At 29.1% G+C, this 144,179-nt stretch overlaps 2 protein-coding genes and 1 long non-coding RNA gene across 3 annotated transcripts in view; 2 read left to right on the top strand and 1 right to left on the bottom strand.

The window, feature by feature from the left end:
* Nucleotides 1-26,230: 26,230 nt before the first annotated feature.
* On the top strand, nucleotides 26,231-113,799 carry LOC129973018 (uncharacterized). Its single transcript, XR_008784928.1, has 3 exons — nucleotides 26,231-26,366; nucleotides 53,869-54,001; nucleotides 113,668-113,799. It is a non-coding gene; the product is annotated as an uncharacterized LOC129973018 (long non-coding RNA).
* LOC129973017 (forkhead box protein D5-B-like) lies at nucleotides 41,423-76,916 on the bottom strand. The gene is made up of 3 exons (XM_056087363.1): nucleotides 75,918-76,916; nucleotides 51,298-51,675; nucleotides 41,423-43,223 (listed from the first exon to the last, which is right to left on the bottom strand). Exons 1-3 carry the CDS (start codon nucleotides 76,174-76,176, stop codon nucleotides 42,589-42,591), a joined length of 1,272 nt encoding a protein of 423 aa, XP_055943338.1. The 5' UTR covers nucleotides 76,177-76,916; the 3' UTR covers nucleotides 41,423-42,588.
* A 12,173-nt stretch (nucleotides 113,800-125,972) lies between the features above and the next one.
* LOC129973016 (histone deacetylase 8-like) overlaps nucleotides 125,973-144,179 on the top strand; it is a 22,578-nt gene continuing 4,371 nt past the window's right edge. Inside the window, exons 1-8 of the mRNA XM_056087362.1 lie at nucleotides 125,973-126,206; nucleotides 126,767-126,965; nucleotides 130,532-130,673; nucleotides 138,789-138,901; nucleotides 139,407-139,484; nucleotides 139,885-139,993; nucleotides 140,519-140,691; nucleotides 143,250-143,344. Of these exons, the coding sequence (XP_055943337.1) occupies nucleotides 126,054-126,206; nucleotides 126,767-126,965; nucleotides 130,532-130,673; nucleotides 138,789-138,901; nucleotides 139,407-139,484; nucleotides 139,885-139,993; nucleotides 140,519-140,691; nucleotides 143,250-143,344 (1,062 nt within the window). The 5' untranslated portion in view covers nucleotides 125,973-126,053. The remainder of the gene's footprint in view (nucleotides 126,207-126,766; nucleotides 126,966-130,531; nucleotides 130,674-138,788; nucleotides 138,902-139,406; nucleotides 139,485-139,884; nucleotides 139,994-140,518; nucleotides 140,692-143,249; nucleotides 143,345-144,179) is intronic.

The following is a 144,179-nucleotide window of genomic DNA, read 5'->3' as shown; positions in this document are numbered from 1 at the left end:
AACACATATACGATGGCCATAAAATAACTTTCCCTGTTTGGCGGGCGGTTTCTACAGCTAAAACGAATGAACGGGTTATACACAGAGAAGGTCAGAATATTGAAAATGTTGTATGGCGTCCAGGGAACTGTTTTCTGTTCGTTTCATGAATTTATTAATAATTATACTCCAACAGTGCCAGTATTTTTCCTATCGGCAACTTTTGGTACTCATTTTTTTTTCTGCGGTATTTTTCTTCCCATGCCTTCCACAGTCTGTATATGAAATGTGGTTTTATTTCGTTCATTCGTTTTTGCTGCAGATGCCACTAAAGAAGGAAAGTTAATTTATGGCCACCATGTATATAGTTTTTTCTACTGTGCTTGCTCTATGTGTTTTATGCATGGTCAAAGATTATATTTGGTCTCACATACATTTTTCAGAAAATGATGGGAAACTCATATTTATTCATATATTTCAATACTGATCTTATTTATTTTCGTCAATATCTTTCCGATTTTATTAAATAAATCACAAAAGTACAAATGACATCTAGTAATTCACGGTGAAAGCAGGGGGAAAATTATTTTTAGGAGTTAAACTTTGTCTTTTATTTCCAGAATATACTTAAGCCTTTATCATTTGTCTTTAGTTTATGAATTGATGATGGATCAATTCAGAGGTGACAAGATAGCTTTCTTTATGTATCCATTTGGCGAGATACTTCCCACGACCCTATTAAAGAGTTTGTCTTTTCAATTGTATATTAATTTTGAAAAAATTGTTTTTTAAAATTTTCATTAAACTTTCAGTCTTATTGAATTTTAAAACAATTGTTCTTTTAAATTTTCTTTAAATTTCAATCTCATTGAATTTTATTCCTTTTAAGAAAGGAAATCGTTTGAGAAAGCGAAATTTTTCGTCCAGAATTCGTAACACAATTTCCTGTCGGCAACTTAATAACCCAAAGAAAACTGCAAATGAATGCCTTTGACAAAGTGAAGATAGAACAATAATCTTCACTCAATAATTACCCTCGCATTGACACTTGTTGTCACAGTTCGTGCTCGCAAATTATTAACTGGAATCTATTGCGCAGGAAGCGACGGGAGTAATTGGCCAGGTTTTAACTCTGGGAAGGATGTGCCGCAACCCTTTAAGCCCTCAATAATAAAGTTGTTAAACGTGTGAGCTGCAAGCGCTGTCGTGACACCTGCTAGCGATGTGATGACATCGTCACCCATACAGAAAAAGAAGCAGGTGTTCGGTCACATGAAATGGTTGTTATTAAGGAAGTACTTCAACCCTTCTAGGTTTATTGCATGCGAGGATGATAAAACGGCGGTTAGCAGCTCAAACTGGTTTTTTTTTTTGGTACTTTGAAAAGCAACTATGTACAAAAGTCACGCCACAATCAATTTTGAAATATTTTTTTTCTTCTCAATCTTATGTCGTCATTTAGCAGCAATTATATTGTGACTGCAATAAAACCTGTGAACAAAGAAAAAAATAGAACGCTTTTCATCAGGATTTAGATTGCTGAAGATTTTCTTTCAAAACACAGAATATATAATATATCCGCCCAAACCTGAGGTTTTGTTTATTTTTTATTAGTTTTTATTGTAAAGATTGTATACATTATCTTAGCCATTCCAGCATTCGAAGGGAAACTTTTTTTTTCTCTTCTTTTTTAAAGATTAGAATCGAGACTGAGATAAACGTGAACCAAATCATGCAAAAGAGAAAAGGGAATTTGGGGAATTCTTCTGTCATCCTTATTGTATGTTTTAACTTAAAGAAATCGTTAAACGCTTTTACAGATTTTTCTCATAATTTCATTTTTCTAAGGGTAAAATGTTGATCATTTAATCCATTTTACACTTATTTCTTCATATACAAGAATTCTGAAACTGGGCATAGTTAATAGTTATCAATGAAAAGAGAGTATTTTAAAAAATTTAGAGTCCTTCATTATTATTTAACAAATCAATTTTTCATTAAATTGAATAAAAAAAGGGATTTCACAGAAGTGGCGCCGTCTAGATATTCATTTGAGAAACAGTCACTTTTAGGTAACATGATAGTTATAACCATGTATTACGAAAAAGCTAATGATTAAAAGCTATAGTTATTTTATTATGATAAAAATGTAAGAAATAATAAAAAAAAGGTTTTAAATAATATTTTATTGTTATGAAAAAAATGACTTTATACGCAGTATTATCATTAGAAAAGAAATTATAGGATATTCATTGAAAATTAAAAGATACTGTACATGTGATTGAAATTTCAACTTATTTTAAATATTTTTATCAGAATTTCGCGTTTTTACGATTTTGTATTGACGTGCGTATTTTTGAAATAAAAAAATATTTAATATAAGAAATTAAGAATATTACAAAAAAGATTATATTGTAGGATAATTCAGGAATTTATTCTTGTAATAGAAATATTATTAAAGCAAGCTGAAATGTTGATTATTATAATAGAATATTGTATACGTCGAGTACGCACAAATTAGAATATTCATTTTTAGAAATATACAGCATTAACAGCAGGTAATTTTTTTTTTTTTTTCATAATACAATGACTGTTTAGAATTCGGATGTAAACTTAATGCAAGTCGGGCTATTTGATGTAATGCTTGTTCACGACATTTCCGCGTTAGCGTGGCCGCTTTCTTTTCATGAATAGGGTGTTGCGCGTCTTTTTTCCCTACGATGAATATCATAAGAAATAAAATCTAAAAAGTAGGAAAAATAGAAAATAATAAATATAAGTTTTATAAGATCTATTTCTCTGTATAAAAGCACTTTATCCTTAATCTGCTATATCAGTCATAATATACCATTTGCAGTAACTTGTAATTGATATATAATTTTTACTTTGTCGTATAAAAAGAATACAAAGTTTCATAATATATATATATATATATATATATATATATATATATATATATATATATATATTCCCTGAAAAATTCGAGATGTTGATGTCTTTTCTCCATTCCAGACCTCCTGAACCCGAAAAACATATTTTTGGAACCATACCTGTCTGCGAATGTTATAACTTAAACATTTTGAATAGACATGAAATTTGGCGTGTGGTCTTTATACCAAATTTGTAGATTTCATCACATTTTGAGTTCATCTATCTGGCCAAATGCAGGTGATAACAATAAAAACAGATCTAATTTTATTTGGGACATAGTTTTAACATATAAAGTGTATATATCAACATCAAGTTTGAAATCAAACCATCAATGGGTTAACTGATTCTTAATTTGCATAGGTTATTAATTCAAAAGCGGAATAATTTAGATATATGAATGAATGACCTATAACTGATATTTTATCTATGTATTAAATTTTGACTTCAACTGTTTGACAAAATATGCGTCCAAAGTCGATTTTCTTAATTGTATTGCGGAATACAAATCACTTTGAAAATAAAAATCTGAGCACTCGTGTCCTTCAACCTGCTCAATGTTTAAAAAAATTTTTAAGCGGGGGAGAGGGCATAATCTTAATTTAAAAGTATGTGAAAAAGTTTTGGGGTGACTACTCAAGCCAGTTTTTAATCAACATTCAGTTTGATCGTAACCGAAGTCGCGTTCTTCCTAAATTATTTCCCAAATAGAGCCTTCCTTGGATGAGGAAATAACGCGCAGCCACTTTCCTCAGTGACAAATGCTTACCACTCCTTTGGCGAAGAGACGATGAAATGAAATGGAAGAAAAGGAAAACATCGATTCGTTCTGCTCGATAAAAACACGACGATTTCGTTTGCCAGAGGAGGATCCTCCTGTTGCCCGAGAGGTGTCTGATTGAGTGGCTATAAACCTTCACCCAACATAATTCTCGAAGAACGTTTTGTTGGCGGCGCCCCGCGGTTCACAAACGGCTTCTGGGTCCGCGGGGGGCCTTGCACAACACAGGAGATAGTCTGTATTCTGCCGATTACGGCCTGACGATCTTTACTTCCGATGTTTTTTCTGCCATTATGGGGATTTCGCGGTTAAAAAGTTTGTTTTTTAGTTTCGTATCTGAATCGTCACCGCCCTGCTTAGTTGTGCACCATAGGAGAAATACCAAACAGGTGTACGTAAAGTATTTCCATAAATTCTTGTCAGGTCTTCTTGAGCTCCTTCCCACATGAGTTTTTTTCCTCCCATATTTGTCAGAAAAATTTCATCACCAACCGGAGAGAGTTACAGCAAGAAAATAAATGAAGCATTTATTAAAGGACTTGAGCTTGAGCCTTTCTAATGGAGACAGTCCCTTAACTTCATTGCGCTATTAAAAACTTAAATGTCCGGTTCATTTACCTTCTAAATTCCACGATTCAGTGCTTCCCTTTTTTCATTTGTACCTAAAGTACACAAGTATTAAACTGAATCCTTCTTATTTAGCTTTCAACAACGAAAGAAAATCACGCAATTAAAAATTTCATGAAACAATGTAAACGGTTTGAATTTTAAGGCAACAATGTAAATCTATTGTTGGAGATGAGATAAAAAATATTTTATATATAAATTAATTTTTTTAAGAATAAATTCTGCAAAAATAGTATCGCATCTGTATTAAATTAGAAATCTTTTGTACTTTAAGATGACATATGTATTACTTTTGTGCAATAGTTCTTTCAGAAGTTATCGCAGGAAAATGTTAAAATTCAGCTTAATGTTAAATTAGCAAAAATTCTAATTAAAGTTTTAAAAAGATCACTTCGAGGTGTACATTACTATCTTTCAAGATACGTATGCTTCAAATTTGGTAGCTGTAAATCAAACGGTTTGTCACGTCAAACTTCAACAGAGACACACACGCGCGTGCGCCAAAAACTTCTTCCAAACATTTTGGGTTTGTGAACCACAATTTAATACAAAGTGAAGAGAATAACAAGAAATGAGGGAAGGGAATGAAAAGGCATTTACCCAAAGATGGCATCATGTTTTGGCATTTTACATAGTTGAGAATCATAATTTTTAAAAAAATCATTCTAAAGTAAATTAATATTTTAATTCAGGTTTTTTTCAGCTTTAAACAATGGCAATAATTTATGCATAATTGTTATGATTTCACTATAGAAAATAATATTCATATCTTCAAAAAGTATTATCTTACAAAAATAATTTTTGCGTCATTTTAAAATTTGAAAAAATGGCTTTTACATGATACCAATTTATTTCCAAACAATTTTTTCTTTGTTTTTATTGTTTTCTTTTAAACTTATGTTATGACAATTTTAATGTTATGATAAAATTCAAATTCATGCATGAAAGTATGGAATCACGTGTCTTTTCCAATGTTAAAATTTTGATTAAAATTTGCCATCTTTGGACATTGCCTTCGAAGTAGGATTTTCACTTCTTCTCTTATTCGCAGTAGATGCAATTTTTAACTTGCACCTCAGCAATTTATAGTAAGCTGATTAAATTAAATTTACGTTTTTCAGTCATATCAAATGATACATTGAATTTTTTTTCAAAAAATATATCTTTCATGTTAATTAATTCTCTGCCTAAAAAGTCAATAAACGAGGCGAAAAAATCTTAGTCCCCGAAGTTGTTGTTAATAAGTCTATAATTGAGTAAATTTTATATTTCTTTTGCACATAAGGCAAACTTTATTCTTTACCGCAATTTCTTTTCTAGATCAAATGCTTTTTTTAAAGAGTTTCTTTGTCTGTTTGTATTTTTTATTGAATTATAACAACAACAAAAAATTGTACGTGAAGTGTCAAAGGAAACTGCAAGGAAAATTTCTGCTATGAATATAAACAACAAGCCGATTAACTCAACGGTTGTTATGTCTTTTCTGAATGAGACCTTTGGCCACCGAATTCGTCTTCCCATTACTGTCTGGACACACGCATTCCCGATGCACAAGTACAACATTCCCCTCGAACAAAAAGAAAAAAAAAAAAAAAATGCCTGTCTATAATTCACGGGCCTACTCGTTTGACTGGAACCATTTCAATTGCTGTTAGCGAGTTGCAAGTGATATATTTTTCTTGCATTCCAAAAAACATTCATCAAGTAATAAATTCCGAGTGTACACGCTCTTTTAGTTTCTATTTTGAAAGGTAAAGCCAGTTTCCTCCCGTAATTTCATTCCAAACTATCTGAACCAAACAAAAGAATAATAGTCCTAGAAAGAACACTTTATAAAGATTCTGAAACTCCACCCATCGAATTGTGATACATAGTAAGCGGTGATGTAGAGCAAACGTTAAAAGCAATAAAAAGAAATAAATAAATTAAATGTTTCCATACATTTGTTGCGATGGCGGTTAGAGATTTTTAATGATTAAAACCATTCAAGATCAGTTAACTGATTCTTTTTTTGTTGTTATTATCAGCAAAAATTTCATATCTGAAAAAATGATTTGTGTGATTAATCCATCATTAAAACAATTTTCGAAGATTGCCTTAACGATGCAATGCTTTAAAAAGATCGTACGATTTATCTTATTCTATATTGACCTCTTTATTTCATTTTATTTTATTCTTTTAAAAAAAGCTTTGCGTTCAAGACTAAGCTCATAATGTTGTTAAGCCAAGAATTGTTTTACATATGATTAATATCCGAAAGCCGATGATGTATTTGGCGATAAAAATCAAAATACCTCATTTTTCTTTCAAAATATTTTAAACTAGTGGTTAGATTTTTAAAAATGTCAGACTAATAAAAGCAATTGCGCCTCAGAAAAAAGCGAGCAAATTGGTTTTTTTTTTTTTTTTTTTTTTTTCCCTTTTCACAAGAATTGAATGATTTGTTTTTAAAAAAATGCCAAACTATTAAAAGTATTGCATTTCAGGAAAAAAAATGAATGAATTATTTTTGATTTTTCTATTTACACAAGAATTTAGTTACAAAGTCAGAAAAAAAAAGTGTGAACATTTTATTTTTAAAATTATTACTAATGCCATTTAATCATCAATAATAATATTTTTTATTTAAATTCTGTCAGAGAGGAAAAGCATGGTACTAGAAATAATTTAACATTTTTGTAGTTGCCAGTGGCAGCCTTTTTAATCAACCTAATGAGATGTTTTATAGAAATAACTGATTTTATTTTTAAAAATATTATGCATAACATATGCAGTTAATGTATAATTAATTAAACATATACAATTAATTTATAGCTATAAATCAGAGAAAATATAGAAACTTTTAAAGGCTTAGTAATAAAACGAGTCATATTAAAAAAAGAGCGCAATTTGCTGATACGTTTTTAAAAATAAAAAGTATATTGATATTATTTTTTCAACCCCTCAAACATAATAATTTCTTGAATAGAATGAAAATAATTAGGAGCATCAAAGAACCAGCCATTCCAGACACAAATTCTGATTCAAATTCACCAATTTGTGTTTAATGTGAAACTCCGTGTTCTAAATATGTCATCCATAGCTGGTTACTACCTTCTACCATCCATTTTTTTTTTTTTTTTTTTGAGAAAAATGGTGGGAGGGGGGACGCCACTTCACAGTACATTTTCTCTGGAAAAAACCTACTGCAGAGTTCCCAGTAGGGATTGCAATACCGGACCAAAAGTTCAATACCGGTATTCGGTATTTTTTAAATCTTAATACCGGGATACCGGTTTTAATACCGGTATTAGAAATTTTAGAAAAAGAAAGGAAACACAGGGTTTTTTTTCTTTATTTGCCAGTTTTGTTAGAGAGTGTAAATATCACAAAAGATAATTTGTAACTTATAAATTATAACAGTATATAATTACAAAAATGTAAAGAAACATCTTATTTATTTAAATCACAAAAAAGTGTAAATATCACTATTCAGTCTGTGGTACTATTACAAATTTTTGAAATGTGATCTTAAAAAACAAAATGCATTCATTGTACTGTCATTAAGCCTGAAAAGTAATTTTGTGTAAACATTACCAGCTGTCAAAAACGCTCTTTCGGCATCTACGCTAGTTGGTGGTACTGTTAGCAATGCGCGATATATTTTTCCCAAGTATTTACCTCTAAATCCCTCATCTTCAAATAAAGCGATTCCTCGTCGGATGGTTTTGGATATACAGTAGACTCCCGATTATCCGCGCCTGCCACACTAAGTTTTTTTTTTTTTTTTTTTTTGCTTCCAAGCAAAGAGAAAATGTTTCCAAAGCAAGAAGCAAACACAAATGACTGATTTCTTCAAAAAGGTGTAGTGTTACAGTTATGTTTTTGTAATTACATAATACATTACAGTATTAAAACAGTACATATGTATTAATTTTTCTGTGTATCCTTGACGCCTCTCGTAAGTACAAAGCAATTTTCTGTTTTCATTAACAAAATGCATTTTAGGTTAGTGTTGAGTGATATACTAAAATATTCTGCTGTTTATTTTACGTTTTATTGTACATAAAACGATTTTTCAAAGTTGTAATGACTTTTTTCTCTTTTGCTATACCCGTTTTTAGCTTTTTTCGGATTATCCGCGATTTTTGTTATCCGCGGCGGCCGCGCCACCCAATTCCGCGGATAATCGGGAGTGCACTGTAGCTGATTTCTGTATTGTATTTTGGTTCGTTTAATGTTTTTTTAATTTATCGCTGATTCTAAGTTTTGTTCAAGAGATAATTCCTTTTCACTATCCACAGTAGTGACATCATAATCTTCGATAATTGAACCGAATTCTACTGAATGTGGATAGGTTTGTGGGTAAAAAATTTTAAGAAAATTTACTCTAAACTTAATCAGATTTGAATTGGTTATTTTTTTTCCCTTTTTTTTTCATTTTCATTTTTAAAATCATTATAATTATGTAAATACCATAAGACATTTTTTTTTTCGGTATGCCTTTCTTCTGGGCGATTTTTCAATGCAATATATAATTCTTCAGAGAGTGCGTTCTTTCAGTGACTGCAACATGAAATTTATTGTTGCATTAGCTGTTAATAAATTAGAATCTCTCCGACATAATGCCTCAATAGTCAGTTTTATTGGATGTAGAGCTGATATAGTTCTGGATATTAAGTCGAATTCACTATCTGAAAAATTAATTTACAGGTTTAAGTCGATTATTGCTTTTTGGATTAAATTTCTCAGTTTGAAAAATCGTTCCATCAGTAGGAGTAAACTGTTCCAACGTGTTTTAGAATCCAATATTAACATATATTCTGTTTTATTTTCAGTTAGTATATATTTTAGTAATATATCCTTTTTATAGGGGAACGTTTAAATATCTTAACAATTTTTTGAACTTTATAAATTATAGGAAGCCATTCTTGATAGATTAATATTTCATCCTCATGAGCAATATCTTCTTCAACAATTTCATTGTCATTATCTTCATTGTCAATATCACTCTCACTCTTACTCATTTAAAAGTTGGAATCCGAAATTTCTATATCCACAGTATTTGGATTCTTCTGTTCTTTAATTTTTTGGTATAATACATCTATTACTCCTAATTGAATTCCATGTGCATAGCACAATCGCTGACTTGCACCAATCAACTTTCCAACTTTTTTCATAATTGTTGCTCCATCAGTCGCTATGGATACAATATTTTCTTTCAGGGATAATCCATGTTTCGCTAATTTAGATTTAAGCAATTAAGCCATTCATTAGCTAATTAATTTCGCCCGTTAGGGAGACATAAAAACAAAAACGTATACTATTTTGCTATGTTCGCGATCCCTGAGCATATAGTGGAGACAATTTTAAAAATGTCTAGTAAATACCGAAAAACCGGTATTTAAACTTGTGAATACCGGTATTACAAAATTGTACAAATGGCTTAAAATACCGGTATTCGGTATCCCGGTATTGCAAACCCTTGTTCCCAGCCACAATCATCCATTTCAAAAAAACTTTGCCTCATATAAATGTTCAAGGCTCATGAATATACCAATGATCCTTCTCCCTATTCTTCCTTCTCTGTTTTATTTCGAGTTAAAATGTAAAATAATACTTCCACAGAGTCCTCAGTCTTAACATTTGAATCGATTTCGCCAATTTTCGTTTCTACCTAGCAGTTTTATTTTGAAGTTTAACTAACGAATCAAAATGATTTACTATCATTATGAAAGTATAATTAAATATAATTCCGTTGATTACCTTTCCTCATATTATTAATTTTATTATGCTTTTAGTATAATAAGATGTAGTTTATCAAAGATGACTAATATGATTAAATGAATCTTTTGATTACTAATCGCCTTCGATGATAGTATTAATGATATTAATATAGTCATGCCGGTCAGCTTTGATGAAATAAATCTTATCAAAATAAAAAAAAGTATTAGTTCATATTGTGATTATATAATAATAATAGAGTATTTTGATTTTTTTTCTATGTTTGCAAAGTGAAAAAATGAACTGAAAATGAAAATTGGAGAAATTGGCCCAATTATTAATTTCTCGATTTTTGCATAAATTTTATTTACAATTTTTCTCGACAATGGAAAGAGATGGAGCAGGCGACTTTTGGTGATGTCCCAAGGGGCTCATGAGCTTTCATACGAAATAAAAACAGTGGATTTTTTTATTAGTTGGTGCGTTCCGTCAAGCATTTTACTCACAGAGAGTACAATGAAGTATTGTTTCTGAAATTTTCTCAGAAATAGGCAATTTTTCAGAGTAGTGAGTTGTTGGTAACGCATCGAGTTGACATCAACTTTAATGTAAAATAATAATGATGTCATCGGCATAGAAGATGGGGTAATGATTTTTTGAATTTGTTAATTATTTTAAATATATAAAAGATAGGGGAATAAGTGATAGCAGAAATTTATTTGTAATAAATTATTAGTTTTCACTTTCTGGAAACGACATAACTCCCTCATAAATTAAAGCAGAAATCCCGCTAGTGTTTTGCTTATTAGTCAATTCATTAACTCGATTAATATTAGCTAATAAGTGTAAGTTATTAAAAGCAATCAGTGCTTTTCACTCGCGTGGAGGTGACCTGGGAGTCTTTATTGACTGTCAAACAATTTGACTTGCTGAGCGCCAACACACAACACACATTATCTTTATTATTAGTAGAGATAAGTTATTTTAGTAAGTTTTTAGAATTAAAAAGCATGTATACTTGTGAGTTTTCTGTATCTCTATTAATGAAATTTTCAAAAAAAGGTATTTTATAATGTTTAAATAATATTTTCTTTCTTGCTTTCTTTCCTTCGGAGTTTAATAAGGCTTCCTTAATAATCTTTAACTGCATTTTCATTTCTTCAATATATCTCCATTCTCTATGCTTTCTTCTGTACTTTGTACTGAAGAAACTGCTGCTTATAACATTTAATGTCTTTTGCTTTAGCTAAGAGATTATTGTGTTAATGATAAACATTCCGTTCTACTAGATTTCAAATTTCTTTCAGAGAAAGCATTTTCTTTTGCGAAATGCACATCATCTACCAGCTTTGGTTTAAAAACCTATTATTACGTTTCATAATATTCGGAGTTTTTCTCTGACAGAAAAAATTATTTAAAAGAGCCTATCTCACAATCTTTTAAAAGTCTATTCAGTACTGCTCAGCGTGGTTATAATAAACCAAACTGATTGGCTAATAAACCATTACGACATTTGGACATTCAAGAAAACAGAGGAAAATATGAGTGTACAGAAAAAAAATAGAAATATATTCCGTAAAATCTTATACAATGGCAATTATTTAGCAACCATGATACCTTGGTTAAAAATGGAAGTGTTCTTTTCCTGCAACAAGTGAAGAACTGTTTAGAACCTTCTCCATGTTATTCAATTGACCGCGGTTAACTTGATGGTAAATTCTCAGATTCGGGAACAGAGTTCTAGAATCAAAATTCGATTTCACTAAAAGTCTGTTACATATGTGGGCTTGGTGAACTTTCAGTTAAGCCCACATGTCCTTCCATTGTTACGATTTTTAATTTTGAATAGGGAGTGTCGGCTTAGGAGACATCCTTATCGTTTGACTATTGTTTTAAATGACGAGATCTTAGTAGTATTAGAAACAGTAAGAAACCATAGAATAGAGCCAATCGATAAATTGAGAAACATCTCCGTTCTACATTTTCTTCGTTAAAGCATAAAAATATATAAGAGAGTCAAAGTAGCATTGTGTAACAAAATTTGCTAAGAAATAAATAAGCTCTCGGCGAAAACATCTCATGCACATGCGAGTTCGTGAAAGTTCCAAGGACCCCAGAGCCCCGGATGGATCCATTTCAAAGGTCAGCACACTCTCGGTGTCAGCGTTTTATGACAAGGTTTCGAGTTAAACAAACAGGACCTTTTCCACGCTTTCTGCAGATGCATGGATGCATCTATTCCAACCACGTAGCAGTGGGCACAGGAATCGGATGGAAGGAAAAATTCCACCTGTAGGAGAGAAAAATGGCGATGCAGGTGCGGGAGCGCAGTAAATCGCCAAAAGAGTGACAGTTGCTGGTGTCTGGATTCGAGGACCATCTTGTCGGACGTCCCGCAGAGTGACCAAACGACGTGTTTTCAGCGGTGTGGCCCACCGGGCAAACCTTCCCACGACACCGATTCGCTTTTACTCTTTTTCTCTTGACCGGCAAACCAGTAACGAGAAATGCTGCTTTTTGAAAAGAGAAAGAAATTTTGAAGTTGCCAGATGCAGTTAGAAGAATATTTATTTCACGGAACTGAAATTACGGTGTACGATGTTTAGCTTAAATCTTAAAAATTGGATAAAGAGTTTTGATATCTTCGTATAGGATGGTTCATTTAACGAAAATTGTTTTGAACGAGAATTGGTAAATATACTTGTACAATACGCTATTCTAGAACACAATACCATTCGAAATTAGAGTAAATTCCTGTTCACGTGACAATATAATTTAATTTTTTGAATCTATCGCGCATTAGAAAAACGTATAGAAAATGTGCAGTTATATGTTAGATAGTTTATAACGTACTTTTGATATTACCGGAAGTAGGAGTATTATAATCCCCGAATTACAAAAAATTCGTGGAAGAAAAAAATACTAATAAAGATGGAGACAGACTTTTTATAACATTTATTTTGTGTCTACTATTTTAATTTTAAAAAATGTGCATTTTATTGCATAAAAATGACTGTTGTTTTATCACCTAGAATAGTTTTTAGTCCCAAAGCTTTCCTTTTATCTTTTACAACCCAATTTCTTTTATTTATTAACAAAATAATAATAACAATAAGTAAAATAAAACAAAACATTGGAACAAATCCATATATATTTTATATTTTATTAGTCCAGAGAATCGATTATTATTCATTCATTATCAATTTGCTTCCAGATCATGTTGCCATCTAGGAATACATAGGAGAGTAAGTGGTGGCATACATTTATATTAAAAATTAATTACTTCAGTGTAGAAGAGGTTGAAAAACAAAGTTCAATGAAACTATTTAAGGGTGTTTTTTTTTAAATCTTTATATATATATAATTTTTCAAACGAGTAAATTTTAATTTCCCTTTCTCGTTAATCATATCCTCATTCACTGGATTCGCCTTTATTTTAGGAATTTATAATAGTGTTGAATTAAAAATATATATATATATATATACTTCCTGCATATTACAAATGGCAGTTGTTTATACGAAAATATTGGTAAACATTGAACAATGTTTTATATAAATGCTTGAGATTAAAACGACATATTCTTCGTACTTGCAGTGTTTATGCGTTCACTTTCACACTATACCATCCGTTGTATAATGAAAATAGCTTCTTTTGCCGATTTTAGTCAAAGATGTTACATTCTTTAGGTAGGGTTTCGGAATTGAGAATTTCTAAATATAAATTACGATAAATAAATGAGTGAGTAGGAAATAAAAAGAAAACCTGAAATTTAATTCAAAGCTTTAGGAGTGACTATGAAGCAAAATTAAAAGTGAAACATAAAATAAAAAAAATCGTATAAAAACATCTGGATGAAAGAAGTTGCTTCAGAATTAGTGATAGAAGTTGCTCGACTTCATTATTTTGATTTTTTTCAGATATTTTTAAAAAATTATAGTGAGGTTTTAATATAAATCCCACAATAATTTAATGAAAACAATATTTAGAAACACTGTTAGTATATCAATGAGTAGAATTTTTAAAATTATATTCTACTTTTTAATCTTTAATTTAGGATTCATTTTTAATATTAATGATTCCTGGAATATATTAATGAACTTTTCCCTCAATTCACTTCTTAAAAGAATCGTATGAAATCAAAATTTAATTGAATGAATCGATTAACGGGTCATTAGGTTCTGATAGTGTTAAAAAAACGTATTGTTCTTTAAAATATGCAAGTATATAAAATTTCAAAACCTCAACATGTCTGGAAGCTAGTGAAATATTGGCTGCAATCTTTATCTATAAACATGGTTATCAGGTTAATGTATCGAAAAGAAAAAAGAGAGAAAGAAAAGAAAATAAAACATTAATTTGCATTTAGGGTTTTTTTTTTTTTGATTAAAAAAAAGCACCATGGGTGGGGGTGTTTTTTGTTTGTGTATGTGTGTTTGTTTCACTTTTAGAATTTTTAATGTCTTATGTGATTCTTCATAGTCAGTTAATCTAAGTCTTTTGCTAAATGAATGCAGAAAATAATTCTGGTTGTATTTAAAGTCTTGGATTTTTCTTTAAAGTCTTGGAATATTTTTTTTTTATATTAGACTAAGTTCCTTCAAGAAAACGAAGCGTATAAAATTGATATACCTTTTCATTACATAAAATACGAAAATATTTTAATGTAAAATAGTTTGAATTCCGATCAAGAATAGAGGATAGTGCAATGAAACCTATTTCAAAATTAGATTCGAAATTCAAAGGTATGATCGGTTACATGTTCAGTATCTCATGGGAGTTAGTAGCCACAATTCTTTTATTTTCTAATTTTTCATTGAAAAAAAAAATATCTGCACAATTCATTCTTAAACATTCACTACTTTGTTTACTATTTCCCTCTCTTCTTTTTTATTTGTATACATCATTTAAAAAAAATTAATACATTTGATATTAAACGGAGTGAAGGAGGTAATATTATACAGGGCAAGCGGCATTCTCTGAAAGGGGTTAAAAGTTTTACTTTTTGAATTTAAAAATTCAATCATCGACAGCAGGCAAATAACATCACTTTAAATGAATTCATATGTCTTTAAAATGCTTAATTCTCCGTAGTAAGAGCCTTCTCTTATGCTGAATAAGTGTCAAAGTGTTGTCGTCGAAGTTAGGTCCTGGACCATTAATCAATTCTTCTTAATGCTCTTTGTCCCAAATGAGGTATCGAAAGTATCGATACTGATTATATATTCGAATATTTGTAGTTTAAAATCATCCAAAAAAATGTTGCTTTTTTATATTTCCAAAAAAGAAATCAATCTTGGTTTATAATTAGTAAACACACACACGCACTGCGTAACATGATATTCATGTAGAATCATGGATCCTTGTACTCGACTGTTGCGATCTGTGCATTAAAACCTCAAAATATATTGTCATTATTCCATTCCTGATTTCTGTTAGTGCTAAAAAAAAATTGATTCTTTCTCATTATGAAAATTTTTCTACGCCACCAAAATGAAATTATAAACAAGAAAATAAATTAATAAAAAAAAAAACAAGTAAAAAGAAATTAAGCTAAAATAATTTATTTTAAATATTTAAATGAAAGCATTAAGACCGAATTCATTTTGTTATGATTTTCTCAAAGATGTTGACAAATCTACAAGAACCATTTTTGGAGGGGGGGGGGGGTAATCCCATTTAAGAACATGAACTGCCTTGCTCCAGAACTGTGATGTATTCTGATGAAACAAATATGCAAGTTTAGAAAAATTATTGCCATAAAATATGTTCTGTAATTCCATTTACTATTCGGAACTTTTTTTATTGATAAATATTTAAAGTCATAATATTCTCCTTTTTCATTAAATTATGAATAAATCAAATGTAGCATTTATATAAATATTAGATTATTTGATTTGCTATTGACACTTGAAGATAAGGTACTGATTTCTTTATATTTTTTAGAGCCACAACTAATTCCGGTAATACTGATAAATGCCTTTATTTCGAATTTTTTATGGAATATATATAATATATAATGTGTGTGTATGTATATAAAATATGCATATAATAAAACTAAATTCTGATATAAAGTTTTAAAAAAGTGTTAATAAATTCTTGTTATGAATTTAGAGGGCAGCACTAAACAGTTTCATGAACATTTTTAGTTTTCTTTTTATTCTATTTTTTAAAAAAAGGCTTCATTTACAATTTACATTCATCTACTCTGCTGCCATCTGGTGATTAGAAATCAAGTTTCTTATAATTCTTGATAAAATCTTAAATAAATCCTACCCTGAATATAAAAAGATTTATAAAAGTAAAGTAAGCTTGAAGAATTTATGTATATAATAATAGATCCAAGAGCACAATTAAAAAGATTTTTTACACTGTCTTGTATTACTCCCTTTTTTTCGTAGTATTTCTCTAACTTTCAATATTTGTTTTAATTAACCTTGCAAAATTATTTGATGAAATGAATGCAAAAATGTGTCAAGGTTTTTATGGAGCTGATTATTTTAAATACTCTATTTATATGTTTGTTACATTCTTTTAAAGGATTTTCTAACTGGATTAACATATGAAACATAATAAAACTTTTCCAGTTTCAATATTTTTGTAACTTTAATGTTGTTTATAAACTTTTAGAAAATGATATTTTTTTTTTTAAAAAAAGATAACAGGTTTTGTGTTTTTCATCTATAGATGTTCTAGAATATCTAAATGTAAAAATGTTGCTAAATTTTCAATGTGTTTTGTTGAATGATTCATAAATGATTTTTTAAAAATTAATTGTGCATATTGATTAACTAATTTTAATAATATTTGATGCCATAAGAAACTTTCATGCTATTTCTTGATATATTATGAACATTATGGATGTTAGATTAATTTAAATCATTTCTCTCTCTCTCTCTCTCTCTCTCTCTCTTTTTTTTTTCTGTATGTGGATTTAATACTTCCTGTGTAAGGCGGGTTTTTTTGTTTTGTTTGTTTGTTTGTTTTTGTAAAACATTGGATTCAATTCTGTCATATTAAAATAATTGAAAGTAAAAGATATCATAAATATTTATAGAATTTAAACATCAAAATTCTTCGTTCTGATAAATAATGTGTGTTATCATTTTGATGTTACAATAGCAGAACAGTTTTATCGAAATATTTCTTTAGCAAAAGGAGTATTTAACTAAGGGATTTTAAACGAATATAATGGAACATCAAGTAACAGCCAGAATTCGATCATGCCATCAGAGGCATAACAAAAATTCTGCATTCAAAATTTTATCAAAAATATACAAGTATTTGTATTCGTTTATTTGTAATGTAGGATTTAATTCATACATGAATCATCTTTATAAAAGCACTAAAGAAAAAAAAGCGCATATATTTTTAAATGATTTATTTCTTTCCTGATAAAAAATTGCATAATACCGTGACACAAGTTGGCCGCATTCTAGTCGTAAGATTTACCTACTTTTGAAATCGGTTAGTTGATTCTCTGTTTCTATAACTTCGCTTTTAGTCTGTTAAAAATGTTTCAAATGCGAAATTTTTCTTTAAAAGCATTTGGCCTTTTTTTAGAGATGTATTTTTATATAAAATAAAAATTTAATGGAGCCAAAGAAACGAAAAGCAATAATATATCTTATATAAACCACCGAAAGAATCATTTGTGCAAAAAGGCAATATTATGTCTTTAATCAAAAGAAAATTAAAGGAAATCCAAGAAACGAAAAGAAGCATTATACCTTATAAATTGAAACCAAAGGAATGAAAAGTAAAATTTCTATTAAAAAAAAAAGCAACATTACTTCTTTATGCAAAAGCAAGTTAAATGAGTTTTAAGTTGGTTTGCGAATGGAAATGAAAAAATATAAAAACTCAATGTAAGGGAAATATTTCTAAAAGAATTTTTTTTTAGAGCTACGTTTTTAAAACGGACACCAAAACATATAAAATATTAACTGTACGGAGTTATAAAATTTATAACTCTGTACAGATAATTCTGAAAATTTGCGATTGTGAATTTTCAAAATTTACGATCACAAATTATCAAAATAATCTGTATGGAGTTAAAAATTTGTATGGGACAAAAAAAAAAATATTTTATACTTTTCACCCCTAATAAAAAACACGATATATTTAAAAAAATAATTTAGATAATTTTTTTCTACTTTTCAGTCTTGTGTGTAAAAATTTTCAATCGATTTTAAACTAACTTCGCGATTAGCTACATCCTATTTCATTATGAATATTTACTGCTTTTATCTGTTTGTTTTCTTCTGTTGTTCGACATCTGTTTGAATGCAAAGCATACAGTGGATATTCATAAAGAAATCGTTTTCTTTTAAGAGGATAGTGGACTCTTTCAGGTATTTTTGCACATTATTCATTTTGAGTTATGAAATATTTTATAGATATGTATTAATATATAAGTACATCAAACAGCGTTAAATTTTTTAAAAAATAATATATATTATTTTTTAAAAATTGAAAAATATGCAATTTTTAAAAAAAATTTAAATGTTTTAAAAAATATAATTTTTAATTTTTTTCTGATATTTTTTTATTACCCTACAAAATATTATTTGGGAACAAAATTGAGTATAATTTAGTAATTCCAATTAAAAGTTACTTTTTAAAAAAAATATTTTTTATGCAAATATTATCATAACCATTTTGACGTTTTCTGAATTAAAATTGACTTTTAACTATCTAAAAGAACTCGAAGCTTAGAATGCATACCCAGTTTTCTTTAATGTTTAATCGAAACATTTATTACCTGTTTTATGTTAATTTCCCCGAAATTTAAAACACCTAGAACATTTTAATGTAATTTGAACATCATTTGGAAAAAGGCCATTAAAAAAATATTTTTTTTTCTCTAACCCCTTCAAACATTCAGTTTATTGAACAAGACATTCTATAATACCATTTATTTGAATATAAAGAGCATTTTGGTAATGAATTAATAAAAAGGGAATTCATATTTTCGTCAAATTTTGCTAATTTTAAAGCTCACCGTTTCTTAAAGGGAATATTATAAATCAGCAGAATTTAACAACGCGATCGATGTTTCTGATCTTAACATGCCGAGTATTTGAAATGACTAGACCGGTGCAACAATTATAAGGGAACTGCAATCTACGTAGAATAGGGCCCATTATGAGCGGCCCACGAGTCGATTTTTTTCTCCTCTAGCGAGAATTTCCTTCTGAATCTATCACGAGTACCCATCTCATCCACAAGTTCAGTCCGTACCCCATATTTTTGCGTTAAGATGCATATTCATAACGAATATAAGAGCGACACAGCGACCTCCTGTGGAATACCGAAAAAGCAATTCGTAAAAAGCGGCGTTTTTCAGTAGGAGAATAGTATGAAAGTATATAAAGCAATTCTTTACGAAAAGTGATTGAGGCAATATTCTAAATTCTTTAACTTTTGGATACAGAAAATTGTGACTGAAAAATGTTTGAACAATGGTGAGAATAACGGAGAAAAGTAAAGCATACATCGGTAAATAATGTGTAGAAAACATTTTGTCAATAACATGTTTCCCGAGTGAAAATGAAAAAAGAAATCTTTAATTGTCAAATATTTGTATTATAAGTTTTATTGTGTAATTATCATGCTCAGAATCGAATGGTTTTTTTAAAATGAGCAACTCGGCGAATAATGGCTTAACCGATTAATATTCTCTTCAAAATAAAACCTTGTTCCGAGTTTTATGGAGAAATTTTATTCCATCAAAATTTTCTCTGGAAACTATCAGAATTTTGAAATCAAAGAACATTAGTGACAACTGGCAGAAAAAGTGATTTAGAGAAATTTCAAGGCCCCTTTTACACGCTTTTATTTTATATGACCTCTCTGTAATCGATATTTCAATCATTTCCTGAATGACTAAAGTATTGTTCGCTTTCCTTTTTTCGATGACGTTGTATGAATTTGGCACTTTCAGAGCTTAATATCAAGTTTAATGAATCATTTAATTAAATTTGGATTTCATATAGGTAGCGCCACCTTGTAGTGAATTTGAGAAAAAAAAAGTTGATTGATATTATTAAATCCCGAATGAACATTATTCAGACAAGATTCCATTATATTTAAAATGAAGAATTATGAAGCGAAGACCGGAAACTATTAAATGATTTTTTAAAATTATAGTTTTTAATGTTCAAATAAAAATATTTTTTCTCACAAATAATATTCCTCAAATTTGTTTTGCATGTCAATCGAGTACATTACACTACTTCATACAAAGACACAATAATTATTTTTTTAAGATAGAGAATGTCTTGTTTTAGCCTTTCTGTAAGTCCTTAAAAACTATATGCTATTTTGTCATAATATGTCAATTTGTCATAAATATTATGTCATGCTTCTTATCCTGGTTAATGGTAAACCAGATTGTATCAAACTATCAAATTAAGCACAAATATATTGTAGGAGATAAGAAAAAACACCTAAAAGTGACTGATTATTTAAATTTTAATTTTGATTAATTAAATTAAGTTTCTGGAATTTTTTCATTAACTTCAGAAAATGATATTGCTCAAAATTTATTGCAACACTAATTTAAAATGAAAAAAAAAAAAAACTATTCTTTTTAATGATCCCAATTATAATGCTATAATTTTTTTTCTAAATTCTGATAACTTTAAAGAAAATATTTTCATTAATTTCTAACAATTCTTCCATTCTGTGATATAACGGGATTTGACCCATTTGTAAGGTTTTTGCACATATTAAAAAGAACAAGTGTAAATATATAAAATAACAGATTTTGATATCATCTATCACATGTTTTAAAATAATTTGTTGAGGGAATTATGAACATTAATTCACATATAGAAAATTTAAATTAAATTCAACATAATTAAAACTTTAATCAAATCATCTGATCGCTTAACGTAACTTCTAAGAGAAAGTGTGGATGAAGAACTCGTGACAATTATGGCTGAATCGTTGTAATTAACTCCTTTTAGTTTGAAAATATTTTTACTTTCTTGTATACGAAGTATAAAAAAGATATTTCAATGGTCAAAAAATTCAAATTCAGATTTTAATGAATCTCCAAGTTTTAAAAATCCTTGAGTTCTAAAAACAGATTTTTGGTATTAAGTCCATCCGTCTGTCTGTTTGCGACAAATATAGCTCAAAAATGTTTTGAGACAGGCGAATGAAATGTAGTATACGGTCAAATTTTTTGAGTCCTATCAAATTTTTATCAAACTTCATTCAGAGGAAGTCTGTCTGCCCGTCTGTTTGAATATAAGTTAATACGATAACTACAAAACAGAGAAATCTAGATGGATAAAATTTAGAACGCTGATTTAAAATCTGTAGTGTAGACGCCTATCAAATTTTTTTGCCAAATCCAACAAGGGGTTGACCGTCTGTCGGTCTGTACTTTTAGAAGCATGTAGACGCAATAACTCAAAAACGCAATGATTTAAATATATCAAATTTGGTGAGTGATTTTGTAACTGTAGCTTTGTGTCAAATCTTGGTTTTAATCGGTTGCGTTTAAAACTCAAATTAACCTTTATTCGAGAGTGTGTGAGAAAGTTTTTTTTGAGACCCCTTCCCGCTGGTTTTAATCAGACTTGCGTGCAGAGCTCTTCAGTCATGAAGCATTTAAGATGCTGCTTACTTATCTCATAAATGCACCCATCGCTGATTGCAGAATGCTAAGATGCATCTCCGTCTGCAGCATTAATCACCTTCTAAATTCAAACCTACCATCCCAGACCCAACCTACACGCCATGCGATTGCGCGATGCCACGCAGCCGAGATAAATATATTTTAATTGCCATCGCCAGCACTCCATCATCAATCCACGGGGAGGCTCTTCCCACTTTGGGCCGGGGCCAAGGCGCCAAATGAAAGAGGGCCGCATTCCAGGTGAGCCCGAGGGCCACGCGGGGAGAATTTGTCATCACCCCACCTCGTACTTTTGAGTAATGCGCCTGTCATCCACCAGAGACAGGTTTCTGGTAGTTCTCCCCTTTGACGCTCTGCCTTCATCCGGCCTCGTTCTTTTTGCCTTAAACGAGACAGATGGGATGTTAAAGGCAGAGGAGACCGTCATTGGAGAGCCGTCCCAAGGCATAATCGGCACAAAAACGAACAATACTTCAAAATGTTTCGTTTTGTTTTTGTCAATCGGCCTTTGGCATGACCAGCTTGTCACATTCTTTTTCAGTTTAATATCGAGTAATTTGATATTCGTAGATCCTTTAGTAAACTCTTCATTATCAGCTAAGATAAAATTATATATATAAAATGCAAACGTATGTTTCACAGAAATCGCTTTTATTACCTATTGCAGAGTGGCAACAGTCAAATATAAAAAAATCACTATATGAAAGTTTCGAACTGCTTCATCTAAAGTTTTGGCAGCTGCATTTTGTTCAATGCTCCGTTAATTAATGAAGCTGCAAACTAGTATTAAAAATGCTTTGGATAGGGTTCCCTGAAATATCTATTCACTCAGAGAAAATTAGAAAGAAATAAATAAAAAACAGGCGCCAAATAATAATTTACTGGAGCGGAATATTAGCTTAACCATTGCCAAATGAATGATCGCTGTGACTTATGGATGTTGATATCCACATCTATTATCTCACAAAAATGGTTTTTTTAATTATTTTATTTTATTACTCGCATAATGATCCTTTTAATGATACGAATTTTAAATGTTTGGTTTTGGTTTGTACCAATTACTATGTTTTCTTTGTTTTTAATAAATCTTAAAAATATAATAGGCAAATTGTAACAATTCATTTTTAATGCTACGAAATTTGCATCCATCCATCAAAACAGTCAGTCGCGTGCTTTTGCTAGTGTTAAAATTAAGATTTAAAAAAAGTTTTATTGGAACATTAATTTCGAAGTAGGATCTTCACTCCCGCTTTTATTTTGTATTATACACATTTTCTAAGTTACATGCGTTATAATTGGTTTTGACTTATCAATTAAATTCGTTTTTTATTTTTCAGGCTGATCAAATAACAAGATGTAATTAAAAAATATGCATTTCACATTGATATTTAACAATCTGAAAACTCAATAACCAGGGCCAACAAGCTGATCACCAAAGGTAGCTAATATTGTTGAATAAATAAATCCGTGGGAATTGTCTCCTTTATACTTTTTCACACACTCCCTAAAAAGGTGTTATCATCCCTCCCACCAGTATAACATTTTAGTACATTTAGTAACATTTTAGTCCTCATTTATGGGGAAGAGAAGCTTCTGGAAACGATGGTTGATTCTCTCTACCCTGGTAGGCAAAGAAATGGCGTGGCGTAGTTACCCATTATCGATGACAGGCTGTATCTTCTACGGGAGGAGTTTTGTTGTGGCCGTTGATGTCTCTTTGGATTCGGCTTTATTTCCTACCAATGCTCTCACGGCTGTCTGGTCATTCCGATTTGTCCATGTGCTTTCGGGTGGGTCGGAGTAATTTGTATAATTACCAAATTCCTATTCCACATGATCGCAGAAATATTTGACAAGCTTCATATGCACCGGGACAGAGCACACATTGTATTTTCAGATGAATCAGATAGCAAGCTTTGCGTGTTTCGATCCAAAAGCCAAATTTCTGCCACTGGATTACCGGGGACTTTCTTCGCTATATTGAGAACAAATTTTATCTTGGATAGCATGAATTATTAGGTGGTGTATGGAGAGCAAGTTTCGTCCAACGAAACAGAGTACGTGTTTGTTCTCTCATATTAGTTACCAATGCTTTAAATTAAATATCGTCTTTATATTTTTTCGCTCCTTTACGGGAACTGGCTTTAAAAAAACAGAAATGCGTCAAAATTTTATCTTCATTTTATCATTCCTATCGTTCTGCACTTAATGTTTTTTGTTATTTATGTGTAAGCATATCTGAGTACGGTTCAAAATGACGAAATCTATTCAAAAATAGTTATTGTGTTATTTCATAAAAAGCCGTTAATACCACTAAACGGAATTATTCTATTTATATAATATAACATAATTCATTGTAATTCTTAAAATGTATGTTATAAAACAACGCTTTTTTAAAAATTATTTTCTCTTTAAACAAAGTATTTTTGGTGCAAATTTTCAAATTATTTAATTTATCATAAAAATAGACGCACTGTGCTATTAGATCGATGCCATTGAATCGATTGAGTTATTTCAGTGTTATCACTTAGTTCTGATTATTTACTTTTCAGCAACCCAGTCAAGGTTGGGAGGGAATGTAATTTGCTTCGTTTGGTAGACAAGGTGGTTAGAATTAATGTGGTTAGAGACCTGAAGGTAGGAAAAACTGCAATGCAAAAATTCACGCCAAATTTCAGTAGTATTCATTTTAGAATATAGGACACTAAATGAAACAGAAAAGAAAGAAACAAACAAACAGAAAAATTAATACATTTTACTGATAGTTTAATATTTTTTTTAAATCTTAGAACCTTTTACATTATTAATGTTAAAATGATTATATATATATTTTTTTATTTTCACTCCTAAGCACCCTCGAAGGACATCTAGAGATACAGATTATTTACAGCTTGAAAAAAGTAAGGGTATAAGTTATGGAATTGGAAAGATAAGATAATAAATTAAAATCCGGAAAATGTAAATGTAAATGAATGCGAAATGCTAAAAGAAAATAGGAAAAGATGAATTACTATTAGTAATATTTTATTGTTATATTTATTAATTTTTTTTCATATTGTTTCACAACATTGATTTTATTACGATAATCATATTCAATGCTTGGTATATTCAGGAGAAAAATTCTTCAAAACTGAGGGTTTAAAAATTTAAAACTCCTTAATATATATATTTTTTTTCAATACGAGAAATCTGCTTTACTTTTAATATGAGACTGTATTTATGGATAAAAATTGAGACTGCGCGGAAAATTTTACTTAAAATCGGAATGAGTAAGAATTTTTTTGCAAGCAGTTTTCATACTCAAATATTAAACTTGTTCTAGGACGTAAGATCAATTTCATGCAATTTCTATTTATGCGCATATTAACCTCTTCGTCGTGCGTAACACGTCTAACGCGTTCAAGTGAATCTTTTGGTGGGTGGCCATAACGCGCTTTAAGCGTTCTTCTACTTTTAAACGTTTAAAAAGCATTGTAAATGTTTACTTGTTTGAGTTTTTATTTTTATTTATTCTAATGCGGTGAAAAACAGAGAAAAAACACAAGTTTTCGCGGACAGCAAAGGACTGCGAAAGGGTTAAAAGTTAAAAGGAAAAATTCTTTAGAACACTTAAAAAATAAATTTTATTTTTTAATTATGAATTAATTACTAAAAAGCTAAAAATGGGATTTAAAAAAAATTGAAATTCTATATAAATCTATGGCAACGAGTCGTAATGTGGGCTGTCTCTGAGTTACGATCTATAAGGTATATCTGGTCACTGTTAGGTTTATTATTAAAAGGAATAATGGAATCCTAAAAATAATTTGTTTCGTTCCAAAATTAAACCTAAAACTAAAAATAGCGAATATCTCAAATCCAACCTAATTTAAAGCGAAATAATTCTAGCAAGATGAACCGTATAAACGAGCGAGTGAATGGAGTCCTTGTCATTTCCATTCCGTCCGAGTATCACTAACCCCTCAAAAGGCTCTCAAAATAAAATCATCACCTGACAACACTGCATCTTGCTCTCTTACTTTGATAAATATAAACAAGCGTAAAAACACGTTGACGTACATGACTTGGGGGTTATTTATATTAACATACTTCCGGAGTTATGATTTTGGAATGGAGGGAAAAAAAAAATTGCAGCGGTCGAAAACGTACAGACGGACAAGATATGAAAAATAAACATACATAACACCCAGATTCAATTTGTTGATAAGTCTCTTAACGGATGTTTAGAATTTTCGAACGTTTAAGATTACGAATGGTGTAAACACTCTGCTTTACCGTTACTACTTGGACGGTGAAATATTTGTTTATACTGGCGGTAAAGTTTACACTTTCCTTTTTAAAATATTCTAAAACTGTCTCTTTAAAATGAAGGGATTTCATAGAACCGGTAAAGGAGGGGGGGGGAGGAGATATTTCACCGCAAAAGTAAAAGAGAATTCTTCTTCATGCAAAATGTTTATATAGGGTCTGTGTTTATGTATATTTCCCGTCCTGCACGCCGTAGTGAGTCGCTCTGACATTCAGATCAGTACGGATTGATACATGTGAGCACATCTTGCAAGGAGAGGAAAGTATCTGGATATGCATTAGGTGCATGAACCAGAATGGTAAACCTCTTATTATTTTAGATTTATTTTCTGAATGGGATACGTGGAAAAGAATGAAAGACAATTTGTGGATTTTCATATTCTACCTAGGTAAGACTTCCTTTTCAACCGTTATAAATTTATTTTCTTAAAGAAAACTCAGTTGAGCATATCGAAAAGAAATCTCTTTATTTATTTATTTTTTAAAAACCTAAATCACGATTTCAATTCCTATATATGATTTGGATACGAATTTTAATGTTTTGCATTTGTTTTCTTGATTTAAATCAGCAGTTTTTAACGTCAAAAATCAGGGGGGGGGATGGATGACAAATTATTTTTGTTCCATCTTTTCAAATTTTCTGAAAATGCAAGTCTCAAACAAACTCAAATACATTTTACCTTCCAATTAATATTATGAAGTAATGTTATTAATGGAGAGTAATTTGCAAAATTTTCTTGATGTAGTATTTTATTATTTAAAATTATTAAATTATTATTTTTGTCAAGTAAGAAAGCAATTCAGAATAGACTTCATCAATCATAAAAACTTTCAGATTTGTAAAATTTTATAATTTTTTAAATCCACGACTAAGATTATTTTGTAAAGTTTCTTTGACTTTAGATATTTTTATGATATTTATTGAGTAATTTATTTAAAATATAATTTTTGAAATATGGAAATTGAAAAATAAAGTATTATAAGAAATTGAATATAAAGTATTATAAGGAAAAAAAAATTATTCCATATATCTAATAAAATTTCTAGCAATGCATTAATTGTGATTTATAGTGGTTAAAATGTTAAGTATTTACTTGTTTGTTACTTAGTATTCCAATTTTACTTTACATCTTTATTTAGATGAAATCTCTGAGAGGCATGTGACAAGCATTGCTAAACAAGATTAATAATGATGTCTTTATTTGCTGATTTTATACTTTATCCAAATAGAGTAAATATAGAAATACGCTCCCCCCCCCGTTTTTTTAATGAGAGAAATTGTAACTCGCATTCTATGCTGGAATTTGTTCGTGTTCATTTATTTAGTTTTTTTTTCTCTAAGTGTATATATTTTTTACGAATACTTTAAAGAACCTTGTAGTACGTATATATTTACTAATATCTTCTGGACATTCGATAGCTGGAACAGACAGCTGTATCAGAACTTGGAAAGTAGCAGATTAAGCACCTTTGGATGATAATAATAAAAAAAATGTGGCATAAGTGGATGAAAGCGATTTGTTGATTTCAACCGACAGAATTTATAAATAGGTGACAGTGATTTAATATAGTGGAAATGTTGTTTCAAACATCCGACTGCAATGGAAAGTTATCAAATAGAAGGAGTAATTATTATTTACATGGCAAAGTACATCAGTAAAAAAATTTTTAATGTGGCTAATGTTTCAAGGACATGAAATTCCCTGTGTTTTCGATTAAAACCGAACTATGACCGAATTAACATGACTTAATTTTATTTTTCGTTAATTCTGAATTCTTTTAATCTTTAGCTTTTTATTTATTTTTGCGATTATGCAACAATAATATATACTTAAAAAATATTTTGTTACGCATCATCTGTATACACTTGAAATTTTCCTAGTTACAAGAAATTAATTTTTAAGTGTTACTTGCTAAACCTTTTTTTAAATAGGTAAATATGAGCAAGCTGACACGTGTTTCCCCTCTAAATTTCCTTTGTGGAATAACAGATAAATTGCAAAATAGCTTTCAATTATCAATAAAATGACAGTAAACAACAAATGTATTTTATAGATAATAGTAGAAAAATTGAATCGTTATTAAATTTATAATTGTAGTTACAGAAAGATAAACTTGAACAGATTCATTAATAATAATAATTTTTTTTCGTACAAAATTTTTTTATTAATTATCTTCACATTAAAAATTTTATATTTAAATAATTCAAAGCAACTTCATTTTCAAAAAATCCATCATAATTCTAAAGAACTTAATTTATATTTTTGACGCAACAATAAGAGTAGTGTATGAGTAATAAGATTAATCCAACGTGTGTGAATTAATAAGCTATTTAAACCCTTTATTCGTTCAAACAAATTGCCATCTGCAATCTGATCGCGAAAATTTCTGAAGCCAAGTAAATGTCTTAATGCTTAAAGTTCTATTACTAATCTCATGCTTTAATCTAACCTTATATTATTCTATATTATTATTATTATTTTATGTAACTATAGAGTTATATCTAAGCTGTTGTGATTGCATAATCTGAATACGCATTTTGTTTTTTATGCATTTGTGTTGTGCGATGCGTGCAGAGATAACAGAAGATGGGAAATGTCCGTTGAAAAGCTTGTGAATTATACGGAATAAAAGAATTATTCTAGGAAAAAGAAGTTATTGTTCGAAATGGATATCGAAAATCTGCTTACCGTGACCATTCCTCTTACGACATTCAGATTGCTTGAAAAAGTGATTATTTTTAAATTATGACGAAATTGAGTTGTGCTACGAATTTTTTTTTAATTGTGATAATGTTGCTCACAGTTAATTTTTATTGTTCTCCGTTTCAATGGTTAAAACATTATCGATAATTATGACTAATGATCGTATCAGTGAATTGATAATATTAATGAATGCAATCACTAGTAAGTGTGTCTCGATTCATCTATATCTCAAATATTCTTGAATATAATTTCTGTAGTGTTAGAACACAACTATCCAGAGTTTTGCAAATTTTTTTCCGTTTGGCATCCCTTTAAAAACAATTTATTGATCTTTTATCGGAATGCAAGTTCATAATTACGGACTCATTATCATGCTTATATTTTGAAATTTTTTCATGATAGTTATAGTTTATTAAATTAATAACATCTTATATATAAAGGGCATCCCCCAAAAGTGGAACAAGCTATTATTTCTTTAAATACTGTATTTAAGCATATATACATCCAGTTATAAAGTTTCATTAAATGAGGTGGACAATTGTATAAAAACCCCTCAGTTTCTGTGGAAGTTGACTATACAATTTTTTAAAAATTTTTATACTGCCATTATTGAGGAAAAATATCAATTAGTGAAAGGTTTCTCTCGCATTCATCTTTGCTCACACATAATTTCTCAATATTATTGTTCATCCAATTATATTAGCTACTTTAAAATTCAGAAAATTATCCTTTCTGTAACACCAATTTTATTTCGGAACAAAATTTTTACCAAGTTTTATTTTTTAAATATTTTGCAACTCTACTTTTCATTTTTGTTGTTGTTATTGTTATGCTCACGCATGTTGAGGTAACATTTTATACATTTTAAAATTTTATACATTTTTTTATACATTTATGTATGTGTTCACGTTATCTCTGCTATGTATTTTTAAAAAAACTTTAAAAAATAAAATAAAGTTAAACGAATCAAGCCTTAAATATTATCATGTTATATTGAATCAATAATCTATTTTTAAAACTATTTTTAATTTTTATACTTTCGTTCAGAAAAAAGAGCAGATGTTTTCAACACTTTACAAACTGATACTCCTGCTTTGTCAGAAAATATTGACTGATTTCAACACAGATATTTATCCTTTATTTCAATGAATTTTGAATAATTTGATATGCGATTAATAAAATAATTTACTTATTGTACTTTTAACTTTTTGCACTCGAAAAAGTAATTCGATGCACAATTATTCATTTAATATAAGAACTTGTTTATTGCTCTGGAAAATAAATATATATAAATGTATTAGGTCGATTTCCCCCGAAAAATTAATTTTTTTTTCGCGCTGTAGATATTTTTTTCAATAAATATTAAAAAAATAAATAAATAAAAAGTCAAAATAATGCACTCTCTTAAATAGTGCTTGAGAGGTGACTTCCGAATACAAAGGTTAACTTAAAAAAATTTATGCTAAAAAATTAGTTGAAAAAAGTTAATGTTTTAAACTAAATTTATTTTTTAATTACAAATAATATGCTAAATGTTGGAATTATTTTTCTTACATTTATTTATAAAAATTAAACTTTTTTAAAAAAAATGCAATTACAGAATAATAACATTTTTCATAATGAATGTTAACCAGAACACATAAAAGCGTAAATCCTCGTTTACACAATACAAAATCATCTCCAGTTTTTCTATTTCACTCAAAAGCAGGGATTTGAAAGATGAAAAATTGTTCTTTGCGTTTAGAAAAGTAATGAATCAGCATTTTAGAGAGGTATAATGTATGAATTTTAAAGCAGTAATTCTGCGATAGCATTGTAGTATTTTTTCATTATTCATTTAAAATATATTCTAAAGAACTGCTGATTTCGGGCTTAAAATGAATCCGTTTAAATTATTTCCATCTTCATGAAAAATATTAAAAGTAAATTTCATCAAACAATTTTATTGTGTTGCCTTTCCCTCATTTAATTCCACTTAAGAGAAGGAAAAAAAAAATGTATTATTGGTTGATAATTTGATTTACGCATTATCATAATTTCATGTATGAAAAATTGTTATTTGCTAAATTAAGCATTCTAAAAATATTTTTTTAAATTTGACTGAAACATCCACCTTTTTTATTAGAAAGAAAACCCGCCCCCTAATTTTGAAATTTATCAAAGGAATTTTAAAAAGTTAAGAGCAAGTTTTGCATCAAGGAGTATTGATAAGTTAATAAAAAAATTTCTAAAATTTCATAAATTTTAAAAAAAATTTCTGACAAAATATTTGCTATCAAAAAATGCTAACTGAATTTCCGATACAGAAACAAAAGTATGTTCCAAACACGGGAAGATCCTATTTGGTATCATATCTGCATATCTTCCATTTTCTTATGATGAACTTATTCTATGGTACTTTTTCTGAAAATATTGTTGCGTTATCCAGCTAGAAAACCCAGTTTACGAAAGTATGTATGAAATATTAATTAGCAATATAATGCTGATAAAATAAAGTGCCTCGGTATTAATTAGCATGTGAAACATTTCTTTATTTGTCTTTCATCAAGAAAAACCGGAACTTTTTACAACTCTAAGGAAAGACGGTCCAGATTTTCACAGAACCGCCAACTTGTTTCCAACATGTTTTCTATTTTTCTTCTCTAATATCGTTCCAGTAGCACCTTAAATGGCTGGGACATCTGAATTAGGCTTTTTTTAATGCTACTGTGCATTCTGAAGTCTGACATCCCCTTCGTGAAGTTCCAATTTTGGCATAGCCTCCATTTTCTACTGTTTCATTCTCGGGAATTGTAAGCGAATTCGCATAAAGGTTGAGAGCTCTCATTTACTTTAAAAAAAAATTATAATTCGGCAAGAAGAAGCCCACAATGGGTGATGTACGTAAGAAAGATGGATGCTATACATAAATTGTTGGGATGGAACAACGCCTTTTTTTCCTTAGTTTCTCGCATACGAAGCATAGAGAAAATATCGTAATCGTCAAAAAATTAGAATTGATGTTCGTTCAAAAATGATCTTGTGTGTGTACCGAGTGTTTTGCAGTTAAACGTCATCGACTATTATCAACATTCTCCTAGAATTTCGAAAATTGCTTTATCGAATGATGATTTCTCAAAAACTGTTTCATAACTTTTTAATTCCATATTTAACTTCAAAACATATTATTGGAAGAAAACGCTTTCTACGTTGTCTTAAAATTCAATAATCAATTTCAATAATGCTTATTAAATTAGTGAATTGCGAAGAAATTATTTTTTTCCCCGAGTTTTCACAATTTTTACACTTTTATGCGCGAATTATAGGGAAAATACTGCAATGTTCAAAAACTTCGAATTCGAATTTTCAACGAATCGACATGTTTCAGACCTCCCGGAGAGCGAAAAATACATTTCTGGGGTTATGTTTACCTGTCTGTGTCAGTGATAACCCAAAAACGCTTTGAGCCAGATGGATGAAACATAATATAAAATCTTTCCACTAATTTTTTTTTATTTTTGTCAAATTTTGAGCAAAATCTGTTTAAAGGAAAGCTGTTTTTAAGTTAACACGATAACTACAAAACGAAGAGAGCTAGACAGATAAAATTCGGTACGCAGATTTAACATTTATATGGTACAAACCTGTAAAATTTTGAGCCAAATCCAACAATGCTTGATTGTTTGTCGCTGTACTTTCAGAAACATTGTAAACGCAATAATTCAAAAAAGCAATGACTTAAATATATCAAATTTAAAATTTGATTTTGTGATATATGTGATGTGATCAGTCGGTCTGTGACGCAGATAAGAACGCTTTGAGCTAGATGAATGAAATTTTGTTATACGGTCTTTATATCAAATTGTGAGTAAAATCTTCTTAGAAGAAAGTTATGTCTGTCTGCTCGAACGTAAGGTAACACAATAACCAATAACGAAGTAAGTTGATTGAATTAAATTCTGTATACAGATTTACCATCTATAGTTTAGATACTTATCAAAATGTGAGCCAAATACTACTGAGGGGGGGGGGGGAAGGTGAGCATCTGACGGTGCGCACTTTCAGAAGCTCTTAAAAGCTGCAAAATTGGATGATCAGAAGCAAAACCGCTTTTGATGATGTTACGCTTTTGCATCTACTAGAAGAAGCTCTTAAAAGCTGCAAAATGTGATCAATTAAATCCTACTGGGGGGGGGGGTGAGCATCTTACTGTGTGTACTTTCAGAAGCATGTAAACGTGATATCTTAAAAACGCAATGACTTAAATATACGAAATTTGGTACATGATTTTGTGATTACAATTATACTTCTGTGTCAGATTTTTTGTTTTAATCAGTTGGGAAAAATGCGTCTGAAGCACAAATTCGGTACTATTAACCTCATTGCCAGAGATTAATCGCCAAGAAACTTCCCAAGGATAACACGACTATTTCAGTAAAAATGTGAAATTCACGCCGAAGGATAATATTTCGTAAATATTGTACTCCAATGCCATGTAAGGTGTTCGCTGGGATATCCTTTTTATTAGAGAGTATGCGGGAAAGTTTTAGGGAGACCAAAAGTTTTATTTATTTATTTTTCTGCAACAGCAGTTTCAAGAATTCATAAAAACATTTCTGGAAGCTGCGAAAGTGAAAACTTAGAAACTATCCTGGCACATTTGACTTTTCGTTCATCTAATGAATGCAAAAGAAACAGGTTAAATCGTGGGCATACGGTTCCTCAGTTGGGCACCAGAAATAATTTAACTAAAAAAATCTTGCTACTTGGCTAGTAGTATGAACGGGAACCTAATAGTTTCAAAATAATATTGGAAAAAAAATTATGCTGATATTAGCAGTGAATTAGTAAGGAAAGAAAAAGAAAAAAAAAAAAAAATGGACATCCATTATAACAGGTTCATTTTTACTCAGGTCATACTTTGTTACATATTCATCATTATTTTTACAAAACTCCAATCGCGTTTTTCTTATCTTTACATAATGAATGGCATGTCAAAATATCAAAAGAACTGTAAAATCAGAGGAAAAAATGAGCGGAGATCTAAGAATTTCTTTGAAATGACTTTATATAAAAATGAAAAATAGTGAAATATGGATCATCATTTTCAAACAGCTTGAGAACAAACAATTTGTACTAAAATAATAAATTCAAAAAATTAATTTTATTGATAAGCGAAAAGTAGAAAAACAATATTTCCGAATTTCGTTTTAAAAATATTGCTAAAATTTCATAATTGTTCAAAATCATCTTATTTAAAATAAATTATAAAGCATTTTAATTTAATTTTTAAATCGATAATTATTTGTTAATTATTTTTAATTTTCGGTAAAATTCGCGTAGCAGATGTAACAATCAGCAGCAAGAAAACAATAACCGAAAGATTGCTAGCGCAACTGCACCTCTTGATTGTTTGGATTGTCATATTGGTTATTACTTCCAGAGGACATTAAATTAGATCTCAATCGCATTCATCTTCTCAACCGACTTTTCTCATTGGACAGTTTATCACGGTTCATTTTTAGTATCGTAATTACATCAAATAGTGTTTAAAATCTGTTTCGATATCATAATTTCATGTAAACTGTGCTACACTTTATAATCAACATTCAATGATTCAAATTCTAATGCTATAATTAAGATTCGCAGTTAATAATATCCAAATTCTTTTGTTATACCGCAGACAAAAAGAATATGATTTACAGATTGAATGCAAGTAACTTTTTTGCGTAAATCCTTCTGATAATTTTTTAAAAATTACTATTGCTTTACTACACTACTGACTAATTATAATTGATGTTAATAGAATCAATATTTAGCTACTGATTTTTCCTGTCTTTTTAAAGATTTTTTTAATTTTTATTTTCTTGCATTTGGTTTTCCGGTTAACAGGAGGAGGTGTCGCCCAATCCTACAGATTGCCGTTAGTGACCGCATTTAAAACTTCTCTGTAATTTAAGAATGTCCTTTGCTTTTTTAGTATACATATAAAACTTTCTTCTCTGCATTTTTGTATACATATTCACCTTACTTTTTTGAATGGTATAAGGTGGTTTTGAACTGCCTAAGTATCATTTTTTTGTTATGGTCTTCTAAAATAGAGAATATCTCGCCGATTCCTAAAATGCATGATGTATATAGGTTTAAAAAGTCGATAATTATTAAAATTACTTAAAAAAATGTAAACAACAGGATTCCTAATACTAAAAATATCACATTTTCTGTCTTTTTTTTTTTTCGAAATATAAAAAACGACATTTATTATTATTGTTGTTATTATTATTATTATAAAAATTAGGTCTAAATCTAAAATATTCTTTTTCATTGTTTAAATAAGAAATTTTAAATTATAATATCGATAAAAACTATGCATCTCTTATTCCTATGTTTATTCCTTCTTATTAAGATATATTATAATAAAAAATATCATAACAAATCTTATTAAGAATTATTTATAATAAAAAATATGATTCATTTTAAAGATTTTTTTAAGTTATTCATTATTATTTTCTAATTTTTTATTTTAAATACAATAAAATTAAATTAAGTTCACTGTAATTATTGAATCTTTACTATCATATTATGCAAATAGTGATTTTATTCTTAATTGTTTTTCTGAATGCACAGAGTACTAGTAATGAATTTCAATATTATCATATTATAACGCATTTTCTATTAGCTAATACAAAACAAAGAGATAATATTTAAGAGATAACTTCGGGAGATAAATATTTTCATGTTGAAAACATAGCATTGTCTATATATAATAAATTTATTCAGAAATAATTTAAACTTGTAGAAAATCTTCAAAATTTAAGTTTCAAAAATAAACGATTTTCGTTGCTGGGAAAGAAAGTTCCAGTTTCCTAAAATTCTTTAGCTCATTAAAAATAAGTTATTAATTCAATTTAATACATTCTCCTTAATCTTCCATTTGTGTTCAGGTTGGTGACTACGTTGAAAAGTTTAAGCTGATTTTTATATTGTTATTTCTATACGTTTTAATATTATTTTACACCTTTCACTGCGATTTTCTCAAATTCTCTTTGGTAAAATTTTCTTACGAAAAACTTTATAAATTAAAATCTAATGCATATTTTTTTTTGTCCAAATTTGATATAATAATTTTTCAACGTGGTCTGCAGATCCTGAACTAGAGAATAAGTAATCAGTTTATTTAGATATATTTTATAGTTGTTTTAATCCTCCGCAATGCGAAAAAAGTTGAAAATTTCATGTTATATATTAGTCGAAGCCGAATATTTAGAGGGGACAGAAATACTGTTTATTTTTTTAGTTTAGGCACTGGGCATATAGTTTAGTTTAGGTATATATTTCTTAAGCTATCTGCAAACTTTTAAGTGAATCATTTGATGAGCCTCTAAACTAGAAGACTTGGTTTATACCTCATTTTATAAAAAAAAAAAAAAAAAAAGGCCCCTTTTTTTAATTTTTAAAAAAGTGTTTGCATTTAATCGGTATATTTTGTTTTTACAGATGTTTTTCCAATATTTTTTATGCAAAAATTTCAAAATACAGCTATTTTAAAGTATTTTTTTAAAAATTCGTCCTGAACGTAGTCACATACCTTAAGCATGTATGATGATTTGTGGGAGTAATAAAACATCAATTTAATTTTACTTTCAGTACAACTTTTATTTTAATCCGGTTTGATTTTTATTTGGTAATTCCAAATTAAAATGTAAATTCAAAAACTAATATATATATTTTCTAACCATATTAATCTATTGTAGAAAAAGTGATGGAATCGCATGAGTCATTTGAATACTCTGAAAATAATATGAGAACAAGTGGTTAAAATGTAATTCATTTCTAATTCAAAGTTAAATAAAAAAAAAGTGATATTATCATCAAAACTATATATTCTCAAAATGATTAAAAAATTTTTTAACAATTTGAATGGGTTGGATGGAATCTTGAGAAAGTTCTTTTGTTTGCATATGAATAATTAACTGCGAATTGAATAACTGCAAATCGAAGTAAGTATGAATCATGACCCCTATTGGGGTTCAAATAACCTGCCCTTGTGGGTTCGAATATTACTGGATGTCACCGTGTTTAAGTTATATTGTCGTAGAAATCTCGATCTTACATCCTATGGTCAAATCGTTTTGAAGTCTGGCTCGAAAAGACGAGCCTTTATGTTGTAGCAAAATAGTATATTTCTACACTAAGTAAATCCCTAAATTAATCTAAATCTTACTGTCAATTTCTTAAATATTTGAATATAAAACTAAGCTAACTAAATATTTCATCAATTTGAAATATTTTACTAAATATTTATTAATATTTTACTTTTCTATACAGTTGTGCTAAAATAAAATCCTTTTTATATTATCAATAATGATTGATTTGTTTCGAGTTAAGATTTAAAAAAAAATTGCCTTTTTTTTTCTGCTGAAGAAAGCATTTCTCAGGAAAAAAGAGTCAAAGTTGTATAAGTTTAATATTTATCACATTTATATTATTCTTTTATTCCTCTTCGTCTGTTACTAAAAAGTAAATTTTGCGATTGATTTTTCTTTAAATCTTCTGATGTGCTGTTTTGAAATTTTGTGTACTTATGTATTCTTATTGGCAACATTCTATTTTAACATTTTCAGAATTCAGCTGTCAGCTAATCAACTAATTTATATAAAACGTGATTCAAGAGGACTGGCATTGCATGATAACGAATTTAAGAAAAATTGACATCAAAGTTCTAAAATATTTATATTCATAATCTATTTATTAAAGATTAAAACTTAGAAAATAAGTAAATTCAAAAGTTTCCACTGCTTATCGCATTAATAAAAGTGTGTATTTAAAAATGTTTTTTTATTTTATTTATCAAAAAAAGAAATTCGGAATCAGCGCATTAATTTTAGGTCCGTCAGAAGAAAAGTATTTGGAAAAGTATCTTAAAATCTTATTTTCTCTAAAGTTCTATTGTTATTTTCTTAAAAATTTTTTTATGTTCTTCACAACTTTGTTAACGACTCTGATTGGAAGAATAACAAATACGTATTTATTTTTCATTTACCGGGGAGACATGTCTTATTTTCAATGCATTGCCGGCCTTTGTTTTATCTCTTTCGTAGCTGAAAACAGTGAGTCTGTCAAGTTTATTTTTTTCCACTCTAGATTTAATTGGCTGTTAGCAGGCCAGTAAAGTATTCTTGCAGTTATTTTTGAGCCGTAAACTAAGAGGTTGAAGGCAAACAGGAGCTAAGAGAGGAAAGATAGACCGATTGTTGTTTTTTGTAACAAATGGAAATGACAAGAAAAGTAAATCGAGATTCTTACGCAGTAACTTAGTGGCACATCATTAAAATTAGATTTCCTGGTTACCTGTAAAACGGTTTGTTTCTACTTTTAAGAAACGGATAATTTTAAAACGAATTGTATCATTTTTATTTTCTCCTATACAAAGTATAAATAAAGTATTCTAATCATCAAAAAATTCGAACTCGAAATTCTAACGAATCTCCACATTTCAGATCTCCCTGAATTAGAAAAACGCGTTTTTGGCATTATGTCTGTCTGAACATCTATCTATGGCAAAGATAACTCATAAAAGCTTTGAACTAGATTGATGAAATTTAGTATACTTTATATCAAGTTTGTAGTTGCCCATCACATTTTTTTGTGCAAATTACATTCAGAAGAAGCCTGTCTGCTCGGTTGTCTGAATTATAAAATAACTATAAAATTTGATACATAGATTTAACATTTACGACGTAAAGACCTATCAAATGTTAAGCTAAATCCAATAAGGAGTTGACCATCTGTCGGCCTGTTCTTTCGGAACTGTACTTATGAATATTATATGTAAACGGAATAAGTTAAAATTGTAGTGACTATATATTGGATTTGGTATGAGATTCTGCAATTGTAATTCTGTGTAAAATTTTAGCTTCGATCGGTTGAGGAAAAACACGTCTAAAACAAAAATTTATCTTTGTTAGAGAATAATCGAGAAAGTTTTGGAGGGACTATTTTAGCTGTAACATCTTTGGGCTCACGCAAACAACTGATAAGAGATTTTAATTAATGGAAAAGTGCATCTGTTTCATAAATTTTAGTCACCGCTAAAAAAGCAGAATTTTTTCTTTGATTTTTATATATACTTTTATTTTTAAAAAAAAATCGCTTTTCACCAAACAAAATTATTATGTATTAATACAACCGAATTTTCGCTACTAGCAAAAATAAAAATCTTCTAAAAATATACACAATTTACCGTTTCCAGTGATGGTTCGCCATTGTTGCGTTTTGAATGCGCAAAATGTTTTTTGAATAAGCAGCATTAAGTAGCAATAATAATCAGTGAGTAATTCTAAGCATGTTAACCGGGAAAAATTAATTTTACATCATATTAAATTTTTAAGAAAAATGAATGACATTCATTTATTTGCTATGCATTTTTTTTTCTTTTTCTAAATTAATAAAAAAAAATTATAATGAATATTTCAATAATTAGATCAGTAAAAAAAAGTATTAATATTTCTAATGAATGTAGAAATAATGTACATGTAGACAATTGTTAAAAGTTAAATGTGTTTCATTCAGTGTGAATGACAATAATCATATTAAAAATATCTTTATAATGATGACAATTTTTTTCTATTTAGTTTTATTGTATAAAGTAGAGAATCGAGAGCCGGCGTCCTGGTGTAGGGGTAGTGCGTCTTCCCCGTAATCTGGACGTCCCGGGGTCGAGTCCCGGTTCGGGCATGGTTGTTCCTCATCTGTGTTCTATCTGTGAGGTGTGTGAATGTGCCCCCTGTAAAAAGGGGTTGTGCAAGCGAATGTGTGAGTTTCATCTTCATATGAGCTAGAAGTCAGACTTCTGCCCTCGGATGCTCAGAGGTCTTTACACCTCAGAAGCTACTGCACTCACTTTCCGTGGTAACGCGAACACGACATCATCAGAGAATCGAGAATTTATTTTATCGAAAATAGTCCCTTCATTTGATTAGAAACGTAATATAAATCTGAATTTTATATAAGCAATTTTTGGAGTAAAAATAGATGAAAAATTTTATCCATCTAGTTTGTTGAGGTTTCGAATTACTTTGTTCACAGACATTTTTTAAATAATTATTTTGAATTCAAGGAAGTCTGAAACGTCAATATTCATTGAAATCTTGGGGGAAAATTCCATAATTAGAGTTTTACTATTTCTGTTTTACTGTTTTAATAGAAAAGGAGGAGTTATTACTATATTATTCAGTTTTTGCTTTCGCTATGCGGGAAAGTAAAAATGATATGTCATCTTTATGCGCTAACTCCAGCTGATATTAACGAAAACTAAAGACATGCATATCTGCAGGCTTTCAAAGCATCACATGAAAGATGCTGAAAACGTATGAGATGAGGTATTGTATCTCTTTGATATCATTCATATTTTTGAAAGGTTTACAATGAACACTTGTGAATTAATATTGAATTTAAACTTTCAGCTGTTATTTGTAATTTCCGAAAAAGGTAGTACTTTGTTTTGTTTCCATTTAATAGCCCTTAAGTTGCATTTCTTTTATAATTACTGCATTTATAATTACCTTAAGTATTAATTTTTTTTATGCATTCGTTGCAATGTTTGTGTCACATGCCTTCTATGCAATCATGTGAAAGCCCTTTTCTATTATGGTTAAGAAAGGAATCATTTAATCAGATAATAAGTGCGAATCACAGTTCATGTGTCAAATAGCACCAGCAAATTTATTAAAAAAGAGATGGAATTATTCAAACTGAAAAATGTGAAATGTATACAGAAGAATCTGCAATTACACGAACTGAAACTCGGAAATTTTTATAACGGTTTTACTTTAATTATTTCGAAAAATAGATAGAAACATGAGATATGTAATATTTTTTCCTCATATATTCGTATTCCATATTCCTAATACAATCCCTGATATACTAAAGTTCCATTTGTCAAAAACCATATACAAAATTTTTAATGTAATAGCTGGAACCGCAAATGATGCATAGTATTTAGTAACAAAACACAATAATCGAGAAGTAAATTAACCACTCTGACTGCACATGTAACTATTTGCATAAACAATATTTTTAGACTCGTAAAATTTTAATAAAATTGCGAAATACACTAAAATTTTCTCTAACATACTGTTTGCATTATGCTGTTTGCGTTAATTACAGTTAGCTTTGTTTCGATATAATACGTGAATAAATAATTCTATAGAAAAGATAAAGGTTTTATTTTAAAAGATTGTAGTAAAAAAACACACATTTTTGCTGAAATGTATAATTAAGAAAAGAAAAAAAATCTTGAATGTTGTTTCAAAGTGCGGTGCATTAGCATGTCACATTTTTAAAGATAAAATTTCAAATATTTAATTAAATATTATTGGATTTATATTTATATTACATAAATAGCTTACACATACATTGAAAAGCTTAATATCGCATTCTTTATTAGTTAATCTGGAAAATTTGATTTCAACTGTCACGTTATAAGTTTGTTATACAAGATAGTTGCATAATTCATTAAGATTTTTAAATTGTTTGTTCTGTAAGTTATATAAATACTGACTATACTGAGCATTTTATTTTACTTATTCCTTAAATCTGTATTTTGAAAACGAGCATCATATCAATAGTCATCTATTTTTAATGCTGTATAAATTGGTTTGCAACAAAGATAAATAAATTCTTAAAAAATAATATAATTTCTTATTTGTTGGTATTGTATTAAATGTAATGCTTGATTCACATAAAAGCACAGAAACTAATATTTTTCACTTTATTTTATTATGATCCATATTTAATTCAAAGGAAGAGTTCATTCAGTCTTCATCACAAGTCTTTCTTGATAAACATCTAAACTGCAATAACAGGTGCTACTTTCGAAAAAATTGTGTCTTGCAAAACAGATCTCGTTCAGTATAATGATTTTATCAGAAAGAAAGAAATTAGAATCCTTCCTGAACTAGAATATTTCAAACATATTAAAAATATCTCTATTACTTGTAGTAAGAGCTTTAAATACATCTGTAAAAGTTTCCTCCCCCCCCCAAAAAAAAAAACTAACAAAAGATGGTAGAAACATAAGGTTTTTTTTTTTTTTTTTTTTTTTTTTTGTAGGAGGATGTATACAGTATTTTTTCCCCTCTACTATTACAGGGAAAAGGGCATCTTGATTTCCGATTACAATAAATATGCGATAATTTTTATTGTACTGGATGTTCCAAAAATGTTCGCGCATCTTGAATAATTTCAAGTGTATAAATTAATAACATATCTTAACATTTCATAATTCAAATTAATCAGTATGAATATATTATCTTTTTTTTCCCAAGAAATATTTGCATTAGCTTACCACCCAAGATATTCTGAAAGTAGCAAGACCAATCTTTTATAAACTCTACATAACACAATTTACACTTAATTCTTGTTTGATTTTAGAAACTTATGTGAACTTATTGACTGCCTTTAGCTATAATAATGACGATTAAGTGAATTATTTGGTGTGTAAATGCAGGGACTACGAAATAAGAAAAATATTGCATTAGTAAATTTTAATCTTAAAACATCTGATAACTGATTTGATTCTGTAATTATATCAATTAAATTGATTTATGAAAAATTAATGCATGGTATGAATTATTTGTGCCATACTTATTCAAATTGTGTATGTATTTTTGGAACACCCTGCAGGATGTTAAATATGAAATTTCATTTAATCCAAACTTAAATGTTGTTGAGAGTTTAAAATTTTATCACTTGAATGCATATATTTTATTAATTCCGTCTCTTCTCTCCTACCTCATAAAATATCGCAGTTTCTTCAAAGCTCATAGTGCCATAAAATTCAATTTAAAATTCTATTTATTTTTACATTCCTGAGAGATAAATGTGAAATATTTCATGTTAATTTTCACAACATTGAAGTATTCCATCAGAAACACGTCCACCTGTTGACTAACCAAGGGTATTGTGACACTGACGAAGGAATCGCACTGGCAGGATTGGGTGACATATCGGTACTTTGAGAGAGATGAGAATTCGGTTCTGCATGTTCTGTTACTTGGTTGGGTGGTCGAGGGGCTAGCAGACCATTCACTTCCGATTGCAAATTTGAATACTGCAAAGCCCAGTCTTGCCTTGTGCTGCAGCCAGTCTGTGGCACCTGTTCGGGCTGACCAAATTGGGAAGAATTTGGCGGTCTTTGATTTGGGTAAATGGGTACCTGAGGAACTGATCGTTCTTGCTGTTCTTTGCTGAGGGTGATGTCTTCGATTTCAGTCGCCAATGTTGTCATTGCGTTGGCGAATGTGTTGGCGTAGTTCTGAACATCGGTTAAAGTGGAGATCTGCTTTCCAGTCGTTTGTGTATTTTGGATTGGCCCACCATCGCCAAAAATGTGGTCATTTTGAGGCCAATGAGAAGCTACTGAGTTGGATGGCCAAGCATTAGTATTTGGAAGGCTTTCTTGAGAAAAATATTGCTGTTGTGACATAGGCGGATAATTACCAGGATTGGGTAGCCAGCAGCTACCATTGTTGTTGGCTGGAAATGAAATTCCGTCAAAACCTAAAAAAATAGTAAATAAAAATAAAAATTTGCATACTAATGCCGATATAAAACAATAGTAAAATAAATATAAATACGGAATAAGAAAATATAGCCAAAACTTGAAGTAATAAATGCTTTACAATGTAGATTACTTTTTAAAAAATGTGTGCACCATAAATATACTTTGAAATGAACGATAAAGTTAGATTGGTATCTTTGAACAATTCAAATTTGTTAGAAAAACATTTATGAAAAAAAAAATTGAGTAATAATCTCTTTACTAACTTTGTATTTTTGAATGCTATTTTCCTGTTACAATATAGCAGACATATAGCAATCTTCATACACGAAAAGTTAAATGTATTGTGAAGTAAGATAGGGTTTAATAATATGCACTTATTAAACAGAAACCGAAAATTTTTACTTACGTAAATGATAATAAAAGTATTCTTTGTTTATTTTTCGGTGATTTATTTTTCATTTCATGTTGAAGATCGTAGATCGAAGTGAAAAATGTGCTGATTTTTTTTCCATTTCCTTTTCCAAAAAACAATTCTGTTCAACTACTGAATGAATTTTTATGTTAATAATTCTTGATGGATTTATTTTTCAGTTAAATTTAAATTGATCAGCATATAAAATAATCAATCCTTTCTTGTTCCTCTTTTTCGGTCATATTATTTATTTTTCTCTAAATAGGAAACTTTTAAATTTCAAAAGTTTAATCATTGTTAAGAAATATGATTCTAAAAGCCATATTTTCCCACTTTCTGTTAGAGTTCAATTAATTAATTCTATGCATAATTTATTATAAAATAAATACTAACTAACCTTTCGGTGTTCATTTTAATCCAATACTTTGTTTAATAATAAAGTTGATTAAAAACGTTTTAAATATTTCTCTAACTAAAATCAAAATGTAGTGAAAAATCTCAAAAAAACTTTCAACATTGATTTTGAGATATTCTTTAATCAAAGTAAACTTTCTTAGTATATATTAATTATCAAGTTATCATGGCAAGCATCACTGCTCGTGCCATCTGACTACATGGCATTTAACTACACAATATGCTACCTTTCTCTATCAACAATTTTCTTTGTAAAAGGTATAATAGAAAAAAAAATTAATTGCAAAATGTAACTGAAGACTAAAATGTGTAATGTATATAGCATTTTATATGTGCCAGCCTATCATGAACTGAACTATATGAACATTCGTCGCTTGTTTGAATTGCCTCTTCATTGCTTAATATATTTAAATACCCCCATTAATACGACACATATTAGACCAGAACTATCAGATTAGTGAACATTCATTAAAATAAACCCTTTTCAGTAGGAAAGCCAATGTTTATTGTCCAAAATATACAAAGTTATATATATTATTATAGTATAAAGATAAATAATTACAAAATATTAGCAAATGCTTATTGTTTCCGCCATTCGACATTAGTGATATCAATAAGTAATTAATGGGTTTTCCTTTAACTTTGCAAACGATTGAAGACTTGATTGGTGAAGATCCGGTCTGTAGACAGATCGCTGGATTTAATTGGCATTAAAATATTATTTTATTAATATAGTTCATTTATTATTTGGCGCTTTTTTTTTTGTTCATAGCTTTTTAGTGCATATGATTAAACCACAAGTATCAAATATCAGTTATTATCAGACATAATGCCAAAAATGCGTTTTTCGAACTCAGGAAGAGCTAAAAACGTAGAGTTTCGTCACAATCTGGAGTTCGCATTTATTTTCGATTTTAGTATTTTCTCTGTATAAGAGAAAGTATTGTAATCCTATATACTATTTCGTGTATGCATGATGAGAGTATAGTGTATACTATCTTCCTATGCGAGATATTAGATATATTTTCGAATAAACTAACTGCATTGTGCGTGGAAAGCGAAAGGTATTTTAAAACTAATTAAAAAAAATCTCTTTAGCTTATAAAAATAAAAATATCCTTGTGTTTACGTAAATATATGCATAAAACAATTTTAATTTAAATCTGAAAAGACGATTGCTCTATCAAGAGTAATGTGCAGTCAAGCATGGTCTTAAGTATGCACGTGTGTTTTGCAATGAAACGTCCTCCATTGTCATTAACATCCTCCTAGGATTTCGAAAATTGTTTTTTCAAATGACGATTTCTTAATATTGTTTCATAATTTCCCAATTCCATACATAACTTCAAAACATATTATTCGAAGAAAACACTTTCCAGGCCGTCTTAAAATCCAATTAACATTTCTATAATGCCCATCCAACTGTTGAATTTTGGAGAAAGTAATATTCTCTCTTCCCCCCACCCCTCCTCCCACGCTTTTACAATTTTTACATTCTCTTCATACAACATTGTAATCTTCAAAAAAATTCGAAGTCCAGTTTTTTACTAATCTCCGTGTTTAATATCTGAGTTCGAAAAACCCCTTTTTGCAAGTCTGTCTGTCTGTGGCAAAGATAAATGAAAAACTCTTTCAGATAGAGGGATGAAATCTGCTATACGGTCTACATCCATTTGTAGATTTCAATCAAATTCTGAGCTAAATCTATTTAGAGGAAGTCTGTTTGTCAGGCTATTCAAGTATATTTTAATACAACTACAAAGAAAAAGCGCTTGCTGGATAAAATTCGGTGCACAGATTTAATATCTGTAGTCACCTATCATGGGATTGACTGCCTGTCGATCTTAACTTTCAAAAGCCTGTACACGCTATAGCTCAAAAACTCAAAGTTTTAAATTTGATGTGTGATTTTGTGATAACCAGTGTACTTCTGTGTCAATTTTTGGTTTCTAATCGTTTGGGAAAAAACGCGTCTAAAACAAAAATTTGCACGATAGATTCAATAAAAATTCTTAATTTAAGCTACAGATTGATATTTCGCAAGTATTGTACACATTAATGCTGGACAATGCTTTCTCTTCCTTATCCAATGTCCACTATTTTTACGGGGGGGGGGATAGTATGTTTATTAGAGAGTATGTGAGTAAGTATTTGGAAAGCCTCACCCTCTGGTTTAAAAATTTATCATTCTTGCTATCTTTCATGGAATTTTAATTAGATTTTTAATTAAAAATTATGCAAGATTTTATATTTTTTTACACAAATTTAAGTGCAAATTGTTGCACTAAATATATTTTTATAATGCTTTAAAATTAAATTTTTTCCTCCAATGATATCAACTTTATTTTCGTATAATTTTTAAATTTCTTAAAATATCTTTCATTACGGTTTTTACAACTGTAATTTTCATTTTTTTCAGTTACTGGATTTATACCCATATGCGTTGCCACAACATTAGTTATATTTTTTTCCAATGATTTGTAATTATGAATAATTTTTTAGAAACAATGTAAAAGCAACCTAAAATAGCATCCGGTCATGAAGTTCCAAACTGAAGATTCGTATTTTATTTATTTTGTAAGTGTGTGGAATTTCGTAGATCAAAATAATAAAAATGGGGGAAACCGAATTTCCTAAATTTTTCAACTACTTAATCATTAAATTTTTGAGGGAAATACTAATTATATACTGATAAAATACTGACAATAATTTCGTTGGTTCTCTAAAAAGTCGATTTTTAAAAAAAATTAACATTCTGAATGTTTGAACAGTTTTCTTTATAAAATCGTTTGAATTCTGCTCCTAAATTCATTTCTTGGGAAGATATACTGATTTTTTATAATTGTTTTTATATATGTTTTAATTTGTTAAAAGCTATTTTTTCATATTCTGATTTTTGATAGAATTTTCTTTCGAAAAACTTCATAAACAAAAATGTAATACAGAATTTTTTGTTGAAATTTGGTATCATAATCTTTTAATATGTTTCGATAGTTCCTGAACTAGGGAATAAATAATTCATTTAGAAATATTCCGTAGTTACTTTAATGTTTTATAATGCGAAAAAAATGTAAATTTCATATCATTTATCAGTCCAGCTCCAATATCTAAAGAACGAATCGAAATATACATATATTTTTTTTTAATTCGGAAACGAGATAATATATTTCTTAAGTTATTTACAAAATTTTGCTCAAATCATTTGACAAACCTCTAAACCAAAAGATTTTTATTTTATACCTTCTTTTAGCCAAAAAGTCCTTGTTTTCCAATTTTGAAAGAACATTTGTAATTTAACTGTTATATTTTGTTATATTAACATAGATATTTCTTTCAATTGTTTTTTTAATCAAAAATTCAAAACTATTACTATTTTAGATAGTTTTTTAAAAAATTGATCCTGCCTAATCACATATTATAAACGGAAAATAAAAATAAAATCTACTTTTAATAATTTATATTGCTGTGTTCGTATCAGTAAATGACTTATAAGATATAATCGAGAGCATGAAATACAAAAAAATTGTGAATTTATAAGAAGTAGCATACAATTTAAATGCTAATCATTGCATCTGACGTATTGTGAAGTAAAGTAAATGATAAAAAAACAAGAGGAGAGAAAAGTACTTTTCCTTCATGGATTTTATGGGAAATTGTCGAATGTACGACTTACAAAAGAAGTTAGAAATTGATTTTTGGTTGCTAAATGTCAATAATGTAAGCGGTAGGAAAACTTTTTTGTATTCAACTAAAATTATTTTTATATTTCAGTATTATTTTCATAGTTGTCTATTTTTAAACATATATCAGTGCAACAGAAATCAGATGTTTTATTTTTTTTATTGAAAAGATGAAATAATTTTTTAAATCTAAAAACACTGCTGAATTTGTTATAAAAATAATAAATTTATAAGTATCTGATACAGACATTTAAAAATTTTGATACAAAGGTATATTTGATTACTGTATGGAATTTTAGAAATTTTTATGTTTAACTTAGTTCTATCGCATTATTTCAGATTTCTATAAAAAAAATTTATTCACCCTTAAAAATGGTAGTCAAAAAGTTAATTTAATCACGAATAATTATTTCATTTCAATTATTAATTATTTCATAATAATTTCAGAAGAATTTATGAGCATCAATTTCAGTCTGAACGTAAATCTCTGTCATTTGTTTTTGTGCGAAAATTTACCTATAATCTATCGGAAATAATTTTAATTTCCCAATAAACAATTGATTTTTGCTCCAATGTTTTGGTACAGTAATATTATACAATTTTTATGCAAATATCATCATCAATCAAAGTTTAAAGCTGAGCAAATGATTAACTCGTATCGAATAACGATTGGTGTTTTTTTAAATAAGTTTGGCGATTTTAAAAAGTTTTAAGAATCTAAATGTAAACAAAAACGTAATGGAGGTTTACACTACAACCTAAAAGATATCTCGATATCTTAATTCCGAGTTTAAAGCTGTTTTACAAAGCGAAAGTGATGCAGAAACAATTGAAAGGAAAAATATTTCCATTTATTTTTAATTCACATCTAACTTTCTACTCTATAATGGAGATAGCATTTATTAAAGTTAGCTTGATAGGTTACATCAATTAAGGCGCATCTCGTGAAATATCGTTTTTTTTTTCCATAAATATATACATACTGAATCTTTAAAAAATTTCAGAAGCTATTTTTTGGAATAATGACACATTTTTCTGATCTATATTCCATTACTATCAAATCTCGTTGTCTCCTTAGAATTCGTTTATATACCTGATAATAGTATTCTTGATGATTTCTGTATGTTTGAGCGTGACGTAGTGTAATTCGCCATTGTCAATGACGTGGTGCCCATAGCATAAGATTTTTTCACCCTTTCTCACCATATGTGGCAATAGTAAATGCAAATGGTATCGGGAACACGGTATTATTATTATTGCTTGCTCTTTAAATTTGGTTTGAAAAGTAAAAAATATTCAGTAACTTATTGTCCCCAGAGCATTACTTTGTCTCCAACCCCTTGTTCCGTCTTTATGCTTATTGACTATTGATCTCATTTCAGTTATTTATTATTTATTTGATTTATATTATACAATGTTGTTAGTTAATGTGTTTATATAAGACTGTTAATACGAGTAAAAAAACGGGAGTAAAAATTTAAAGGAAACAGGGTATCTCAAAATGTGTTAAGTCGTTTGAAAATTCAAATAATAAGCAAGCAGTCTGTGCTTCCAAAAGATAAGAAAGATGAAGATATGTTGAACACTGAGTTACCGCCTCGACGATTTCTTAAACAGGAAGATGAACTGCTCTCATCTTTTGCTATATAATAATGCGTTTTTCTTTTTTACGGGGGGTGGGGGGTGGTGCGAATTTGCAACTAGATGCCGCATTTAAATCTGGACAGTTTTGTTTCCAACCGTAAAAGAACAGAAAGGATACCTGAAATACTTAGACTTGTTCGCGAGCTTTATTTCTTATTGAATGAATAACTACTTTTATTTAAATGTATATTTAAATAAGAAAATTTCTAGAATAAGCAGTTGACTTTATCTAGTAGAGGATTTCTGCAATTTGCGACTCCAGGGAATGCCTATAAGGAAATACTTTTCATTAAATAAATGAATCAATTTAATTTCATATTTTAATATATTTTTTAACTTAATTAATATGTTAATGATTCTTTTTAGGTTAATATTTTTTTTTAATTTTATAAAATTTTGGAAATATATTTGTTTTTATTTATTTCTTATAAGTCTTAAACTAAATACATCCATTTTTGTATGCAATATTATCTATGTTCTATATTTACAATTTATTATTTTTGTATAATTATAATTACATACATAATAAATAAATATTATTTATATATGTAATAACGTTAGTTTAATTATATTAACGTTTCGTTTTAAAGCAACACTAGAGCCATTTTAGAACGGACCTCGTCCTTTTGAATCGCGTCAGATGACAGTAATAACAAAGAGGACGTAATAATGTATATAGAAGCCGTTATTTTTGATAAAATATTAATATTGTCCTAGTATTTTATAATTCGGGGAATTTGCATACACATTTTAATTATTTTGCAACTAAGAAAATAAAATTTCTTAATCAGTTTGCCTGTGATTCCCTTTCTACCTTGCCAACCTGTGTAGTTTCTTGATCTACTTAGCCGAAAATCCGTCACTGACTTTGACTTAACGTTTTCTTTTTAACGCGAAAGTGAATGGGTTGAAAGTACGCATAGCAAATGACTCCAATGGCTGTGAAATGATTCGCTACAGGTATTTTGCCAAGTATGAACAAGAGTAGTCGCAGAACAATTATTAAGTACCCAAAAAGAAATTCTGAGATCTTGTGGTGACCACGAGAGAGTGTATTTGCAGCAAGAAGTAATATGAAGTGACGCACTTGAGACAGTAATATAAGCAAACATGATTTCAGTATTTCTGTAGTTTCTTACTGTTTCCGATGATTTTCCCTTTCGGAGTTCACGATAGGTTTCAGTTCGATTTAATCCCGGAGCCAACTTCTATTGTTTCTGGAATATTCTTAACATATGTGATTATGTTTCGAGAGTTATTCCTTTCTGGTTGGGCATCTGTTATCTTCATTTCTTAACTGACATTTTTAACTATTGTTATCGTTTTATTATTAAAAAAATTTATTACTTATTTTTTTATGGCATTTATGCTCAGCATCTTTAACCCTTTTTAGGGCCATGGGAAGTATGATTCCCATCAAATTCATCAATCTTTGCATGGATTTATGTAGTTTTGCGTAAGTTCTGACAAATTTTTCAATCAGACGGAAACTTAGAGTCTTCATTTCCTTATTTCACACAAAATGGCATGTCTTGATTTGTTACTTAATTATTAATTAATAAATCAAAATAAATTTATCTAATAAGCTAAATGAGTCACTTTTCTTAAGCCAATGACAATCCTAAAAATATTTTAATATATCATGACTAGAAAAAAATAGCCCTTTAAAGGGTTAAAGGTGATTGGGTACTGGAATCGTATATGGTGCAATCCACCCACAATCTCTTCTGTATTAACATAAAATTTTGTCTTCCTTTTGTTCTGTACAAGGGATTTAACATTATTTGCAACTATTAACATTAACTATGTACCATTATTTGGACAGTTGTTTCGGAGAAAGCACATTAGACATCGCAATTTACTAATGTTTAAAATCGCATAAAAAGAAGAAGAAAATTGTTTTCTGACAGTTCTACTCACCTAGAAAATTATTGACTCCCCCTGAATGGTAGAACTGCGCGTAAGGCTTCAAAGCCTGGTATCGTCGCCTGAAGCCTCTCGGCCTGCGTCTGAACGAACCCTCCTCGAACATGTACTGACTGGCCGGATCGACCGTCCAGTAGTGGCCTTTGCCCGGTCTGCCCAGACCTTTGGGCAGCTTGATGAAGCAATCGTTGAGGGACAGGTTGTGTCGGACGGAGTTTTTCCAGCCCTGATACTGGCCCCTGAAGAACTGGAATCGGCCCTGAAGGTACTGGTAGATCTCGTTCAGTGTTAGGCGCTTGGACGGAGAGCTCTGAATCGCCATCACTATCAGGGCGATATAGGAGTAAGGAGGCTTTTCTTGCCGTCGCAGGCCTGAAAAGAAATAGAAACTCAATTACTGGAATTGTGTCATTAACCCTTTAATCGTTCTACCCTCACCTCATATTAGCATCGATTTAGAGCTTGTCAAATTTACAAGCTGAAATAGCATCGTTCAAAGACAATAAAATTCGATACAAAAATTACAAATAATCCATAAACATTTCAAATATGCTATAGATTCTTAATTCAATAGGTAAAACTGCAGATTCACCTGTTTAGGTTATGAAAACATCAAAACAGTTAGGAGGTTAATATTGATCTAATATTCCATGAGATGTCAAACTAGATTCGTTTATTATTTGAGACAGAAATTTATTTTTTCTGAAACGGTTTGTTGAAAAAACGTTTGTAGGTTTTTATTTAGTTTAGATTGTATTTTCTGTCACATATGTAAATGGAACGCCATTTATGAACTCATCGAGTAAAATTAGTCAGAGATAAAAATTGACATAAATTTCGAATGTCATTCAGGATGAATTTCATAATTTTTATTTTAGATATTATAGATAAATTAATTATATTCTTATGTGATGAAAAAATTGTAAACTCCTGCGCAGTTTATCCAGCAAAAAGATCTTTCGCTAAAAAAATATCGTCATAATCAAAGTAAGTAATTAATAAAATGTCTTCCATACTATTAATACACGCTGGCTTTACATAAATGTTACCTGCAAACAAGAAATGGATTTCTGAATTTTAAATTTTATAACAAGCGCCACAAAGAATAAAAATAAACAATTCCTCCCACCTAACGTGAAATCAATAGCTAAAAATATGATTATTGAATAAATCAATTCTTTATACATATATATAAAATCAAAATCCATAATCTTTTAATGAAATCAAAATCCATAATCTTTCAATAAAATACATTACACCGGGCTTATCGGGCTTATTTTAAATCATACGTGTTTGAGATTGTTGCTTACAGAATGTAATCAATATTTTGATGATAATATATTATTGCAATATTATAATAGAATAACTTTTTGATGATAATATATTATTGCAATATTATAATGGATTAACATTTTGATGACATAATATGATTGATAATATTTCAGTACTTGATACATTACGATGCGATCGATATCTTTGAAATTTCATAGTTTTATAGAGTTTTAAAATTTTGACGCAGCAACACAGAGTAATTCCTTCGAAGTTGCAGATACCTAGAGGAGTTGGGCTTCGTATTCTAATGGGGGATGGAATTTCACTAGAATTTTTACATATTTATAGAGAACAACTGAATTAAATAGATAATATTTACAGGGAAGGTTTTCTTCATTTTATTTTTATCTCAACTTATAATATCTCAGGCATGATATTAATTATTGATATAAATTTTACTTTTTCTCTTCAAATGATATGTCAGATTTTATCTGTGAGTCTGAGTAATTTTCTATCAGGTTATTTTTTATCTTTTTAGTGAATAATCATACAAATTTACAAAAGATAAAAAGCATTTTCACACATCTGATCATCAAATCGTTTTAACCACATCGAATTCTGTATAGTCGTGATAGTTGAAGGATGGTTGGTAGAGTGGCTTATCAGTTTTATTGGCACAAGAGCCAGATAAGTCTACAAATGGAATAAAAAATTCAAAGAGCCTTCAATAAAGTCAAAAGACGCAATGGTGTTGCGAGAGGGTATAATTTGTGCATTCCCAAATGGAGAAGTTTCAAGAGAATAATTTGATTTATATAAATATCTGTATTATCTTTAATAATTTGTTTTGAAAATTCAGATAGACTTCTAGGTACAATTTTTAATGCATTGACGGGACGTTTTGGCACAACATAGTGGTATCAAAGCTGTATGAACTAACTGTATCAAATAGATGCGTCGAATAAGGAATATCAAAACAATAAAAATCTTATTTTAAAAATAACGTCTTTGAATGATTTCAGTATTCTTCTCCTTGTGCTGAAATTGAAATCCCTAAAATCTACATGATTTAAAGATTTATATCTGATTTAGAACCTACATCTAATTGATGTGACTTTTACAGTAATAAAATATTTAAAAGTTGTACTGCATCGAATTCATTTGGTGATATTTTAAAATTAGATATACGTTTCTATAGAATAATAAAAATGTACAAGTAGCTCCCAAGTTACTGTATGATTTCAAATATCTATAACTTTAAGAGTAACTAATCTTTTTATTCTTCCTTTTTAGGTATAGAAAAGAGAATATTAGAAGATTTTCCTCGGAAAAGGATGAATGATTAAAAAGCAAACCTACATCCTCCCTTAACTGTACGCATTGAATTTCGATTCTGCAGTGATAAAACGAGATGTATCGTTATGAGGTAAGTTAATAAAGTTAAAAGTTCACAGAAGAAAACCCCACAGAAATGGTCTTCCCAAAACTTTCACGCACGCTCTCTAATAAAGGTATATCTCCCACTCCCACAAAAAATTTGGACTTAGGGTAAGGCAAAGAATGCGTTGCATGACATTAACTTCCGATAGATACGAAATATTAACCTTTGGATTGCATTTAGCATTTTTACTGTCGTGTAAGTCCTTGGTGAGTTATTTAACATTAACTTTTTTACACAATCGCTGATGAAAGTGAATTTGTGTTTTAGACACATTTTATCCCAACCGATTGAAATTATCATTTGACACAGAACTATAATTACAGTCGCAAAATCATATCCTAAATTTGATATATTTTAGGCATTTTGTTTTTAAGCTATCTCTTTTGCATGCTTCTGAAAACACAAATCGACAGACGATAAAGAACGAGAGACATTCAACCTGTTGCTGGATTTGGCTCAAAATATGATATGTGTCTATGCTGCAGATGTTAAATCTGTTTACCTTCATCTATCTAGCTCATTTCGTTTTATAGTTACCGTGTTCATTTATATTCAAACAGCCGAACAGACAGACTTCTTCTGAAAGCAGTTAGCTCAAAATTTGATAGAAATCTAAATACTAGTGTAAAGACCATATACCAAATTACACCCATCTATATCAAAGTGTTTATCAGTTTTCTTTGTCAAAAACAGACAGATGCAAATAGACATGATACTAAAAATATGTTTTTAGTATTATGTTTGCTTTGTTCGGTGAATAGAAAGATCTGAAACATAGAGATTTTCGTCAAAATCTCCATTTCGAATTTTTTGATGAATATAATATTTTGTCCATACTTCGTATAGGAGAAAGTAATAAGGAGTCGCGTGACTTCGGTTATGTCGGGATATTATATACGCATTTAAAAATAATTGGCAAAACCGAAGCATCAGTTTTCACAGAAAACCATATCTAACGAGGGAAGCAAACGAAATTTGTAAGCATTAAAAAAGATCTAGGTCATTTCAAAAGAAATGTAAATTTTCAGACAATATACTATAATCAGGAACTGATTGTAACCGCTCGACTTTAAAAAATCATTAGTTTGCTATAAAAAAATTTATACAATTCACAAGTCAATTTTGGCGACCCGTTGGTCCTCTGGAGATATGAGAAGTTTTTAATTTCAACAAAATCTCTCAAACATAGCTGTATGTCCAGGATTCCGTAAATATATCAGACATTAAATTCGTGTTATTTAAATAGCCTTCTATCTGTTCTTTTCATTTCGTATATGTATTTTTCAAATGGAGTCCAGTTTCATAATATCATCGAGCTATTAAAAACATAAGTGTCAAGTTTATCTCTCTTCTAACTTTCGTGACAATGATTGAATTTCTTATACAAATATTGAATAAAATCATTCTATCTTACCTAAGAGTAATGAAGGAAAAAATAAATACACGACTAGTACTGGATGAAATAATGTAAAATGTTTTAGGATTAATTTACGATAAATTCATTAAAATAATCTAAAAAATCTTTAAAAAAATTAATTAGATCTAAATTAAATGATTTTACAGAAATTGCTATGGCATCAGTAGAAAGATAATTGTTTTGGACTTTAAAACAATGTGGAATTAGTTTTTGTACGAGAAAATTTTAGAAAATATCAAAACCTCGTTTAATTTTTAATTAATTAAAATTCTAATAAAAATTTCAGAAATTCGATTAAATAAAAATTTCTTCGAGGTGCACATTCTCACCTTCCAAAGTATATATTTGCCAAATTTAGTGACTATAAATCAAACGGTCTGTCATGTTGAGCGCCAGTGTCATGTTGAGCGCACACACAACACATTTTCGCCATTTATATGAGTATAGATAGAAAAGTCGTATTTATCAAACTTGAGTACATTTTATTGGAGTTATGGAAATAACTCCGTATGTAATGTTTTAAATCGATATGTGTGAAAGCTCTATTCTTTATTACATATGTTTCTTCCAAACAGCTATAGTGTTACCCAATAAATTAATTGGACATTGCACGTAAAATAATTAGACTATGCATGTATTTATGTGCAAAATTACAGCCCAAACGTATGCATATTTTGTCAGTCCTGTCTGTCGCTTAACTAAACAACAAAAAATGTTGATGCTTTAAGTCACCTATAAAACTGTCGACTACCATGTACAGGCAAGTAGCTTTATTTTGCTATGACATAAAAGCTTTCTTTCTCCTTTGTGCTCCTATAAGAAATTTAAACGCAAAAACCAGTTGCTTTAAATAGCATAGAATTGCCGAGATGAGCTATATCTTCCGTAGATTTTTTTCGTATATAGGTATATTCATAAGTGCTGTTCTTTTTGTTAGGTTAACTGCTAACTTGCAAACTGAGAATACCTTTTAATATTGAATTAATAAACAAACATTATCGATGAGTGCTGAAATACATATAAACTGATATTAATATTTAAACTTATCTTTAAGTCATATTTCTGAGGTCATGATTCAAGCATAAGTCTCATTGTGACTTCAGTTCAGTGGAGAAGAAAAATAAAAATTAGGAATCAAACTTCATTTCAGGAATCTGACATTAGAAATATAATTTTTCTTATTAAAAAAGGCTAAAAATACATATGAAAGAGAGAAATAGAGAATATATAAGAAGAGATTTCAAAGGAAGCAAAGGACTGAAATCTTAGATTCTAAAACATTTTCATGTTTTTTCACTTGATTCTTATTTATCGTTAGTTTGTTAAATTGTGTGGCAGGAATTAGAAAACAACTCTCGTACTTAGTCACTGAAGTATATTTAGATATTCGGAGCAGTGGTCATCCGATGATAAGAACTCATCTCTGATGCTTCAATTCGAAATCCTTTCAATCAAACATAAATAAATAAATGACCGCCGTGTGAATAGGTTTGGTGCCAAGGATGTTGAGAGCCAAGTTGCACTCAGGGCTGGTATACAAACCCCTCCCCATAGCACCACATAACATCTAGCACTTCCTCTTGAAAAATCTAGAAAAATATAATTAAATGTTTGCCTGTCTCAGTGTTTGTTTGCTTGAATATCATACAATTCCACACCCCTTGACAGATTAGAATGAAATTCGGCATTCCTGTTACTTAGCATCTAAAAGAATTAACTGCGCTATTAAAATGCTGCCACGCTCAAGCTGTTGAAACGATGATAAAACATTTCAAACTGTTTCATAATAATTTCGGAATAAAGTAACAGACAAAATTATTTTTTTCCCTCTCTTAAAATAAAAGAAGACTAGCCATAAGTCTAGTCACTATAAATAAATCTGAAATTATACGACATAATTCCAAAAGTCATGTAACATATGCAAAAATCGATTCAATATCACATGCTGACTATCGGTTAAGTGAGCCTCAGGGTGAGTGTTCATGTAAAATCTTCACATTTTCCATTGAGTGTAGCTGCCAAAAATACACCATTCTTTACTTTATAGATATGTATATTATTCTGTATTAAAGAAATCTTTTCTATAAAAGTTAATCTAATCTATAAAAAAATTTCTTCATAAAAAAAGTTTTTTATAATAAAATATTTATATAAAGGAAAATTTTATATGAATTTACAATAATATATATATTTTCTTATCATTTGTATTATTAATTTTTCATGTATCTATTTTATAACTTTTTAAATTTCAAATGGCAAAAACATGATGCGAATAGTTTCAATTTTTTTTTTCAAAATCATGTTTGAAATATACGTTAGTTAAATACCTCTCGGGTTTCATTCGATAAACGCATAATAATTCGTTGCAATTTTAAAAATCACTATCTTATTAATATTAAATTATATATTTAAACATTTAATCACAGATTTTTAAAAAAAAATTATATACAAAAATTTAAATGGAAATTCTGTAAAGGTATATTAAAGAATTTAAGTTGGAGTAAATAAGAAAGTTTAAATATTTAAGGAATACGTATTTTTTAAATCAGACAATGTTTTTCATATACATAGTGCGTTTAGGAAACTATAATTCTGCATTTCTAAAATTTACGGATAACTATAATTGATTTTGCATAGTGTGGATCCAAAAGAACATAATATTTAAAAATATATTTTATAACATTGTAAGTAGAAAAAAATTCTCCTATACCTTTATATAATTTTTTAATAACTCAGTTTTTTTTCTTTTTTTATGAACAGACCTTTTGCAGCATTTAGGCCGAATAAGTTTAATGTATGCTTTACAAACAAAATCTTTAGTTATTAACAAATATGTAAAAAGTTCAAGCGTAATAGAAATGATCCAATAGGATATTTTTTATAAAAATAATGCTTTCAGATTAACTTTGTTTTGGTGGCAGATATACGTTTTCTTATTTGAAGTTAATCAGTTTGAGTTTCTTTTCTGTGAATGACTTAATATCCATAGGGTGGTTCAGACACCCACATGCTGGCATTAACTAACCTACAAAAATTGCCTCGATTACACAATACCATTTAAACAACAGAATGAACGGTGAGCAAATCAATCAATTTTTACAATTCAATCATTTATTTTAATCGATTTCCTTTGCAAATGCATTTATTAATTCGCATGAGGTGACCAACTGTTTCACCAAAAATATTGGTTATAAATTTTTTCAGATATGTCGATCAGATATAACTTCATGTCCATAATTCCGTAAATTATTTGAGATTAAAGCTCAGTCATAATTGTCTTACTTACTTTGAATATTAGAAAGATTACACCATTAGAACCATTAGAAAGATTACATGAATCTTTCTAATGGTGACAGTGCTATAAGAGCATAGCATTGTTAAAAACTGAAATATCAATTTCGTTCCTTTTTTATATTTCATGGTATTGTAAATATCTTATAGGTCTGGCAAATTATACGAAAATAAAACAAAAACCCTCTTTAACTTTCAACAATGAAAGAAAAATAAGGCAATTGATGAAACGATGAACACGGTTTGAACTTCAGGGCAACTATTTAATCTATTGTGGGAAATTTAAAAAAAAAATTATTGAAAAAACTGCCAAAATTTAAAAAAAAAAAAATTGCACAATTATGAAATTGGCATCATTGAAAAGAACATTTTATTTAACATTTAAGAAATTTATTTTTGTGCAATAATATTTTCGTGATTTATTGCGGAAGAACGTCAGAATTCAGCGTAATTTTTATTTAATTAAACTTTCAAAAATATTGTTCGAGGTGCACATTTTCACCTTCCAATGTGTTAAATTTAGTAACTGTAGGTCAGAAGATAACGCCTGTTGAGCGCCAACTTTCGCAATCATGCACACGCACTCACAAACACGAACACACACACACGCACATACACACACATTCATCTTTATTATTAATACTAGCCGCCTTTGGTGACCAGTCGGTTCGCTAGTGATTAATGCTCGCTAAAATTTAATAAAAATTAAATTAATTAAAATTAATAGCTTTTTCAGAATTTTTTTTTTTTATGCTTCAAAGTTTGATAGTCACATAACTCATTAGATAGTTATTAAATCGTTTTGATAGTCACATAAGTACAACTAATACAAGCCTTAAGCTGTTTTGTTCATAGTACTATGTATTTTATAAATTTGTGTCAGCTACAAAAAATTTGAACTTTGAGTTGGAGCGAAAGTTCTTTAAACTTCAATTAATTTAAAAAAACTTCTCTGTTTAAATCATATGTGTTTTTAAAATGAGTAAAGAAAACTGAATCATTCATCATTAAAGTCCTTACGTGCATTACAGAATAGATTTTATCATTGATGCAATGTCTCAAAGAATTATTCAAAAAAAAAATTTCTCTGATTCATCATGAAATTTAGTTTTTACTTTTACTTTTAAAAGAATCTAAACGACGTCAATAAAAACATTGTATTTTGTTTCGATCGTTAAATACATTTCAAAAAATTATAAAATATAAATTTTATGTAGTTCTTGGATTTTAAGAAATAATATTCTGCAAAATATTCTTGAAACTACAAGTTTTGGACAAATAAATAAATGTTTCTATTTTCTGCGATCAAGTCTGGCCGATTTATGAAGTTTTAAATATTATTATTTTAGAACAATAAACATTTTAGACCAATCAGTCTTGGGAAACCCAGGGTTGATTATCGTATCTTCTTTCAGACAGTCGACGAAGTGGTCTAAAATCGCCCAATTTTATAGAATTGTGATATTTAAATTTCAATCAGTTCAGTTTTAGTGATTGATTTCGTTGATTAGAGTGCAGCTGTTTTTATTTAAAATATTAGTGTCTCAAGAATATTTTATAAGATATGATTCATAGGGTAGATGATTTAAAATTTGTAATTCATCAAGTATTTGTTGTCACAAGTTACATAAAATGTAATTAATTACTAAGACCATTTAGTTAGCAGGAGGCTGTCTATTACTAAACGTTTACAAATTAGCGGATGGACGTTGATAAAGTGAATATCCTGTAAGTATTAAACCATGTTTACCTTAAATAGAACTGATTACTGAATACTTTCATTAACTGATTTATTGAATTAATAACATAAATGTTGGAAAAGACGATAAAAAAATTGCATTTACTTCTTAAAATATATCATATTTCATTTTCATACAGTCAAGTGCTGAAAATTACATTTTTCCAAGTTTAATTGGCAATAATAATTAATTTATTTTTTAATCCGAGTTTTTATCACTGTGATGGCTACTCGCTGATAAAAGCTACTTTTTTTCCCATTCACACGTAATGTGCTCGTCAAGTTTAAATTTCATTTTTATATTTTGGAAATAAATTGTTGGAAAATACGGTATATATATATAATTTTTAAATTTATTAAAAATATAAACTTAATTTATAGGTTAAAACATCAATAAAATTGAAAAGATAATTTTTTGAACTTTAAGATGATGGGGGGAAAAACCCATTTTTGTACTGTAATATTTGCGGAAGTTATCGCGGAAAGATGCAAAAATTTTGTTAATTCTTAATTAATAAAAATTCTAATTGAAATTTTAAAAAAAATCTCCACTATGTGCACATTCTCACCCTCCAAGTATATATACTATATGACAAGTTTGGCAGTTCTAGATCAAAGGGTCTGATCTGTAGAACGCCAACACACACAAACATTCATCTTTATTAGTAATTATTAAGATTATCATTAAGATTTATTAATTTTATTGGTATACTGATACATTAATCTGTTGCCATTCGATTGCCAATCAACAAAACCTATGGTAATCGACATGGATTTCAGATTTAAGCCGAAATTATTTGATCTTCGATGCGCGCTAGATCAAATGCCCTTTCTTCATGAGAAGGAGAAGACAATAGGTGTTGTTCTTTTACGCAGTTTGTTGTTCAAATTGCTAACTTCATTCGAAGTAAGTGCATGCGTAAATTCAAGAAAAAATGCAAATCGAATTAGTCAATGAGTTCAAAAATGCTTTGGTCTTTAAAAAATTATATGGACATTTCCGACTCCAGATTATTATCAACAAATTCGAAACTAGTTTGCTTTCATTACTTTACTTCATATTTTTACCACGAAAACCCCCCAAAAAATCATATCCTTACCTGTTTATCCTTTGATAATTGAATTTTGAATGAATAACTTATTGTTTATAATATTTTTCATTCTAATAAATTATTTTATTCATTTATAACTTTATGCTAAGAAAGAAAAAAAATTCTAACAGATTTAATAGAACAGTTTTATTCTAATACAAAAGAATTTGATGGTGCGTAATTCCCTTTTTTAAATATAAAAATTTTATTAATTTTATTGGTATACTGATACATTAATCTGTTGCCATTCGATTGCCAATCAACAAAACCTATGGTAATCGACATGGATTTCAGATTTAAGCCGAAATTATTTGATCTTCGATGCGCGCTAGATCAAATGCCCTTTCTTCATGAGAAGGAGAAGACAATAGGTGTTGTTCTTTTACGCAGTTTGTTGTTCAAATTGCTAACTTCATTCGAAGTAAGTGCATGCGTAAATTCAAGAAAAAATGCAAATCGAATTAGTCAATGAGTTCAAAAATGCTTTGGTCTTTAAAAAATTATATGGACATTTCCGACTCCAGATTATTATCAACAAATTCGAAACTAGTTTGCTTTCATTACTTTACTTCATATTTTTACCACGAAAACCCCCCAAAAAATCATATCCTTACCTGTTTATCCTTTGATAATTGAATTTTGAATGAATAACTTATTGTTTATAATATTTTTCATTCTAATAAATTATTTTATTCATTTATAACTTTATGCTAAGAAAGAAAAAAAATTCTAACAGATTTAATAGAACAGTTTTATTCTAATACAAAAGAATTTGATGGTGCGTAATTCCCTTTTTTAAATATAAAAATTTTATTAATTTTATTGGTATACTGATACATTAATCTGTTGCCATTCGATTGCCAATCAACAAAACCTATGGTAATCGACATGGATTTCAGTTTTAAGCCGAAATTATTTGATCTTCGATGCGCGCTAGATCAAATGCCCTTTCTTCATGAGAAGGAGAAGACAATAGGTGTTGTTCTTTTACGCAGTTTGTTGTTCAAATTGCTAACTTCATTCGAAGTAAGTGCATGCGTAAATTCAAGAAAAAATGCAAATCGAATTAGTCAATGAGTTCAAAAATGCTTTGGTCTTTAAAAAATTATATGGACATTTCCGACTCCAGATTATTATCAACAAATTCGAAACTAGTTTGCTTTCATTACTTTACTTCATATTTTTACCACGAAAACCCCCCAAAAAATCATATCCTTACCTGTTTATCCTTTGATAATTGAATTTTGAATGAATAACTTATTGTTTATAATATTTTTCATTCTAATAAATTATTTTATTCATTTATAACTTTATGCTAAGAAAGAAAAAAATTCTAACAGGTTTAATAGAACAGTTTTATTCTAATACAAAAGAATTTGATGGTGCGTAATTCCCTTTTTTAAATATAAAATTTTAATATTTGTAATTTATTAATGCATTCAAGTATCTACTTTCCCTTTTTTTCACCTACGTAAGTCTCTTTTTTTCCCTAAGCCTCAACTTTCTTGAAAGGCGGGATGACTGATTGCATTTGCATCCTTCATTTTTAAGCAGATCAAATTTTCCGCGAAGCTCAGTGCCAACTTTTACGCATCATTAATAATGCGCGGCTTTCCTATATATATATAAGGCTTGTGTTAAAGGTCAGGCCTTTATTTATCTTTTTGTCCTTTAGAGCAATTTATATTCAAAAGCAATGTTTATTAAATTTAGTATAGGCGAATTTTCAATTTAATGTACTTTTAACACTCATATAAAACTCTGGAAAAGCAGTGGTACATTTATCAGCGTACATTTCAGAAATTTAATAATATGATTGCTTTTACAGTTTCATATTGTATGAACTAAATCAATTACAGGACTCTTTTGGTTCTTTTTTTATAACGATGGATATAAAATATTTGTGACATCTTGAAATGTTTCAAATAGTTATTGGACATTTATTATTTAAAAAAAATTGCATTCTTTTGGGAAATATGTATTCTTAGAATTTCTTATTTAAAAATTTTGAACCATTTAATTTTTTTAAACAACCCTACAGCATTATTCCCTTAAATATGAATGCTATAAACAATTTTCAAAGAAATTTTCATGAAATTCAAGAGCAAAAAGTTGTTTTAATTTATTTAGGAAATAAGATTATCAAATAAGTAAGTATGCCAAATTATTTCGTAATAAAAATCGTGAACAATAAAATAATTTTTTATTGAATTAACTTCTTTTTCGTGAAGAATTAGATAGTCAAAAAAAGGAGCATTGTATTGTTACAAATAGAATTATTATTTTTTCTTTAGAATTCCCAATAATATTAAAGGCTCAAAGCGACAAATATAATTGATTTTACTGCATATAAAGCTACTTAACTATAGTTAAAATAAAGAATATTAAGCCATTATACATATATAAATATTTGCTGAGGGTGTTTAAAGTTCATGCCTGTTTTATCTGGCATGGAATCCGGAAGTTCTAAACGAATTCTTTTACTACGAATTACTTTGACAGAATAAATGCTGCAAATAACAAAAAATATAGTCAAATTAAAATTTTTAAAGTAAATCCTGATTAAACATATATCTTTTAGAAATAATAGGCATACAATTAATTTTTATATATCTTTGAAATTTTTCATGCAAAATGGAATTGCTAAAGGGCGAAGAAATGTATTCTTTTCGATAATGCGTAATCAAATTAAAATTTTTAAAGCAAATCCTAATTAAACAAATATCTTTTAGAAATAATAGGCATACAATTAGTTTTTATATATCTTTGAAATTTTTCATGAAAAATGGAATTGCTAAAGGGTTAACAAATGTATTCTTTTCGATAATGCTTAATCACCCTTACTTAAGGCTATCATTTTTTACTTTCTCTTATTTGAAGTATACATTGAGTAAGTATTGTAATCGCAAAAAAATTCGAAATCGAGATTTTCACAAATTTGTAATTTTCAGATTTTTTTGAATCCGAAAAAATAGATTTTTGGAATGTCTGCCTGCGAACATAAGTCAAAAAGACGTTGAGTATGACAGTGGAATTGAGAATGGCGGATGAAATTTGATACATGGCATCTACTCCAAATTTGTAGATTTCTATCAAAGTTTGAGCCAAGCACATTTAAAGGAAGTTCTATCTGTCCGGAAGTCTATCTATCTATCTATATCTGAATATAACACGATAAACGCAAAACATAGATATTTAGAAGATAGATTTTAATATCCAAAATGTAGACACTTATCAAATTTGAAAACCAATCCATCAAGAAGTTGACCATCTGATCTTTTGCATGCATATAAAGGTAAGGCCTTTGTATTAACTGTATTAAAGGATTAATAAATTAAAGCATCGCGCTCTAATATGCTTTTCCGGAACTATTTCTAACAAATGGGTTAATAATATCATATAATATAGTTAATAATATCCAAATGCATATATTAGAGTGTATATGAGAAAGTTTAAAGACATTACTCCTAATGTTTTTTTTTATCTGTATATAGTTATGAGATTTCTTAGGAGGGAACAGACAGCATCTGGAAGATCACATTTTTTAATTTTTTCGAAGAACATTATTCATGTCTTGGACTTCAAAAACGATTCTACAAAAATCAATTAGTAAGAATCCAAAAATAGTCGCAGGTAACATTATTTAACAGGAAAAAAAATCTTTTCATTAAAAGGATAATTTCAAGCAAAAATTTATAGAAGAAACGAACTCTTAGTGATTGTAAGAAAAAATTTCGGATTTTAAGAATTCAGATAATGGTTGTAAAATTCCTGAATGTATCAGCTGAAGCTATATATAAATTTAAAAAAATGATTAAAAGAAAATGATAAGAATAATTATAATCTTTCCAATAAAAGTAGCTGCGAAAATTTTTTTGCTATACTTTATGAGAATCATATTTTCTTGATTGTATTATAAATAAAGCAGTGATTTTTAAAAATTTTTATCATCGAACAATATATTTATTACCATAAAAACGTAGAAATCGATATGAAAATATAATAACTATCTTTCGTATAACAAAAAGCTTAAATTAAAATGAGTCTGCACACATAAAGGAAAAATAAAACTGATTTTCCTTTTTTAGTATTCAAGATGGATCCACAAAGAAAATAGAATTTCTTTAAATCAAAACAGAACAATCAATTTGCTTAAGAATTTCTTTTACGAAATGAAAAAGGAGCAATATGAAGGATTTTACGTTCTAGTCTATTATTTATTTTCATGAAAATACATCCTGTCAAGTACAAGAAATGGATCATTTACAATTTTTCTCTACTATGACCTACCTGATCTGCTAAACTTTTTGATGTAGATAGTGTTTTTCCTCTTCAAGTTGCAGATTAGAAGCTGATGTATCATAGGTGTCTAACAAGAACAGTTATTAAAAAGAGAAAGGTTCGTCAAAAGTAAATATTTTTTTGCAAATTGTCCAAGATTCAATAAATTTTACAAAGATTCATCATCATTAAATCCTTGTGAAAAAACTTTTGAGATATAAACTTGAAGTATAAAGACTATCAATTACATTTCACAGTCTTCAGAATATTTGACTTTATATATTTAAAAATGTTTTCCCATCCATCGGATGACTGTTCCTGGATTTGCTGATGTAATTAAAATTATTGTTACCTGATATTACATACGAAAAATTATCAACTGGTTTATTTAAAGCAATGAAACGATTTTTTCATCTGTTTTGGGCAGAATCTATAAATTTGATTGAAGAAAATGTTTTTGGAGGTAAATTTTTCTGCACTCATTCAACTCGCACATATATGCTTCTGTTAGATTGCTTACTATTTATTCTGAATGCCTATTTTTTGATGATTTGGCCTTTTTGGAATTTCTTTTAATCAGCAATAGTTTTTAACTATTTCACTAACAATAAAAAAATTGTAAAGAAAAGGATTCTTGGAATTCTGAAAATCAAATTACGATATTGTTCGTTGCCTGACTTTCGAAATGTTCGGCTAATTGTGGTCTGAAAATAATTTCATTTATGAATTATCCATTTATATAAATTCGAGTTCTGCAACCACCTTATAATTTTTTTTGTCTAATCAATGATGAGTGGCATCTTTCAAAATCAATTGTCAAATTACCAAACCATCCGTTGCCAAGCTTTTGACATAGTCGGAAAATTTTGCCTGAAAATTTTCATTTGATGAATTATTACTTTATAGTCAATGATGAGTAATATCACTCATCGTCAAGAAAATCTTTCCATTGATAAGATGCTTCGTATAAAAAAGAAGAAACTAATCAATTTTGTAAAAGAAATCAAAGAAAACATTTACAATTTCAGAGGATCATGAAACCATCAATTGAAATTATGTTTGAACATCAGTTTAAATTTAAGGCTAAAAAAGCAAATAATATCTATCATTTCCAACAAAATTAATTGGAAATAATCCGGAATTTCCAAATTCGGGAGACTAAGAAATCAAGAATTCCTGATAACACCTGAACACAATTATTGGAATAGTTTAACTAGAAATGAAAAGAAACTGTAAATAACAAATGTCGTCTTGGCAAAGCTGAAGCAGCAAGTTTGTGAATTATTTTCAAACCAGGATTCATTTTTTTAAAGGATATTATTAAGGATTCACTTTTTTTTTCTTAAATTCTTCTCGAAGAATCGTTGAGCTAGAATAATGAATCCTCTTTTTAATATAAAAATATAACTAATTAAATAACTTAAAAGAATTTTTAATTCAAGAGAAAGTATTTTATAACATGTTAACACTTTTAATTTCGTTAGCAAAGAACTCAGAAGTTTCTCATTCATTTTGCAATGTAAAATATAATTTTCGTATACATTTGATTTAATCGACATATTAATATTTTAACGTAGTTCATTAATCTGAGTTTATACGACAGTGGGGAGTTGAAATCCAGATATAATCTGAATTTCGGATTTTGTTTTTACTTTCATAGATTCCGAATTACTATATTTGTAATAGGTACATAAACTGACTTCAAAATTTTTTATTCATTTAAAAGCTACGTACACTTTTAATTTCAAGATTGGATACAATTCATGTGACCACAATTTCTTGTCTTGATGCTCATAATGAACTTTAAATTATCAGTGTAGGAGGATTCCCCCCCCCCCCCGAAAAAAGCAAACCTACAATTAATAGATATTTTTCAAATATATATTTATACATTGAACAAACCAAAGTGTAATAATTTTTCTAAATGAATATGAAAATAAATTCATATTTGATGATAATATATAAATATTTTATTTCGGAAAGCCAAACTGCCTGAAGAAGGTGTACATATGTATGTTTGTAAGACCATTGCATTAATATTCTTCATTATTTGAAATCATGCCAGGTTTTCATTACACTTCAAAGTAATTTTCGGGAATTTTGAAGTGAAGTGGCGACTAGCTCTGATAGAAGTTGAAGAGAAAGATTTTAAAAAAGCAGAACATTCTTTTTGTAACTTGAATGAGAGGGGAAAGGGTCACATACTATTGAAATGGAATGTGTAATAAGATACTGAATATGAAATTTCTGTTTCTGGGATTGAAGTGAGTCTTATTAATGGTTATTCATTGAAACTTTTAATTTTCATATATAATAGCATGTATAAAACTATAATTTCCATTTAGAAATCTGCTTCAAGCTGTTTCATAGTAAACATGTTTCATAAATCAACTGCAAGATTAAGAGCAAAAGAACAAAGAAAAGCAAGAGCAAAAGAAATTATTAAAATTATTATTAAGAGCAAAAGAAAAAAAAATCGCAATCATCGGCATTTTCCAGCAAAATTTTTATCAAATTTCCTTTTGATATATCTCTCCAGTTTCTAAAACGCAACTGCGAATTTTTTGTATCGTAGTTGTTCCATAAAAATCGAAGTCGAAAATGCATGTTTTGAAATATAGTTGATTTTTCAAAGCGCTGTAAAAGTATTCTTATTCAACTTTTTTCAAAAATTTCTTATCATAGTATGAATAGTCTTTTTTGAAATTATTATTATAGTAGGCTGTATTTGATTGGTATATTTCATATATTTAGGAATTATTATTTGTTTGCACTTATAATAATTCCTTAACTTTCCAACAAATTATTACATTTCTTATTTTGCCTACAATTCTAACAATTAAAAAAGACATTTAGTTCGTTCATCGCTATTACAACATTACTGAAATTAATGAAACAAATAATTTAATTTATTCAACTGCATTCTGTGGATTTTAAATACATTAGAATAACAATCAGACTAATTTTAACACTGTTTGAGCCGCTTTTTAGTTTGTTCATCCCTCTGGTAAATATCTTTTGAAATTTGTGAACCAGGGGAAACTACTTTTCAACAATCGCATATTTCCAGCACTAAGAAAGAAAAAGTTTTTAATGAAAGTAATACGATTCATTTCATGCAATCATAACAGCAAAATAAAGTAGTCGTTATAAAACATTTGACTCGTTCGAATCTAGGAATTCTGATATTCAGATGCAAAGTTTCCTTTAATTCTCCAACAACATGGTTTTTACATGACATATTCTACATGTAGTGTAATTTTTTTACTTTCACATTTAGGGAATATTCAAACGGAAAATGTTGAAATCGTCCAAAAATTCTATATTTTGGTGAATCTCAACGTTTCAGACACTTTAGATTCCGAAAATCAAATTTTGCGAATAATGTCTGTTCGTGATTCAATAATGCTAATAAAAGGGCAACTAAAACACAAGCTGTCAATCTGAAATTTAAATGAGTAACCAAATCTCCTATCAAGCTATGGACGAAATACGTCAATGGGAGTCTGATTGTTGCTTTGTACATTCCCATGCAGACTCAGGAATTCAAAAACATAAGTATTAGTTATATAAATGAAATTAAACCTTTACACTCCGAAAAATAATAAGGTGCATAATTATGCGAATGACAGGGCAAAAATTCCTTTTATTATTTAGGAAAATCTAATATAGAGGTTTGGAATAATTTCTAAAAAATAATGAAAGAGTTTATGCTATTATACATATCTTATAAAAATCATTATTGGACAAAAATGTAAAAACTATAAATCTTTCTAAATAAGAATCAGATTTGACACAGGAGTTCAAAGGCCTAAGCAAGTTTAGTTTAGTTTAGTTATATTAACGTCCCGTTTGAAGCAACACTAGGGCTATTTTGGGACGGACCTTGTCATTTTGAACCGCGGTCAGATGACGAGGATGACACCTGAGCTGGCACCCCTCTCTCCACACCACACCAGCGGGAGGACGTTTGTTCAGGACGGATTTAACGTGCAACTGACCCCCTTACACGACGATTCTTCTGTGGAATCGGGTCTCGAACCTGAAACCCTCAGATTCCGAAGCCGAGACCTTACCACCAGGCCACCGCGGCCATACCAAGGTCTAAGCAAATAAAATCATTAAAAGGTTGACCATCTTTAAATTTTTGTATTCCAAGTACATAAGTATGATAATTCAACGATTGAAAGTAATGTCCCCGAAATTTTCTAGCATGCTCTCTATTAAACATGCTATTCCGCACCTCCCATAGAAAAATTGTGGACCTTGGATAAGGAAGAGAACACTTTGCATGGCATTGACGTATATTAGCTACTAAATATTAACCTTTGACATAAATTTAGCATTTTTATCGAATCTATTGTGTGATCCGTGGAGATTTTTTGGCAATATCTCTCTGACATTCAAATAAAATATCTGAAAAAATAATTTGTGTTTTTGATACATTTTTTCCCAATCGCCTGAAACCAAAATTTGACACACAACTACATTTTAGTCATTAAATCGCGTACCAAATTGAATATGTTTAAATCTTTGAGTTATCGCATTCACATGCTTCTGAAAGTGCAGACCGAGATACATTCAACTCCTTGTTGGATTTGGCATAAAATTTGATCGGTGTATACTCTGTAGATGCTCAATATGTGAGCCGAATTTTATTCATCGTGTTAATTAATATATTTGATATTATCCTATTAATTGTTATATTCGAGCAACCAAACACACGGAATAAACTTCATTTCATATTTGTCACTAATCTACAAATTTGGTGCAAAAACCATATAACCAAATTTCATTCATCTAGCTCAAAGACTTCTTGATTTATTTTTGTCAGAGACAGACGAACAGGCAAAACGTCAAAAATATGCTTCTCGAAATCAAGTAGATCTAAAACATAGAGATTTATCGAAGTCCCGAGGTTGAATTTTTGGATGATTACAACAGTTTCTCTGTGTTTCATATATTTCTCGTAAGAAAGTAAGAATAAAGACAAAAAGGTGAAAAAAATAAAGTAAACAAAGGTAATTTGAAATGCGATATACCCACATTATAATTTTGTATCAAATACTAGAATCTCTCGACGAAAGGAATACATCCAAAATCTATAATCAGATACTTTCATTATACTAAGGTATATTCATGAAGATGGAGAAGATGTTTACTTTTAATAATTGTCCAGAAGATTCTGCCTCTTTTAATAATTTCTTTTTTTTTAATAAGAATGTTTCTTTGATAAATTATTGTGAGAAGATTAGTTACGGGGACTTTGGGATCTTTGAATAATAAAAGAGTAAAACGGTTAATAGCTTACTCTTCAGTTCATCATATTGGGTGAATTTTAACAGGAAATTTTATAAGAATATGAGTGATTTATTTAGTAATATATAAAACATTAACCATAGGAATTATTTGAAAATTAATGAAGGATAAAATTTTAGAAGCAGGAATACCAGGAAAGATAAGATCAAAATGGAAGTTTTTTTTAGTAGTATTAAATTTAGGGGTGATACCACATATGCTAGGCTTTTCGTTAAAATGATGGTTATTTTATAATTTAATGATGTTAGATTTTATATTATTGGTACTAATAGTTTTAATATCTGTATTAACATTTTATGTATATTTATGAATTTCATAGGATGAGTAAGAATAAATGGATGAAATCCAATTCCTATTAACAGAAGTATTATTATTATTCAAGTTTGATGGGTTTTTTAAACCCGGTTTTTTAAAGTAAATTTGTCACATTTGAAAACCGGTGATTAAATTAAGAAAACCGGTTTTCCGCAATGCTTGAATATTCCTCTTAAAAAATGAATTTTATCTGTTGAGACCGATTTGTCTAGCAGCTGAAGGCTTAGGGCGACGAGATGCAAATTTATTAACAAATGAATGTATATTTGAATTTCTGTTAAATGAACTAACAAATTTAAACAAAGAAATAAGTTTGAAATTATTATATGCTTTAGAAGAACGAATTCAAAAAAGAAGACAAATAGAATCTGAAATGCTTTTGCTGTATTTACAAAATCCACAAAACATTTCTAGTTCAGCTTCAAAAACCGAAATTATTAAGTTATCTGGAAAGATATTGTCTAGAATATTTCCAAACCCTTATGTGGAAACCGATTCTGATGAAGAGTAAATCGAAGAAACAACTCCTCAAAGTAAGCCTTTTTAAAAGAAGCCATGGAAAAATCAGTTCATAAGTTTCTTGAAGAGCCTGAAGAAAAACTTGCAAATCCAAAGATGATGAACGCTAAATTTTCATTACTTGAGGCAATGAATAAAAGAACAAAAAACTTAGATTTGTTATTTGATGCCATGAAAACTATAAAACCTAGCTTAGTAGCTAGTGAACGAGTATTTTCAATTTGAGGCAATATTGTGTCCAAAATAAAAACAAACCCACCGTTCAGTGGATATTTTAAGTTTTTTAAACTCCCATTTTCTTAGAAGGAATTAAAACTGGTGAAAATAACATAAAAATAATTTGAAATTTTTGTTTGAGTTTCAGTAATTAATATGTATATGTAATCCTTAATTTTTTTAATATTTTGACTTAGATATTGATTTCGTTTTTCGTTATTTTATATAAATTAAAATTATTTTTCCCTACACTGTTTTTTTTTTTTTTGACAAAAAATCGAAAATCGGCTAAAACTGGTTTTTTTGGGGAAGTATTGAATTTAAAAACCGGTTTTTGTATAAACCCTAATTATTATATATAATAGGAGTGAACATTGATGCAAGTTTGTAATTAATATTGTAAGTTATTAGGATATAAATTCTGTTAGTTTCCAAGGTTCAGTGAACTGAATTTCAAGTGTAAAACGTACACCATCAAATCAGGAGAAAACACTTGTATTGGTTTAATATTTTGAATCCAGTTGAGTGGAAACGGCAAATATACGAAAAATACATCTCGGTAACACACAAACAAAGAGAGATTACCCTCTCCCCTTCCTCATTGAACATAAAGTCGACACTAATCATTGAATTGCTGAATTTTTAATTTTAAATCTGTAATTAAATGAAAGTATTAAAACATTTAAAATGTAAAAATCATTTAAAAATGGCTTCAATATCTAAAATGTCCTTATATTATACTATAGGAATTAAAATAATAATAAATGTCCCAAATAAGATGTGTCATCCAAATAGGAAGTTAAGTAAATTCGTAGGTCAAGGGATTAAATTCTGAATTAAAACCTTCCTGTTCTAGAAAAACTAATGGAACAATCTAAGAATTTGAGTAATAAATTTATTGCTCCAATTTTTTTTTCTCGTAATGCTGTTTGTGCAATAGATTTACAGAAATGCATTTGGTATTCAAATTATTGTGTTATTTTTGTTGTTGCCTGTTTCAGTCTGTCTATTATAATCTTAGAATTTGCTATGATGAAACGAAAACTCATTTCCCATAATGTCATTTCATATATCATTGAAATATTTCAAAAATGCTTTTTAAAACTTTTCTTTCTAAACAAAGGTCATAAAATGAAGCTCTTTCACAGAGTTATTTTTGTAAAAAGGAGATTTTCTAATCACTGTTAATAATAAGGAAATAGTCTCTGTTAATAATAACGGTAGTTAATAGTCTAATAATAGTTAATAGTCTCTGTTAATAATAACGGTAGTTAATAGTCTAATAATAGTTAATAGTCTCTGTTAATAATAACGGTAGTTAATAGTCTAATAATAGTTAAGTCTCTGTTAATAATAAAGAAAAAGATATGCGCTTGACTTAGAGCTACCAAAATTGTCTCAATAGTTACTTCCGATTGTAGAAGCAGGCACCTAAGAGCGCTGGTTTAATTATAAATTAAGTGATATTTTGGCGTTTTCAGAGATAATTTCCGATAATAAAAATACACACAAAAATATTTTTATTCCATTTAAAATATCATCAAATTATTTTTTTATAGTATCAATTTAGTTGACGCACAGTTTTAAAACTTACTTTAATGGATAATTTATAATACACTTCATTATTTTTTTCGTCTTGTTACAAAAAATTTTAGCTTGTGTTTTTCTTCTATTGTTGACATTCACCATATGAAGATTTAGTTCATTTATGGCATACTGAACCTCTTTTTTTAAAGTATGATTTTTGTAAAATTTTCTATTTTTCTTCATTTTTGTGGTAGTTGGAAATAAAATTTGAATTTAATTTCAAAAAAGCGACAAATTTAAAAATTACTTCGCCGGATGAATCATTAAAATCAAACTAGACATAGAAATTCTTCTAGAAATTTTTCACAAATACTAATCCCACCGAACCAGCTGTCTTCAAAGGCGGTTAGTAATAAAAAAAAATATATCATACTGATGTACCTCATCTTTGCTAACAACGAAATTATGAGCGAAGAACATATTGCTTGTATAAGCTTTTATTTTTATTCTACCTATCATTTGAATTTGCAAGTGATGATCTTATAATAAATAATAAATGTTATTGTTAATGTTAATAGTTTTAGTTAATTGTTAATTGCTTCATGAAAATGATGCTTAAATTCATGAAATAAAGCATTATTTCAAAATATTAATAGTTTATAATTTCTTATAAAAATAATTGCAAATTTTATAAAGAAGACAGGAGACTTTATAAAAATAATTGGATTCCTTTATGTTTGTTCCGTATAATTTAACCTTTTGTTCCAGAATTTTCATGATCGAAAAGCAATATTTCGTAGAAAGATATATTTTGAACCTATCAGGTAATTTTTTCTTTATAACAAGTTTTAAAATTTTTATTCTTCAGTAAAACATTACAACCTGAGATATATAAGTCGTAAATATATTTATACTCACATAACTAAACAATTTAAATCGATTAAATGAAAGTGTTAATTAGAAAGCTTATGAAACACAAACCCAATAACTTCCCGTCTCATTTTGCAAATACATTGAAACTACTTTTGGAAAATCAATCAACAATTCATGCTATCATCCATAATTTAATATTTAACCACTTTCTGATATCATGATATTATGATACAAAATGTATCTCCTTAAATTATAAAGATATCTTTATATTGGTAGCAAAGTGAAAGCAATTTTAGAAGAATTATAGTTAGTATCTTTGCTAAAACTGTCTGAGAATCTCTGAAATACAATCTCTCCTATAATCTCGAAAGCATTAATGCTCCCGAATTCTTTTATTTCGGGTTTTCAAGACAAAGATATGACTTAAAGATTTTAAACATTAACCTTAATGTAAATAAAAATCCTTGAGAACATATGTATTTGATTTTCTCCAAATCTTTTTAAGCCATAGGATATATTCTCAAAGCACTCAAAGTGCAAAAAAATATTTAAACGTTCAGTTAATTGAAGTGCAATGTAAAAGATTTATTTCGTGAAGGATGAATACTTTCAAATCAGAGAATCAAATGTTCAGAGAAATTCCTGACTATATCAAAAGTTTGAAGAATATAAAATTTCAAGTATCTAGAAAACCGATTTAACGTAGCCGAAACGAAAATATTTAAATCTATAAGTCAAATTCAAAGAAAAACAAAATCCAAAAATTCAAAAGTAAAGAAGAAAGGAAATATATGTTAGTTGTAAAAAGTTTGAAAAAGACAATTTTTGTAAAATAAAATATTTTAACGAGATCATGACCTTAATCATCGCAGATATATAAGTTGGCGTTAAAATAAATTTTACGAATTCATTTAATATAATTTTATTTCTGGCATATGCAATTCCATTCCAAGAAACGAAAGCTTTATCGTAATGATTTATTTCCAATAATAATGAACTAAATCTCTTTCTGAGAGTCAAGCTTAAATAATTTTCAATACTTCTTATATTGCAATATGTGATGTTATATTTCTAATTTACAAGAAAAATATCATCACTTAATTTTGTACTAAATTTGAAGATAAGAGAAATGATCAACGTAAACAAACAAACAAAAAATATATAGCATTGATATTTTGATATATTCTCCTGTGTTTAAACTGCAACTCGGTTACTTTTATTTTAACTCTTTCTGCATTTTCCGTGGTATGTTATCATTTAGGATGAGAATGTAAACTTAAATAAACAAACTGAAATAGTTCAGTGAGTATTTACCTGAAGAGTTTTTTCTTGATGATCCATGAGCAGTTTCTTGAAGTTCTTCAGAGGAGCTGGTCGGAAGTTGGGGCGGCTGAGGCTCCAAAGAGCTCTGGACCACCGTTTCGGCGTTCGAATTGTCCACATATACCCCCTTAGTGTCCACTGTTGTGGTGGACACCGGGGTGAACTCCATGTCTCTCAATAAAAAATCGGTATCTTCGATGTCGGACATGGATTCGATTCTTGCGGATCTGTCATTTACGGCTTCCAGCATGTTGAAAAGGGGTGGCAAAAAAAAGTGTTCTTCTGTTCGTTCCAGTTTATGGTGACGTCAAACTCTGACAGCGAATGATGATCAGTTGGAATAGTTCGCATTTCCTGGCCAGGTTCCTGATCACTTAGGAGCCGGGCTCAGCGGAGGGAGGTAGCATCTTATCCAGTCGTCTGCTACACCCTTTGCGATAAATGTATCGAATTTTTCTTCTGTGGGATGGTTGATTATAAAAATAAGCATATCATTCCAACCCCTCTAGAATAAGGCGGAAATAAAGCAGCAGGATTTGAAGTTGGGGAAAAAAAATGAAATCTCGTTTCACTACGTTAAGTTTCTCTTTGGAGTATTTTGGTGTTTCCATCCAATTTTTTTTTTTTTTTTTTTAATCCAAGCTGTTTAACCTGCCATCAAAAAATATTTTTTTATACCTGAATGTCAACACAGACAAAATACCTTTCCTTAACTCCTTGCTTTTGATCTAATAAAAGCATCAGGGAAAGGAAAAAAACGTCAGAAATATCAAAATTAATCGTACTTTTTTGCCCCTCTCCAACTCGGAAGTTTGTTTCTTTCACTCTTTTTTTACTAAATTTCCTTTTAAATTAACACTCCCTATGCTTTGAGATGGATATATAAAAATGTACATACACGTGTCTACCAGTTAAGCTAGACCCTCGCGACTAAGTGGCATTCAGAAATAACGGCTTGAGGAAAAGGAGAATTAGAAAAATAAAAAAATAAAAAGAATATATTCCTACTTTTTGCGGATTTCTTCGAGATAATATTCCGTTCCCGCAGAAAGACCGGGCAAATGCGTCTGCCAATCACGGCCTGCGTCAAATGACGTCACGGACGCGTCACGCTCTGATGTTGAGAAGATGCGAAGAATGAAAAAACCGGGAGTGCGAAAGATGCCAACCTGGCCTCCAAAACTTTTTAAAAAATCGTATTTAAAGTTGCGGTAAAAGATGGGAGAAGCGGAGGTAACTTTTCTGGAAGGAAAAAACAAAATCTAAGTACGAATAAATTATTTTTGGTGTTCTACATTTGTTACAAAGCAGTTAAGTCTTCCAGATTTAATACTTTTTGCCATTTCTCATTTTTGATTGTTATTTTTCTCTCTCTCTCTCTCTTTCTTATTTGTTTTTTTGCTTAAAATAAATAAAGGCACTTGTGCCAGCTCCTTTAGTTAACTACTTTTAAAACAATAAATATGAAAACAGTTGTAGAATCTCCCAACTAAATATTATTACAATATTATAATATGAATTTTTGTAAGATAATAGAATGCAATACTTAGCATTTTTAATTAACTTATTGCATTCATTAACCATAAAATAAAAATTATTTTATTAAATATTATAAAAATTCTGTTCAAAAATTCATTCACATTTTGTTCCCATATTTTAATTTATTTAAAGCTATGATAAATGGTTTTCCTTCGTCTACTTTGTAAAACAAGCATAATCAGTAATTAATTAAGGGATTAACAATTTTTAATTTCTCTTTCAAAGTAGGATTACAAATAATATAAGAAAATATTTAATACGTTGACATATTATAGCAAGTTAACGCCTAACTCTATTTAAAACACAGATTTCAATTAATGTCTATTAATTGAAATGAAACTACTGAAATTCCGATAAATGTGAAGTAAAATTAAATTCTGAAGAAAAACATTTTTTTTTCTTTCCTATTTTCATTTTTAAAAAAAAATATTTAAAAATCAACAAAAACAACGGCAATTGCGATAAATAAATCCTTTATTTATCATAATAATGAAACGAAATCGATAATGAAAAGCAACCAAAATTACGATAAATGTGAAATAAAATTAAATTCCGAAGAAAACCATTATTTTTTCATTCTCCCATTTTTTTTTTAAAAAAATGTTGAAAAATTAATTTAAAAAATCATATTTTTTGTACATAAATATTATAAAATGTTTATTTGATTGAAACAAATTTTAATTTAAGAAATTTGGAAAAACATATTGAATAGAACAGTGATTAGATATCGCAGATTATCTTAGATTGATTAAATATCACAGAAATAAAATGAAATTGTCTTATAAGTAGAAAACTAGACTTAATGGGATAATTAGATTCTGGAGTGGAAATACTAATAGGCAAGATATGGAAACCATAAGATATAATTATAATAATATCTTCATAATGGATTTGAGATTTTGTATCCTGTATTTTATATATTTTTTAAAAATATAATTCTTTCATTTTTACAACATTAATTAAAGACCACAACTATGCTGCATTACTAATCAAAGAATTAAATCTCCGCCGCAATAAAAATATTCGTATTAAAACAAGCATTTAATTTATCAATTGCGACCAATGAAAACCTTCTAAGAATATTTTATTTTTTAATTTGGCAGCACTGCCCTAAAATTCTACCACTGCCTTCATTTTTATCGCTATAAATATTCATTTTGTTTAAAATTAATTGAAATAACTATTTTTCCGGGTATTAGTAAACACAATACATAATTATGTAAAACAAAATAGAATACAATGAATTGAAATATCTTTACAATCTTTTGTTTGAATCCTGAAAATTAGTATATTCCGATATGAGATCTCTTAGTTGTACTAATATGCCAAAATTCGATTTCACATTATATATTTGCAAGTATTGAATACAATTATGATTGTTTCTTTGCACAAACCTCTAATTAGAGCTACATTTTGAAAATAACGTATTAACGCATTGTAGCTTTAAATTCAATTTATGATTGAAATGCTTTAATTAAACTCATTTTCTCAATCTGTCTATTTTTTTTTAAAATGTTGTTCAGACTTATCGTAAATTTCAACACATATACAATCCAAACTTGCGAGCTGTTGCCCACGACGATTAACAAATTGTGTAAAATTTTACATTAAAGCATTGCATTGCAAGTATTATTATTTATATCACAAGCATTTTATCTATAAATTTTCTTAATTTATGGTTTCCTATTTTGGAAACATGAAATCGATGGGGAGAGTTTTACTAGCAAATCAATCAGCAAAAATAATTTTATACTCATCTGAAAAACAATTAATTAAAAATCAATCATTGAAGATATTTTGGCCGTTTTTCTTATAATGTCATTTTAGAAATGTCAAAAAAAAATTTTTTTTAATGTTTTTAGAAAAAGTAGCTATTTTTTAAAAAATTCTTAACATTCAGTAAATTATGTCATAGGCCCAAAACATTTTTTTTAGACACGATAATTGTTTGTCCTTTTTGTGGACACCAGGATTTTTTCCTATATTGTTAAAAATCATACTACGAGAAAAAACATACAAAAAATCAACCATAAAAACACATAAAGTAAGATAAAAAAATTTCCACCCTGAATTTTAAAATTCGTACTTCGGGTTAATGCATTGGTTGATGCACTTATTATGAACAACGATGTTTGAAATTTTTTTAAGCGCGATAGATTTGTGTGGGTTCTTCCTCTTACAAGTACAGATGCATATAATATGAAGTTCACTGTATAATTTGTATACAAGTGAACTTACAAATGAGTTGAATAGAAAAATTAATTTATATATATATCGAACTTGAAGATCCTTTGAAAAATATTCTTTATATGCAAATTTCGATAAATTGAAGCACGGTTATCATAATTTTTCCGTGAAAAATAATTCTGTGCACTTAAGTTTTGAAATTAAAAAAAAAATTAAATTATCATTTTAACTCTGTGCAAATATTCATTAAGTTTTCAAAATTGTTTATGCTGCAATAATAAAAACATATTTTCATGTAAAAAAATCAAAAATGTTTTGATTAAATATCTTTCTTAAATATAATCTTTCTTCTAGAACTATCTTTAAATATAATATGTTTTCTTTCAAACATAATCTTTTACCGAAGCTGTTTAAAAAAAAAAGTTCGATTTTCCGCAGAAAGTTAAAAATATTTTTAGGAATGTTATAGTGAAACCGTATCGGACAATTTTGAACGCTTTTTTATTTGCTGTGTAGGTTCTTTTTTTCTTTTCAGTGATTCGTCTTCATTATCATCCTCAATCTTTCTATACATCTTGATCAAAGTATACATCTAGTGCCTTCTAATGGATGGGGTACTAAACTTCAACGAAAGTCTTGCTCACGTGTAAAAATTGCTCGAAATCAATGCCGGCACTTATTTCTCTTCGAAATTTGACAAAACCCCATAAGTGAAACGAGTTGATTCAGTGATATTTTTATTGTACTTCCTATATTTATCACCTCTTCACTGCTTTTCCTTTTCTATTTTCTCGTATATGTATTTTAATCATCAAAAAATTCGAACTCGAGGTTGGATGAATTTTCACACTTCACACTGCCTGAAATCGAAAAACACATTTTGGAATTATATTTGCCTATGAATACGATAACTCAAAAACCTTTCATCAAAACAGATGAAATTCAGTGGATAGACTTGGCACCAATTTAGTCTATTTTCTATCAAATTTTGAACAAAACTCATTGAGAGGAAGTCTGTCTGTCCGGTTGTCTCAGTAAAAATGAACTCGATAACTACAAAAATTAACCAAACCGGAACCAAATCCGTCTGGAATTGACCGTCTATCGATCTGAGCGTTTTCATGCATGTATAAGCGATTATTCGAAAATATAACTACTTCGGTTAATGAAATTTAATTGACGTTTTTAATATTTAAAGTAACGATTTTTTAAAATCAAATTTCAAGTTAAATGTGTCGATAGGTTGACCGCCTATCTTTCTATATTTTAATATGCATGTAAACGAAATAGTTCACAAATGTAGTGACTTATTAAAATAAATGTATTTTGGATATGATCTAGTAATTACGATTGGCAGTCTACGTCAAGTTATAGTTTCAATCAGTCGGAATAGAGCCATATACAAAAGGCCAAAATACATATTTAGTTTCTGGTACTTGTGCATTAACCACCAATCAGTCATTAATTGACAAGCAATCGCACTCTAGATTCAATAAAAATGCTATATTCACGCGAAAAAATCGAGATTTCGTAATTACAGTTCGCTATTGCGAGGCAATTAATGCACAAGTGGCTGTTTTCTTTATTATACTCTGAAGCACACAGCTTTCATGCATGGAACTCTGAAAATAAAATTCCGAGTACTCTTGGCATTCATGTATTTGCCAAAGGTCCACAGTTTTTTGCAGAAAGGAAAGAAGATAATTCCTACATTAAGGAGTATGCGAGAAAGTTTAAAGGAGAATACTCTCGTTGGTTTCTCAAACAACTTTCGGACGTATGTGATTATTTTTGTCTGAAGACTAATCCTAGTGCCATTCATGTTATGATCGTATTTAATTAAATAAAATTAAGATATAGCAGAATTTAAAAAATAGCACAAGAATCTTTTTTTTTTGTATTGTTTGGAATATAATTTTTCATAAATACTAATGTCATCAAAATATAAAAGAAGAATTTGAGAGTTTTCTACGCAGATGAAATTTTTTGTTTTACCTTTTGTCACATTTTTTTTGTGAGTCTATTTGTTACATATATCATATTTTAGCTATATATCTTCATGCCAACCTTTTGAGTGAAGGCTCTTCTAAATTTCAATTCAGCATCATAATTGTCAACATTAGGATTGTCGTTGTTATCAGTTAAATCTCATGGAAATTTTTTTGTCATCAACAGAAAAGAAGAAATTATATTCAGATTTAAAAAAAATTAGATTTGTTGTTATTTTTTACAGCTTTGACATGGCAACCGTTATTCCAGTAATTGACAAATTATCAGATGATAAATTTTGTCCTTCATTTTCATTTTTTTAAAATTTTAATTTTAATTTTTCATGAAATCGAAGAGCAGGGTTTTGAAAGCAGAACCATTAACAAGGTTAACAGATTTGGCTCAAATGCTTGCTGTTTTGGAAAATGTGGATGTAGATATTGGATTAATACCTTCCAGGATAAAATAGATGTTGGATTGTGAGCGTTGTTATAGAAAAGAATTTGTTTCTTTAAGTTTCTTTATTTGCTGCTGCTCCTCCTGAGTCACAAATTAATTGTGTTATATGAAATGTGTAGCATTAGAGTTAAAAACAGAATTCTAGTCGCCTAATTCAATTCTAGTCGTATAAAATCTAATGTAATCTAATCTAAATCAGAACTGGCAGGAAGGGTCTCCATTGTAGCTGCTCTTATGTAAGCTATTCCTACTCATTTTGCTATTTGATAGATAACTACAGTCTGGGAAAGACGCACAGCTAACCAATTTTAAATCCCTTGAATGTAATTTTGAAAGCCTTCGAAAAGTTTTGTCTGGTAGCTGTACATGATTCGAAGAAAGAGATGTCACACGTATCAGAAGCAGAATTTTCGCTGGCCAGTCAATCAAACTCAGTGTTATGAGTGTGGTATAATCCTCAAGAATAAGGGTTACAGAATCCTTTTCAGGAGGTTTTATCAATGAAATGAAATGTGTCATCCCCTTGGTGAAGAAATGTAATTAAATTTATCCAGAGAAATATCCTACTGAAATACTTTCAGAAGGAAACTCAGTCCATGAGTTAGTTTTTCAACATTTTTTCTAAGGAATACATTTATTGGTATTCAAAGTTACTGGAATCAATCACCTGATATGAAAGTCACGATTATAACAGAAATAGTCCATTATTGCCTAGGGAGACAATAAAAACATTCAGATTGGGGATTTAGCTATGACGGCTTCCAAATACGGAACCGAATCGCAAATCAAAAAACTAAAATATAATCTATAACAGTCTATTTGCTACTGCTTTAAACGGTATAGAATCATTACTTGAATCTTATTATGTATTATACATATTATCATATACGAAAATGAGCGAATATTCCCCAGATAGAATAAAAACGGCGCAGGTGCGTCTTTGATTTCTACAATCACTGTCGAAGGAGAATGTTTAGCAGTTTTCCCACAGTAGTTAATACCCAGATACTAGTCGGCCACAACAAATCCTGTCGATACTGCTACGTTCAGTGGTGGCGGGGTGGTCGGCTGTACGAAGAAGTACCCAGATACTAACAATAACCGATAAACAAACGCGGTTTAAGATATTTGAACTCTCAACCTTATATATTCCGCAGTTCAAAATGACGAAGACCGTCCCAAAATAGTCCTTGTGTTGCTTTTAAACGGGACGTTAATATAACTAAACTAAACCCAATCGATTGAAACCAGAATTTAACACGCAGTTCCAGTCACAAAATCAGATATCAAATTTGATATATTTAAGACATTGCATTTTTGAGTTAGTGCGTTTGCTTCTGAAAGAACAGTACGATAGACCTTCAACCTCTTGTTGGATTTGGCTCAAAATCTTATAGCTGTTTATACTATAGAATTTAAATCTGAACTGAATTTTATCCATCTAGTTCTCTTCATTTTATATTTATTGTGTTAACTTATATTCGAAACGCTAAACGGACAGGCTTTGATAGAAATCTACAAATTTAATCTAAAGAGTGAATACCAAATTTCATCCTTCTAGCTCAAAGCGTTTTTTAGTTATCTTTGTCACAGACAGATAGACAGATATTTTAGAAAATGTTTTTCGAGCTTAGAGAGGTCTAAAACATGGAGATTTGTCAAAATCAAGGAGCTCGAATTTTTCGATTACTTTCTCTGTACTCTGAATACGAGGAAGTAAAAAATACTGGCTTGTGTATAGTTCAATGATGTAAATAGAGTTGACTCACGGGACTCTCACAACTCTCACACGGGTACATAACAAAAGCAATTACACTGGGTCTCTAATTGCACATTGTTTCATTGTATGCAATAGTGTACTTTTACAATTTAGCATATTGAAAGAAAACCCAAAAGGTTTCAAAATTAAAATGACGTTCGTTCATTTGATGTGCATCACATGAGCATGAATTGAATCCATTAAAAAATAAAAAGGTTCTATTTCTTTTTTGTTGTTGTTAATTAGTGCTTTTATGAAGAAAATCAGTATTATGAAAGTTGTGTCCTACAACGCAATGAAATTTTATCTTAATAATCATAAAAATAATTTTTTTTAGAAATATAATTTCCATGTGAAGTTATTTCACGCTTCAATGACCAACCCAATCTATTTTTTGAGCCGATGACTTTAAAATATTTCGGAATGATTTCAGGAAATTTTATTGCAAAAGTTCATTTGTATTTTTAAAAACACTATATGCTTTAAAGAATAAGCATAATTGTGATATTCTGTGGAACTCTTTGCATTACGTAATGACCAGAAAAAATTCAATGTTATTTCTATGGATTTGCTGTAAACTGAGAAAATGTTTGTTATAATGATACTATTACATTTATTCTTGTAAAGGGTCATAAATATATTTTTAAAGATTAACATGTTAATTGACATATATATAATTGACGAGTATAACATAAAATAATTACCTTAAAAATTACTTTAAAAATTGTAATTATCTCAGGAATATTTTTGGTTATCATTTTAGATTTTTTCTTGATGATCTTCATATTTATAGTTGATCTCTGAAAAGTATCCTTATGAAAAATTCCATTGAAAAATTCTTTTCAAAAATCGATTTTTTTTTTATTTCGTACAAAATTTATTAATGCAAATTATTTCTATTGTAATTTTGCAAAAGAATAAAATTTGAAGCCTGACTAGTAAAATTTTATACTTGAATTAATTTCGTATTTACTAACTCAATGCAATTCTAAAATATTTACGGTTGTTTCAATAAATACTTCTATTTATACGAACATCTAAAAAAGTCCACTAAGAAACAAAATTTATTTTTACTTTTTTTCCCGTGTTGTTTCTTTTTTAATGTTTGCAAATTTTAAAAAAAAATTGCTTGCATTTGCAATTCTTGTTGTGAAAAATATATTCTTTGATTTCTAAGTTTTGTTAATTTTAATCACAAGAAAAATTAAAATATAAAGAATCATTTTTGTCGTTGTAACATCTTGATTGTTCCGAATTATAAACTCGTTCAATATTTTGGCTCTAGTGTGTCCAAGAAAATATTGAAATAAAGCAGTTTGAAACCTATATAGTTAATAGTTCTTTAATTTGAAATTATTCATTTTCACATGGTTATTTTAAATGAAAGACATATGCAAGAACTTTAAGAAAATTTTTAAATTTCTCTGTTGATTCTTAAAATTTTTAAAAATTGTTAAATAAAGCTAAAATAATAATTCGGCTTTTTTTAAAAAAACTGATGGCCTCAGATGACCAGGAGGTTTGCCGGGAATATTGGTTATATTTTATCTCAAATACATCTTTTTTGTAACTCCATTTTCAAGATTCCGCCAATTTATCTGACATTAAAGTTGTGTTACCTTAATTGTCTTACGTATTCTGTATACCGTGCACATGAACGTTTGTAATGGGAGGAGAACAGTCCTTTACGTATGGTAAATATACGACTCATCTATCTTCTAAATTTCGCGATATTGTGACCACTTTTTTTTTGTACGTCTTATTAACTGCACAGATATTAAACAAATATATTTTTATACATTTCAAAGATTGGTCAGCAGTAAAAAACATGCTTAACAGTAAAAAAAATTCTCATCTAAATTTCAGAAATATATGTTCAATTGTTTGGAACGAAATCTTCGGAAGTCTACACAAATAATAAATTCTCAGATGAACTAGGGCTATATATAAGTGAAAACTTAATCAAAGTATCGTCCCTTTTGTTTAATCATAAATAATGAACTTTAAATTAGTTTGTTTGCTTAAGCGAATTAAAGAACTATCCAGGGGGCTCTCCAACCCTTGGAGAATTGCTACGCAAACCCTGCTCACTTCATTCGCTACACTGAAAACACTACCTTCTACAACATTTAATTTAACCCTTTCTAAGGCCGTGGGAAGTATGCTTCCCACCAAATGTTTCAATCTTTGTATGAAATTATGTAGGTTGGCATAAATTCTGACAAATTTTTTTAGAAAGACAGAAACTTAGATGCTTCAGTTCTTTATCTCACACAAAATGATGTGTCTTGGCTTGTCACTTAATTATTAATTAACCAAATTAATTAATTAATCAAATTAAATTGATCTAATAAGCTAAATGATTCTAATTTCAAGCTAAAAATATTTTAACATAATATGACTAGAAAAAAAAGGGCCCTTTAAAGGGTTAATACATAATTCTGTTTAATTCAAATCGAAACTGAATATTTTGGCCTCTTACAGTTTTTTTTTTAAATTTTTGTAAGCATTTAGAAGACGAATAAAAGTAACAACGAAAAATATGAAAGTAAATAAAGGTGATAAAGAGGTAATAAAATAAAGATAAAATTAGTTAAAATTCTCCCTAAAAAAATTATTTTTTATCTAACTATAAAAAGCTTATTTGTGACATCTTAGCACAATTATAATAAACCAAATTTGGTCAATTGATAAAAATCCTAAATTGACTTTTTTATGTCGCCACTTTCATCAGTACAGAATAAAATTTTGTTATCCCTGAAAAGTGGCGGTTTTGTTTAATGAAAATATTACGAAAACAAATTAAAAAGGCAAAATGAACCTATCTAAGAAAATTACTAAAATGTAGGCTTGATTTCCAGATTAACAAGATGCTTATAATTACGTAGATACTCAATTCATGGATGTTCCTTAGAACTCTCTGAAACTACTGACACACATTCAAAATCATCGGGAGTGGTCTCTCCGAACTTTCTCGCATGCTCTCTAATACAGGCGATTGAAATTAAAATTTAACATAATTACAACTGTAGCCATAAAATCTCACACCATATTTGATATATTTTTAAGTCACTTTTAGAGTTATCGTTTACATGTTCCTGAAAATAACGATGATCAACCCCTAATTGAATATCTTTCAAAATTTGAAAGCTGTCATTAATTAAACATATGTACCAAATTTTATCCATCTAGCCCTCTTTTTTTGTAGTTATTGTGGGAAGTTCCTGGGCAGACAAACTTTCTCTGAATGGACTTTGCTCCAAATTTGGTAGGTCTTACAAATTTACCATACATCAAATTTCATGAATCCAGCTCAAAGAGTTTTTGAGTTATCTTTGACACAAATAGGCAGACATTTTCCAAAGATGTGTTTTTCGAATTCAGGAAGATCTAAAATGTGGAGATTCGTCAAACTCTCGATTTAGAATTTTTTGACTGTTAACAATATTTACTATACTAAATATTTAGTATACTAATAGTATACTAAAAAAGTAAAAATTAATTCAGTCACAGGACAAAATACCTATTGAGCTACCTCATATATGAATTTTCACAGAATTTCTTTATAAACTTCATATATCTTTGATCGCAGTGACTACTGGGATACTTTCAAATATCTGGCCCTATATAAAGCAACAAAAATTTGGTCATGTGAAAAAACAGGCTTGCTTAACACTAAACATATTTTATCAAATATCTATTTTCGGCCTTCGAAAATATCAAATGCTTCTTTTCAAACTTTAATGGTAAATTACTGTCTGATAGGAGGAATGGTATTTTGGAAATTATAAATATTTCTTTTGAACAAATGTATATCATTTCTGCCTCAATAACGTTAAGCCGCGTAGGTTTCACTAGAATCAAATATAGTAAATTGACTATAGCTAGTGTTTGATTAGGTTTGGCTATATAAAAGAGACCAAGATTTTTGAAGCAATGAGGTTAAATTACATTTGGAATATTTATATCTGCTCCCATAGATGAGAATATAAAACCAATATCGTATTCGCGGACATACTATAGCCGATTATTAAGGAATTCAGGTGAATCAGGGCATGAGGGAATTGGGACGTTTTCGGCAATGAAAATTGTTGAAATCGTATTATTGTTGCAAATAAAGGAGATTTTTTTCGAAGTAAAATTTAATATCTGGTAGAAAATTTAGGATATATAGAACAAATGATTTATTTTAATTATAAAACAGTAGAAAAATATTTCTTTTTTAAAGTATTTGTTTTTTAATTGCAAATCGAATATGTATTGTGATGTGATAGTTTTCAAGATCATAACCAAAATTCGCCACACTCAGAAAAAATGCTCATTAAAATCACTCAAAAATTAGCATAATATATGAGCATAGGTTTAATGATTACGGCGAACTTATTTTCATTTGAATATGATAATAACAAAAATTTCAAAAAATAATGAATGTCGCGTAACTTGAAAATCTAAAAAACATATGATATTTTGCTGGATAAATAATTTCTAAACATTAAAACTATTTCGTAGAAAAAATAAAAAAATATATGTTTAACATATATGCATTGTTTTGTAAATATTGATGTAAGGAATTTCTTATGTTTGTAATGAATACGATGCGTTCTACTTGTACCGTATTTCGAAGAAAACATGTTTCTAGAAAAAGGCAAAAAAACTCTTTCTATCATAGAAGCTCCTGTTGGATTCATTGTTAAATGATTATTTATAAAACTTCGACTTTTCCAACATATACAAATTATTCATTTCTGTAAGCAGTGAAATAGCTTTTTTATTAGACTAAAATTGAAAAATCAATTTTTTGAAAGTACTAATTTTTCATTTTCCGTCTTTATTTTTCCAAAAAAACATACAAAATATCTGCCACTGTTTCAATAAAGTTCTCTTCAACGCTCTGATCGTACAAATATAAACAAGCATGCCGAGTATGGTGAAACAAGATCCTAGTACTAAATGAACACCACCTTTCAAACCTTTCACAAACATATTCATTTGCTGACTGAATTCGTCTTTTTTTTCCCCTCGTTATTTTGAGAATATTGTACTGCACAGCTGAAATCCATGCTTAAATGTATAAAGGTAAACAACCGAACTGTCGATAACAGCAGCAAAGAAAAAATTCACACACGCCTTTTAAAACTGGAATTCATTCAAATGATCAAAACAATCTCCAAATAAAATAAAAAAAATTATTAAAAACACTAGCAGCATCCACACGACGTTCCCCTTAACATGAAGAACGCTAAAATAATCAAAACAAGAAAAAAAAAAGCTACCAAAACGAAATAAAAAATGATTTCATGTATTTTTCAGCGATACCGAAGAGGTAATATTGTTTTCAAAAATTTTAATTTCGCATGAAAACTCAACGACCTCTAGACTGTGATATCAAGTGGTGAAGGGTCAGTTGCCTTTCCCTACTCTTCATTTACCAAGGAGTTCGAAAAACACTACTTCGCTTTCATTTTCTATGTGGGGAACGCCATTATATCGATTTCAAAATTTATTGCTACATATCAATGCTGATGACTCCCAAAACGTTGATAATGTTCTATTCCACTGTCTTTAATATGAGAGATACGTGTGCTCTAAAATATATCTCGCCATTTGCAGAACCAATGTGTTTTGATGTTATAATTTGTTTACAATTAAGCTAGTGCTTTTGCACTAATCTTTGGTAGGAACTAAACCACATATTAATTCATTTTGGTTTTGAATTCAGTTTATGATTGAAAGTGCATTAAAAAAACACATTTTTCTCAAATTAATTTTTTAAAAGATCTATTATTCCAGATTTTACACGAATTTAAAAGTATAAAATCCAAAATTTCGAGTTGTTGTCTACGGCGATTGATGAATTCAGTTAGGTTTGTAAGGTTCAGTTGCTCAGTTAGGTTTTTTGTAATCTATAGTTTTCTAATATGGCAACATGCCAAATCTTTGAATTAACAAAACTTCACGGAGGGAAAGTTTTTGTTTTCACGGGCTGGATCAGCGAAAACAGCTTCCAACTCATCTAGAAAACAATTAGAGAAAAATCCATCAACCATAGTAGGTTGATTCTTCTTATTATAATTTAGGGAGGAATGTTCAAATAAACATCTAAAAATATTGGCAAATATTAGAAAATAGAATGCCGTATAAAGAAATGTTAGTTTCTATTTTTCTAATTTTTCTGAAAAAGCAACTAATTAAATTTTTTTTAAATTCAATAAATTATGTCAACAGTCCAAAACAATTTTTAGTAGTATAGTTGTTTTGTTTTTTTAATCAATAGCAAAACTTTTTTCTGCGGCCATTAAAAATCATATTACATAGAAATACATACAAAAAATCATTCATAATAACGCAAGATATCAGATGAAAAATTTCTAAGTTAACTTTTAAAATTCAGGCTCTGAAGTAGTTATAACTAGATATTGTCACAACTACCTATTTGACACATTTCATGGCTGTAAGTTTGATAGATTTGTTTATATATAGAGTGTAAATGAAAAAAAGCAGCTTTTGCATTCTAAAACAGATTCCCTTAATTTCCCCCCAAAAAAATTAACTGAAATATGGTTTTACCAGATTATATTTTTTATATAATCGTTTTTATTCTAATAGGAAAAAATACTGTAAGTGATGCTAAACCTAATAACCAAATGACGCTTTTTTTTCCTTCTTCTTCTTTTTTCTTTCTGTCTCCCCCCCCCCTCCTTATTTTTTGAGTGACATACGAGAATTATTTATTTAGATATGCCTATTTACAAAATTAACAATTCTATTTCTGTTATCCTATTTCATCGGAAAAATAGAGTCTATTAATTAACATTTAAATGCGAGACATGCAGCAGAACGTGTTTTCATTTAACATCGATTATGTTATTTGCTTAGATCCGTTATATACCTACATTTTCTCTTTGCACTTGAATTTTTCACAACTTTTTCGACAGGGAAGAAATACGGCTCTCTTACTTGAATTGTAATTGCTGAAATGCAAAAGAGAAGGACAACTGCCAAATGAAACGCCATATTTCATAATGTTTCATTAAACAACCTTTTTGCTTATCAGCATTATTAGAGAGTATGAATTTAAGCAGTACTATTTTCCTGAATTTATATTATAGTTAATGTAATATATATATATATATATATATATGTTAGCAATTAAAACTTTTCAACATAGTGTTGAACATATTTACAAACAAACTTCTAAAAATTAAAAAAAAAAGAATAAAAAATAATTGTTGAATAATGAGCTAATTATAGTATAAATTCAAGAAACCAGTGGAGTTTATTATTTTAATTACAGGGATTGTGTCACTGTAACTACAATAATAAGCAAAAAGAATGTTAGATATATTAAGCAACGTCTAAGAAATAATGAAATAATATCTAAAAATTAAGTTTAATTCTTAAAATAAAATCTTGCATTATATTATTGGAAAAATAAAGAAAAATAATAAAGAATTAATTCAAACAACAAAAAAAAAAAATAAAATAAAATAAAAAGCGAGCAACCAATGCTTTGGTGATAATAAACATTATTCGTATTGCACTTAATGCATATTAAATGGGAAATTTGATTCCATTTAAAGTCTTGAAAGAAATCTAGCAGAAGTTTTTATAGAAATTTGATAATCAAGTAGGAAATATTAGAGCAATCACTTATGAAGTTTTCTTTCTTTTTTTTCTCTCTCATATTTAGAAGGTGCCTGAGAATTACAAGTTTATTCTTATTTTAAGCAGAAATTGAAAGTGAATGAATCGAGTGAATGAAAATGTAAAATAAGGCAACTATAAGCATTATCTCTTCTCTTTAAGTTTATTTTATTTCATTTATTTATTTTGCTTTTACTGTTTTCTCACTTTTAAACTTGAAATCTCGTAGAACATCTTTCTTTTTAAAGAATGTATTGACAGCCACGGTATTTCTGTCTCTTTTCTAATTTTCTCAATAAATCTGTTTTTACTGAGTTTAATTTTAATTGAGGAATTTATTTTAATGAGGATATTTTTATTTTGAAGAATTATTTATTTCTATTTGAAATAATTCGAATATAAAAGAAAAAATTCTAAAGAAAATCTAAAATTTTCATAAAGGCAAGCAAACAGTCGGGGATATTAGCAAAAAAAAAAAAAAACTAGAATACGTTTTTATGCGAACAAGTTTTTGAAGGAATAATAAACAGTATGTATTTAGTGAAGGTATTTATTTAAGATTAGATTTATGGCATCTCTTGTGATTCGCCCATAACAGAAGTCCTTTCATAAGAACTAAAAATGTTCGGGAGAACTCATCTGATGTTATTGGTGAGTATTAAAAATACTATCTACTAAAAGATATACTAATCTATCTACTAATAATTCAATATTATTAATACTTATTTATTCCATTCTTTATATTTCTTCAATTAAATAACTACTTGAAATCTGCGGGAGGGAGGGGAATCTCCCCCAAACCTTCTCGCATTCTTTTAAATAAAGGTGTTATTTCTCTGTTTCTCATAAAATTGTAGACTCTGAGCAAGGTGAATCTTGAACGCCATCGATTATGAACGCCATTAGTACTCGGATTTTTATTTTCAGTTATGAAAGTTATGCACTTCGAAATGTAGTTTTAAAAAACCGGCATTTGTGTATTAAAAATATGCCACAAAAATGGATCCTTGAAGTGAATGTAGAGTTTTCACGTAGTCTACAGTACGTTCTTTGAAGATGTTATTTGAGCGATTCATCGCTGACATGTAGTTAACGTACAGGTAATAGAAAATAGAATGTATAATTTTGAAACTTTTCCCGATTAATAGGAAACCAGAATAAAACTTAACATAAAAATACAGATGGAGTCACAAGATCACATACTAAATTTTATTTATTTAAATCATTGCGTTTTTGAGTTAATCGATTAATATGCAAAAGTTAAAAACTCGATCGACAGATGGTTAACCTCTTGACGAATTTTATTCTAAATTTGATATAGATTTGCAATTCTGACGCTACATTCTTGCATCGAATTTTATTTAAATATCTCTTTAAGTTTTGTAGTTATTGGCTTCACTTGCACTCGAAGAATCGGATAGACAGAGTTTTTCTACATGGATTTCATTCAAAATTTGTTACAAATCTACAAATTTGGTGTAAAGATCATACACTAAATTTCACTGATCTAGATCAAAACGTTTGTGAGTTATTTTGTTTCCATGTAGACAAAATTTCAAAATCGTGTTTTTTGGATTCGGGTGGAGATTTATTAAAATCTCGATTGTGAATTTTTTTAACCGTTACAATATTTTCTAATTTTATATTTCAGATACGAAAAAATTAAGCTTTTGATCAAAATAAGAACAACCATTCTTGATCGCAAGAAAATGCAGATTTTTTCATCTACAGAAAAGGTTCTGTCGAATGCAACTCAACAAGCTTACTGTAGAATCTTCTTAATTTTCAGTTCGAATTAATAGAAATCTTTAACGAAAAACATATTTTAAGCGTTATGTCAGTCTGTAAACACGATAACTAAAAAAAAAACTATGATCTAGACGGATGAAATGTTGTATGTGTTCAGACCAAATTTGCAGATTTTTATCAAATTATGAGCTAAATTCATTCAAAGGAAATGTGTGTATCTGGCTCTTAAAATACATGTATTCGATTTTAAAATATAAAGAGCTATATCGATAAAATTTAGTAGACAGGTTTAGCATCTAAAACACAGATTCTTGTTAAATTTAGAACCAATACTGTCATAAGATTGAAGGTCTGTCGTACTTTCGCATACATATAAACACAATAACCATACACGCAGTGATTTAAATTATTGAAATTCGCTATGCATTCTTGCGACTATAATTATACTTTCCGATTAAAAATTTGGTAACGATCGTTGGAAAAATGCAAACAAGATACATATTGTGCAATAGATTCGGAAAAAATGTTAAATTCCCTCCAAAGATATGTATTTCTAAACTATTGTTTGCAGGTGTCATGTAAGGCATTCACGGCACCCTAAGTTTAGTGCCTCGGAGAGAGGGATCGGACCTCTATTGAAAAGTATGCGAGAAAGTTTCGGGAAGCCACTCTCTCTGGTTTAAAATTTAAACTCACATTGAAATTGCCAAATAACTGTCTAAGCAGCATTGGCTGAAGTATCTTCAAATACCTTATTTATTTTCGTGAGGAATGTAAAAATTTATTAAAGAGAACTATTCTTTTTTCTGATTTTAAATTATCGGCATTCAATCCTAATCAGTTATTTTAGGTATGTGCTCCAAGAACTTTTTTTGTTTTGCTTTACACAAAATTGTATTCTCTAACACAAAAAAAATGATTATATTAAAGAGGGATTGACAAATATCAAGAAGAATACAATTTACTTGTTCTATTTTATAGCATACTTCACTAACAAACGTGTTTCTATAACGATCCATTATATGAAACTACGTATATAAATTGAAAATGTGTTTACATAATTCCAGATGTCTTTCAGATTGATAAACAGAGGGTGGGCACGGTGTTTAAAGAATCTTTTTTGAAATGTAATGCTGTAAAAATTTACTCTTTTTCCTTTAACGTTTTACATTGATGAAGTCTCCAGTTTTATATTTCATATTCTATCAAAAGTAGTGATCATTTGGTTCAGAAATTTTAGTTTTAATTTATTTGTTGCATAATTTCAAAAAAAGAATCTGCAATTTTGATGTAATTGAATTATTATTGCTTATTTATGCGAACTAGGTGGTCTTCAAAGATGATTAATAGAAGAAAGCGTATAAATTAAAGCGTATAAATGTATTAAAATATAAAATTAAAGCTAAAAAAACTAAAAACTCATACTTAATCAAAAGGAAATGCAATTAACGTAATACTATGTACTTCATTATTGCCATTTTAAAATACATATTTTAACTATTTCATGTATATAACTATTAAAATTTAAACTTTTCCATCTCTAATACATTTAATTTTCTGGTATGAAGTGTAAACAATCTGGTCCAAAAAAAAAGACATTTTAAGAATATCTTATTCTTGCTTTTTTATTAGATATTTGCGTTTGAAATATTAATGTTACCCAAAAAAGCTCATTTTACGTTTATTATGATTTGAATATCGCAATTAACATCAGCTAATTTGGAGCTGCTCTTGTTTCCGTAAGATTTAGTTGTTCATTCCTTTTTAGAATTATTTAATCAAAAATTGAATAATAAACTATGTTTTTCAATTACAGTCATTTTTAAATGGACGGACGATATCCCAATAAATTATAAGCATTTTGTTAAAATATATCTGCATAGATTACAAACAAGCAAAATCGAATACCTCTTTCATGCATTTTACATTAAATTCTTCTTTTTTAGAGTTAAAATCAAGAATCGTATTTATGTTTCTTAAATTTGACAATATTCCTTTTGATACTATTGTGCATTTAGTTTTCTATAAAATAACATGACTTTTATTTAATATTTGTTAATAAATTATTTTATTTAAAAGATTTATTCCAAAGTTTATTTCTTGCATTTCTTTCTGAAAAAACCATTTTTTGAAACAATAGAAAATATAATAATATAATTACCTCTCTTAGATCTTCTGTTATTTCTCTTTTCGCTGTTAGTATTAACACTTGTCTTATTTTTTCCTGCGTTATTACTAATACAATTCATTTTATGTTTACAATCGAATTATAAAAACATTATAGATCAAGTTTTCAAACCGCTTTAGTTGCAGGATACGAATATGTGACGTTCCTGTCGAAACTTATTCAGTATTCTATACAGAATAGTTAAGTTAGCTATTTTTCATATGTTACATAATTCATTGATTCTAATTTTTCTTTTTTTAGGCTAATTATTTCTCTAGTCGCATTGCCGAACACGAATATTTCACTTTAGCAAGAACAAAAATATAATATTACTACAGAAGCTCATTTTCGTGTTCTGTTATGCGGCAAGAACTAATACTCTTTGTAGCAAATGATTTTTTGTTTTTTATTTAAAGCATGAATAACCTAATTTTTTATTTGTATTAAATCATAATTTTAATTAAAAATAAAATTCACTTTCGGCATATATAATGTCCCTGGGTATAAAATAAAATACTGTAATGCTTTCAATAATTCGTGGAAATATTCAATTTAAAGAATTAAATGTACCTTGAATGGAAATTATTGTATTCTAAGAATTCTGTAATTTTTCTCTTACTTTTAAATTCTTCATTATATAAAAAAATCTATTAATAAAACAATATTGTAAGGTAAATGCCAATAAATGCATAAGAACATTTTTTAAACATCCTATGCTTTAAATATTAATTACATTGGTTGACTCAATTCAATTGACATCACAATTATATGAAAAACGAAAAGGAATTTGGCATATAATTGCATTCTGTAATCTATTACATATTGCTCACTTTCTCTCATCTCACATTTTTATGTTGTGTTATTAATGTAACGGCATGTTCCGCATTTAGCTAAAACGTTTGTCATGTGAGAAGTTCTTTTAAATTTGTACTTAACAATATTCGATAATTCAAAGCACAATTTTTGAAATTTCGAAGGAAATGCTTTAAGCCTATATCTTTCAATATTCTTTCGGGTATGAAACTTCTTTCAACTTATTGCTGTACGAGTATCTGTTAACGAGATTATAAGAATAATTTAATGAATAATTTATGTGAAATTTATTAAATACAATTCAAAAATGCAATTCAATTTAGATTAGAATAAAAAATAATATTGGCAAACTTGAATGACATTAAAAAACTTTTTACAATCTTCTGTTTTCTATTGTATAGAAAACGACATGAAATAAATGAAATATTTAATCACTTATAGGAAAAAGAAACAATTAAAGTTCTAGTGTAATAGAAGTGTACTAGAAGAATTTTTTCAAGAAAAGCCTAAAGTAAAAAAACAGCAAAAATTTCAAACAAGAAAAGAATTTTCCTTTACTTTACGTTCAGCAAATAGAGGCTGCAATATGAGTTCAATTCTCCAAACTTCGTTTAAATTCTAATATATTAGGTAAAATTTATAAGCTGAATGAAATAACGATAAAAATCTCTATCTTCCTTTAGAAGACACACAGAAGGCCTTTTTTTCTGTTTTTATCATAAAATCAAATATAGTCCACTATCAAAAAAATTATTCTATTTTCTGTAAAAAAATTAAGATAGTAGGAAGTAGTGAAAAAAGGCGATGTTACACTGAGCGTAAAATACAGACTTGTGCCTTGATGGAACGAATTAAAAAATTTTGCGACTGATTTATTTTTAAACCTTGTTTATAAATGACTCCCCTTCCCCTCCTGATTTTATATACCTAAAAAGATCGGCCGGGGAAAATCTGCAACAGCTTTTTCATGCGCCTTATTTATAGCCGGGATTAAAATGGCCGTGTTTGTATTTATAAACGGGCGCTATCTCGCAGTGCCACTGCAGAATCTCCCGTGGGCATCTGTCATCGGAGTCATTTGGAATGAAAGCCGCATTCCCTGTTGACGTTTTTCACACACCAGCGATCATCCCAATTAGACAAACTACAAGATTCGTTTCGCAATTTTCCATCGAATTTCTAAACGATTAGGAGCTATCAATATGAAAACGTCCAGTAAGTCTAATGATTCAGGCAATTTTAATGTAGAAAAAAGATATACGAAGCAAACACCAACATTTAAGAAATTATCAAACCATACAGCAACATTGAAAATGCCATATTTTTCCAAGAATAAATAAAGACGACAGTTCGTATGCATAGTTTAAGGGAACTGTTAAATCAGTTTAGACCTTTAAAAGGACATTTTTTTTCTAGCCATGGTAAAATAAAAAAATTTAAGGTTGAGATTTAGAGTTAGGCTTTTGTCTTAACATTTTAGGTTGAGAGATTAGGGTTCGGATTTTTTGAGGTTGAGAAGAAAAGTGATTCATTTGGCTTATTATATACATTTAATTTAATTTTTTTAATTAATAGCTAGTAATAAATCAAGACACAACTTTTGTGTCAGATAAGAAAGTGAAGCATCTAGAATTCTGTCTCATCGAAAAATTTGTGAGATCTCATGCCAACCTACATTTCATTCAAATGCTGATGAATTTGGTGGTAAGCATACTTCCCATGGCCTTAGAAACGATTAATACAGATAGTAGGTTCTTTTGTTAGTTTTTACATTTCCTTATATGAACCATAAAAAAAATACCATAAAAAAATTCGATCTCGAATTTTTGACGAATTTCTATGTTTTAGACCTCCTTGAATTCAAAAAACACATTTCCATATTTTTGGAAAATGTCTCTCTGTCTGTGACAAAGATGAACCAAAAAACTGTTTGAGCTAAACGCAGGAAATTTGGTACATGGTCATTACATCAAATTCGTAGATTTCTATCAAAATTTTGAATAGAATCTATTCAGAGGAAGTCTGTCAGTCCGGCTGTTAGAATATAAGTTAAATGATATATTACAAAATAAGTCGAAGTCGATGGATAAAATTCGGTACACCGATTTAGCATCTGTAGTGTAAACATCTGCCAAATTTTGAGACAAATCTAACAAGGGTTGATCGTCTGTCGGTCTGTACTTTCAGAAGCATGTAAATGCGATAACTCAAAATTACAATGACTTAAATATATCAAATTTGGTATGTGATTTTCTGGCTGCAATTGTGGCTTTGTATGCAATTTTGGTTTCAATCCGTTGGAAAGAAAAGCGTCTAAAACCGAAATTCAACTTTATCAGAGAGTATACAAGAAAACTTTGAAGTCTCACTCTAGTTAAAAAAATGACATCTACTTGAATTTTTGCATGTTTTAAATGAAAAGATCTAGAATTCTGGATATTTCGATACCAATCCTGCGCGGCCTGGTCATTCGCTAAATCATCCTTAAGGTTGAAGTCCACATGTTGGTGTAATGTGAGAGTTTAGACAATGGCTGTAATTTAAATTTGAGACACGTCCCAAAATAGCTTTTACGTAGCTCCAAGCCAAATATTAATCTAACTAAACAGATTCTTTGAGCTTTATTCTTGAATTGGTTCTAAACTTTTTTAGAATTTATTCCATTTTTGAAAATTTTAAACCAACCAACCAAAGAACGTTATTCACCTCTCTCTCTTCTGAATGAAATTAGATAGGTTTTTTTGAGTGGGTGTACGTGTGCTATGGAGCTATTTAGCTGTTGTAGTTCTGATCTCAAAGCATAATTTATAAGAATATTCTGAAAACAAAACTTCTTAAGACTAAAGAAAAACTGTGTGGATCAAATTTCCTCGTTCATTTAAAACATAATTTCAATCATCTGTATTTAAAAAAATATTTTCAATTGCACATAAATTTCTTGGAGTATTAATATAAAGTGCTCTAATTTATAATAAACATTATCATAAAATACTGTTCTATACCTTCTATCTTAAATAAATATTGATATCTTAAAGATTTCTTTTCAGAATTAAAAAATGTTGCAGTTTTTTTTTTTTTTTTTTTTTGGTTTTTTTTCAAAATGGTTAAATACCGTAGGTGTTGTATGGAAGTTTGAAGAGAGGGTACCATCTCATGTACCTTCCCTGTCATCTGACCGGGATTCCAAACTGCGAAGCCCATCCCTAAATAGATCTCACGTTGCTTCAAACGAGACGCTAACATAGCTAAACTATACTAAATCAATTTTAAAAAGACAATAAAAGGTCAGCATTTTTCTTTACAGTACTTCGAAAATATATGCTTTAATACTACTGGTTCTGTATTTCATCAAAATTTTCTTTAATAGAACACTTAACTGATCAACTAAGAGATAATATAATAAAAAGGCACATATAACAGAATTCTATAGTTCATATATGGTTTGTATAAGTGTTGAATATGTTTCTTCTCGAAAGAATTTTGATTTTAAAGAACATTTGAGAAAATACTAAATTTACTCAAGGAAATACGTGATATCTTTTTTCCTCTTAATTTTGAATATTGAAGAGAGGAAAATGTTTTTCTGAACTAATTCTTTAAAAGTCTTCGAAAGTAATTTCCAATTTTACCAAAGATTTATCTAATGATTTAAACAAAGCATTTTTACGATTTTAATGTTAAATAGTTTTTAAATAGTTTGTAAAAAGATATGAACTTAACAAGAAATTTATTATTATTTTTTTCAAAAAACATTACAATTTCGAGAATAGAATGCTATTATCAATGGAATCAATACATGCTCTCGTTATACACGCAAAATATGCCTCAATTATTTTATTTGGCGATTCATTCACCATCCGGAAATTACTGCTCTCAATATTACAAACATTCCTTTTGGACTTGCATTAATTCTTCATTTTTTGCTTATATTTTCATCGAAACTTATGATATTAATTCTTAAATTAAGACTTTGATTCAATTTTTAAAATTATTTCTTAATATTTGCGTAATTTGATCAATATTATTTATTGCTAACATTTATGTCATCAATATCCGTTGATTTTATTATAGGAAAACTAATTTAAATCATACTGAAGTTATTCGAATTTATAATATATTTTTTTATTTCTACATTATTCTTAATTCTAAGTTTATTTATTCTTAATTTTTTTATTCTTTTAATTCTTATAAATAAGTTAACTCTTATCGGACACCAATTATACATGACATAACACACAAAACATTGTTGCCACTCAAAAGATCATTTACGACCATTAAGGGTTAATAAAAGTATCATGACAGTTCCTTTTTATTTAGACCATTTCTGTTTTCTACAGCACGAAGTAAGTAGTAACGACAACCAATGTAGTTAATTTTTTTTTTTTAAATGTTTGCACAGTTTTGCTTGTTCGTAACTGTGACTTATTTCGTGACTCCATTTCCTAATCTTTATGAAAACGTTTTTTACGAGGAGAGTAAATTTGCAATTCTAGTTATTTAAGTTATTCTATATCAAAATTATGGGGGGGGGAACGAAATATATATATAAACATAAGCAGTGATAAAAATTCATGTCTCAAAATTTTAAAACGGGTCGTTGACGATTTTGATAAAAACTTTACTAAAAAGTCGCATTTTTAATTAAAAAAACAAACAAACAAACAAAAAACCGTTCCAGCTCAGAATTCCATTTGTGCCCCCTTCAGTCACGTAGGTAACGACTTCCGAATTTCCTGAAACTGGAGACGCAACCATAAATCTGTCCTCTGAAGAAACCCCCTGCGCCCTGGAGAAGAACCCAGAACCAGCACCCCAGTGAAGGGCTTCCTTGTCCTCGTCAAGCAGCTGAGATTCAATCTTCCCCTTCCGCATAAACACACGAGGAGCGCACGTTTGATAACTGAGGTGGTTTATATGGGGCGGAAAGGCGAAGGGTAGTTAAATGTAAATACCGAAGGGGGAGGGGGAAAGCAGAAATGAGCGGGAGTATGCATCAGGAGGAAATGAGAGTGCACTTAATTACGGTCACTAAAAAGGGATTTTCATGACTACATTTACGATGATGGAAATGGATAGAGAAATCAACTATATTAATGAAAGATTATTAAAAACCATCTGCAGATTACAAATAACTGTAACATTTTTCTGCACAAAGACATAAACCTGCGAGAGTGATCCCTCCAAAGCTTTTTCTCATACTCTCCAATAAAGGTGATTCTGTGTTTTAGACGTGTTTCTTCTCAACGATGGCACCGAACTACAATTGTGGTCACAAATTCGCGTACCAAATTTGATATATTTCAGTCACTGCATTTTTGAGTTATCGAGTTTACGTGTTTCCAAAAATACCAACGGACAGATCTTCATGTTGGATATAGCTCAAAATATGATAGATGTCTACACTATAAGTATGAAATCTGTCTTTGTCCAATGTTGCCTATCTGTATAGCTATTTTCGGTTTGTAGTTATTTTATAAAATTATCTTCGAACAGCCGGGTAGATAGATTTCCCCAGAACGTATTTTTAATCAAAATCGATAGAAATTTCGCGTCTAAGCTATAGATGTTTAACCTATGTATCGAGTCTTATCCATCTAGTCTCTTCGTTTTTTGTTTATCATGCTAATTTATGAACAGCCGGAGAGACTGAATAGATTTTGCAGATGTCCGCTGGATTCGAATCCACTGAATAGGTTTTGTACGAAATATGATAGAAATCTACAAATTTGGTGTAAAGACTATACATTAAATTTCATTCGTCTAGATCAAAGCGTTTTTGAGTTATCTTTATCACAGGTAGCAAATAGACAGAAAGCCATAAATGTGTTTTCTAACTCACGCTGGTCTAAAAGGAATTCCTCAAAATCCCAAGTGTAAATTTTTTTCGATAAAAATATTTTTTTATATTTCGTATACGAGAAACTAAATTCCAGCAGGAATGGAGTTCCTAACACGTCCTTTTATATTCTGAGATGAGAGTACTGTCCCCAATCCCCAGCCTAACAATTGTGACCCTGCGAATACCTTGCATGGCATTGACGAACAATAGTTAAAATATGATCTTTCACGTGAACTTAGCATTTTTGCTTATCGTGCCAATTTGTCTTGGGCTTCTTCGCGATTAATTTCTGGTCTACGGTTAATAGCACCCGGAAATCGAAATTGTATTTTAGATGCGTTTTTCTCAAAGAGATTGAAACAAAAATATAACCCAGAACTTCAATTGCAGTCACAAAATCATATTCCAAATTTGATGTATTTAAGTCATTGTGGTTCTCAATGATTGTGTTCACATGTTTCTGAAAATACAGAGCGGAAGGTGGTCAACCCCGTGTGGATTCGGCTCAAGATTTAATACGTGTCTACGCTATAAATATCAAATTTGTTGAGTTTGCATCCCATCCAGCTATATTTATTTTGAAGTTATCGTGCAATTTAAGTTTGTACTGCTGGATAGACATACTTATTCTGAGCAGATTTTACTCAAACTTTAGTAGAAATATGCTAGTTTGATGTAAAAATCATATACCATATTTTATACGCCTAGATCAGATCACTTTTGAGTTTGTCACAGAAACTGTATTATAATTCAGAGAATTTGTATTTTTTAAAATTTATTATTTCTTACTTCTTTGAATAACTTGTATTTTGAAGTTCAAAGAATAGAATGGAGTCTATTCTAGGTAAAAGCGTCAAATACATCACATCAGTTTGATTCTGGAACGGTATACTCCTAGAAAAATAACTTGAAATAAACATGTGATACTGTATTCAATGATATGTAATATCACGTTTATTGACTCTTGTTGAAATTTCCGTTGAAAATTAGACAGATATATTAAAAAAATGTGGTGACTGAGAAATAAATATTTTCAAAGATTTTTTTTTAACTTTTTTTTTCTCGTGCACGAAACACGCAAAGAAAAAGTAATTCAGACCAGAAAGTTTTATGAATCTTTGAATTTCAGGATTTCCCGAGTCCGAAAAATATGTTTTTGGTATTGTGTCTCTGTCCGTGAACAGTATAACTTAAAAGCGCTTTAAAGTAAATATTAAAATTCAGTATATGGTCTTCACACCAAATTTGTAGATTTCTACCCAATTTTGAACGAAATCCATTCAAAGGAAGTCTGTCTGTCCGGCTATAAAAATATACGTTAACACAAATAACAATAAATACAAAAAAGAAATCTAGAAGAGAATATAAAATTTAAAACACAGAAAAACCAACGTGTAAATACTCATAAAATTTCGAACCATATTCGTCAAGGGATTGACCGTCCGTCCATCTATATTTTCACACACATTTGAACGATTCTCATAAACGCAATGGCTTAAATATATGAAATTTGGTATATGTTTTTTGACTGCAATTGTAGTTCTGTGTTCAAATTTTGGTTTCAATTAGTGGAAAAGAGGGATCCAAAGTGCACATTCGATTCTCGATATCAACTGATTCCCAGAGATTAATCGCCCCCCCCCCCAGAAAAAAACACATCTCCAACGATCTCATGTTAATAAGCTCTTTCGTTAATGTGGTTCGCCAGTGGTAGCATGCAGTTAATAATTAATGCGCAAGTACATTTATTAGAAAATATATGCGAGAAAATTCCATGGTGACCACGTTCTCTTATTTAAATAAATAAAAAGAAATTGCATATGTGTAAAGTCCAAAGATAATCAATCAAACTATCTTTTGAAAGTATGCTCATAGTTGAAAGTACTTGATATATTTTTATAACGCATTTGCTCGACTTAAACAGCATGGTACTCGAAGCAATGGCTTAAATTTAACGTATTTTACTGAATTCCTACATAATTCATTGAATTTCATGGTAAAGATGACTGAAGTTTTCCTTTATATTCTATGTTGTATTATCTGTTAGGTCTGTATGTATTACATCTGTGTTAACATTGTGAACAAATCTTATTATTTAAAAAAAAGGTGCGATTCATTTTAATGCGAAATTAGTGAGAAGTTAGTTTGGCAGTGATCTCTACCAATAATAAAGATGTCGGTTTATTTTTATGTTTTATTCTATCAACTGTAAGAGAGTCTGTTTTTAGTTTGTTTTTTTATTTTTTACCGACGCTCTAATGGCCAAACTCTTTGACTCCAAATTATCAAACTTAGCCCATATATATATTGAAGGGTAGTAATATGTACCTCGAAGTTTATTTATTTATTTATTTTTGAAAATTCTAAATAATTAGTAGAAGTAAAATTGCGCCGCTTATTTATTTTTATTATTATCGAATGTAAAAGGTTTTTCAAGATTTCTCTTAATAATCCACTCATTTTAAAAAGTACGAATTGTGGAAATTTGAAACGAACTTTTTATATCAACATTATACCATATACTGTAGTTTTTAAGTATAAAGATTTCTCCATTGCACTAATGTACATATTTTTGCACTAATTTTTAATGAAAAATAATTTAGTGAATAATTTAAGTGAAAATAACTTAATATATTAGAAATTAAAAAAATGACATATTGATAAGAATAGATCCAATAATGCTAAAACGAACAAGAATGGCACTGATGTAAACAGAAAAAGTAACAAAATACTAAACTAAATTTCTGAACTAATGAAAAAGTTAATAAAAATTAATTTAAAGGTATAATTAGATTAATATTGGAAGATATAAAATAAAAATATTAAAAGAATTATTCTTTATAGCTGTTGCAAATTAAGCAATGTCAAGAAAAATCAAATAGTGGATTTTATTTGCTTCCACTTTCGGGTAGCGTTTATTTGTTCTACTTTCTGCTTCCACTTTCCATTTATTTTTTCGTTGTTTTTGGGTCTTTATTCTGTTTTGTGCAACTATATGAATAATATTCTCTCTTTCATTCATGCTGATTGAATGGAAGACCCGAAGGACAGCTTTTCAGATTTTAAAAAATTCGGACTTAAAAAAAAAATCGTCTCATTATTAATATTATTATTTTGTACTTTGTCGTATACGAACTACTGAGAAAGTTTTATCGCCTTGAGTCACTTGGAACATTGCTTGTTGCAAGTAAAATAAAAAATTCGAATTCGAGATTTTGGCGAATCTTTATGTTTTAGTCCTGCCTGAATACAAAAAACACACTTTTGGAAAATGTCGGTCTGTCGGTGACAACGATAAATAAAAATGAATCTTTAATCCAGACAGATGAAATTTGGTACATGTGTTACGGTCAATGTGAATAATCGGTTATTATTAATACTAACCGGTCCTTATTAATAATAACCAAACCGGTTAGTATTAAAGACTGGTTAGTATTAATGTCCGGTTAGTATTAATAACCGATCATTCACATTGACCGTAACACATGGACTTCAAACTAAATTTACAGTTTTCGTCAAATTTTGAGCAAAATCTATTAAGAGAAAGTCTGCCTATACAGTTGTTTGAATATAATTTAACACGATAACGATAAAACGAAGAAAACTAGATGGATAAAATTCAAAACATAAGTTTAATATCTATAATTGCATCCCCTATCAAATACTGAGTCAAATCCAAGAAGAGTTGAATATCAATCGTGCTGTATTTTCAGAAGCATGTAAGTGAAATAATTTCAAAAACGCATCGATTTAAATTTATCATATTTGGTATGTGATTTTGTGATGGCGATTGTAATTCCATGATAAATTTTGGTTTCGGCCGGCTCGGAAAAAAAGCATCAAAAACAAACACCTTTATTAGAGAATATGCGAGAAAGTTTTAGGTTATTAACTTAATCAACGCTATTACAAGATTTAAACTTCAGATTGACGAGGTACATTTTACATATGTCATGTGACTATACATTAACACCATTTCCATGTTTCTAAAAATACTTTGCTTTAGTTTCAAAATAAGTCATTCTTAGAATCGAACGTACTGAAGAAACGATGCAGGAAAATTTACTGAGGGTTCGAGAATGCATTCCAAATTCTTTACCCTTCTTTCAGGGATGGCCTTTCAACAAGTCTGTAAACTGAAGCCTGGGTCGCCATAAAAAGACCACACGCGAATACCCATTCTTTCGTAAAGTAAACAGAGTGATCCGTTTGTATATACAAATTTCACGGGAATGTACAATGGCTGGAGCTAACGGAATCCAGATGGAAAGCGAAATGTATGTTTCCAAAAAAGAGACAAGCTAGAAAGAATTGCATATGTTCAAAGCTGAGAAGGGGGAACGAAAAACCGGATGCAAAAAATATAAAATCGACTCTTGGTAAGATTGTATACTTTTATTAGTCCTTCAAGTAAAAATAATAATAATAAATATAAAATTGAAATCTGCTATCGCAAATTTCACGTTATCATGTGAGAACATTATTATTTTTTAAGTTAATGTTTGTCTTAATTAATTCAAGTTATTAACCGACTTAAACCGGTTAGAAGCAATTACGTAACTATAAGATTTTGCATGCGTCGATATTTAGGTAAACGATGTTTTTTTTTCATCTCAAAATCGGTCGAGTTCTGAAACTTTTTTTTTTTGCATTAATATATACATATATAAACTTTTATACCTCCTCTGGCTGTTTCTCATTCATTCCCACTTTCTTTGTGCTTCTTCGGGAGATAATTTCTTACTTATCTGCTTTTTATTGACCAGAAAGAAGAATCAGGTGGTCAGAAACATGGCGGACATTCGCACCAAGCTGTAACTTTTTGTTGGCGATAAGTCTTCAAGTGTGACAAACTTCTTTATCAAATTCTAATAAACCTAAAAGCGAAAAAAATTTGCCTCAAAAGCGATGAATTGCCAATTTTTGCCATTTAAAAGCTTTAAAAACCTCAAACCAAAAAATAATATCATGTTCTCACATGATTAAAAAAAACTCTATTTCAGTAATGTTTAAAATTTACTTTTTGTGGCGTTGAATGAAAGGAAATGTATTTAGAGCATTGTTGGTACAAAATAAACGTGGATCATAATAATATGTTTTAATACCTTTCTGTAATAAGGATTTTAAAATAAAAATTAATAAACTAATTAAAATTTTAAAAAAAAGTCACTGTACTTATGTATGTATGTAAAATTACATAAGTTTATTAATCCTTCAAGGTATGTTAAGATGATGTATAAGGTAGGTTAAGATGGTATGGCTATGTTAATGTAGGTTAATATGGATGATGTATAAGGTAGGTTAAGATGGTATGGCTATGTTAAGGTAGGTTAATATGGATGATGTATAAGGTAGGTTAAGATGGTATGGCTATGTTAATGTAGGTTAATATGGATGATGTATAAGGTAGGTTAAGATGGTATGGCTATGTTAAGGTAGGTTAATATGGATGATGTATAAGGTAGGTTAAGATGGTATGGCTATGTTAAGGTAGGTTAATATGGATGATGTATAAGGTAGGTTAATATGGATGATGTATAAGGTAGGTTAAGATGGTATGGCTATGTTAAGGTAGGTTAATATGGATGATGTATAAGGTAGGTTAAGATGGTATGGCTATGTTAAGGTAGGTTAATATGGATGATGTATAAGGTAGGTTAAGATGGTATGGCTATGTTAAGGTAGGTTAATATGGATGATGTATAAGGTAGGTTAAGATGGTATGGCTATGTTAAGGTAGGTTAATATGGATGATGTATAAGGTAGGTTAATATGGATGATGTATAAGGTAGGTTTTTCAAGTATCAGGTAGTTATAAGTATCTATATTATTATTATAGCACTTAAAGATCGAAATTAATAAGCATCCCCCAGGAAATCGAATTACATAACTACAATGCTGCCTGAATTAGAAAGTGTTTTCTTATCAAGTCCAGCCGTTCATTTTTGGAACCTGAATTGATCATCCATTTCCCAAGATCCGAAAACACTAAGTTTTTCTTATATCTGTCACTCATTTTTTAATCACATGTTATGAATAGATGCATTTTTCCCAATTTCAAGGAACTTTGTTAACGTCTATTTCTTTCGCTTTACTTTGTGTCAATCAGTGCATTAATAGTATATTAATACTACTAAGACATGTGAATTTGACCAGTTGTTAAAATGAACCGCTGTTATTCCCAATGGGATTTCGTGGACAAACCAATATTCGCTTTAATTCTTTTGGAATAGATATTTTGCGAATGTAACTCCGTGAAAATTCATGGCTTTCATGGAAGATGTTTTAAACAGTTTACCCTTCAAACCTGCATTATCGTTCATTTTTGAAAAAAATCCTTGTTAATCCTTCAAAAACTGCTTTTAAATTATATTATTTTTTTAAATATTTAATTGCATTTTTTTAAGTAATCTTGAATTTGTGGAATGGGTAGTCATTTAACAGTGCTGCTTGAAATATTATTCCTAGTCATAATTATTGTTTTGGTTTACGAAAAAATCGGAGAGTAAATATACTTTCATGACATTTGTTTATAATAATATCTCTTAATTTAATTTAAATCTTAATTAATTTTGAAATTTTTAACTTAACTTAGTCCATATTAACTTATTCTAAAATGTTCTCTTACTTCCTGTTCCAATCCCTACATTTTTTAAATTTAATTAACCCTATATGCTCTCTAGAAAACTCTTAATTCAGTAAGTTCACATTCTCTGAGTGAAAGAATATAAATCCTTTATTCTAGCACGTTCTTTTAAAGATACCTAAAATTTTTAGTTTAGTTTAGTTTAGTTTTCAATTTTTTTGTTTTTTATTTCTCCTTAGCATTATGTGTCACGATCCATTAAATTTCAATTTTATTGCATCGATTGTATTATTTTATCATTGTCAAATGAACGACATTTAATTCAGAAGCAGAACGGAGTGCATGTGAAATCTTATTGAGTCTCATGCAAACTATTTAAAGCGTTAGAGCATTAACGCCGCTTCATTTAAATGACTCGATTAGAGATTTGGCAAAACCGAAAATTGCTTACGAAGAACTTTTTAAGAAGAATTCTGGCAATGGTTGAGAAAAGCGTTTTGTTCACTTCAAGACTCAAAATTTAAAAATAGAGAGAACAGATTGGGTTCTTTTTATGCTCATAAATTTAGTATTTTCTTAAATATTTTTTAGAGCTAAAGGGTTTAAAATGCAAAGCAATGAAAATTTTTCAAATGATAATTATAGAATATATTATGATTATAAAATATTGTAAAATATAATTGTTGTAAAGAATAAAGGTTTTGATATTTCATGAAATACTGATTGTAAAACGACTAATTTATGGTAAAACGCCTAATTTTTTTAAATGATATATTTGTATACTCTAGTTTACCTGTTTATCTCTAAAATTATGGCGCTAAACTCCGTTAAAACTTAAAATAAGAAAATATAAACTTTATCAGAGGTAAATTAAGTCCCATAATTAATTTGAGTAATAATGGTAAATTATATGATTTATGTAAGAATACAAATAAAAAATGCGAAATATTAAATTCAACAAAGTATTATTACATTTTTATATTTATTCATTCAAAGAATTAAAAAAAAATTCGATAACGAGAGTTTAATGAATCATCACATTTCAGACCCCCCGAATTCATTACATTTTTGTTACACTTCGTGTTACAATTTTTACTTTCTCGTATTCGTGTTACACTTTCTCGTATACGTAATCGTCAAAAATTCGAATTCGAGATTGTGTTGAATCCCTGCACTTTAGACCTCCCTGAATTCTCAAAATACATTTTTGACATTATAACTGTTTCCTATTTATCCGTGACAAAGATAATTCAGAAACGCTTTGAGCTTGACAGAATGACATTTGGCATATGGCCTTCATACGAAATGTGTAGATTTTTATTCAATTTTGAGCAAGATCCTTTATGAGGAAGTCTGTCTGGCTGTTCGAATATAATTTAACACGATAACTAGAAGATGAAAAAACTAGATGGATAAAATTCGGAACACAGATTTAATATTTTGAGTATAGACATTTATCAAAAGATTGACTGTCTATCGGCAAGAACAGAAGCGATAATTCAAAAATACAATATTTTTAAGTTTGTGATTTTATGACTACAAATGTAATTCTGTGTTAAATTTTTTTAATCGGTTGGAGAAAACGCATCTAAAACAGGAATTCTGTTTTCGGATACTATTAATTGCATTCCAGGGATTAATTATCAAAAACCTTGCCAATATTCACGCAATGAATTCAGTAAAAATGCTAAATTCACGCCAAAGGTTAATATTTCGTAACTATTGCACGCATGGATTTAACATCTACAGGGTGTATCAGTACACCGGTTACAAACTTTCAGGGGAGATAGAGTACACCTAGGTGATGAGAATCACATAGCAATGTATGGTCAGAAGTGCTTTCCTGGCTCGGTAGAGGTGACACAAAACTTATGAAAAGAAGAACACAAACAGGATAAGAAAACAAGTTTATTATTCTTAGTTTCGGTAAAAAAACTTAGAAAAAACATAAAGAGACAATATTTTTACCAAAGAAGGTGTTCGAAATTATGACTCCGGGCCTTGATATAGGTCTTACATCTCGAGCGCATTGATGATCTAACATTAGCGGAAATACCAGGAGTGTCACGGACTTCCCCAGCTGCTGCCCCAATGCGTACAACATATCCACAGCACTGTTAACGGAAGTTTCATAGACCAGTGTCTTGATGATCCCCAGAAGAAGTAATCAAGGTAAGTGTGATATGGTGATCAAGCAGGCCAATGGAATAAATATCCCCGCCCGATCCACTGTAGATCGATCATACGTTGCTTTCAGAAGGAGACGCACGTCAATGCTGTAATGGGTGGGAGCTCCATCTTGCTGAAATCACATCGAAGAACGCTTAGGAGCGGATATGTATGCGGCATACAGTGAGCGCAGGTAACGTCATCTGATACTTCAGTTTATGTACCGACATCTATCACGTACACCAGCCAAAGACTTCCAGGCATTTTTTGTTGCATTAAGAATAATAAACATGCTTTCTCATCTTGTGTTTTGTGTCGTCACTACCGCGTCAGGAAAGCGTTCCCCACCATGCATTGTTATGGGATTTCCGTATAATCCGCTTATAACCGCTGTACTGATACACCCTGTATAGTTCAGGCACCTATCAAATTTTCAGCTAAATCCAACAAAACATTGATAGTTTGTCGGTCTGTATTTCCAGAAGCATGCAAACACGATAACTTAAAAACGCAAAGACTTAAAGGCATTAAATTTTGTATATTATTTTATGACTTCAAGACAAGTTCTGTGTGAAATTTTTGTCTCAATCGGTAAAGAAAGAAAGAAAAAAAAAACCTTGTCTGAAACACAAATTTGATTAACGGATGCAAAAGGATTACACAATAGATTTAGTAAAAATGCTAAATTCACGCCAGAGGCTAATATTTCGCAACTATTATACGCCAATACCATTAAAGGCATTCCCTGGAATAAAATCTTTATTATGAGTATGTGATAAAAGTTTGGGAAGACCATTCAAAATGGTATGAGAATAATTTCCGCCAGACTATGACATTCATATGTTTTTATAATTAAAAAATCATCCATACAAGGGCTAATTTTTGCATGTTTTTAAAAGTATTTCTGTGAATATCAGTCCACAGAGCACCGTTGCAATTTGAATGCATAACGTAACAATGCATTCGGGTTTCCACACAATATAAGGGATAATTTTTTGTGAAAATGTGCGAGAAAGTGGAATGGAATTTTTCTTTCATTCCAAATTGGGCATTCGATTCATTTGCAAAGTATTTCATCATCTCTTAGACTAAACAATAAATTTCTAATGATTCGATGTCCTGAATAAATTCTCTGTACACTTCTTAGAATTCCATTTAGAATTTCTTCTTAGAATTTCATTTAGGACTCGAATTCCTTTTATTTTGTAATCAAGAATGCAACGGAATAAATATTAATTGCTTATTCATCACCATTTATGATACTAAATGATAAATCTTTGAGAATTCAAAACTTAAAATCAATTCTTTTTTTTTTCTTTCTTTTTTTTTTCAGAATTTGATTGAACTATGCAACATTGCCTAATCTAAGAAACGAAATATGTTTTAATTAAAATTAATCTTATTTCTCATACTCATAAACGAATGAGAAAGAATTCAAGTTCCAGAATCAATTCTTCTCTAAGAATTCTCAGAAATTAATTTAGGATTCAAAATATGTGACATTTTGTAATCGAAGATGCAACGAAATCAGCAGTAATTATTATTTCAAAATGATTTCATTCATAAAAGAAATAATATCTAAATTTACCTTTTAGAAGTCCATTGTATTCAAGGGGAACTAAAAACTATGCACAGTTTTCGCATGGTTTTTTTAAAAAGGAAAACAAGAAATTTAATTTTTTCAGGAAAGAGAATCCTCGGTATCTTTAAAAGGAATGCCCTCTGCTTTAGGGATTTTTATCATTACTTTTAAATTTTGAGAATTGCATTAGTCATAACTTATACACTTTTAAGAGAAGGAATACTGGAAATAATTAAATAAAAAAAGTGGGATTTGGATCAGGAAATAAGAGAAAATTTTGGAATAAAATAATATGGACTAATTTAAGATTTTAAAAAAATAGGTAATTAATTAGGATTTAAATATCACTATTAAGCAATATCACTACACATTTATAAAGACCAAAATGTGTATGTCGAACATTAAAGTAGCAGAAAACAATACATCTGTTAAGGAACATACTTCAAAGCAGGGGTGGACATTAAGTCGATCGCGATCGAAAGGTGGACCGCCAAGACATTTTAGGATGATCGCCTTTACTAAGACCTAAGACGCGCATACTAAAAGAAACCAATTGCTACATTCATGTGTCACCCATTTGCTAATGTTGATGTGGAAAAAAAGTAAATGAAAATATAAATTATACATTCTCTTTTTCTTTTGAGGAAAACGAATTTTTTCTCCTTCAAAATGACATAATTTTAAAAGCACCTAGTTCAGAACCTAAGAATAAATTTTGAAATCTAATGGACGAAGTAAAGTATCTTAATTTAAAAAGAATTCCATGTCATTTAATATCATTCTTTAGCTCTACCTACCCGTGTGAATCTGCATTTTCAACGATGAATATAACGATATCTTTTTAAAAAGATCCCTGTGTTTCCCTTACTTGTAATTGACATGCGTCAGAAATCCCTAGCGGAATCTTAATAGTATTAGCACTGTCAAAAAATATTTTCCCTACCAATATCTAATGTTATATAAGATGAGGGATAATTAATTTCTAGCTCTTCCCTGTCTTCTTGCCTAATCTGTTGCTGTGAGTGGACGTGCCTTAAAAGCGCCTCTTGTAAATAAATAATGCCTTCCCCGGGATGGATTAAAGTGAATTTAAAAATGAAAAGTGTCTTCCTTGTCTTCGAAAAGCGAATTAAAAAAGATTAAATGCTTACAAATATATAAGTTATTATTTGGCATTTGAATAATATTCATTTTATAATTACTTATTTCTTTTTGTGTAGATTATTTTTCTATACATACTGTTTTATTTGATTTTTCAGAACTAGCGGCATGGATGCGAACGCCGAAGTGTTCGGAATATGGAAAATCTGTTAAGAAAGAGAAATCCAAAATGCTCCGTTTGTAAAAATCCTGAGCAAGTATCATTCAAGATTACATAAGATAAGATCAGGTATGTTTAAAAAAAGAAATTATTTATTTATATTTAATTGAAGACAATTCCGAATAAATTAATGTAGTATATGTGCTTTGTTTATGCGTAAAGAATACACAACTGTCGTTTTTGTTCGTATGGTAGTTTTTTTTTTTTTTGTTGTTAAGTATTATTATTTATAAAATAATTCTTTTCATATGAGTGAGTACTTTAAGAATTTTATTCGTAGAGTTTTCTTTGTGATTTTTATGTCTAGTGATTTTATAAGGGATTGGTAAAGCAAATATTCTCAGCAGCATTGGTGTTGAGAAGTTATCGACGATTCGGAAGACAGTCTAACTTTCGACAGATATCGGAGAAGGCAGAAACGTTTTACTTGCACCATCAGCAATTTATTTTACCTGAGTTATATGGTCACCCCTGGTGTAGTGTCGAATTTTTATAAAAATAAGAAATGATTAAGAGGAATTTTCTTTTGATAATACCTCACCTCATAAAATATTGTTCGCTAAACTCAAGAAAAATTTATTGATGTAATCAAATCGAAACAAATTAATCTTGAATAGAAAATATTAAAAATAAAAAAGCTTTTTTGAACAATGTTTTTATTAATGTGCTACAAATAAAACGGTACAATTTGGCTTTAAAGGGCGACCAAAATGAGTCTAGAAAAAATTTCGCCAAACTACAAAAATATACTCAATTAGAGAGAACTAATTTTTATATAGAGCAAATTCTTTTCAAAAGTCATAGCAGTGGGAATATCAAATCACGAATAACTATATAGAATGCGAATCGCATGCTATATAGTTTGACAACTGAAATCACCAAATTGGCGAAATGTTTTCTTGGCGCTTTTTAGTAGCCGCTACAACCGTAAAGTACCAATAAAACAATTATCGAAATTATGAAAGTCAAACAAAATCGTAAAAATGTTAGTTGCTGTTAGAAATATTCTAAGCAAATTCTGATTCTATTTACAATACTTTTATTGGATATTTACGAATTTTCTTTTTTGCAATGTTCATTATAATCATTGGTAAATTCACTCATTCATTTTGTAATTCATTATAATCTTGTTCCGAATCACTAACAAAATTTTGTTTTGAGTTCCGGATTTTTTTTTTTTTTTTTAATTTCTGCATTTTTTTGCACTGATAAAACAGTGTTTTATTTCTATGAATGTGACTTTTCACGCTTTAACATATTTTATAACTTGTTGTTATAAATATTATGATATTTTAAATTTTAAGTTTTCTCAAATGAACGATCAGACTCTGTGGGATAATTTTAATGGAATAAAAATTTAATTAAAATAAATCAATTAATTAATAATTGAGACAGTATAATATTAAAATGTTATATTGTCATTGAGGACATATTATTGGTTATTATTTTAGAATTCTAATATAATAAGAAATAAAGGAAAAGACAATTACAAATGTCTATCATTAAGACAAGAAATATTCTAAATTACATAAAAACATTTGAATAGGCAATTTCAACGAAAAGTTCCCTTTTCCATCACACTCATTTAATTTTTCTATCATCTCGATTTCTGTGTTCAAATATGACAAAATTTATGTCAGTTGTTGATGTATTATATCTTAAATGTTGTTTGTTGATGCTGAATGAAAAAATAGAAATAATCTGCTTTTAATAATCAATAGATGTCACCACTTGCAATTAAATTCAGCTTACATGATCCTGGATCACAATATAATATGGAGGCAAATGAATAATGAATGAATAATTTTGCTGGATTAATCTGAATGAAATTATTCACTTAATTAATCAAGAATGAAAAACAATTATAAAGATGAAGTACTTTTACATTTTTTCAATTCTTAATTATCTTTTTTATTATTAAAGAATATTTTAGGAGGGGAAAGATTAATTTTGCAAACTTTTGAAAAATGGTTAGTTTATTATAGATGAATTTAATAGAGGTAGATTTTTAAGAATATATTTTATTAGATACATTCTTATTCTTTTAAAAATACATTTTTAAAAAATACTTTCTATTTTTTAATTTTTAATTAATGATTTCAAAATGCGATATCAATTTAAAAAGCGAAACTCATCAAATGTTTTTTAAAGTTTATTATCATCGAGAAAAGCAATTGTCAAAAATTGCAAGAATTTTACACCAAAAAAATGAGCAAACAGAAATTACAAAATTCCATTTATACAAACATGAGACAAATCATGTTAAATAAGAATGTTTAAATAGGACCAATTACCAATTATAAATCTCATAATAGGAAAAAAAAAAAAAAAAAAAAAAAAAAAACGTTTTTTTTTATTGCATACTATAAAGAAAAAAATTGCAAGATATAAAAGAATGAATTAACAAAATTGATTGCTAAAATTGCTTAAAAATCGTTAAGATCCGTGGTGGAAAACGATTGGTTACTTTCTGTGTTTTTGCCAGTCGCTTCTTTTCTAACAAACGATATTCTAGTTTTAAGATTTAGTTTTGCAAAGTGTTACAATATATAAAAAAGAAATGAAGTTAACTTGCTTTAAATTTAAATAACCTTATATTACTCATACATATACGAAATGAAAGGATCTGTGTGCAAATGTTAGTGATCATTAGGAACTAAAAACTTCAGAATGAAATAATTTCAAGGCATTTTTGTTCGTTTGAAACTATATATCGATTTTTATGAAATAAATTTTATTATTCTTAAGTAGTTTGATATGCATTTAATAGCAAATACTATTATAAACAGATTATGAAAAATTCCAAAATTTGGAAATTGATGAAAAACAAGAGAAATGTAACGAGAATATATATTTTTTTGTTGCATAGCGACTCAGAAAAAAAAAATGATTTCTTTTTGGTTCCGTATTTACCTGTTTGGTCCGGAATAAAGAATGTCTATCTATATAAAGTTAACTTTTAACTATACATAGTTTAACGATTCTTTCGTAAAGTAATCGTATACATGTTCGTAATTAATTATTTTACGGCATTCAAAAATTGTAATGAGTTCATGAGGAAAAAAAAATAAAATAAACTTTCAGTACAAAAAGACGCTTTTATTAGAATACTCTGAATTTTATCATTAGAGCACAAACAATATAATAAGAAAGGCTAGCATAAATTTAATTTTATTGGAATTAGTTCTTTAGAATTATTTTTCTCGTTAATCGTTTTTCTGAGTGTAAATCGTCTTCATTTCATAGCCTTTCGCTAGAAGATAAAAATTTATCATATAATAAAAATAATCATATAAACACAATTCAGAATATACAGAGTGAGAGAGATAGCAATGCTTTTCCCTAATGTTTGCAATAATTTCTAGAGAAAGATAGGAAAAAGATGATTAATTATTAGATAATAATAATTACTAACCGCCTTTGGTGACCCATTTGTTTGCCCATAATACTGACATTTTAGCAGTTAAATGATTAATAAGGAATGTATTTTTTTAATTACCTTGTTATCTGATATGACTAAAAAATATGAATCCAACTCAATTAGCTTACTGTAAATTAACAAGTGTAAATATTACAAAGTAAAAGAGGAAATGAATATCTTTCTACAGAATGAACGATTAGCAAACGCATGCGATTGAATGCTTAGAGGTTGAGTTTAAATTCCATCAGAGCATTTAAAAATATTGTTGCAGGTAGTGTAACAAATTGAATTAAAAATATAATTGAAATTAAAGGAAATTTACAGGAAATGGAATCGACATCATTAGAAAGGTAATTTTTGAATCTTTTGATTATAATAAAACCATTTTTTGTAACATAATTGTTTTGAAAGATATGAACATCTCAAACATGTCATAGCAATTATGCGATTAAACCTAATTTTTTTTTATTTCGTTTAAACTCGTTTAAATTTTCTATTTGAAGCTTACTTTTTATTTCTTTTGTTTCTTTTTTCCACTGTTTTAATAGACGATGTGGTGACATGGCGAACTCTCTCCAGAACAATTCTAATAACATTTTGAAGCTCTATTCTAAATGACGAATTCAATGCAGCTGCAAAAACGTTTGATAAAGCAATCTGAAATTCTTACGATGTTTTGTTTACTTCTGTCAGTTGCCATTCGATAAAAAGTAATAAAATACCATCACCTAATCTAAAGAAAAAGGCATCAGTTATGGTACTCCATCTTGCCATGTTCAGGATTAAAATGTCTGCACCTAATCTAATAAAATTTGTATCTGTTATTGTCTTCCATCTTGCTATGTTCACGAGAATAATACCGTTACTTAATCTAAAGAAAATGTATCAGTTGTCACCCTCCGTCTTGCCAAGCTCACCAGTAAAATCTCTGTCTATTGCCTTCTGCCTTGTAGAGAGGATTTTTTAATTGTGATTTCAAATTCATTTGCATCATTTTGACATTGCCAACATCTATAGTCATGTTTAATGGCAATGAATTTTTGGTCAAGGGCATTTGATCTAAAATAGTACTCGTTTCTCTTTGCCATATTCTGAGCTAAATTCGGAATTTTTAGTCTACTTATTCGGGAAAGTTTAAAGAAAGTTACTCCAGTTTGCTTATATTATTTTTTTATTTTTACAATCAGCACAAGAAATTTTTACTTTTTTGTGAAACGAAGTGTAGAGAAAGTGTCACAATAGTCAAAACATTTCAATTCGAGATTTTGAAAAATCTCCGAATTGTAGAACCCGTTTTTGGAAAGTTGGCAAGCATTCGAAAAACCCGTTTTTGGAAAATATATGTGTTTTCTTCCCGTCTGTCTAACTGAAACAAAAATAGCTCAGAAAAGCTTTAGTATTCTGTCTCTACACCAAATTTGTAGATTTCCTCTCAATTTTGAGCAAATTCCATTCAGAGGAAATTTGTCTGTACGAATATAGCTAATCATGATAACTACAAAGAAAGCTGTATGGATAAAACTGGATGCATCTATGTTGTAGACACTTCAAATTTTGAGCGAAATTTGAAGTCCTTCAAATAGAGTTTAAAGTTCTTTCAGTCTGTACTTTCAAATGTAAACACGGTAACTGAAATAATGACTTAAATGTAACGAATTTGATTTGAGATTTTGTGATTACAGGTACAATTTGTGTCAAATTTTTGTTCCAGTCGGTCAGGAATAACGTGCATAAAACACAAATTCCAGTTTTCGGATATTATTTACCGCATGCTGGTGATTTATCTCCAAAAAACACGCCAAGCATCACACAATAAACTCAGTAAAAATGCTGAATTTACGCCAAAGGTTAATATTTCGTAACTGTTCTACACCAATTCCATGCAAAGCGTTCTCTGGAATAGCACCTTTATTAGAGAGTATGCGGAAGGTTTTATGGAAATTACGCCCGCTGGTTTGTTTGTACAATACAGTGTTAAATTGCGTTCTTAAATGATCACTGGACTACTCACCTCATCTTTTTCAGGGCAAATCCTCTGTCTTATTGTCCTTTACAAACTCTCACGCACTTGTCGTAGTTTTCAAAATTGTTTCCGTTTTTTAAGCAGCCGCCATATACGAAAACTCGACAATTCCTTGATTCAGCATCGTAGTACCAACGTGTAAGGATCAATGAGCACGGGCCTTTCTTCGGACTCTGGTGACAATCGTATGCTATAAAGTAAATAAATAGTTTGAAATCATCAAATGCATAGTTAGAAAGACAGTTCAGAATACTTCTCAGATACAGAGTTAATCAAAACAGTTTAACCGGTTACTAGGAAGTTATAGCCAACAAATGGCTACAACTTCTTTGTAAACCAAGTTACAGTGAAGAAATTTGATCATAATATAAAAAAATCTCAAAGGTTTGTTTGCGCCCGCAATATAATTCCGTGCTGTGATTTCTCTTGGTCTTATGGGCAACATCCATGCCTGCTCCATTTCACTTATATTTGAGGCATTCTCTATGAATACCTTCAATTCATTCATTGTTGAACTCAATAGAGGATTAAGACAGAGTTTTAGATTCATCGCAATAAGATGAAAACGCAAAAACTGACTGCGCAGACAGTACTTTTGGCTTCTTGCCTTAACGCATTTAAAATGTTTCTTTCTGTTATTATTTATGTAGAACGGAAACTCATTTATATTCTAGACAATTGTTTTGAATAATTTTACATTTAGGAGTTCATAGAGGTGAATTAAGATTTGGACCCGGAACGTCATTCCGACCCTACTTCCTTTTACAGCAAAGAAATAAAGAAAATTTGTATTATACTTCTTTAAAATCTTTGCTAATAATTAGGAATTCGAAAATTCAAGTTTAAAGAATATCAGTTTGGAGAAAATCTCTTTCTCCAAACTGAGTTCCGCCTTTCAGTTTCTCTTAAGCCCCGTTCCAACGGCCTGTTGCTTGTACATATATGGTCGTAAATCTGCCAAGTGACCCATTGTAGGACCACCCCAGCCATTGGGCGTAGATCGGGAACTTCCCACAAATTGTCGGTAAAATGAATAGGCATCACAGAACCCTAGAAAACCATAAGAGAGGGGAAAGAGGGCAAAAGTGCCTGCCTGAAGATGCGCACGGGCCATTGGAATGAGGCTTTAAAAAGCAACTCAAAAACAACTCACCGCAGTGCTGATACTTTCCTTAACATTATTGATACTGAAATGAAGTTTTAATTCAACTTGCCTTATATATCTGGCTTTGAAATTAAGAAAAGGAAATTATACTGTATATTGCGCATGCAGAGTTCAAATTTATTTACTAAAACTGCTCATCTTTCTTCAAATATTCATTAACTTCACTTTAGGTTTTAATATAATAATTTAAATACAAGAGGGTCAGAATTGAAACACCCTAACTCTGAATTCTCTATACAGCGAAATACTCTGTGTAAAGGATCAAAAATAGTTGAACATACTATTCAAGACATGAGAAAACGGATTACGCAAAAAAAATTAGTCCCAGAAACACTGACAGATTTCGCTGTATTAGAGAAAATATTCAGAGAAGATACAAATAATCACAAAAAAGCAAACACATTCTGTATGGAATTTTCCCTTTTTAATTTCTATAGCTAATATATAAAATAAAAGCGAAGAAAATTAAACTGTCGCTGTAACTGCCATTTCGCACTATAAGTATAAAAATCTGCCCTTGGTTTGCAGCTACTGTTATGGGCATAAAATGGGATTAAACTGGGAAGATGTCATTTTTATTAGCAATAGCTGTCACGCTGACAGAACGCACTTTGCTTGTAAAGTTGTCATGTTCCATGAAAACAATGGAAAGTAAGTTGGAATAATAAGGAAACTATGTTGGCATTGCAGTTTATCGCATGACTTCCGAAATTGTCTTCCGTTCTATGTTCAAAATGCAAACTATTTTGTAAAGAAAACTATTGAAACGTAATAAATATTAAATAAAAAAAATCCTATTTTTGCAAATAAATAAATAAAATTTTTAAAAAATGCCTTTTTAACATAATCAGCTATATTAACGACGCTTCTGTACTCCATTAATTAACTTTAAACTTATATCATTTCTCAAAAACCAGAGAAAAATATTTCTGGTAAGCATATAAAGATTACTTTATTGTGTGAACGCTGAAAAATTGTTTGTTTCATCTGTGGTTTTGTGAATTCGATTATTTTCTGCGACCCGCACTTATTAGATTTTTGTTTTCTTTTCCAGATCTTTAATCTAATATATAAAAATCTCGTGTCACGGTGTTTGTGTTCGTACTCCTCCGAAACGGCTCGACCGATTTTTATGAAATTTTTTATGTGTATTGGGTAGGTATGAGAATAGATCGTAAAGCATATTTCACAACGCTAGGTAATTAGGGTGTCCCTATCCAGAATTTTTTTTCTATTTTTTTTTTTTTTTTGACAAAAATGTTTTTTGTATTTTTTTTATTCGGCATCAAAAAATACCTATAACCCCAAATTTTCACCCTCCTACCCCCACTCTCCCCTTTTTTAATCGCGATTTTAGTATTTTTGTATGAACTATATCCAAATAATTAACCCGTCGTTGGTATTTCAAACAGAACAAAATGATTTATGAGTTGTATGACAGATGGCGCTACGTCCACCCGGCGATGGAAAAGTTACTGTCAATGAAAATACCGGATGCATAAAATTGCTCACTAATTCCTGCACTATCGTTGACTCGCAAAATGCTCTCATTGACCGCATATTTCCTGATGTACGCACACAATGCATAAATCATGCGTGGCTGGCAGAAAGAGCCATTTTGGCAGCAAAAAATGTGGACGTCAATGATTTTAACATCAAGATACAGCAGTCATTGCCAGGTGACTTGGTATCATACAAATCGATCAATACAGTTTGCGATGCTAGCGAAGCTGTAAATTATCCAACAGAGTTTTTGAACTCACTGCATTTGCCAGGCATGTCACCACACCTTCTACGACTGAAAGTTGAATCTCCGGTTATTTTACTTCGGAATTTGAACCCACCTCGGCTGTGCAATGGCACGCGATTGGTCATTAAAAAATTGATAAAAAATGTTATCGAAGCCATCATTTTGAATGGCAAATTCCGAACCAAAAATGTTTTGCTGCCACGAATTCCAATGATTTTCACAGACGTGCCAATTGAATTCAAACGCGTTCAATTTCCTATTAGATTGGCATTCGCAATGACAATCAATAAGCCGCAAGGTCACACGATGTCTGTTTGCGGCTTAGATTTGGACACACCATGTTTTTCACATGGACAATTATGCGTGGCATGTTCTCGCGTGGGCAAACCATCAAGCTTATTTGTGTTGGCTAAAGACGGACTGACAAAAAATATCGTACACTCAATTGCTCTTCGAAAGGAATATTAATTTTCTTTATTTTATTTTTATACTTAAGGATAAAAAATATATTTCTTTTTTCACTTTACGTTTAACTTTTAAGAGATCAAACAATGTATACGTTCGTTACGCTAATGAAATACATTGCATTGAGAAAATGAATAGTTGGTGTTTTTTTTTTATTTTTATCGGCGATCATCGTCTAGAGCGCTCTATTCCTCTTTCTATCATAGATACCATCCCCACACACTTACAATACACTCGTTATTTTTTAATTAACAACCAAAATATTCACTAGAAATAATTTATATGGCAGAACAACGTTTGCAGAGTCAGCTAGTTAATTTTAAAAAATCCAGAGTTCCGATATGTGAATCTCTCTCGAACTATCCTTTCAATCATACGAAATGAAATTAAAGATATCATTATTTGAAAGTATGAACTCTAGATTATGATGATTTAGAATAATACTGCTCTCACAGTTACAGTTGCAGTGAAAAAAAATCTAAATTTTTGAATGATACCACTCGCTTTTTTCTTGCGTAAACTGATCAACACATTGAAGAACCAAGTTTCATTACCCATGTTTTCATTTTCAAGTTTCTTTTCTCTTACTTATAAAGTCGAAGTTACAACTATCGACCAGTGAAAGTGAATTTCATTATGCTCGATTGGAAAATTTCTGTATAGTCAAAGTGATTGGATAATGTACTTCTAGACAAATATTTACATGTAGAACTTTTGCTGTATTGAATAATTTTGTATTTCTGAGATAAATGTTTTCGTGAAAATTTGTGATTAGTCCCTCTAAATATAAAAAAACAGTATATCTCTGCAAATTTTGCGAAAAGATAATTGAAATTATGTAAATGTGATAAATCTAAGAGTTTTTTTTTTTTGATGAATTTGCCCTTTTACACTGTAGCGGACATATAAATATTTATTTTTGAAACATTATGCTATTAATCTCCACTATAGCCTAAGTGTTTTCACGCAATTGCCTTCCTTACTAAATGAAACTTTGTAATTGGAAGTATATGTCTAGGAGTAATATTTAAGGAGGTAAAGACTTTTTGTGCATTTTTGGAATATCCTGTATATATAAAGAGTGTCCTAAAATTAAAGTAAGATTTGAATTTGCCATGATTTGTGCAGTAAAGTGTTGACAACCCTATTAAAAAAACATATGACAGCTGACAATTTAAAAATAATTTTAATTAAAATCTTTAAAAAAATTACAGTTTTACAAAATAATCTAAATATTCTAAAACAAAGTCTGTTAATTTATAAATCTGTTAGGCGTCTGCGAAATAAATTAATTCGTACTGATCTGCGGAAATATGAATGTGGACATACGAGAAATATCCCGAGAATAATGCTCTAGGATTTAAGAAAGAATTGATTATAATTTGAACTGACTGAATTTAGATCATTTGTTGAGTGCCAGTGCAGTGCACTTCTATTCAGAATGAGAAAGATTGTGGAACATGAGTTGAGAACCCTGAGAACGATTAGCGAACAAACACTTTAGGTTTGGTCATGAGACCGGGTGAAGAAAGAGGAGCATGATGTTGAAAAAAGAAGGCAGTAGTGATAAGAATAGTGGGAAAAATAAGTTTGTTGAGCTACTGTTGAATTGGTGTGATCTTTAATCTTGAGGAAGAAACTCCTGGAAAGTTTGGTGATATAGGATTCGATGTCTTCAATTTGCAGGTCATTATAGATGACATTGTTGCCAACATACCAAGGTGCATTGGGGATTATTCTCAGAATTTTATTTTGAAGAATGTGGATTTTGTTCCTGTGCGTTTTTGCTGCAAGCCCTCCGATTTGGGGGCTTGCGATGTATAAAACGCAACATCACTACTTTGAAATAAATGGGGGGGGGGGGGGATGTATAAGAAAAAATATTTAGACTTCTGGACCTCTAAGAGTAAAAGGAGGGGGGAGGTGTTCATAATTGTCTAATATTAAAATTTAATAATCTTGCCCTGTACATAAGCTGTGTAAAAAAGGCTTGATCAATTTCATTATAAAAGTCATAGGAAACTTGCTTTCTATGTTTCCAGTTAGTAGGGTTTTTATTTGTACTTTTTTATTTCCCAGGAACAGAGAACTCTCTATAAATTTGAAGGTAAATCTACAACGTACACGCGCACGCACGCACGCACACACACACACACACACACACACACACACACACACACACGATATCCAAATGATTTGTTGTAGCAAAGAAATTAATTTATAGTTTATACTTTCCCTAACTCAGTTTAAGTTTTTCGAAAAACGGGGGAGAGGGGGGGGGGGTTGCTGATCAATAATTTCATCTTTTTGAAATAAAAATATTATTATACTTGTTTCCACAATTCTGACTACATTAGTTTAGTTAGATTAATATTTCATTTGAAACAGCAAAGGAATGTTTTGGATTGCCATTGTATGTCAAGAATAACACCTGAAATGGAATCTCAACTCTCCACATTTCTCTTCCACCCCAACATGAGTATATTTAACCCACGATGTCCGAATACATAGCGAATTTCCAGTTGAAACAATTCTTGAATCTGTTATCCTCTGATTTAGGAACCGAGAAATTACGACAAGGTCAAAGAGGCTCATTATTAATATATATATATTGATGAAATACTTTGATTTCTATCAATAAGCGAACAGCGATTAAACCTCTGTTCCAAGAATTACAATAGTTCTTGTCTATAATATCATTCTATTAAAATTATAATGAATAATTTAATAAAATAAATTAATTAATTTTGGTATTTAATGATTTTTAAAAAAATCTTTTTTTTTTCTTCGCAGTAACTTTTACTTTTTTACTTTTATTAGAAAAGACTTATTACATTTCCTTTTTTTCCCACTCTTTTACGCTATCTTTCTTAATGTTGACTGTGACGGAAAATCATTTTAAGGAAAAAATGAAAGGACGTTTAAAATAATAATAATAAAAAAGTACTGAATGGATGAAAATTATTTTACTTCAAGCAGAAAAGGGGATGGGGAATCACTTATTCAAAATTATGTAAAAAAATAATTTAACAATTAAGTTTTTTTCTATAGAATTATATGCATTATAACTCGATAATGAAGAAACAAACGTCTTTCCCTTATCTTCGCATTCCTCTAAAAATAAATGAGGGGGAAAAAAATATATCTATGCGCGCGATGTTTTGAAATGAAAACTGAAGTGTTTCCTACTTGATTGATTGAAAGTAGAGAATGTAAGATAAAAAATTTAAATTTTTAGCTTTTTGGCCAAAAGTAATTGATAAAATAAAATTAAGCATCATATATTGATATGAACAACTGAAAAAAATAATTGAATACTGTTGTAAGTTGTTTTTAATAATGTAAATATGTTTTGAATTAATATCTTGCACGTTATATCCATAACCGTATAGTTGTCGGTATTCGATTTAATTGTTTTGTTATTGTCGGGATTCGAAAACAATGCAGACGAGTTTTTCGGGCATTCAAGTGACGAAATCCTGAAAAAAGGAAATATTATTATGGAAGCTTATGCTTACGAAGAAACTGCTTCTTCATTATCCCAATCTGAAAGTACTACTTCACAACAGGCTGTATCTAATCCTGCCGTAGCTTATATTCATAGTAAAGAATTTGAAGCCCATTTAAATAAGCATCCTAGACTATACGGAACGGTGAGATATTGATAGACTCTTTTACCTTGCATTATTTATATTTGATTAATGCAACAACAGTTTTGCTGAATTCAAGAATTTTCAGAACATGACAATTATAACAATAAAGCATCTGTCGTATAATTCGAGAGTTACTCTTGAACAAAGGAAATATGTTAATGTACAATGATTACTGTCACTTATTAAAATGAATTTTACTGTCGGATTCTTAATTTTTTGCGTTATGTGTGGCTTAATTGTTTAGACATGAATAAATTTTTTCGATGTATTTGTTATAAATATAACTTAATTTATTATGCAAATGATTATTCCTTTTTAATATGATAGTTTTTTTAAAACTTGCTTTTGAAAGATTATTAAGAAATGTTTTAATCTTCTGCTATATCTTTTCATAATTTTTTTAAAGAAAATGGAACATAAATTTCTGTAAAACAGTAAAGTAATATATATTATTATGACAAAAAATTATAAGACATATGTTTAAAACAACAATAATTTTTGCAATACTTTGTATGATAAATTTAATTGTATATCAGATTTATTTATTTATATTTTTGTAGGTAACTGTTACACATAACTTAATCAAAGCATATCAACTGTTGGATCATGTAACTGTCATTCAGCCAAATTTCGCTACAGTTGAAGAACTGAAATCATTTCATTCAGAAGAATACATAGACTTTCTTAAAAAAATTAATGATCTCAGTGAAGAAGAATTGCTGGATGAGGAGGAAGAAGAAATGGAAAAATATGGGATAGGTACAGGATTTTGTATAGTTTTATACTTTGCTTGAATAAAGGAAAATATTATGAAATTTTTTTTATTGTCATTAATAAATTATCTAGTAAATATATGTTAACGTCTGCTCCACATAAAATATAATCAAATAGATAATTGTTGGGGGGGGGTCGCAATTTTTGAGGGTGTGAAATTTTTTTTTTAAATAATTTATTTTAGGCTATCTTTTGATTAACTTGGACTATATATACTCAAATTGATTCAAATTAAGAATCTTAAATTTCTGAATGCTACACATAAGATTTGTTTTAGGTTTTTAAATTGTGAATCAATATGCTTATTTATTTTTTTTTTCTCTCCTAAGCTGGCTGAACTTAATATTATAGTTTTTCAATTATGTTGAAAAGGTTTTATAATTTATTTATTTGATTTAAAGTTACTTAAGTTTTTTTATATGCTAGATACTGAAATCGATTCTCTTGAAAATCTCTCTCAATTCAATATTTTGTTATTTTGCTGTGGCCTAATTATATCCATGCATTAATATTATTTACCACTTAACAACTAGATGCAAAGAAAGTTGATTAAAATCAATTAAATGTCTATTATTTTATGTTGGGAAGGGAGAGCTCTTCTTCTGGCCCTGAATGCAATGACTATGACTTTTCTAAAAATCTAGCATTCTATGATATGATGAAAAATCCAACATAATATTTGTTAGGCATGAATATTTTAAGCATACTTATATACACAAACAATATGCATTTAATTTTTGTACTTATGAAAATTTGATTTGTTTTGCTTCTCATTAAATAAAATTATTTATTTTTTCGATCTTGCTATATTTCTAAAAATAATTATAAAGTTCAACTTAATTTTAAGAAAATGATGATATGGAATTATTATATTTTTAGTTTTCATTCAAACAACTGAAAATTTATTATAATCAGCAAAAAATTAAAGTCAGCAATGACTGTTCACTTAATCATTCAAGTATAAGATACAGACCTAAAATATGTATACTAACAGGTATGGGAATGAGGAACTCTTAAGCAGAAAGAAACTTGCTCATAGGGGAGAAAAAAATTAACTTTCCATTGCTTAAGAAATAATTTTTTTTAAGAAGGATTTTTTTAACTTTTATGTACATAAAATTTTATCTTTGAGTGTAACTTTTTATCTGAGGGACTTAAATTTATGCAATTTTTCTAAAATGAAATCTGACGAAAACAATGAGTGAATATTTCACAAATCCAGTTTTGAGAAATTAAAAATTGAAAGTCTGCAATTTCAGGCATATCTGGATTACTGTTACCTTTTATATCATTGCAAATTATTTATGTAATTAAATTATTTGGCAACTTCATAAGGTCGAATGAGAATTCTTCCAGCTTCTCATTATCTTAGTTATTTACCTTTTGATATGCTTTCATTCAATTTGATTTATTTCCTGTAAAGTTCCAATTTTGTAATTGATTCATACTCTTAACTAATGTGTTAAGAGTCTGAAACCTTGATGTTGTGATTGATAATTCTTTATTTTAATATGTTCAGAACTTAACGCTTTTTTAATGTTATTTTTATCCTGATTCCATAGATATTTTACGAAATTGTTGTGAATTTTAGAGAAAATTAATTTTTTAATCTTTATATGAAATTGAAGTCTAAAAAAAAGGCTACTTTTTATTACAGCATTAAAAAGTCTTTTATAATTATTTTATTTTTATTTGTTATTCACTAGTCATCTTTGAAAATCTGTTGATTTACCAAAGATACTAATTACACTTAATTTGAGATAATTTATTTAGATCAAACTTCATGGCTATAATTCCATCAAACAGTCAGAATTAAAGTCATATTATTTTGGTAGTCTTATAATGTACATAAACTTTTCAAATAATGGCCAATTCAATGGCATTATAGCATTATTATGCACAATTCATCTACTTCTAAATATAGTAGTATTATTAATCCTGTAAATTACAAAGATAATGAACAGAATCCTTCTTTATCATTTAAGATTAGAAGAAAATCATATGATGATCTATTTGGTGAAATGATGAATCTTGATTTTGGTATTATATTTCACAATATTTTTGTTGTGAAATATGATATATTTCAAAGTTAATTAAATCTAGACAAAAGAATTTTATAGTAACTCAATTGGCATCATTGGAAAGACACTTTTGTGAGGAAACATTTCTTTGAAGTTATTATGAAAAAACTTGAAAATCTAGCTTATTTTTTAATTGGTTGAAATTTCAAAAAAAAAAAAAAAAAAAATCCTCTAAGGGGCACATTTCAACCTATATATTATGGACATATTTGGCAGCTTGGGCCTGTATACTTTCAATGCACATATTCATCATTGTTGTAAGTAGAAATTATAATAGAAATTAAACATTAAATCTTAAGTGACATAAATGTTTATGAAAAATTCTGAATAATGATTCTTATTATGTTTTTAATGTTCATTTTGAATTAAAAACTACTTCTTGGATGGATAACTTCTCATTTCACAAGTTATGTGTGTTAGTAGTAAATTCTATTTGAATGTGCTATTAAAAAGACAAAGCATAGAAGTTTTCAGATTTTAACTTAATAAAATTGATTAAAAAATTATGATGTCCTGTAATCAGTGCAAATTCTTTATATTGAGAACACTACTATAAACCATATATTTACTTTCTATGAGCCTATCAAAGTCTTGTAATTTAGAATAGAATTTTAGTGTTGTTGCTAATAATATTTTTAAGGTGCCTATCACATTTGTTCATTCTCTTGTAAAGTGCCTTTAAAAGGCTATTTCATTGTCTTGAATTTAAAATCTTAGTTATCATATAATTACTTTAAATTAAAAAAAAAATTCAGTATAGAAAAGTAGGATTTCTTGGTTTGGTTGTAGTTAAATATATCATAAAATAAACTGATCTGCAACAATAATGAAAATATATCAGATAGAAGATTGGTGCATTACTTATTAGATATGCCTTCATGCTTTATCCTAATATAGATACTAGGTATCTTTTACATAGCTGAGCTTGTAACATTTATGCATATGATAAAATTAAAAATTACATCAAGAAGTATTTTACTTGATATTGTTATGTGTAACATAGATATCTATGTCATGTATATTACTACTATATCATGTATAATATATTATCTTAATAGATACCTATAATAGGTACCTAGATTTTAGGTACCTATAATCTTAATATAACTAGTAATCTTCTAGTCTTTATAATAATCTTAGAAATATTCAAGGCAACTATATTATTTCATAAAACAATATCTTTGGAATATTTTTAAACATGTATTTGTATCTTTTCATATTTTTTCCTTTAAATAGTATGAACATTAGTTGTAGTTTTTAAAGAACAATCACTACTTTTCATTAGCACAATATCTGTGAAAAGCAAATGAAATCATAGTGATTATTCACAGTATAGTATTTGATGTAATTATAATATTTGACGCATTTTTACTTATTCTTCATTGGTGCCATGCTTGTAGAAAAGTATTAGTCAGTCTCTTTGTGAATAATATTAGTGTATATTTTACTTGACATTTATATTATTTATAGGCTATGACTGCCCCTTTATTCCTCAAATATTTGATGCAGCTTCAATGATTGGTGGAGCTACAGTAACAGCTGCAAAGGCATTACTTAGTGGAGAATATCAAATAGCTGTGAATTGGGGTGGAGGCTGGCATCATGCCAAAAAGTAAGTCCTTGTTTTAGAAAGTTTAAGTAAGTTTCTTGTTTTAGAAAATGGGTTTTTAGATTATTAATTTATATTACTTCTTTAGTTCACAATTATTAGTAATTTTATAAACACTTCTCTTTAATTTTAAACTCTTTAAAAATGAGAGTAAAATGTTTGATTGAAAGTTAAAATTTTCCCTTTTGATGTAGTTATTAATATATTTATGTCTGTGGGTTAGAATGGCATAGTAAGAACTCATTGAAGATGTGAGTTCTATTCCTAGGCTGTTGCCTTAAATTGAGTGTCTGATATATCATTACAACTTATTGTTTCTTTGCTGGCTAGTGAAGTTTTTTTTTTTTTTCTTTCCTTGTAAAAACAGAAACTAAATCACATCAAATTTTTGTTGATTAAGTTGAAAGTGTATAACTTATTCAACTTAATGTTTTCATTCTAGCTAGTTGAAGTTTTTTTCCATGAAAAAACAAAAACTAAGTCACATAAAACTTTAATTTACTCTTTCTTTCCTAAATTGTATTTCATTTTTTTTTTCCTAATTGTATAAGAGACTTTCTTAGTTGCTTTTTCTTATGAACAAAATTGTTCATTGGCTCTGTTTAGTGGAGTTATATTTATCAATATAAATTTCTTAGATTATTTTTATGAACTTTATTTATTGATTATTAATATATTTATTTTTATATATTATTTATAATTGTTTGTTTATTTATTGCTATATTATCTATTACTCTAGATGTATGTTTCAGTTTTTATATTCTTAGTTACTCATATTGAGCTTTAGAGATGAGCTGGGTTTTCATGAGAAGTAATAAAGTAAAACTTAAATGTTTTCCAGTTTCTCCTGAAAGTTCTCTAGGAAGACAACTTAACTCCCATGTATTGGTTACACACAAACTTTTTATTCAGTCTAGTCTTCCTCTTTAATCAATGTTGCACTGTTAGTCTGACATGGTTACATATTGGGCATTCTTCAATAACTCACAAACATTTTAAGCAACCGTCAATAGCTTGCAACTCCTGTGATTATTTGATATATTTTAATTGAATGTCTATCTATGTCTTATTGCATCTTTAATATTTTGATTCAACTATTTGATGTCTCTCTTTTTTAATTGGATGTTAGATGTCTGTGTTTATAGTGGTCGCTAAAGAAGCAGGTTACTGTTGGAAGAGTTCATTTTACTTAAGTAGAAATTCATTCAGGTTTCTTACATTGGCACATTTGGAGCCAAAGTGATGATATTTGCTATTATTGCATTTAATTTTTGAAATAAAATTCAAAACTAATTAACGAAGTTGAAAAGCATTTGAATACTCAAAATTTTGAAAATATCTGTTATTTCTGACTTATGTATACAAAGAACAATGCAAATCAAATAGAGAAACTGAATAATTATTTGTAAGTCTAACAGTTGCACAAGAAGGGGGAAAAAATCAATTAAGAAATCTAAAGTAAAATTTATGCATGACAAAAAATTGTCTAATTAATTATTAGAAATAGAATTGTCTTCATTTCATTTGTTTTAAATTTATGTAAGTAATTAATATCAAATTCTCTAAAGCAAACACAAATTAATCTATTTAATTTAATATAAAAACAATTGTATAGTGAATTATGATTACATAATTTTTTTAAAAGCTTGTTTTTATTCTAATATAAAATAAAATGCTCATTATTAAATATGCTTGAGACTTTTTGAAATTTATATTTATTTATTTTCTCTGAAGTATATTCCGAAACACAAACGGTTTTCATAAACACATATTCCGAAACGGTTTTCCGAAACATAAAATTAATGCTACCATACTATCAATTTTTAGATTTTTAAAAACCTAAATTTTTTTTATAATTTCTTTTCGATATGCACAAGTTTTCTGCAATATAATTAACTTTGCAAAGTTTATATGTAAAAGTCTTCTGAAGTTGAAAATAGTTTAAGTGTTCATTCAGGTGCGTGTCTAAGGTTACGGATTTATAGGAAAACTCAAATAAATAAACCCTACATCACTTTACATTATCTCTATGAAAAAAGATGTAAAAGTTGGTTTTAAGGTAGTATTCCAGATGACCATTTATTCATTTCCCCGGCTTTTGAAAACTAAATATTATTTCAAAGAAAATTTTTTCTCACGAACTGTCTTTTCAAATAATAGAGTAAAAAACTGGGTTTTCTTTTCAATGTATGTCAGTAGTCATGAGCAGCATATCAGTTAAAGATCCATGTCTTCCTGCATTCATTTTATAGTTTCTGGTTGAAAATTCTTCACTCCCAATATCCTTCAGTCTCTCTGTTCAAAGCCCATCAATGTGATTTGAGAAAATTCATCAATAATCATTTTATTATCGCAGTCAGTGCACCTGAGTAAAAGAAATCTTGTTGTTTTAAATATATAAATTCAATTTCTCATAATTATCATTTAACATTGAGAGCAAAAGCCAAAATCAATGTTTTTTTATCCTCTCGTTTTTTAAAAATCTCAACAATGATTGTGATGACTGATAACTGAATTATGCCTGCAAACTTAAGGCAATTATTCAATAATTTTGACAAAAATAAAATTCTGAATTTGTAAAATATATTTCTCTGAAAAATAATGAAATTTAAAGTTCACTACAAGGTTAAGTTTACTTAAACTTAACCTTGTAGACTTAAGTTTACTTACCTAGAAGACTTAAGTTTACTTAAACTTAAGTCTTCAATACAGTTTCCAAATAACGAAATTCAAAATTAAGAATCAGTTTAATTTTACCAACTCAAACAACTGAGTAAAAAAGTTTCAAACATTTATTGTTTTAAAAATATGATCTTGAAACAGATTTCTGTATTTTTCAGTTCCATATGAAAATCAATTCAAAGTGTGATCTTATTTATGTTAAAAAGTTATCTAACTTTAGATTTTTGACAAATATTTCATTAAATTTCAGTTTATGGCATTAAATAAAAGTTTTCAATTCAGAAAAAGCTATAAAATTGTATTAAGATATAATTTTTGTTTTAAAGAATGAGTCTTTAGTTTTAGTTGAAAGACATATGAAAAATATTTTTATAATTATATTTTGTGGAACTTAATGTAAATCATTAACAACTCAGTACAAAGTAGAAAAATAAGATGTCGTTCTCTAAATGTAAATGAAATAAACAGTTGATTTTGTGCTTTTATTATTAAAAAAAAAGCAATAATGATACTTTAGAAACAGATTTCACATAATATTTTGATTTAATTATTTGTTATTATCTTTCACACTTCAAATATCGTTTATGTTGTGTTTTGGTAATAAATAGGAATAATATAAATGCCTATTTTTAAAAAAATAAAAAATATAACTTAAAATCTTTTTTAAGCAATTCATTTATTTTACACGAAGCATGTTTAGATTGTGAATATATCAAGTTTTTAAGAGAAATGGTTTAAATATGTAAAAATATTTATAAATGTTAGTATCTATTGTTTCTTTCTTCATTTCACTTTCTACAATTTTAATTATTAAATTTAATCATTAAACTACATAAAAATTCTAAAAAATTAATTAGCAATTAACTAACCAAATAAATTTATGCTTTAATTTTAGTTAAATTTGCCAAAAATAAAAAAAGTGTAACAATATTAATCAAGAACTGAAATCTATACTTATAATAAAGCTCAGTGTGTGTGTGTGTGTGTGTTTGTTGGCGCTCTACAGGCCAGATCGTTCGACCTACAGCTACCAAATTTGGCACATGCATACCTTGGAGGTCGGGAATGTGCACCTGGGGTCCCTTCTTTTGAATTTTTAATTATTAACTAAAGAACTAACTTTCCTGCCAAAAAAATCTTCATTTCTCCACCGCCAAATGAATAAGACTTCAGTTTTTTTCCCCATTCTAACTAGGATAGGCTTAACATATTTTCGGCCGATTATTTCATACGATTCTGTTTATTTTCTTAGTGTTTGATGCATTTAAAATTAAACATTTTTAATTAATCGATCTATCAGATACTATAATTGGCGTTGAGAATTCAGGTATGCGCATTGTGTTCAGATTGTTGACAACTCTATTTTCAACGGATACGGACTTGGTTTTGAAGGCTTAACATGTTTCTGACCGATTATTTCAAACTATTTTGTTTATTTTCTTAGAGTTTGATGCATTTAAAACTAAACATTGTTAATTAATTGATCTGTTCATGATTAATCTGAGAAATTATTGCAGAAAACTTCTTGAGATATTGCATAAATTAAGAAAGATATTTTTTAGTGCCCATAAGGTTTAAATACTCAGCAATTCTGTTTTCAGTACTCATATTAAAAAAAAAAAAAAAAAAAATGCTTTGTTTCAGTAAAATTTTTTTTATATATTAATTGCAATTTAACCATTTCCACTTAAATTTAAAGCCTAAATTCTACGATATTAAACAAAAAAGTAGAGAGATACATATTACGTTATGGCTGAAGGCCTTTATAATATTATAAAAGAATTATATGACTATCAAAACTTGAAGCTTTAAATATTTTGATGAAGAAGCTATTAAAATAAAAGTTGCATAAAATATGTAATTATTAAAATTTTAACGAGCATTAAAATTGGTGAACCGGCTGGTCGCCAAAGGCGGCTAGTAAAAAAATAAGACAGAAAAAAAATAAGGATAATTCAAAACTCTGTTACACTTAAGCTTTTGACTGTCAACACAAATGTGAATGGTAGAAATCGGGAAGAGGCATTAATGAAAAAATAAAAATATATCAAACAGATTTCGAAACCTCAGGAAATAAAAAGTTCCATTCTTCTATAAACTATGATTAAATTAATTGAAATAAAACAAAGAAGCAATTATAGAACTTAATTTTTATTCTTGAAAATATTAATTATGATTAAAAGAATCCAAAATTACCTTATTTTAAAATATCAAAAGTATTAGCAAAGAGCGCATAACACATTGTAATTTCTTTAAAAAAAATCTAAATCACTGTCACAAGATTTTGATTCATCTGAATCAGAATCTCTACTCCCAATTTTAATTACCAATTCATCCACTGACTCTTCTAAAATTCCATCCTTTTCCCAATACGTATTTTCAAGTTTTTCCTCAAGACAACACTTGCTTCCTATTATTTGGAAGTTACTTCATTTACAGATTGGCATAACAGATTGTGTAAATTCTCCAAACTTAAATCATCAGTAACATTTCTTTCTTTGATAAGCCTTTTAACTGAAGACCAAATGTATTCAATAGCATTTAGATCACAGAGTCCCAAAACATAATGTCCATCTTCTTTTATTTCGCTATCAGTTTTATGTATGATTTATACATGAAGGCGATTTCTATGAGTTACTGAATACAGTTCCAGTTTTTGCATTTTCATGCTGTAGGCTATTCCATTATTTATCAGCCAGCTGGTCATTTCCTTCTTTGTGCTGTATTTTGTAGGTGTCGGGTTTGCAACTTTTGTGAGATATGGAGCATTGTCCATGCATACAACACTTTGTATTGTAAATTTAGAATGAATTTTTTCAATACCCATTACTCAAAATTTTCGAAATTCATTTCACCATAGTAATCTCTGGTTTTGGTTAACGCTTTATAGATTAATTGAACACCAGGAATAAATCCCATGGGCAAGCCAGCATGAATAACAATCAATTGATTTTTAGATTTAACATTTTTTTCGGCTCCTGAAATGGTATTTTGCCAACATTTTCGGAATGTTAAATTGCTGTCAACCCATATTTCATTAGTAAAAACTGTTTGGCATCCATTTTTTTCATACTGCTTTATTTTTCACAGGTAGTTATTTCTCCAAAACACAATCCAGGTCTTTTAAATGAGTAATTTTCTTTTATTCGCACATTTGTTCCAGCGAAAATTCGTGGAATGTAAAACTTTCGTCAGCGATTCTTTTTTTCAATGAAAATTTAACTTCTCTTTCAATCCAGGAAGTAATTTTCTTAGAGAAGGCACTTTCTTTTGTTGGACATAAAAGTCTTGAATTGTTTGCCATAGGACACTTTTGTCAAAATCGTCAATTTCACAATTTCGGTGAATATGATGTTTTCCAGGTGTTCTTAAAGCTTTCATTTTGTCCAGTGTTGAAACTTTATTTTTAATTTTCCTTTTGCTACATTTCTACACTTCAGTTGCTTGAGAAGCTCTTTTCTTAGCTTATGGAAGAGGAACTTTCAAAGATTTTGCTTCAGCTTTTTCAAAGCAAAATTCTGCAACATTATGCATAGTTTTGCATGCTTGTTATTTTAAAGTCTCTCCTTTTTTAAACTGAAAAGGCATTTTAAAGGATGTCAAAATTTAAGAGACAAGAAAAAATTATTAAATAATGGAATGCAGTTAATATTACCCAAAGAAAAGGTTAATAAAATTTAAAAGAAGCAAGGTAAGCAAATATACAGATACATGCAACTGTAGCGGAAGTGAGAGGACGAATGATCAACACCTTTTTTTGTTATTTCAAATTGGCACCAAGAAAAAAATCAACCCTCACTCTTCCATCTGATTCCTCCTATCCAAAATGGATCTTTCCTACAGAAACCTGTTTTTGTCCCCCGCCATAAGCAAAGGCATTTGGCTAGAAGTGTTTTCCTGGTGGACATACAGAAATCTTGGCTGCAGGACAGTTGACTATGAATTTGAGATCCTATTCTATCAAATATTTGCCATGTACAGGTATAAGACAAAATAATAAGGAACACCTGTGAAAAAATGAAAATTTCTATTTAGTAAGGGGTTGGATTACCTTTGGCCTGAATGACAGTTTGCATTCAATGTGAGATTGACAAATAAAGGTCTTGAACAAAGTTCATCGGAATTCACACCCATTCCTCGTGCAGAGCCGTCTCGAGTTCATATAGTGTGCATGGAGAAGGAAACTGAGCACGGACTTTTTCTCTAAAAAAACCCACAAAGGCTTAATGATATTCAGATCAGGGGACTGAGGACATCAGGTTAGATGTTCCACTTCATCATCATGCTAATGTAATCATGTTTGAACACAGCGAGACGTGCGAACAGGGGCGTTGTCATCTTGGAATACAGGACATTTTACCGGAAAGAGAGTCTGAAACATAGGGTGAAGATGACCTGCGAGAATGCTTCGATAATGGTTACCTGTGATCATTCTCCTCAAGACAATAAGAGGTCCCAATCCACGAGAAGATATTGTGCCCCACGCCGTCACAGAACCTACTCCATGTTTCATGGTTGGAACAAGACAGCCAATATGAAATGATTTTGCCGGTGTTTGTCAGACGAACACACTTCCGGTGGTCTGGAATAATGTAAATGGGGATTCATCTGACCAGATGACTTATTTCCATTGCAGTTGTGTCCAGTTTAGGTGGTCTCGGCACCACTGTAGTCTCTTAATAGCATTCCGTTCCGAAACTAATTCCGGTTTTGGATTCGCTACTCTGCCATGAATGTTCGCAACATGCAACTCTCATTTAATAGTTTTTATGGATACGGGGTTCTGGTTATTAATTTCGGACGTTATCTGCTTCAGTGTAGTCTTGCGATTTCGGGCGATATCCTCTTCAACACCCGTCTATCACGGCCCTACAACTTCGACTTTCGCCCACTGTTGGACTTCGCAGAAGACACCTTACCCAGGTTTGTGTAGGTTGTCATAACTCTTGACACAGAGGCTCTTTAAACACCCGTGGCTATTCTAGACACGGACCTCCAGCGAGGCGAGCTCCAATTATCATGACTTTTTTCACGTTGGGGAGGGAGGGCATAATCACGCTTTACTAGGTACAGAATTTTCCCATGCAACTCTCAACTGCCAAATGCTTTCCTGATACCTTCCCTTTCGCCGCCACTAGGTGGCACAATATTACGACACGAGGCAGCCTTTTATTGGACGGTTAAAGGACAACTCGTTTTTAAATGGCTCTTCCTATTATTTTGTCCTATACCTGTATGTAATGCAATCTTACACCCATCAAATTCAAATTTGACATTGTTCTGATTGAAAAGTTCGAAATGCATGGTGCTGGCTTGATTATAATCAAATCAGAATTTAAAATTATGAGATTTAATTTTATATATTCCTTATATAACTTGTAGGGTGAATCATATTTGGGATGAACTTAATTTATAATCTCTTTTTCATTTTCATAGGGATCAAGCTGATGGTTTTTGTTATGTTAATGATATTGTCCTTGGTATATTGCAACTATTGAAAAAATACAAACGTGTTCTATATGTAGATTTAGATCTTCACCATGGGGATGGTAAGTTTTCTATTTCTCTTCTTTCATGTTATATTGATATTTCCATTTGTTTCAAATATATATTTAATTTTAATCCTTTTTTGCAACAACAGCCAAAATATAAACCAAATATTCATTTTTTTTTTTTTTTTTCCTCTTAGCATTCCAGAAACAAAACTGAATTCCAAACTTGTTAAACAACAATATTATGCCTGTGAAACTGCGATTTATATTTTTAGATGTGACAAAAATCAGTGCATTTGGATAATTGCTGCATATGAAAAAAAAAAAAAAGTTACCATTTTACTTCACCATTGATACTTAACAACTAATAACATCAGGCTAATGGGAAAGCACTTTTTCTACTTTCTTGAATAATTTTGAAAAATTAGAAGATATATAAGAAAATTGCAGTATCAGGATTTTTAATTTAAGAAATGTAACCAAATTTTGTGGTTTTTATCATTTTTTTTTTTTTTTTTTTTTTTTTTTTCCTTTTAAAATGAAAACTTGTATTTTTTTACAGGTGTAGAAGAAGCATTTGCTCATACTTCTAGAGTTTTGTGTTTCTCAATACATAAAAATGAAATAGGATTTTATCCTGGTAAGCATATATTTGAGTCTTGAATTTAATATGACAATTATTTGTATATTGTATCCTATTGATTAAAATAAATTCAAAATGTTCTAAAAATTATATGTGCATTATCTAGTTTTTGCACAGATGATTAATATCATCTTTTACAGTTTCATGATTTAAAGCAAATGTATAATCTTTTTTTCTTATTGAAAATAGATTATTATGCATTATTATCTTGCAATTGCTGGTTATATCAGACAATGGAACTATAAATACCACTTAATGTATTGTTTGGTATTTGGGCACATTTTTTTTTCAGTGCTAATTCTATACCAGGAATGAGCTTTTTTTTTTTTTTTTCTTTTTTTTATGGGTATAACTTTAGAAAAGTCCTATATTTATGCATTTCATTTTACTATATTAGGTACAGGACTTTTAAATGACATTGGCTATGGTAAAGGAAAACATTATACAATCAATGTGCCCCTATATGATGGTATTCAGGATTCTCAGTATATAGAATTGATAATTCCGTAAGTTTTATGAACTTTTTGAAGAAATTCATTTGATATCTTCTTTAATGAATACTCTATATTTTGTGTTATAAAAATTTGTTTGTAATACTTTAAAATTATTCATTTTATTTTGAAAATTTCACGTAAAATTGTGCTTATCTTTATTTTTTATTAACATTGTTATAATACTTGGAGCAAAGATATATTTCTTTTTGTTTAGCAGATCTTTTATAACAGAATGGAATTGTATCTGCTTTAATGATAATGAAAGAGTTTATAATTACAATTCTTAAAAGATATTTTTATACTTGTATAAAACACTTTATTTTTATTCTTCATATGCAGATGACTGTTATACATAAATAACCATTTTTTTCATTTGTTTTTAATGTGATTTACATTCATGATAAGTTTTCTTATGCCAGCATTTCATAACATGAAAATTGTAATTCCAAAAGTAATTTTTCGAATAATAACTTGCATTTTTCTTATTTAATTTATAGGTAAAAAAGAAATGATGATTTTTTTCATTTGCTTTTTTAGTCTCTTATCAAAAACACAAAAGAAATTCCAGCCAGATATTGTTGTTTGTCAGTGTGGCGCCGATACTCTCGCTGGAGATCCATTTGCAGCTTTTAATCTAACACTGAAAGCTCCAGCAGAGTGCATCAAGTTACTTAAATCTTGGAATATTCCACTACTAGCTCTTGGAGGAGGTATGGCATTTTGGTAGTCTTCATTTTGTAAGAGCAGCTTAGATGAAATTAATGTCAATATTATTTCTAAAGAAAGAAAAAAAAATGACTCAGCTGGTATCTCAAATGCATTGAAAGATGATGGTATGGCTGCCTTATTTTTATATTTAACTATATTCAGCAACAACTCAACATGATAGTATGGAGAAAATTATTTTCTGTATCATTATACTTTGATCAGTAATTCTATCACCTCTCTTAAGATTTTGAGTTCTGGTAATAAATAAAGGGTAAGAGAAAAGATTTTCTTTAGGTGAATGTTATATCTCAATGAAAAAGAAAAATTTAAGATATTAGTGTATGAATTACCCTTCCTGTTAAATGAAATAATTTCTTATATTTATATAAAGTAAACTAAAACTTTTATAAAAAAAATATACAAATGAATGGATTCAGCAATACTTACATTTCATTACATTACAAATGAATGGAATCAACAATACTTATATTTCATTACATTACAAATGAATGGATTCAGCATTACTTACATTTCGTTACATTACAAAAGATAAACAATATATAATTTTTTGCCATACTGGGATAAATATTTAATGCATCAACTATGTATATATATTTAATTTCTTCTATATCTAAGTGAATATTTGTGGAATTGGGAATACAGGAAAAAGCCCATACATCAATAGTAAATCTATTTATTTTTTATATTAATTTAATTCCTTTTTCTTGTGTATTATGATTTAACAAATATTTATTTGAAATTATTATAATTAATAGTTAAACATGCAGTAGCTTTTGGAATATTTAGGCATTAGAGAATAGCACAGAAGAGAATTATTTTCTTAACTATGCAATTCTCTAATCTAACAGTATAAGTATCTTTTTAAGGAAAATCAGAAAAATGTGCTTCTTGAATATTGAGTTGGCTCATTTGCTTTGAAATTATTTTAAATATTAGTAATTTTTATATAATTTGATTACTTGTTTGTGATGAATGTAATAGAAATTTCTTCATAATTACTTACAATGCTTAGATACAGTACTGTGCAAATTAATTGGGACAAACACAAAAATTTTCAGAAATGTTGTTTAATTAGTATAGGTTAACTTACATGCACGGTATAGCAATCTAATACAAAATATGTCCTCCTCTATATTGAATGAGATCCTGTACAAGGTTTGGCATGGATTCTACTAAATTAGAACATAAATTTTTGATTTCGTCATCATGAAACCAAACTTTTACAACATTCTCAATCATTGCTTTCTTTGTTGAGCAGTCCATTTTACTCAGACGTCTCTTTACAATGCTCTACAAATTTTCAATGGGATTTAAATTAAGAGAATTATCAGGCCAATCTAAAACCGTTGTTTTCAGTTTTTGAAAAAAATTCATTGTTATTTTAGAAGGATGGCATGGAACAAGATCTTGTTGAAAGATACCAACACTACCAGCGAACGTTTGCATCATAGTCACAATTTTACTTTCTATTATAGAAATGTATTATTTAGAGTTCATCATCCCTTCAACTAGTACTAAGCTGCCAGGTCTTTCAGAAGTAAAATAACCGTAAAACATCTGTTTCTGAGGGTGCTTAACTGTTTGAATAAGATGTTGTTCCCTGATGGATTCTCCACCACTTTGCCTGACAAATCTTGGTAGAAACCCTTGCACAAGAAAATGCATTTTGTCACTGAATACAACCTTCTTCCAATCTTGTGGAGTCCAGGATTGATATTTCCTTTCCCAATCCAAATGTTTTTTTCTTCATTGTAGGTGTTAATAACTGTTTTTCTATTGGTTTTCTTGCAAATCTCCCAACTTCACTAAGCCTTCATCGAACTGTTGAGGAATCCACGCTCACACCAGTAGCTAATAAGTCTCTCTGAAGATCTCTACTTGTTTTGTAAGGATGCATTGTACTATTTCGTACAAGAAATTTGTCTGTTCGAAGTGTGGTCTTGCGTTTGCGTCCACATTTATACTACATTTTGGAGACACTGCCCCAAAATTCTTTTGCTGATTAATAATCCTAGAAACACTGGGTTTTCCAACTCCAAATACTGCAGCAATATCCCTCACAGCCATAGAAGTATGCTGACTAAGGGTAACAATTTTGGTCCTTTTCCTGGGAGTGATATCCATTTTTTTTAATACACGTCAGAAGGAGACAATTCACACAAGCGACTACTTTTTACAGCAACTGAAGGGAAAAATTTTCGACATGTCATGATCACGTGGTCAAACCGGCTTACACTAGACAAGGGCAGTCACACGTTCTAAGAAAATGCAGTTGAAAACGGTTTGAGGCAGAAAATCACCGAAAAAGGAACAATTTTCTTTAAAAATCTGTTTGTCCCAATTAATTTGCACAGTACTGTAAATGTTTTATTTAAATCAAGATAAAATTATATATTCTTTTGCATTACCTGGTAGGTTTGAGTTTAAATATACATTTTTACCTGCTTTTTGAAATATTATCCTTTTAATTAAAAGAATTAGTATTAAAAAATTATCTATTGGATCCTGAATAAAACTGAATTTGCTGTGATATTATCAGGTGGCTATAATGCTGTAAATACTGCAAGATGTTGGACCTATCTCCTTTCAATACTTCTTGATAAGACTGTGGAGTCGGACATTCCAGATCATAAGGTGAATAATTTTACTTTGTAAAATTTCTTTGAAATATAAAATGGTTACATATTATAAGTTTTTTTTTTTTTTTTTTGCTTTATTTTTTAACTTAAAAAGATCTAAATTAATAATTTCTTTTTTAACATTTCATGTATAGTGGGATGATTATGTAATTAATTTTTTACTGAAGCTCACATTCTTGAATTTTGTTTGTTTAGACTTGTTACGATTGCTGAATTATAACTTTTTTTTGCAATAATTGGTGAAATGTGACAATTCTGGTAGTTTCAATTGCAATTCTAAAAAATTAAAACTAAATGCTTTTTTTAAAAAAAAAACTTTTTGTCATTTAACATGGTGGACATTTGGCAAACATTTTGATGAACTTGTTAGCCTAATTCTCTGGAGCAAATAAATCATTATAACTTTTAATTTAATTTTAAAATTTGTATTTGTAATTTTTGAATACAAATCTTATTTTAATTCATTAAGAATCTGCTCTATTAGAAAGAAAATATTTGGTGAAACATTGAATATGTTTATGCTTTTTTTCTCTTATAGTTTGAAGTTTGTTATTAATATTGGTCCATAGCATGAATGGAATTCTTTTCTTTTGCACCATGGACACTTTTTTATACATATATTTATTATTAAATTTTTTATTTTAGTTTTCAATTCTTTTGGAATTTAAGTTATAGAATAGAATATGCATTTCTTAGTTTGGTGGGATTTTTATATTTTTTATTATAATAGAAAAGAAACATTAAAATTTTATGAAAAGTTATATAACTAGCAGTTTAATTACATGTATTCTATTGAATCCTCGCCAATGTTACTAGTTCTTATATCTTTG

This window comes from Argiope bruennichi, chromosome 6, assembly GCF_947563725.1.
Source record: "Argiope bruennichi chromosome 6, qqArgBrue1.1, whole genome shotgun sequence".
Taxonomy (NCBI): Eukaryota; Metazoa; Arthropoda; class Arachnida; order Araneae; family Araneidae; genus Argiope; species Argiope bruennichi.
The sequence above is the reverse complement of the archived record's forward strand: the minus strand, read 5'-3'. Positions and strand labels throughout refer to the sequence as shown.

Bases quoted from the DNA above. Each gene is read 5' to 3' on its own strand.
- LOC129973017 (XM_056087363.1), bottom strand. From the start codon at position 76,176: ATGCTGGAAGCCGTAAATGACAGATCCGCAAGAATCGAATCCATGTCC. The intron at 51,676-75,917 runs GTAAATACTCAC...ATTTCTTTTCAG, and splicing joins ATCAAGAAAAAACTCTTCAG to GCCTGCGACGGCAAGAAAAG. The intron at 43,224-51,297 runs GTGAGTAGAACT...CTATTTTTTTAG, and splicing joins GGGAGTCAATAATTTTCTAG to GTTTTGACGGAATTTCATTT.